Below are 144,179 nucleotides of genomic sequence, written 5' to 3' on the forward strand. Positions count from 1 at the left end.
CATCCATGTTACTGAAGGTATCCATAGTTGATTCCTTTTTATTATTGACTGTTATCCACCATACGGATACACAATTTGTTTATCCAGTTACCTGTTGACAGACATTAGAGGATTGTTTCCAGCTTATAGCTATTACTAATACAACTACTATGCATATTCATGTAAAAGTCTTCAGGTGAACAGATGCTTTTTTTTTTTTTTTTTTTTTTTTTTTTAAGGCAGAGTTTCGCTGTTTTTACCCAGGCTGGAACGCAATGGCGCTATCTTGGCTCACCGCAACCTCCACCTCCTGGGTTCAAGCGATTCTCCTGCCTCAGCCTCCCGAGTAGCTGGGACTACAGGAGTGCACCACCACGCCCGGCTAATTTTTGTATTTTTAGTAGAGACGGGATTTCACCTTGTTGACCAAGATGGTCTCGATCTCTTGACCTCATGATCCACCCGCCTCGGACCCCCAAAGTGCTGGGATTATAGGTGTGAGCCACCGCGCCCGGCGCAGATGCTTTCTTTTCTCTTGGAATGGAACAGCTGAATTATACGATAGGTTTATGTTTGACGTGTTTATACCATTTTACATGTGAGTTCTAAATCCTATACATCCTCACCGACGGTTGGCATAGCCAACTTTTTAAATGTTAGCCATTGAGATGGGTGTGTAGCAGTTATCTCGTTGTGGTTTAGACTTGTGTTTTTTTCTTGTGCTTACCTGCCATTTGTGTATCTTCTGTGGTGAACTGTCTGTCCAAATCGTTTACACACTTTTATGTTTTGATTTTGTATTATCGAAAATGCCATCAGTTTTAATGAGTGGAGCAAGACTGATAAATGAGAACTCCAACAAAACTTTACAATTCATGATACCCAAGAAGATTAAAAAAAATCCACAGATTATTTTCCAAAATTTGTGTGGAGCTAAAATATTATCCAAATGTTACAACAATCTTAAACTTATTTTAAAGCTTGAAAAGCATTTAATGATATTTTATCAGGATTGCTGCTAAGCCTGCACATGCTCAGACTATTAGTAAACCAAATAACCATATTTTGATGTACCTTCTCGGTACCTAAACTATCTTAACTACTCCTTCGTGCATTAGCTCAATTACCCAAGCGTCTATCCCCTAAGCCACATTTCACTTTGTACTAATTATACTCTAATCCCATAGATTCCATTTTACTAATTATTTCTTGTATCAAATTTGTGCCCACATTCAAAAGGTGGCGAAAGCCAAAACCTCTATGGCATTTTTTGTGTCAAGCAGCAACAGATAAAATGTGATCTACAAGCATGAAGATGAATTCTCCTTTCCGATGCGCAGAGAAGGCTAGATTTGGGGGGACCTACAGGCTTTGAGGAAAAGCACGCCCCGTTCTGTTGTATAGAGCCATTGGTTCATAGCTCAATTGTTACAGTTGATGTGGGTTTCCTTTTAGAAGTCTGGAAAATGACTCTGCTGACCACATCCACATTCTGAAATACTTTTTGAGAACTTGTAACCAAACTGCAGGAACTGACTCATTTTGCAGGGCCCAGCCACCACACAATTGTTCCAGAACAGACTCAAGTCACAGGGAAAAATATGAAGGTCTGAGAAGACAGGCAGCAAGTTGTCTATTTATACGGTAGGGCAAAAGGGGGAAATCCCGGAGCACATGGGGCAAAAGGGCTCAAGCCCTGGAAAATCAAGACCGCGACCAATCTTAGATGAAGGACCAAAAAGAACTCACCACTTCAGGGACATATGTCTTCCTCAAAACAAGAGGTCAGAGGCTGGTAGAAAAGGAAACTCAATGGCTATCTCTTAGACATTAATCTACACTTAGAAAGTAGATTCAGTAGAGAAATGGATGCAGAAGACTTGGGGAAGATGTCTTGAAACCTGAATTCCCGGTCCTCCCAGCTCCTCTAAGAAGGGATGCTCAGTAAGTCGGGAGCATGCCGCTTGTCTCACAAGAGATAAGCCACAAGGGACCTCGTGTCCGGGATGCTAGGAAGTACTGCGGCTGACATTTGAGCTTAGGATCAGAAATTCTCTGGCTTCCCTGTATCCTCTCCTGGTCCATTTTTACATCTTTCTCTCTCAATTCCCAATGTGGCTCACCCAAGGGGGTCAGTTCCCCCGTGATGTCCCAATTTTTTCTCCCTCTCTCAATGCAGACTTCTTACCTAAGCGGAGCATGAAAAGGAGCAAACTAAGCTCTCCTCCACACAACACTCTACGTTCCCAAATTACTCATTTCTCTACCCCACAAGTGAAACTGATTTAGTCAGTCAGTTTCAGCCAAAGGTGGTGAGGAAATCCGGTCTTGCTGAACTAAACTATAAATGACAAAACCAATAACTCTTTTCTGTCGGTGGGTCCCTTGCTAAAAGAATATGAGGGTTAACCCAACCCCAATGTGTGACTAACTAACAAAGTCAGGCTATGTGGTAAGAATTAGGTATAAAGTCTCCGGCAATATTTCAGATAAGATAAACCCGGATGACACCTATAAAAGGCTATCAAGTCCCTTTCTACACCCTGTATGTTGTCGGTATAATTATACATACCTTTTATGTCTATTCTCACCCATGCAATGTCTCTTAACATGTAAACTCCCAGATGACAGAACTTGCCCATTTCCTTTTTACAAAAGGTGGCGCATTTAGTATCAAGAGTAGGATAGTGAAGTAATGACAGGGGCTTCAATTGATTTATGGCAATCACTCTACCTTTAAGAAATTACACAAATGTTTTTAACCCAACTTTAAACGAGAAAAGATACATAAAACAATTTGACCCTTCCCACCTGGCCAACTGCCTTCATTTTTCCCTGCTCTCTTTGTACCTCCAATTGAAAAGTAAGTGCTGTGTAACAAGACTTTCTAACCTGTACCAAACAGTTAAGTTTTCATACAGAATTTCAAGAGGGAGCTTATCATCTGACTGAACATACAACCAAGAATTATTTTTAAATGAATCATTTTAAACATGGACTGAAAATCCCTTCAGTTCGAAATTCTAAACTGCTTGTTACTGACTGCAAAAATCAGCAAAGACATGCCCTAGGGAAGATGAGATTTTGGCAAATTTTAATCAAAGCAAAACATTCCACAGCTAGACGTTCAGGTACCCCACATCTCTCTGAGGAGTAGCTGTGATAGGAAGAATTGCCCACTTTGGGCTTTTTAGCTGTGGTTGTGCTTCAAATAGTTCAACTTTATCTGTCTTTACTAAGGTTTTCATAGCATAATAATTTCAGTTACGAAAGTTAACATTTTACTGCACACGATTTGTAAACACTCCAGTTATGAGGCACAAGGGGCTCGACTCTCCAGGATCTCTACAATAAATCACCAAGACTCTCAGAATACTGTCTTCACTCTCTGTAGTTATCACTTCCTACCTCCCAACAGCTTCTTACTGTGGCCAACAAAGTCCTACCTGATCTGCCACGACGTGTCTCTTGGACACACAAAGCCTGCTCCCATCTCTATTGCAGTTACTGTTTTATTTTCTCTGCCTGGAAACCTCTTCCTCCAGACACTCCTACAGCTGGCTCCTCACTGTCCTCATCATATCAAAGAGGCCTTCCCTTAACTCTGGTTCACGTCGCTCTACCCGACCCCCAGGTACACTGTCTGACACAGCTTTATTTTTCTCTGCAGTGTTTCCTAACACCCGCTCTGTACTTATGACTTCCATCACCGTCAGCCTACCCCCTCCATGTGGGTAGGGACCTCATTCACTGCTCTATTCTCAGATCCGGAACTCTGTTTGGCACATGGTAGATGTGCAATATCTTCTTGTAAAATGTACATTTCCCATGTGGTATCTTTGTCTGTTGTTCTGCTATAAGCGTTAGGAAATCTAGTTGGCACCTGAAACCATTTTTGTTAACACCTCACCAAAACTCCCAAATGCATCAAGGGCCAAGTGGACGAGAGCTGTAGGAAAATGATCATCCCCCCAGCAGTAAAAAAGAAAGCAGGAGAAGCAACAGTTTCTCTATAATCTCCCTGCTACCCATTCACAGAAAATAAGGGAAAGTCTTCTGGAGTATGCGTGTCAAACAGAATAAAAAGGTAGATATTCACTGTCACTATCAACCTCACTTGTCCTGAGCAGTCCTTATTTGCTTTACCATAGAAGAGCCTTGAAATACTGAAACATCCTTTTAGAGTGTGGGTAACTTTGGTTTTGTTTTTAAATCTCCTTTAACATTTTCTTCCACGGGGCCTATATACCTACTAATAACGTAGACTTCACATTTCATGCTGAAAGACAGAGCATTTTCATTGCCTTTGCTGGTATGGTCAAACTTGTTTCAGAAAATACACAGGTAGAGTTTGCGCCACTAAAGAGAACTTGAACAGTGCTGTCCTTCAGAAACTACAGGAAGTGATAGCAAGGTTTAAATGACAAGTAAAGATAATGCAGCATGGAGACGAGTAATATTTTTTGAAAGAATAGTAGTATAAACTCCAAAAGTCCTCGCCTACCTTCATTCCTCATTTTCCATATATTTACTTAGAGATATTTTGAAGAAGTTGTGAGTTTGATTGAGGGCACAGCAATACGTCTTACCTTTAAATTAATTTAAATTCTACTTTTAAATTATTTTTAAAGACATCTTTGTGATGGCCTTTGTCTCTTAATGTTTTTTTTTTTTTAGGGTAGTTAAGTGAAGCAGTAGGAGTAGAGAAAGAACAAAGCAATCTGTAAGTGGTTGTGATCATTAATTGTAAACACCACCGCACTGAATATTCTTTAAATAAGGAAATTATTTGAAAGCACAGGCACTCTTAGATCTTAGATCACATTTACTGATACGTTGCCTACTTACTATGGAACCTTCTTCCACCAACGTTAAAAAGAAAGAAAAACCATTCCTCTGCATTGTTTTTCCCTCACAAACATTTTCTCCTCTCACTTTAAAGGAGGAAACCTGGCTCCCAAAGGAAGATGCTTAAAGACCTTCATGAGTGCTGTGAGTGTCTGTCTGTGAAATATACATTGTCTCAAAAGGGGCAAACAATCAGATCAAAGATGTAGTCACCGAGGTGAAAGGAACACAGAGTGAGTTTAGAGCCACTCCTCTCCCGTCCCCTGATGGACTCTCACTCCCATCCTTTCTTTCACCTGTTTGCAGGTAGATATTGAGTGACTTATGTGATAATATGGACAAATGATGGAATGAACAAACAAATGGAAGAATGAAGGCAGGCCTGATTAAGAAATTCTCCTATGAACAGGCTCAGTCCAAAGCCAGGGAATTTTTAAAGAGATTTCCAAGCACTCTGAATCCACCGCCTAGTGTAACCTGCTCTCATCTTCTAAGTCAAAATTTTCAATCTACATCTGAAAGAGGAAATTCTCAATGTGAAACCTCCTTCCCATATTCTGAAAATTAAGTCCACACCCAAATACAAGGTTTCATGCACACAGATAGCTTCTTGTACTTCTTTACCTAGAAGTTTTACCACCACCTCCCCCCCAAAAAATATCCAGAACTAGATGGAGATAAAGAAGAAAAATATTAGCAAAATACAGATTCTTACTCATTTCATTTTGCTATGGATTAATTCTATACCAGCAAGAAAGAATTTCCAGAAAGCTTGATGTAAGTGCATCCCTAGGACCCAAATGCTAACATACTTCTCCCTCCCACCCCCACTTTCAAGTGAAAACATTAGAGAAAAAAATAGGGGAAGTTGCATGAGTAAACTTGTCGGTATATGAGATTAACTGAAAACAAGGAATTCCCCTCCTGGATTGCCGTGGCCTAATTAAAACTCATAAAACACAAATGACTAAGACTGTTCCAGTTGATTTGTGAAATCAAAAGCAGAAAAAGTTAATTTTGTATTTCAATATTGAGAGAGGTGGGCCTAGAAGACGTGACACTTTGCAGAATAGAAATGAGACGACCATTTCTGAGGCTTTCAGGATCAGTCAACTTGTATTCTGCTCTCCTAGCAGAAGTACATGTACTTAGCATCTGTACTGGCAATAGCCAGTTTCGATTTAGATTCTGGTTCCATGACAGCTAAGTGGCCCTAAGTAAGCTTCTTTACCTCTCTGTGCCTCTGTGTGTTCATCTATGAAATGGGCATGGTAACTGCCAGGCTGGTCTCGAACTCCTGACCTCGTGATCCGCCCGCCTCAGCCTCCCAAAGTGCTGGGATCACAGGCATGAGCCACCGCGCCTGGCCTGATCTACAGGCTTTAGGACTAAACTGAAAAAGTCTCTTCCTAAAAGTGTGTTAAGCACCATTACTCCAGGTTCCACAGCGTGTGCTTTCCATGTGTTATCTGGGGCTTAGGGAAATAGACGGAGTAGCTTACTCAGGTAGCAAGAGGCAAAGGGAGCTTAAGGCATAAATGTACTTATTTCCAAAGCCTGGGCCTCTTAGGGAGTAAACTACTTCAACGGATGCCGACAACTTACACCCTCCTGGGGTCATGGGTACCACTTTCATGGACAAACACCCTCTGGAAAACGTCTGAAGGTTTGAAGATCTTTTTCAGGTCATTGGAACTCTGAAAGTTCCCTGGAAAGTTTTGCTGCGTGTGTGCAGACTTACTGTTTCTCTCAACTTTAAGGACTCTAGTCTCACTTCAGATACATTACACAAATTCTAATCAAGAAAAAAAAAAAAAATCAATGGATTTTCACTTTTAAAAATCTTTCTTCTCTCTCCTTTTAGGAAATGCAGAAAAACTAAGCTTTCTTCCAATACCAACACCAACAACGGACTTTCAATACAATAAGCACATTAGAGGAATTAAACTCTTCCATGGCAGAAAGGGGAGAGAATTTCAAATAAAACCTTAGCCTACTCTTCAGAGTCAGTAACTCCATCCTCTACCTTAAAGAAAATAGTTAGATACTATGTTTTTAAAAAGCAAGTTATTACTTTATTAGATTAACCATTTAAAAGAAAGTAACTAGAACTATTTTGTTATAAAAATAGCTAAGAAAACAAAATGTCTCAATCATTGCACTGACTTATAAAAGCATACTCAATTCAACTATAAAAGCATACTCAATTCAACTTTTCTATGTATCTAATTCATCCCTTTAAGAATCAGTCTAGATCAGGCACAGTGGCTCACACCTGTAATCCTACCATTTTGGAAGGCCGAGGTGGGTGGATCACGAGGTCAGGAGTTCGAGACCAGCCTGGCCAACATAGTGAAACCCCATCTCTACTTTAAACAAACAAACAAAAATTAGCCAGACGTGGCAGTGTGCGCCTGTAATCCGAGCTACTAGGGAGGCTGAGGCAGGAGAATCGTGTGAACCCGAGAGGTGGAGGTTTCAGTGGGCCAAGATAGCACCATTGCACTCCAGCCCCGGTGACCGTGCAAGTCTCCGCCCCAAAAAAAGAAAAAAGAAAAGAAAAGAAATCAGTCCAAAGAAAAAAAGTCAACTAAAATGATGCATTTACATAACCACATTGTTTATAGTTATATGTGGGGTTTTTTTACTTTATGTTTTAGATTATCCTAAATATGTTGGAAAGAATAAACCAGAATAAATACGGGGTTGAAAAACAAGAGGTTAGAGTTGAGATTTTAAAAACTTGATTCAGGGGCCGGGCGCGGTGGCTCAAGCCTGTAATCCCAGCACTTTGGGAGGCCGAGGCGGGTGGATCACGAGGTCAAGAGATCGAGACCATCCCGGTCAACATGGTGAAACCCCGTCTTTACTAAAAATACAAAAAATCAGCTGGGCATGGTGGCGCGTGCCTGTAATCCCAGCTACTCAGGAGGCTGAGGCAGGAGAATTGCCTGAACCCAGGAGAGGCAGAGGTTGCGGTGAGCCGAGATCGCGCCATTGCACTCCAGCCTGGGTAGCAAGAGTGAAACTCCGTCTCAAACAAACAAACAAACAAACAAACAAACAAACGAAAACTTGATTCAGGAAATATCCAAGGTTAAATCACTTACAGTCTTTAATGTGTAGAATAATTGTTTAAAATTGATTTATTTTTCAAATGAAAACAACAGTAAGTAGGTCAGTTTAAGAGGTCTTACCCCAAAAACATGTCATATACAGTTGTTACCCAGTTGTCTGTCTAAATTCAAGGTAGTTCATAAAATGTAAGTGTTTACTTTCCATGTTCTCCTTAGTAATTTAATCTTCCGGATTTGTTACCCAATGATTATATTCAAATTTGGCTCAGTTCGCCCTCCTGAATGAAGACACATCTATTCTCCAAATTCAGACTGTATAATCAGTACAGCTTAAGAAAAACAAATATGATAATTAATAGTAAAAAAAAAAAAACTGGGCAAAAAAGTCATTTACTTACAGCAGTCTGAGATTGATAGGAGGGAATGAGTTGCAAGATGAACATCAAAGAGAAATTAAATCTAGGACCTTTAAATTTATTCAAAGGAAACAATACTGCTAGTGTCTAACTAAAATGCCAAATGACTACATAAGTAAAACATACGATATATGTCAGACGAGAGAAGTGCTAAGAGGAAAAATAAAGCAGGAATACGGATAGGAAGCCGGGGGATAGAATAGGGATGCTGCCATCAGTTTCGAAAGATTTTTTTTTTTAAATCCCTAGGAATATATAGGGATTTCAGGCATACCTTGTATACATTTGTTGGGAAGTACTGTTATAGGCATCCTTTTGTGAATTCAGAGTCATGCAGCTAAAGTTCCATGGGCTACCTGATTTCTCCCGAGGGGCTTTCGCTGTGTCCCAATGTAGTTCCCAAGCCAGGGATCTCACACCCTCAGGTGACCCATGTCCTCTTTATTGATTCCACACCTCCTGCTGGGTAAGGGGTTTAAGGAACGTCTAACAAAAAGGTTTTTCCCACTGTTCAAGAAAACTTCCTTAGGGTTAAGGAAAGGCTTATTGCCTATGTCTCAATTTCAAGATGAAAACGTCAGGCTGATTTACTGATGAAGATCACCTTGGGAAGCCTGTGAAGAGCGTTCAGACCCCTGGAATTCCTACACTCCCACCCAGGAGAACCTGTTATAAGCATTCCACCACAGCTCTGGTTAATGACCACAGTGCTGATATCATCAGCTTTTGATCCTAAGAGGCATAGGGTGACTAGGAATAAAGTAAGTCACCCAAATACCACCTCTGACTCCGTTAAGAAGTCCAGCGCCACGTCTCCAGTCCTCTCTTGTACCTGAATCAGAATCATTAAGAGCAGATTGCAGCTAGACCGCCTGCTTTCAGATTTTGGCTCCACTACTTCCTGCCTGTGTTACTTTGGGCAGATTGCTTCACCTCTCTGAGCATCAGTTCCCCCATGTAAAAATTGGCCATATACTGTTTCCGTGAGTTAAAGAAGTTAGTAAGTGTAAAGCATTTCCTACCAAAACGTGTCTACTAAGTACCTACTGCGTGCCAGACACTGTTCTTAGATGCCAGTGATTCATTTAGAATGGTACCTGGCACGTAATATGAGCTCAATGTACGTCAGTAATTATGGGTCCACAAACGCTTGCCTGACACTCAGATTGATTATTATTATTATTTCATAAAGGTAATAGGTAAACCTGTAGGGGAGTCTGGAACTATACTTCACGATCGAACACATTAATACTTCTACAGTAAAACATACAAAGATTCATTCTGAGTGAGCTAAACAGTGAATATCATTAGCTTCACATCGGTTCAGAATTCGCTGCCAAATTTGTTACATGAAAATCTTTTGATTTTCAGAGCTTTTTGGATTCTGGAAGAGATGGTGGGCGTGTATTTATTAAGCAAGGGACTAACCCCACTGAAATCTTTTCCTTTCTAACTTCGAGAGGTTCTAGTGACCAAATAAATAGTTAAAACCATTTAGGAGTAGGAAATCGGAAGAGCTTCGGACATGGAAAATCAACAACTGCACAATTAAGCCATGTCGAATATTCAACAGGCCCTCTCCTCACATGCAGTGCTTCCTAAATTCTCCATCCACAAACAATTTCCACAAACAAGTCTCAAACAATCTTAACAAGTCTCAAACAATCTTTTTCTTAAGTACTTTACAAAAGCACTTTTTGAATATCCTGTAAAATGCCTAAATTTTATCACTATTTTCATAGTACAACCTTGGTTGTTCCCATAGAAAAAAGACAAAAGCTATTAAACGACAAATGAACAACTGCTTTAATAACTTGTGCCTTAAAGAACACAGTATCCTCTGTAGTCTGCCCGGGGGAGATGAATAAATGTTATGCCAAAGTGGTAAACCATCCTGCTACCAAAGGAATTTTCTCCACATTGCATTTTAAGGAAATTCACAGCTCTTGAAGAGCTATACAGTAACTGGTTCAAGATGTTCTCACTGCTGGTCAGTACTGGGGAAAGGATTTGCACAAACCCATAGAAGCCAATGTCTCCTGCCTCTTTACTGGGCCCATGTGTTGTTATTTATCTTCCCCAACTTTTCTGACCCCTTTCCGTGTATTTTTTCTTGAAGTATTGCTTTGTTCAAGACCTATGTTTACCACTCCCATGGTGATCCTGTACACAAAGACAAGTTAGGAAGACATGAAATGAACCAAGATACTTATGTTGCTTCATGGTTTTTCCCCTTCTCATTATCCTCCTACTCAATGAGACTATAGTGGGAGGTCTGAATGACATTTCCAAACCAAGAACTTAAAGCTACATTTCAACACCCAACTACTCAGTTGTCATAGGAACAACACTATGAGGCTTATCTGGGTTCTAACAAACAGCCACTTGTTTCGCTAGTGATTAAAACTTCCCCTTCAAATCAAATATATACACCCATACATACACAGACCTCAAAAGAAAAATTTAATTGGGTAAAACCGTGTACTACACCAAAAACTTAAGAAACAAGCCCAAAGGGAAAGCACTTACGTTCACAATTTCAGAGCAATTGTTTTGAGGTCTGTCACTTAACTAGATCCCTTCGTTTGTTGCTTTACATACCCACAAAGACAAAGGCATATGCATGTCATTAATATCTTTTAACAGGGTATACGAAAATGTGAAGACTCTCAGTGACCCCAGAGGAGAAATCAGAGCAAGCAACGTTATTCATTTTCGATGTACTTTTAAAGATTAATAAATTGAGAACAGAGAACAGCAAAGAGAATTGAAAACATGAAGTTCTCAGATAATTCTTATGGGATATACTTTCTAGCATTTACTGTTCCAACCTGCTTCTATCACATTTTGTCATTCAAAATTGGATGAGGAAAACCTAAAAATGAGAGGCTTTTTTTCCAACAGGCACGGCAGTATTTATCCAGACTATTAAACCACCATGTTCTCTCCAAGTATTTACTTACATGAAATACAGAGTTGAAAACAGAAGCTAGCAGTTGCATATAAATTACCTGTAAATACCTTAATGCTTTGTTGCCATTTTTCTGTCTTCAAGACTCTAAAAACCTATAAACGTGCATGCTTCAAGAAAACTAATGCCACATCTTAATTAAATCAAACTGACTTGTTATAGGCACAAGTTTGGATCACCCATTTCCCGACTTATTGGAAGACCTGCCCTTAAGAGCCGTGCTTACCTTGGCTTTCTAGTCTTTCTATTTCTTTAAGAATAAATACTTATGTAAAAGTCTTGAAAGCTGCTAGTCTGAGAAAAATGATCTTAAAATTTATCCAAGTATATAAGAAGGCGAGAAAAACAATTAATATATCTCACTAGGATTCATCTCCTTCCCCCATCCTCATAGCCCTCCACTGCTAAGAGAGAGAAATTGCAGCACTGCTATCCTGTTTTATTATACATTTTCCCTTTTGAGTTAAGGATTTTGAGATTTTGCAAGTAACAGAACAGGACCCAAAAGTCACAGAAGTACATTCAATTTCCAATTTAGCTTAAAAAGAAAGAATTATTATTTTCTAAATTACCCCATTCTGTTAATAACAGTTACAATTATATATTCAAATTAATAAATGAAGATCACTAAAATTGCCTTTATAATTGTTAGCATTTAAAGAACAATAATTTTTTTCCATCTGGTTCTATAAGTAGACATCACATGATTACTTCTATTAACCAATAAGAAACTGGTAAAATCAGGGAGTCACCCACCATTCTATTTTAATGTTCTTTTTCTTATTCTATTCAACCTTTTCGGTACATTCTTAAGAAACCAAATCAAGAAGCTAGACATTTGTGCCTAATATAATAATTGTTTTACCTTATACATCATGAACAAGAACCTGTTGTATATAACACAGGTATTCAAAGCTTTATTGTCTTTTTCTAGAACCCTTAAACATAGACGCAGCTCAGATGCAAGATTAGAAAACGGAATTCAACATTTCAGGGAAAGAGAGACAGGCAGGCACATGCATACCAAACCAGTAAGAACTACTAATCACGATCTCTTAAAAAGTCATTAACTATATAGATAGAAATAACCACCCTTTGCTGTACTAATGTAATCAAATAGAACAAACTTAAAATTTATGACACAAACGTAAAAAAAAAAAAAAAATCTACTGCCATTGTAATCTACCCTTCCCAATCAGGAGGAGGTATTTCCGATGCATTACTTGAACTTTCATTTTGTATAACTTTTATCTTGTAAAGTTCTAACTAAATACTTGACATCCTAATGTAGAGGAAAGGAAAGGCGGGCAAGTAGACTAATTTTGAAAGCATCTCTTCAAATTTCATACATGCTACATCAGACTAAATGGAAATCTACATCCATGGAAAGTTAATGTTGCAACTCTACTAAACAGCCCATTCTGATTTTGTTTCTCCTCCACTCAACAAGAAAAAATAAAACCACCAAATCTAGCTGTATTACGTATGTTTAGCTAAACTGATAGTATCCGCTCATTTTTGTTAATTACCTGGCTGCTTCTCAGTCTTTATGCGGTATTCTCTGCTGCTCTTTAGACCTTCTCACCGTTTATGTGTTCTCTGTTCAACACCGTTGTTAGGGGTCTGTGAACAACTTTTCAATTCCTAAATGCACATATGATATCTATTAGGGAGCAATGCTACTTTTCACTTACCAATACTGGATAAAGCAGTATTTCCTGGTGACAGAATGCTGGTGCTTCCGTTCACTAAAACTCCCTCTTCGCAGCTTGATAAATCTGATTATAAAACGTCTTTGTTCCAGATCACACGAGGCACTTTTCCTACAGAAGTTTTCTAAGAGTTATCTGCATTTCATTCCTGTGACAAAACAAATCAGAACAAGGGGGGTGGGGGGGGGGTAACAGAGAATAAGTCCACACAAGTTCCTGGCAAAGATTTTAAGCTGCATTTTTCTGAGTTTAATCAGTAACCTATATTAAAGTGACAGTTACCAGTCAGGAAGCCCAGAGTTGGATCAAGTCGGTCACAACCACTTTGAGTGTCTTCCACGGGTCTGTGGACCCCAAGAAAGCAGTCACTTAGTCAATCTATCACATGTGGCTGAATCACTGGTCAGACACTCCCACCCACCATCCAGCCTCCGTTGAGCAGCAGCCCAGGCAAGAGAGTGGCCAGAAGCTGGACCCAACAAGACCTCTTATAGGGACCCGCCAATTAGCTGCTGACCAATCGCAGCTAGCACCTAGTACCTAAGTCACATGACAGGGCAGTCCCTATGACTGCAGGATTTCTGAATTACTGGGGTTACACAAAGGACACTCATTCAGGAAAAGAGAAAAAAAAAAAAAAGCCATAAGCAGAAACAGAAAACGCCCAGGCTGCGACAGCTACGGCTTTAAAACAGGGAACACCCCAGCCTCACACAGACAGAGAAAGAGCCACAACCAAGCCAGGATGAAAATCAGAAGAATGTCTGGCACTTATTAAAGAATAATCCCAAAGCAGAGGCTGAGTTTACAAACCCGCTTCAGTTATAAATCTACTCCTCCTTTCCCCTTCCTCTGTAGTCTCCCAACAATTTCACATTCTAAACTTTTTTATTTTCAAAAGCTCCAGTAAGCCTCTGCAAAACCGCTGTAGGAAAATGTGTGAGACACATGCGCCTCTCTTCCCATCCCCTCAAAATACCCCTAAAGGAGATGCAAATTTGACACGAACAGATTCCTAAGTGAAATACATTTCTTTTCAAACAGTTAAATAAATTAAGTGAAATTAAACGTTATCAGAACGGATTGGTATGGTAACTACCAAATCATCTCTCTCTCTCTCAATCATTTTAAACTGTCGACATCAAGAATCCTCTTGTTAAGTAAACAAGCCCACTTAGTGAACTAGATACCATTTTATTTTTATTTGAATACCCCCAATTTGTCTCTTAAACACCTTTTATGTCCTAGGGAGAAATTCAGCTGTCAACAGCCCTGCCATTTCTCTGACCTCCAAAAACGGTACTTACAAATATTCCTTGTTTGGATCTGTCGGATTCTTCTCCCCCTCCCCCGACATTTGGAGTCAAAATAGGGGCTCAGCCTCATCCTTCAAACCTAAAGGCCCTATTTTGATCAGGCTGCAACAGCTCCTTCTCCGAGGCGAGCCCAGAACACTGTGCCGCTTGCCATTCCCAATTTATGGAAGGAAGCGTATGTCAAACAAACCAGGTGATGACTCAGACCGCCTCCCCCAGCCACGATCTCCCCAGAATGGGAGGGTAGTGTAAGTGGAGCCCATTTGGATGTGACTCAGTTTTATTAAGACTGGTGGCTGTAGCTGAGCTGACAAGCTCACATTTTTTTTTTTTAATAACTTGTACATTTAGAGATCAGAATGCACATTCTAACTGGTTTCAAGAATTGAATCATGTAAACAGGAGAGATGCAAGGTTATTTTTAAGGTATGGCGACGCTCTGGCTCTATTCCCTAATAGTTTAAATTTCAGAACTGGGCACCGAAATTTTTACAATGGAGGCAACCAAACGTTTGAATTCACCTAAGAGTAGCTAACAGGGTTTCTACGTTTAGGTTTACTTGAGGCCTTTACCATGAGGAACTTGGACTCTTTCCATCTTGAGGATTCAAGTTTAAGTCTCTAAGTCTGGGGCCCGCGTGGCGGGTGCTTCAGGAAGTGGTTGGGAGCAAGACAGCCATGTTGCAGCTTTCACTTTTGCATTGACTGCAATTCACACTCCAAAGCTGAGCTACTCACACAGCACACACGTAATACAATCGCATCACCAAAAAACCTGGACAGTCCTTTAGTCTCGAACTGTCTGAAAGCTACGAAATAAAAACCTGAAAATAACCAGTGAAAACTCCGACACGCCCTAAAAATCTTCCTCTTCAGTAAAAACCTTACTACCACAATGGGAGTGGCATTACATGGAGTAAATTGTTCCCAGGTATTACGTAGACAGGAAGAAAGCAGTAATAAGAAGTGCAATTCCCCACATGAAAAATGAAGGCTTGGGCTGAGCAATCTGACTACAGTTATCTCTTTTCGGCATACTTCCTCTAACCTTGAGCAAATGGAGCAGAGTCAGCAGCTGCTCTGACTAAAGCTTGGCATCTACTGTTGATCAAGCCTTGATGGATCACTAGTGTTATTGTAACATAGGAAATACATCCAACATTGGAAACAAAGAAAAATGTTCAAATACCAAATTCTCAGATTGGTAGGTGAGAACATAGAAAAGGTGTACACACTGAAATCATGTGTAACAGTTAATTCAGGAGGTGATTATTCGCTTTATAAAAAGACTTCCTGCAAGGTTTCACTGGAATAAACACTATATTCAATTTACGTACAGAAGTGATTTTCAGAAATTAAAATCAAACAAAACTATTCAGAGTGCATTTCCAAACCACAATTTTGAATTCTATTTTAACTATGTGTATGTATTTCTCACTTGGTTATTGAAACTTATTCATACTTCAACAGCAATGTGTTAAGCTGTATTGGCTTAAAGACAGTTACCTTGCTAAGATACGGAACATAGAGTCTATTAATTATATGGTTTTCAATGAAATAAACACAGGCTATGAAAATAGAATGTCAATAAAATTGAACACATAAAACTCTGGCATCCAGAAGGACCTGTAACATCCTTTTAGAGTCTAGCTTCTGGAGTCAGACTTACTGGAGTCTGACCTCTGCTTCTGCTGTTCCTAGCTGTGGCACTTGGATTAAAAAATTACTCAATCTTAAGTGCTGACAACAGTGCCTGACAGAGAAATCTGGAGTCATACGCATCTCAGCAATTCCCTAAGTAACACTTCTGAATGAAAAAAATATGATTCCATAACTTTTTTAAAAAAAGAATCACTCGTAACTATTTTACTAATGTTGACAAACATGTAGCGAATCCAGAATTTCCTCCCAAAGTTTCAGCATTTGAAACACTCATCCAGTTTTACATCTGAGATCTGTTGGGGGGTCTTTCCTCGCCAAACTCCCTGGAGCCTCCTAAGGCCAGTGCAGAACCGAGCTGGGACAAGCCAGAGAGGGCATTTAAGAACTCCAGTTCCACTCTGCTCAGATGGGTCAGGATAGCGTCAACAGCCAGGAAAAGAAGGTGAGGGGATCAGAGCTGGGGGCAACACTACAGCTCTGTAGGGGACAGAGCACTGCCCTTGACATTAACAAGGGCCCCTACTCAGAGGCATGAAGAGGTGGGTACAGACCCAGAAAAAAGCATGCCGGAGAGTCACTGTGTATTCGCTCCACAGGGCCATGACATAAAACCCTACCACAATTACCCTAAGAGAAACCCAGAGAGTTGGGTGGGGACCCTCAGCATGCATTCTCTTCTATGCTGTCTTTCATTAAGAAATTTCATTTCTTAAAAGAGCAAACAGCACGCATTTCCATCTGAGAACTATATGAAGCTGTTTCAAGCATCCCACAAACCCCTCAGTAACAAAAGCTAATCGTTTCCAGTCAGCACATAACATACTTGAAGAATAATAAAAAGGACAGCAAGCAGACAGCGTTAAGGTGCAGGCAAGCTTTATAAATACGGAATTCCTCATATACGGTACGCGGCACCAGCTGGGGGTGCGGAATGGGGGTGAGGAGTAGTTGTTCTGCGTTTTGTTGGAGGGCGAGGAACTGCTCCAGCTTGTCTTTACCCAGGCAATGTTTTGGAGACAGATGGTAACATAATGGGGGGAAAGCCAGTCAAATGAAGAGAGGGTGGTCGGGATTACAAATGAGTGACGGGGGAAGGATCCGTTCTGTTCCCCTCCATGTCGCAGGCTGGTTTGACGGTGCACACAGACCTGATTCAACAGTTCAGTTCAAGGCTGGCTTGGAGCTCCCAGCACGGAGCTTCCTGTCCACCGCCGCTCCTGTCCCAAGTAAGTTATAAAATACCAAATGACCCAACTGTGTCAGACTCCCAAAAAACAAAGTTACAAGTCGGGAGAGTCAAACAGCTTGGGTTCTAATATTGTCTGAGGCTATTACCTGTGGGGACTTAAGCGTTCCTTCATTTCTCTAAGGCTTTCACTTCATCTGAAGAATGGGAATAGGAGAAAAAATACAAGCAAGGAACAGAGATTGCTGCCTCAATGATGTCTGCTGCCACCATCAGCTCTGCAAAGGTGAGCTGTCACCTCCGGTACTAATCTTACAATTCCTCAGGAGAGAAACAACAAAGAATCTTGTGGCTGAGTGCAGTGGCTCACGCCTATAATCCCAACACTTTGGGAAACCGAGGCGAGAGGATGGCTTGGAGTTTGAGAACAGCCTGGGCAACATATTGAGATCTCATCTCTACAAAAAAATAAAAATTAAAACTAGCCAGGCATAGTGGTGTGTGCCTGTAGCCTCGGTTGCTCTGGAGGCTGAGATGGGAAGATCACTTGGGCCTAGGAGTTCAAAGCTCCAGTGAGCCGTGGTCATGCCACTGCACGCCAGCCTGGACAACAGAACAAGACACTGTCGCAAAAAAAGAAAAACGAAAACAAACAAACAAAAACCTCAAGCTGCCAAGCCACACGTTCATTTGAAGGCAAACCTATGTTTTGCAACGAACAAAAATCTTTGGATTGCTTCTATATTCACTTTTTGATTCTAGCAAAGTATACTACTTTGAAAACAAGATTCTTTCTTTCTGTATACATTATATGTAAGAGCCACAATTATCAGAGAATTTTTTATCGAAACCTACCTCCACGGCTATGTGTACGCCTCTACAGACATGCGTACAAGCTATATCTAGTCTTATATAAGAGAATCTGAACATTTCTTTATGAGGGCTGGCCTGTGTTTCAAGCTTCTCACGTTATATAAGGAGTCACTTTGCCTGTCTTCCTGCAATGATTTCAGATCTAAGCAGTATACTTCGCTCAGAAAAGTTTTTATTAGTTGTCTTCTTTCCCCACCCATTTTAAAGAACAAACTGACTCAGTTTTTTGATGGCAACACCACGGGGTGGGAGTGATACGGGAGTGGGCAGGGTGGGAGAAAGGGAGGATGAGGAGGAGGAGGAGGTGGTGGGAGCCAAGAGCTGAATCACAGCCATGTGAGTAATCCTAGGCTTTTTTTTTTTTTTTTCTTCCTAAGGGTATGAATCAAATTAAGCTTATTTTGCTGTGGGTGAAGGAAGAGGAATATAATAGCGTGAATCAGAGCAATTAGCAAATATGCACTCACTAAAAATTAATTACAATCACTACTTTTTTCACATGTCTGCCTGAAGATGCCAGAGAGCTTTTGTTACTAATCAATACACTCCTTGACAACAATTCTTCAGAGTTTGAACTCAATTATCACCCTCTTCCCTTTAAAAATTTCCTTTTACACATGAATTTCAGAAACAGGAATCCTTTCGGAGCTTCTGTGAGATAATCTTTGGCCCTTGGAGGTAAGTGTGAAAACAGCATGGATGATGCTGGGTAGAGACCAGGTTATACACTATCTGGCCATGAGCACTGGAAGCAAAATACTGAATTTATAAAAACAATTGCTCAGAAAATGAGTTCGACCTCTCAAGAGCATTCCAATGGGCATGCTGCATGCAACAACATACCCTCAGGGAAAAGTGGGCATTCCTTTCATAATAGTTGGCAGTGAGAATAAAGTTGTCATACAGAACTTTTGAATGGCCTTAGGGTGAAATAAGCAGATCTTTATCAATGTAAGAATTTGCTAAGAGTAATATTAAGAAAAAGATGGATCGAAAACATTTAAAATCTGTTTTTCTGAATTTACATAGTTCTTACTAGGGGTAAAATGGCTAAGGAGGAAGGTTTGAACAAATGAAATACTATTTTAACTGAGCCTATGCATTAGGAAGTCAAGAGGGCATATTTGGAATCTACTGAGATTCTGTTACATTTTTTACTACATATATGAGCTAAAATATATTGTCTGCTCGTTACCTACCCACGATTTTTTCTCTTATTCAATATAGGTATGGGTATTCTTTAGGTAAGCAAATGTTCTTTATGAATTAGTATCCTTATGGAACATTGTACACCAAGGAGCTCAGAGAATAGTCTTTATCATATTGTTTGGTTTTCCAAAGTTCATATCTACGTATACAACACAGTTTTTTGTGCTAGTATCTTTACTGAGGTCTCCAAATAAATTATTTCAAGACCACTCTGAATCAGCCAAGGCTTATACTTCTCTATTTCTATGTGTTCCTCATTTGGAAATTATAATCTGTGATGATGAGCTCTTTAGGGATGTTAATTTGTATGCCCAAGTTTGCATATTTCAAAGTCTGCCTATGGAACATTAACATTTTGGAGACCTTAGTCAAGATACAGTTACATAATCTACAAAGATATCAATATTGGGTTCATATAAAATGGGCCAGATCTGTTTTCAGACCAGGTGACTTGGCTACTTCTACCTTCCAACCTTCAGGTTCTCTACCACCCCACGTAAGCCAAGTTCATGGTATTGCAGTGTTTCACTTTCTAGCTTTCAAGTCAGCATTCTCTCAACTTAGAATCTCTAAGTTCCTATGTAACAGAGATAATACTCCCAAGCCCAATTTTGTCACATCCTGACCTGCATCTACTTCAAGGGGCTGCAAGTTTCCTAAAATTTCCAGTTCATATTTTAGCTCGCTCGCTCTCTCTCGCTCTCTCTCTCTCTCTCTCTCTCTCTGATATTTCAAATAACAATTGCAGGGGAAAATTCTCAGAGTTCCAGCCCTCTGAAGAAAAGAGTCCTTGGGCACTCTGTGCGGGTTTTATCTGCTCCCAAAATGCCAGATGTTTGAGGCTGAAGGTCAGGGGCAAGGGGCAGGGGTTGCCATTCTGATATTTTATGTGGGGAGAATCAGAATTTTCAAAGGCATCATTGATGCTGAGTATAAATGAATTTAAGACTGTTTGTTCCCAGCATACTCACTAATTATGCTGACATGAGCTGGTTCTCATCTAGTGATAAGAGAAAAGGATAAAAAAAAAAAAAACAGCAGCAAAGACAACTTGAAGGCCAGGCATATGAGCAAGGCCAATGATGGAAATGAGACAGAAGTGGAGGACAACGGTGGAGGTGGAGGTCTTGGTTGAGAGGTGATGAAGTTACAGAGTCAGGAGAAGCAGAAAGCAACAGGTTGAGTATTGGACCCAAGAGAGAGGGGTAGCAGGGCCCCTCAAAATGCAGACCATACCCTAGAAGCCCGGTTTCAAGGCACAGAAGACAGTACAGGTGTCCAACAGTGCAAGTGAAAGAACAAGTAATAGAAACAGGAAAAAGAAACAGGCTAAGGAAGGTACTACCCTTGTTTGAAGAATATAACTTTAATAATCAGCTTCCGTTTCCAATCTTGTACCAAATACCTTCTGTCGTTATTTTTTGTATAATGTACCTTCTCTCAGCTCACCCCCTCAGTTACCACCATTAGCCTCTCTTTCGGATGTGGCGAAGCTATCAAAACATTGCAGCCTGTGGAGCCGTATCGAGTAGGAGGGAGGTCAGGAGTGGGTGGCTAAAACCACTGCAAGATTTGAGAATGTAGGTGTATTTAACTGGAAGGAGGAAAGGAAAGCACAGAGGTACTTGTACTTGTCTGTCTTCTGATTTGTGGTAAGAAAACTCCATCATGCGGAAACTGGACTGAGGTCTGAAGCAGAGAAGGACCGTAAGAACTGCGGCAGTGACCTGCCTGGGTCTTTAAGGGGGAAATCACCCTATCCAATGGGTAAGGTTGACCTCACATCCTTTCCAAGTGCGATCCCAGATCTGTAAGTTGATCTATTTCAAGAGGTTTTTTGAAGCACCTAAAATCACTCTAAAATCATTTCTTCAAAAGAAAGCTGTGCTGAAGCAAAACCAAATCAATTAAGAGTTTCTCTGTTGGAGAGTTTCAGGCTACTAACTCTTGAAGACATTTTAACCCGGATGATTGTTTCCTCCAGGTTATGAAAATCAATGGATTAGTCCCTCTATAGCAACTCTGCCTCTGGGCTCACCACCTGTGACCAGAAACACTCTCTCCTCAAGTGAGGTGGCCTAGAGCAGGACAAAATTACCTGCTCTCTCTACTCCTACTCCAACAGGTCATGGGAAAAGAACAAAATGATCTATTAAAAACCGCAGCAGCTGTGCTGTAGTTATAGGAGATGTCACTACGGAGACAAACTAGCTGATGGACACTCAAGACCTCTCTGTACTATTTTTGGAACTTCTTAGGAACCCATAATTATTTCAAAAAAAATTTGAAAAACAAAACCCGCAGCTGTCTGAAAAAATTATCTTCAAACCAATCATGAGAAACAAAAGTCAAAACTCACGACTGCATAATTAGTCCCAATTATGCTCGTTCTGCTCGTCATGCTTCGAGAAAGAAAGCCCTTCAGTAGGGAAACCGAGAAATGATAGCCAGGCCTCTCCCTTCTTGGTTTAACTAATACACAAGAGTAACATTTGTTGTCTTAGAAACTAAGATGTAAACTAACAACCATAAATCACAAAATTAAGATTTATAAGTTAATCATTCTAAGAACTAGAAGGGAGACACACCCTATTTTATCCAAGCTAGAACTCTGTTGTTTGTAAGACACTTTATTATTTTAGGTATCATTAGGAAAGAAACAAACTTTGCCAATTAACTATGACACAATGTCTTAAAGACTGCCTTGGGTGACAGTCAAACTAGTTCCTCACTGCTCTGTTCTGGGGGATTTGGCAATTTCTTCTGCCCTGAGTTGCATTGCTTGCTGTGTGATCAGCAGTTCTTCTGAATGTAACTCTGTAACAAAACATAACAGGACTTCAACTAACTTTCTAGCTGCTGCTGTGAAAGAAAAGGTAAGACTTTCATTGTTTCCCCAACTATGAAATTTGCTCCACTAATATTAAATTTACGTCTGCTTTTCTCATGCCTTTCTGTATGCCCAATAGCATTCTGTTTCATCACCAATAAAGTCTTTCAGTTACTGAGAGCATATTAAATGACAGGTAGTCACTCTTCCATTCTCTGTAGCCTATTTCTGTCCAGTTTGCCTAGGAAATTCACCCGATCCTGGAAAACACGTTTATTGAGTGCTTACCAACTTCCAGGCACCGCACCAGCTTGAGGTGATGCAGCAGTGAACGAGACAAATTCACTGCCCAGTCTAAAGGGGAAGGAAATACAGTCAAATAAATACATAATATGCTCCTGCTGATGAGTGCTCGAGCAGGGTAGAGAAGGCAGGCAAATCCTGGGATATGTGGGTGGGAGTAGGGTTGGGGGCAACTTATTTTGTTTAGAGTGATCAGGAAAAGAAAGCCCCTCTGATCAAGGAGGCATTTAAACAAAGATCTAAAGGAAGAGAAGTAGTAGGTTCCACAAATATCCAGGCAACAAATGAGAGGGCAAGGCAGAGAAGACTTGTAAAAGAGACAGTAAGGAAGCCAGTGTCATCCCAGCAAAATGATCAAGGGAGAAAGAAGAGGGATCTGAGACTGACTGTGGTATTGATGGGAAAGCAGATCACAAAGGATTTTCTAGCCCATTGTCTTTACAAGGGCTACGGTGAGAGAAATGGAAACCCATGTGAGGCTTTTTAATCAGGAGTGATCTAAGAATCTTTTCCAGAGTGATTCCAAAGGCAAGGGTAGAACAGGGCACCCAACTGATTACCTCCAGCTAAAACATGACAGTAGCCTGACCTAGGTGGTAGCAGTGGAGACTGTTAAGTGGTCAGATTCTGGATGTATTTTAAAAGAAGAGCAGACATGATTTGCTGATGTGAAGTAGAAGCTAAAGAGAAGGGTCAATAGCAGCATGAGGATTTTGCAATTTTAAAATGGCACTAGGCTGAGCACGGTGGCTCATGCCTGTAATCCCAGCACTTTGGGAGGCCAAGGCAGGCGGATCATAGGGTCAAGAGATCGAGACCATCCTGGCCAACATGGTGAAACCCCGTCTCTACTAAAAATGACAAAAATTAGCTGGGCATGGTGGCGCAAGCCTGTAGCCCCATCTACTCGGGAGGCTGAGGCAGGAGAATTGTTTGAACCTGGAGGCGGAGGTTGCAGTGAGCCAAGATCACACCACTGAACTCCAGCCTGGAGCCTGGTGACAGGGTGAAACTCTTAAAAAAAAAAAAAAAGGCACTGACATTTACCAAGATGGGGCAGTTTGGGTATGGCAGGGATGAGAAAGTACATAGAAAGAAATGAAAAGAGTTAAGCTTTGGATATGCTAAAAGGTTTGAGATGCCAATCAGATACCCAAGCTGAGAGGTAGAAAAAATGGTTGAAATTGAGCAGAGTTCCAAGATAAAATCATCAGTGTTTAAGTGACATTTAGTGTCAAGGAACTAGATAATTTGGGAGTCAGGACAGGTACAGAAGTTGTGGAAGCCTGAGGCACTTGAATACGAAGAGGCCGAGGCAATGCCAGGAGGATTATCAAAGAAGACTGGCATGGATCACCCTCTGGGTAGGCAATGGACCAAGTGTGGCATCATCAAGGAGCCAAGTGAAGAGAAAAATGATTTCAGGGGAAGAGGGCAGGATTGGTTCAGCCAGATCCTGCCAGTAGGCTGAAGAAGATGAAGACTGGGGACTCAACACTGAATTCGAAATGTGGAGGTCCTGGGCGATACTGACAGGGAGTCATTTGGGGGATGGGGAGGAGAACACCGAGTCAACTGGAGTGAGGACTGCAGAGCATAGAGGAGAGGTATGTGAGGCAGTCAACACAGAACTCTTCAGAGATACGGTATAGTAGCTGGAAGAAGATAGGGGTGGAAGAACAGATGACACCAAGACCACAGGGACAACTGCAGGAATGATGGGATTCAGTGCACTGTCAAGAGATGGGGCTTCGGTGGGGCACTACAGAAAAATAACCCATGAGCACCCATAAAAGTATATCAGTAGGTCCCCATGTACCAACATATGAAAGCTTTCTTCCAGTTGCCTAATTCTATGTCATACGTCTGTTTAAAATCATCTCTTTAGAGACAGGCTGGTTTGTTCTCCGCCATGACACTTTATTGCTGCCTTTGTCACACTGAGATATATAGCAAGCCCATGGGCCGATCCCAATCTCACAACAAAGAAACAGACTGACTTCGTTGTTGTTAATGTCACGCAGAGTGATCTGTGGCTATATATCGAAAATACCTGGCAAACATTAAACTGTGTGTAATAAATGGTGCTTGCTTTTTATTTACAAAGCTAAGAAACACAATGATTTGTAAGCAAGGTGCATCAATAGCAAGTAATACTACAAAGCCACTACAGCAAATTTAATATCTGTACTTTCTGTAACTTAGTCACATTGTTTGAAAACATCCAACTACATGGCTTACGCGGATTCATCAACTGGAATCACGAGACTTAACTTCAGATTGATTTTCTCTCTGGCAGTGAAACCAATCACTCTAGTCAGAGGAAGCCTCTGCCCCGCCTGCCCCAGGTGGTTCCTCTCTGGAACTGGCTAGCTGCACCCACCAGGTAGAATCTATCTGTAGCCACAGACCTGAGGCTGACCTGAGTTCTCAATAATTGACGACATCAGACCCCACCACTGAGTTTCTTAAACTCCAGGCAAAATAGGTGCCTGCAAAGGACATCAACATTTATTCTAAAAATGCTATGTGGGCCAGGCGCTGTGGCTCACGCCTACAATCCCAGCACTTTGGGAGGCTGAAGTGGGTAGATGACAAGGTCAGGAGTTTGAGACCACCCTGGCCAATATGGTGAAACCCCATCTCTACTAAAAATACAAAACTTAGTGGTGGTGGGCGCCTGTAGTCCCAGCTACTCAGGAGGCTGAGGCAGGAGAATGGCTTGAACCCAGGAGGTGGAGGTTGCAGTGAGCCAAGATCGCAACCATTGCACTCCAGCCTGGGCGACAGAGCAACACTTCATCCAAAAAAAAAAAAAAAAAAAAAAAGCTATGTGGCATGTATATTAGCTGTGAAAAGTAGCACCAAAATTCTCGGATCATTATCTGAAAACAAAAAAATCAACGGCTTCCCTAAATCAGTTTACCATAGAGGCAGGATAATAGAACACAGACGGGCCAGGTCTAATCCCAGCTGCACCATTTACAAGCTGTGTATCTTTCTGTCTATAAAATGAGTAACCAACAGTACCTTTTGCATAGAGTTATGGGGTGGGGGTTAAATTAATTGCTATATGCAGTAATTATAATGCGGCATTCATCTCCATCCATCTTGTAATTTAAAACTGACCACGAAAAATGTACCATAAGTAGCCTGAGGACAGTCCAGGGAATTTACAAAACCAGGGGATAAGCATGTTCCATATCCTTGGGGTTTAACTTACACGACAAAATCTAAGGACAAGAAATAATGTAATTGGTAAAAATAATTTTTAAATTGTTTAAGCATGAAAACATTAACTATAGTGAAGATCAGAATCCAAAAAATTCCCACTTGAAGATAAGGCAGAGACTGGAAATAAATTGTCTATTTGCCTCTGGCTCTTTCATGCTCACACCCTCTGAGGCTTAGTGCCCTCTTGTGAAACTGCAGAGGAACACTGGCATAAAACATCGTCTGCTGAGTCACAGAGGACAGTCACAACCAGCAGGGAAATCGTGCTGGGAGAGCTCTCCCATATCGAATTCCCAAAGTGAGATGGAACACACCTAGGAAAGTTTAGTGACTTGCCTAAGATTAAATAAATAGGAAACAGTGGGGTTATAGCCAGTAAATCAGGGTTACCAACTCCCAGCTCAGTCTTCTTTTTACCTTGCCCTGGGATGTGGGGTCTCCAGTGGGAGACACCATGCTTTATGTACAGTTTCTTAACAAGAGAGTCTGGGAATGAGAGGACTGTGGTCTCCACCCTAAACCTCATCAAAGGGCCTAGCCCTCTGTGCATTCCCCCCACGACAGTGGACTCGGAGCTCCCAGGGATGCTCCTCTGGCTAGGCCTGTCACTACCTGTTCCCCCGACCTGTCCTTTAATTTTAGCTCCGGACTTAAGACATAGGCGACACGAACCTAAAGGATGAGCAAGACAGAGAAGATGGCTCCCATTTTCGAAACTACACATTTTAAGAGGAGCAAATACTAGAAGGAGGTGGTCGCAGGGTATGAAACATTTTAATTTGTATCATCTATAAACTCTGGGCTCTGACAATCAGGGAAGAACATATTGAATTTGCTTCTCCAACAAATATTTATTTCCAACCTTATGATTTACAGTGCAGTGGCTGGGCTCTGGGAGAGTAGAAATAAACAGGACTAAGACCCTGGCTCTCCAGAATTCATGATGGAATCGCAGAAACTGGGTATTAAGTTAATGGAAAGATAATAAATATAAGACAACATGCCTTATATTATACACCTTAAGCTTTGCAGTGTTTTTGTCAAAGAAAATTTATGAGAAAGCCCAATATGTAAAACAGATAAAATCAATTGTTTTGGTGGAAGCTAGGAAGAAGGGCCCTTGTAGGCAGCTCTGCTCTCTGCTGCCCACCCCCAGCCTCAACCCCCGACACTGCCCAGCCTTCACAGCCTTCAAGAAGGGGAGGTAGGCTGTGCTTTCAAAGGTAAGCAGCACTCCCATAAGCAGGAAGGAAAGGGTCCCCAGGCAGGAAGGCCTGCCAAGACACAGGTGTGGACGTGGGAATAATGCCGCAGGTGGACGGGCGTGGTGGCTCATGCCTGTAATCCCAGCACTCTGGGAGGCCAACATGGCCAGATCACCTAAAGTCAGGAGTTCAAGACCAGCCTGGTCAACATGGTGAAACCTGGTCTGTACTAAAAACACACAAAGAATCAGCCAGGAGTGGTGGCACGCACCTGTACTCGGGAGGCTGAGGCAGGAAAATCGCTTGAACCCAGAACACAGAGGCCACAGTGAGCAGAGATCGCACAACTGCACTCCAGCCTGGATGAAAGAGGGAGACTCCATCTCAAACACACACACACACACACACACACACACACACACACACACACACACACCTGTCAAGAACAGAAGTTCATGGGCGGGATAGTCAGAAAAGGCTGGTGCCATGTCTTCCCCTTTCTGAAATTCTAATCCTGAGGAGTACAAAGCAACTAAGCAGCTAGAAAGCTGTGCAGCAGTGGCCTGAGAAGGGCCCAATGAAGGGCACAGCTCTGGGGCATCACCCACTCACAGGGAGAGCAGCAGGGAGCCACACTCCCCATCCCAACTCAGCTTCTGTCCCAGCACTCATCCAAGGCTCCCGAGCCCACAGGATGATCCCTGTTAAAAGCAGCATGTGAAGACAAACGAATCCCTTGGAACCAAGATTCCCCAAAGGACAAAAATAACACAATGAAAGACAGAAGCCACGGAAGGTTGTAGAACATGTGCCTCTATTGACCACAGCAGACATTTCTTAGCAACCCCTTCCCCCGCCACTTCCCTGTCTTTGCCAGGTGAGGATGCAGGTCCAGGGGGCCAAATCAACCAGTTTTTCAAGAGAAGAAGAAGAAAAAAAAAAACCAATACGGCAGTGTTTACAATTGTGTGGACCATAGAGAACGTGTCTACAGGTCAGAGTGCAGTTCCTATATTAGAAGAGGGGTCTGAGTTTATCTTGCCTACTGCACTGGCCCCAGCATCTTGTTCAAGGTTTAACAAACGTAGGTGCTCAATACCTATCTGTTAAATCAGCATATGAGAATCAAATAATAGATGAAGCAGCAAATTGTAAGCCAATGTCTTTCCTCCCTCCTCCATTGAAGAAATACTACAGCTTCAGAGAGTTAGACGGAGTGGCAGGTTATAAGTAATGGGAAATCGACAAATAAGTTACTCACCAAGTCACTATTAACAGTGTTAATTATACTAACAGGGTTAGTGTAATTGCCCTCCACATCACATTTCTTCAAGCTCTGCAGTTATGCTGGTATGTTTACCTCAATCTCCATCTAATTCTTTTTATCCTCTTTTCCCTTCTCACATTTTCTAAAGACCTCACTTGGGAATTACCAGGGAAAAACCATCAAAGTCACAAAGTCAATGGGGAGAGGGGGTACATACTTCCATATCAGGATGGCAAGGGGCGCTACATCTATCTCCACCTTCAGAAAGGTGATAAGACCTGAACTCTGAGCCTCTGCCCTTCAGAATCTTGGTCCTTATCAGAGAACTGAGAGAGATGCCTTCCTACTCCGGAGGTTGCTAGGACCATCTTCGGTGCTCTCACATCAAAGCGTATTCTTGAGGTTTTTGAGATATATCCCAAGTCTCTGCTCTCAGCAGCTCCAGCTGGAGTTTACAGAAAATGTGAAGTTGTAGAAGTCAATAGTTCAAGGTGAATCCTGTACATCAGAATGAAAACAAATCTCAAAAGGTAATGCAGAGATGGCACCAGGCACCCAACCACTGAAGACAGATACTTCATCAGATGTTCAGAGTAAAAATAGGATTTGTGCTTTGTCTATTTCTGCTGCCTTTAAAAAATGTATTTGTAATCCTAGCACTTTGGAAAGCCGAAGTGGGCCGATCAATTAAGGTCAGGAGTTTGAGACCAGCCTGGCCAATAAGGTAAAATCCGATTTTCCACTAAAAACACAAAAATTAGCCAGGCGTGGTGGTACGCCCCTGTAGTCCCAGCTACTTGGGAGGCTGAGGTGGGAGGATCGCTCGAGCCTGGAAGGTGGAAGCTGCAGTGAGCCAAAATCATACCACTGCACTTGTAATCAATTTCAAAAGTTATCCCCATTGTGCTAATCTTGTTTCATCTGGCCCCTCCACATTGTTTTTTCTCCCTCCTAAATGTCTCACTCAAGAGTCACCCTGTTAAGAGGCACACATATAAGATTGTAACTCAGGTCAGGTCAAAAAAAATTGTGTGCAAAAAGGTACATATATTACACAGTTTACAATATTGTACTGGACACTTAAAATGGGTAAGATGATCAGTTTTATAGCAAGTATTTTTTTAAAACCACAATGAGAAAAATTGTACAAAGTCCTTTGGAGAGATTAAAATTCTGGGGGAAAAAAAAGACCCTGAGTGAAAGGTACTTACCACTCTTTTCAGTACCTTCTCTGACCTCAAGAAGTTAAAAATGATCAATAGGAAAATACTCAAGCAACTGAAAATGTAAATATTTTCAGGCCAACAGTTGGGGTTTTTTGTTTGTTTGTTTTGGTTGGTTTGTTTTTTGAGACGGAGTCTCGTTCTGTTACCAGGCTGGAGTGCGGTGGCCTGATCTCAGCTCACTGGAACCTCCAACTCCCTGATTCAAGCTACTCTCCTGCCTCAGCCTCCCCAGTAGCTGGGATTACAGGCATCTGCCACTGCACCCAGCTAATTTTTGTATTTTTTTTTTAGTAGAGACAGGGTTTCACCATGTTGGCCAGGATGGTCTCAGTACCTGTAATCTCACCTCGTGATCCACCCACCTCCACCTCCCAAAGTGCTGGGATTACAGACGTGAGCCACCAAGCTAGGCCCAATTGGGGGTTTTAAACATTATCTTAAATGGTTAGGTTGTTTTATATTTTTATGTAGAATTTAAATTGTTAGTAGATGAAAGGCTAATTTTAATGAACCACAACAGCAAAAATCTGTACATCTACAACTCCACTTTTTTTTTTTTTTTGGAGACAGAGTCTTGCTCTGTCGCCAGGCTGCAGTGCAGTGGCGCAATCTCAGCTCACTGCAACCTCCACCTCCCGGGTACAAGCAATTCTCCTGCCTCAGCCTCCAGGATAGCTGGGACTACAGTTGCACAGCACGACGTCAAACTAATTTTTTATATTTTTAATAGAGACAGGGTTTCACCATGTTGGCCAGGATGGTCTCGATCTCTTGCCTCGTGATCCACCTGCCTTGGCCTCCCAAAGTGTTGGGATTACAGGCCTGAGCCACCGTGTCCAGCCTGCAACTCCACATTTGCAAGAAAGGTATGGGGGGAGATCTGTCTTTTTAAATACTGAACTTTAGTATTTATAACTGAAAAAGACATTATCAATTCATGATGTTTTATACCTTCACATACTTTCTTTTTTGGTAGAGATGATGGTGGCATCCTTTTAAAATATAATTTTAAGGCCGGGCGCGGTGGCTCAAGCCTGTAATCCCAGCACTTTGGGAGGCCGAGGCGGGTGGATCACGAGGTCAAGAGATCGAGACCATCCTGGTCAACATGGTGAAATCCCGTCTCTACTAAAAATACAAAAATTAGCTGGGCATGGTGGCGCGTGCCTGTAATCCCAGCTACTCGGGAGGCTGAGGCAAGAGAATTGCCTGAACCCAGGAGGCGGAGGTTGCGGTGAGCCGAGATCACGCCATTGCACTCCAGCCTGGATAACAAGAGTGAAACTCCGTCTAAAAATATATATATATAATTTTAAGAGGGCAGTGATTTTTCAGGTAACTAAAGCACCTGTCGCAATTAAAACTGAGAAGCTGACACGTAGGCTTGTCTTAGGACTATGATAAAATGTTTCATTTTATAAAAATCAGCAGCCAAGACTGTGCTATTTGCTGTTCCCTCTACCTGCCCCTCCAGTTCTGGCTAAATCCCTTCCGTTCTCTTCTTTCAAATGTCTTAAGGTCCCTAACACAGCCCACTCTTTGTTAATGCTCCCACATCATAGCTTCATCTGCTTCATTCACTTACCACAGTGACCTTCTACTGAGATTTCCTCCATCTAGAAGCTAAGCTCCATCCCAGGGCCAGGTCCTTGCCTCACCCTCTCTACTTCACCCCACTGTCTAATGCGATGTGGTGCTTTCTAGCCAGGTGCTTAAAAGGAGTTCTGGCATGCTGAATGAATCACTGTTGGTTTGTTTTACATTCTTCCCTACTGTGCCATTCTTCACAAACCTTCCCTTTCTCTAACTTTCCAGGTTTCTTCTCTCGTACCAGCTCTATCCTATCTCTTCATTTTAGTGCCCTGACATTTGGAGATAAGTCACCAGAAATGCCTAAAAAGGATGTGTAGCCCCAGATACCATGGTTCTGTTACTTTTGCAAGGTTGGGATGGCGGATGGGACTACAGCCAACTGCTAAGCCTTGCACAACTCACACTCGAGTCTTGAAGCACAATCTAAACATTTAAAAATAGACCTCTAAGTGTTTTATTATCAAGAACCCCATATAATGCCACTGGATGCCAACAAGGCAGTATTCTTACGGAGCGTAATATTCTGTCTTTGCCACCCCACTATCTTTATATGCCTAGTAAGAATGTAAATAATGTGAATATACTGTAGCACTCCTTACTGTGTTGATGCTATCTAAAGCTCATTAATAGCAATTTAATAGCAGCATCGCCGGGCGCGGTGGCTCAAGCCTGTAATCCCAGCACGTTGGGAGGCCGAGGCGGGTGGATCACGAGGTTGAGAGATCGAGACCATCCTGGTCAACATGGTGAAACCCCGTCTCTACTAAAAATACAAAAAATTAGCTGGGCATGGTGGCGCGTGTCTGTAATCCCAGCTACTCAGGAGGCTGAGGCAGAATTGCCTGAACCCGGGAGGCGGAGGTTGCCGTGAGCCGAGATCGCGCCATTGCACTCCAGCCTGGGTAACAAGAGCAAAACTCTGTCTCCAAAAAAAAAAAAAAAAAAAAAAGAAAGAAAGAAAAAAAATAGCAGCCTCTACAGAACTTGGACAAAGTATACTTCATGCAGAATGGCCCCCAGCTAATTATTACCTCCATGAAAGAAAGCTTAACTGAAAATAGAAGGGACCAAAATGACACTATGAGAAATTTCAGGTTCGAGAAAAAGAAGTATATCCTAAAAGTGAAAACCTAAAAAACAATGGTATCTCGACCTTGGACCCGGCACAATGGCTCCCCCAAAGACCGGTGGGGAGAAGTCGGGCCGTTCTGCCATCAACGAGGTGGTGACCCGAGAATACACCATCAACATTCACAACCGCATCCATGGAGTGGGCTTCAAAGAAGGGTGCCCCTCGGGCACTCAAAGAGATTCGGAAATCTGCCCTGACGGAGATGGAAACCCCAGATATGCGCATTGATACCAGACTCAACGAAGCTGTCTGGGCCAAAGGAATAAGCAATGTCCCACACCGAATCTGTGTGTAGTTGTCCAAAAAACACAGTGAGGATGAAGATTCACCAAATAAGCTCTATACTTTGGTTACCTAGGTACCTGTTACCACTTTCAAAAATCTAAGACAGCCAATGTGGATGAGAACTAATTGCTGATCGTCAAATACATCAAATAAAGTTATAAAATTGCAAAAAAAAAAAAAAAAAAAAAACCACGAATCTCTGAAACCACATGTAAAACCTTTTTCTTAGTAAGCAATAGTTTCTACTCTTTGAGATGTCTAGAGTATTTAGACACACCTATTTGCAGGAATGAGTGAATACATGTCAATGCAGTGGGGAGGTCTTTTTGGTTTTCTTTTCTTTTCAGTGTTAATTTTAAGTCATTTGTTGCACAATGTCAGCACTGCGGCCATATGGGGTCAGAACACTTGGTTGGTGGGGCGGTTTTGCGGGGACGGGGATCCTGTGCATCATGGGGTATTTAGGCTCCATTACTGGCCTCCACTCACTACATGCCAGTAGCATCTCCTCAGTCCCCAACCAAAACCCGAAACACTATGCAAACATTGTCAAATGCCCTCAAAGGGACTAAGCCACCTCCAGTTGAGAACCACTGCTTTAAGTCCCCAGACACGCCAATCTGTGCACCTTTTCCTTATCATCCTCCACCCAACAGAAGCCAAACTCACCAACCTATGAATTGTCTTTCATACCAATAAATTTACTTCGACAAACAGTTATGAAACTTAAAAGAAACCATAAGCAGAATGGGTAACCTGCTTCCAGGAGAGCACATAAGAGGTACTCAAATGTTGGTTCCCACTTTCTCTTTCTGTTAGGAATTCGTAACTTCTGAAGCAAATACCTGTCCCTTCTAGGCACCTGATTTCAAAGGTATGTACATATATTTTGAATACGACCATTATATTCAAAATAATATGACTAAAGATTACGATTCTAAGGCCGGGCGCGGTGGCTCACGCCTGTAATCCCAGCACTTTGGGAGGCCGAGGTGGGTGGATCACGAGGTCAAGAGATCGAGACCATCCTGGTCAACATGGTGAAACCCCGTCTCTACTAAAAATACAAAAAATCAGCTGGGCATGGTGGCGCATGCCTGTAATCCCAGCTACTCGGGAGGCTGAGGCGGGAGAATTGCCTGAACCCAGGAGGCAGAGGTTGCGGTGAGCCAACATCGTGCCATTGCACTCCAGCCTGGTAACAAGAGTGAAACTCTGTCTCAAAAAAAAAAAAAAAAAAAGATTACGATTCTATTTTTTCTCCAAAAGAGGAATGCAATTTTTAATTTTTAGGAAGAGCACCTGAACTAAATAAATAAGTAGCACATTAAAGGAAATACTTTTACACTTTGATGAATTCTTGCCAGGCATGGTCTTAAAAAAACACAGCACCTTCAACAACGATGTCTAATAATAACACCTCATATACCACACAGTACTTATGGCCTCCCACCCAAGTTTCTATGGTAATTCTTGAACTCAAATGGTTTGATTTCCAACTACCTAGTAATCTGAAGAAAATCCCTGTCTTCATTCCTTCAAGTATTTTTTTTTTACATAATTTGTTGTGGGGAGTGACATTAGGACCCTACAGCTTATAATAATAAATTTTCTTTCAATTTAATTAAGAAATTTGGCTCAGAACCTTCTCTCAAGTTTTAATGGACTAAGGATAAGAATTCTAGACTGATATTTTCTAAGACTGTTTCCCACTGTTATAATCAGGAAATACTAGATATTGTTCAAGTAGAGGCAGAGTGTAAGCATGCCACATAGTTGAAAAATCATCAGCAAAATATTAATCACAGCTGAAACCTGACATACACTCTCTCATGTTCCTTAGGTACAATACATTCCAGTGATTAAAAATACATTCCATTTCCTCTAAGTGCAAATTCAATCTGTCAAACTGGATGACAGCACTGTAAAGCTGCTGAAATTCTGAAACCTAACCTGCTCAACATCCTCAACAGCCCTTCTCCAAAGAAAAGTGAAGAAAAATTTATTTTTTTGAGCTGCACGAGAATGATTTCAAAATAATCCTCTAATAAACTGCTTAATGTGAACGGCATTTCAAATTCCCAGTCTCATTTTAAATCTCCACCTTTGTTGTAAATGGTACCCAAATAAAATTTTCCTTGTGCTCCTAAGAATACTACAGGGTTTTAAGATCTACTGCAGGATTCCGCTAGCAGACACTGGCATACACCCTTGAAAACTGTGGGTTGTATCTTTAAAAGGTGTCAAAGGAAAAGCAGATGAAATGCTGTAATCTCCACCCGCTGTCACTTAAGACTTACTGCCCACACACTCCACAGGCCCAGCCAGCATCCTGCATCCACCCTTTTTTTTTTTTTTCCTTCAAGCCCAATGTATTAGACCATGGAAACTCAGGATATGTGGCCACAACAGCCCCTGCTCTGGATCCAGCTGGCCCACCACGTGGCGTGGCCGTGACCTTAGTCACACTTCCCCCTGACATCCTGTGAGTGGGCTCAAGCTGGAGCCAGACCTTCCCACCGTGCTGCCAGCCCTGCTCCTGGAAATGACAAAACCCCGCTCCCTAAAACATTCCATTCTCCACTTACACCAACAGAGCTTCCTGCTCCCCACCCCTCCTGAACAACAGGTCTTTGAATATCATTCACCACCCTGGTAACACCTTTAACCATTTAGCCATTAGCTATTAAGGGACATAGGCACAACTTCCCTTCGGATTTTCATAGAAGCCTGTTCTCCTGATTTTCACACTTTTAAAACGATTATCACAAGAATCACTTCTACAGGAATTATAAGCATATGCAACATTCAAAATCAAAAACATGGCACTGCAAATCTGCACAACAAAGGTCTTCTTTGGAGAAGTATCTCAATTTAGTGGAGAGGGTGTCTGCTGGATTCAGATTTCCGTAAGCAGCATCTTCACGGTCCTCTTCTAAGCTGGACTAAAAGGATTTCAGAAATTGTTGACTTCTTATGTATTAACTCTTATCTTTGAAAAGGAACTATCATTTTAATAAAAAGGTGAATGAGAAAAAAATACTCCCAACTTAGTTTTAGCTGTAGAGTCAAGAAGCAAGTTTTTGTTTCATCTGATGGTAAAGGTAATGCTTTTAATTGGCAGCATTAACCCCACCTTATTCCTAAAAGGTGTCTGTGGATCCTAAGGGTGCTTTTCCAAGCAAAGAGGTAAAGCTGGGTAGAGCGGCGCTAAGGGGGCTGTTAAGACACCCATTGTTTAGACTCATACAATTCTCCATATTCAAAATCAAACAGAGGTTCCAGTTCCTCATACGCTGGATAGAGTCAGCACACGCCACCCTGTGTTTCCCAGGGTCCACAACTCTGAACCTCAGAGACAGCGCTTGGAGCAGCTATACGAGGACTCTGAAAAGTAAGCAGCAGCAGGCACATTAAGAAGGAAGACCAGAACATGAAAGACCACATAACTGACAGTTCCGTTCCTTCTTCCATTTTCATCAGTGTGCCCAAGCCTGGTCTCAACACACTGTCGGCAGACCCTGGGTGCTGACAGAATAGAGTGGGAAATCCCGTTTTTTTCCTTTTCTCTGTTCTCTCAGGCCACAGTCCCCAAGCAACCCTGCAGAGGCTACAGCAGCCAGCAGCAAGGGGAGCCTGCAAAGTCAGGAACTCTGAGGTAGGAAAACCTTCCTCCGGATTCAGCAGAGACATGGTTCCAAGGAAGTGGGGCCAAATCCCACTGTTTTCCGTGTTTCTGTCCTCCAGGGGCTTGGCCCTGGGGACATGGGCACAGTTATGAAAGTACATGGCAAAGTAGAGTAACTAAAGTCCAAGATTCCTAGTTAAATGACCCAGAAGAGAAGCCTAATAGAACTGGAAAGAACTAGAGAGAGCACAAAGGGAGAGAAAAAGACACAAAGAAGAACTGTTGGAAACTGTAGAGCTCGAGAAAGCGACCCCGTAACGCTGCTTATCAATGTGCAGGCTCACTCCTCCGATCGACACTTGTGGACCTCATCCTAACAGCCTATCAATGACTTTTGAGAACTGAAGCACCTCGCTCCTAGATTGGCCACTGTGGGACACACACACGATACATTCAAATGGCTCAGCAAATGCTCACAGGACCACAGCTCACAGATGGTGGGCTGAAACTTGTTCTTCCGAATCCACCCATCATCAACTACCTACTAAAACAGAAACACTGATCTTCTTCATAGGATTTAGACAAGATCCAGGGTTTCATTAACATAATATTCAAAATTACTCAGCATGGAAAAATGCAATCAACAGGCGCCAAGGCTAACATGACAGACATTTGGACTATGTGACAAAAACTTTAAATCAGTTATTACAAAAAAATGCTCCAGCAACCAATTCTAAGCCATCTTGAAACCTATGGAAGAGGCAGTCTGGGCAAAGAAATAAAAGATATATGAAGAACGGTTGTAAACTGTAGAACTGAACAATAAAATAGCCAAAATAAAACACTCACCGGGGTGGGCTCAATGGCATCATGGATATGAGTCAGCAAACTTGAAGATGAATATATAGAAATAAGCCAATCTGAACAAGAAAGAGAAAAAAAGATTTAAAATAAAAAACAAACAGGGCCTCAGGGCACAGTAAGAGAAGGTCTGCCATTTGTGTCATAGAAGTCCCAGAAAAAGAGAAAGAAAGCCATGCTGTACCGGAAAAATATTTCACAAAATAATGGCTGCAAACTTCATAAATTTCACAAGACACATATATGTACAAATTCAAAAGGCGGAGTGAACCTCATCTACGATTAACCCCCAAAACCGTGCTATAAACCAGAGATGAAACCAACATTCCTGAAAGCAGGGAGAGAAAAATGCCCTAGTACCTGTTGGGCACAAAAAGTCAAATGGTTATAGATTTGTCACTAGAAACCATAGAGGAAGAAAGAAGTGGCACACTATTTTTAAAGCACTCAAGGAAAAGAAACATAATATGGCATTCTATACCCAGCAAACGTATCCTTCAATAAAGGTGAAATACAGATAATGTAATAAAAGACAGGAGGACAAAGGAGCCTACATGGTGCTAAGGTTTCTACAGTCCACTTAAAGTGATAACATGCCCATTCGAAGTGATTCTCAGTTGACTGTGAATGATTCTATAGTTGATTATGCAACTTGTAATCCCTAAGGCAGGCACTAAAAAAATAAAACACTATGAAATATTCAAATAGCTCAAAAAAACACAGAATAGGAAAAACAGAGGAACAAAAAGAGGGAATAAACAGAAGGCATAAATCCAAACATATCAAGTGTTACATTAAACTGAAATGGTCTAAATACAAGTATTAAAGGCAGAGACTGTGAGAATGAATAAATAAATATGAAGCAACTACATGCTGTGTGACCAAAACTCACCTGAAATATAATTATAGGCAGGTAGGTTAAGAGCAGAAGGATGAGAAAAGTGTAACATGCAAGCTGCTGAAAACAAAGCTAGAGTGTCCACATTTAGACAATGCACATTCGAAGAAAGTCAAATGCCAGGGAGGAAGAAGGGCATCACATAATAATAAAAGTATCACTTTGCCAAGAGGACATGACAATACTACCCAACAAATGACCTTCAAAATACACAAAGCAAAAACTGACAGAATACAAAAGAGAAGTAAATCTACAGGTAATTGCAGATTTAAACACTCTTCTCTCAGTAATATATTTCAAAAAAAAACAGAAAACAGCACCAATCAATTAAATTTAAGGTTTATAAAAAATACTCTAATCCAGGGGTCCCCAACCCCCAGACCACGGACCAGTACCTGAACGGGTCACACAGCAATTTTCTGTAGGCAGCTTAGCAGGCGAGTCAGCATACAACCTGAGCTCTGCCTTTTATCAAAGCAGCAGAATCATTAGATTCTCATAGGAGTCCAAACCCTATTGTGAATTGAGAACAAGAGGAATCTAGGTTTTGCACTCCTTATGAGAATCTACTGCTTGATGATCTGAGGTAGAACAATATCATCTGGAAGCCATCCCCCCCCCACCCACTCATCCCTCCCACCCCCACGCCAATCTATGGAAAAATTGTCTTCCATGAAACAGTCCCTGGTGCCAAAATGGTACACTCACCAGGACAGACCATACTCTGAAGAATAAACCTTTAATAAATTGAGAAGAATTGAAATAATACACAGTATGTCATCTGGTCGTGATAAAATTAAACTAGCAATCAACAACAGAAAGAAAAGGAAGATTTCCAAATACATGGAAATTATACAACACACTTCTAAATAATCTCTCAGTCAAAGGGAAAGTCTCAAGTGAAAAAAAATTGAACAAAATGGAAAAATAATATATCAAAATGTGTGTGATACAGCTAAAATAGTGCTTATAGAAAAATTTGCAACATCAAATGTTTATATTAGAAACCAAGGAAGGTCTCTAATCAGTAATCTAAGCCTCCACCTAAATAAGTTAGAAAACGAAGAGCAAAATACAGTCAAAGCAAGAAGGAAATGAAAAGCAGAAAGCAATGAAATTGAAAAAAGAAAAAAAAATGAAACCAAAAGCTGATTCTTTGAAAATATCAATACAATTGTTAAAGCTCCAGCAAGAGTGATAAAAAATAAAAAGGAAACACAACTTATGAATGAAAGAGGGAATATCACTACAGATCCTAGACATTAAAAGAAGGGAATGTTTATAAATGTAATGGCTAATGTTACTAGTATTTTTTTCATGAATTTATTTTGTCTATGCTTATAAGGGATACTGGTCTGGAGTTTCATCACCATTGTTTTGTTTTTTTACTGTCATTGGTATCAGGGTAATGTTGGACTTATAAAGTTGGAATGTTTTCCCTCTTATTCTAGAAGAGACTGTCATTTCTTCCCTAAATGTTAGAATTTACGACTGAAACCATTTGGGTCTGAAGATCCCTTTTTCAGGTTTTAAACCATGAATTTCGTTTTATTAATGGTTATAGTAGGACTATTCGGGTTATCAGTTTCATCTTAGGTGAGTTCTTGTTGAAATCTCAAGTTTCACTCGGTTAATGGATCCTTCTGAATTACAGAAGAGATCAACTGATCTGGGAACTTCCATATTGTCACGAGGCGTTCCCAATCTTCTTGGCAGCAATCAGATAATGGGTAAGGGGAGCTTAAGGTTGGGGGAAGTTGAGGGGAGGATGCTGATGGGTTAAATTTCAGCTTTCCAGCTTCAGAGCCTGGGCTGTCACACACCACAGTGGTTAGTGCAGCCATCCAAATACCTATTGGCTGCCCAGGGCGAAGAATTTGAAATGTTTCGTTCCATGAAATGAGCTAGAAACTGTGAGGCTGGAGATGGGGTTAGGGGTGGAGGGTGGAGAAGGGATCAGGTCTAAGAGTAAAGCTGGCCAGGGAAGCCCATGGCGTCGCCCACCACTCTCTCCAACTAAAGCAACTGCCCTCTGAACCACCTGCTGGGATGCTACCTTCTGGGATTCCACCACTGTACAAGAAGCAAATACCCAGGCACAGGGTAAGTGCTGACAAAGTCTGTGCTGGCAATTGACAAGGAGGGTTTTTTAAATTATTCCTTTGAAGAAAATTTAGCTACCACAGAAAAAGTTTGAAAAAACACTGCCTTCAGATACCCCAAAGTAGGTGACTTGAGTTTCTGGCCTGGGCTCCTCAGGACAACAACAAGCCAGCCATTCCCAATCCAAGGCAGGGCACTTGAGTGGAGTCAGCCTGAGTTTGGAAACAAAGTCGTGGCACCCAACTGAACGGCTGCAGTACTTCCCCCATTTAGTCAGACTCATAAAGCTCAAAGTAACCTCATAAACCTCTCCGCCCATGACCTTATTTCATAGATGAGGAGACTTCTAATGAAAAATTTCTATCAGAATTTGACAAGCTATTCTTTTAGGAGATGTTTCCTCTACAACTGGCATTCTCATGATGGGGAATAATCTATACTTTCAAGGGACAAACACAGATGGAATCTGAAACTTGAGGTGAAACTGGCTACCATTTAAGTTTTGCATATGGCAAATTGCCACATGGGAAGGTTAACAAAAAAAAAAAAAAAGACTCAAGTCTGGAGCCCAGGAACCAAGCATTCCATTATAATGGGACATCAGGCTCTGCTAACCATAATGACCAACAGATGAACAAAAACTTGGTATGCAAGTCCATATGAAGCATAGAGCTTTCTGGAAGCAAAAAACAAAGTCAAGTCAACTACAAGAGGGCTAAGAAAACTACTAGAAGAGATGTTGCTGGGAGATTCTAAACTGCATTGCAAACTGGGGTAAACTGACCAATTGATTTGGGATAGAAAGGCAGAAGAAACTGTCAGGCATTGGCATCACAGTGGGTACGATTCAGGCCATGCCAGTATCAAACAGGTGTGCAATCACCTGCCTGGGACTCTGCTTCTCATTTCATAACCTCTGAAGGCGCTTATTTTGGATAAAGTATAGAATTTAGGATTTTAAAAATGTCTTTCATATATTCAGTTTAAAAATCACATTTATTCCATCCAACTCTGATGAGCCAGAAATAATTTATCATCATCACAACAGGCTGTAAGGGTCGAAAGAAGCAGCTACCACAAAGGCCTAATGCAATCTTTCTCCCTGAAAATTATTCATAAAAGAATGCTTTAGGTTGGTGTTCCCTCCAGACCCTCAGAAGCTGGCTAAGTAACCTCAGAAGGACCCTGTTAGTTCGGTAATTCTGTGAGTCAATGGAAAAATAACAGCAATTAATCTTGGGCTCTACGTTTCAATGCCTTGCTATTAAAGAAAGAACATGATGAAATATGCACAGATAAAGTTCCTTTCTAGTTTTATCTCAGAACCTGATAAAAATAACTTACTTTTGCATATGCTCACTGCTGTATCTCCAGTACCTAGACTGGATCTGGTATAAAGTGGAACCTCAAAAAGTATTTTTCCAATGTCACTATTACCCAAAAATTCTGCAAAATGAAAAGTGTGTCTTGAAAAAAAATTTTGTTATTTATATTGATATACGAGTAAGAAAGGAAATCTTAAACTCAACATCCATTTTGATATATGTTCTTTTCTTGGTATGGGCTTGGTGAAATCAGACAAGTGAAGGTAATGCACATCCTCTCTATCGTTTACAATGTGATTTTGGGCAAGTAACTTGAATGTTCTCTTAAGTATCTATGGCCTCATTTCTAAAATAAGGCCAATCATCTCTTCCTCACACAGTTGCAATACAGATGAAATGTATAATAACTGTTTCAGAGTCTAGCACACAACAGACAGATATCCAACAAATAAATACCCATGAGAGAATATGGGAACATCTCTTATATTCTCCGTGGACCTCAAACATGAGCCCTGAGTAAACGTTAGTATCATCCATGTTACTTTCTGGGTTTCTCCCCAACGAGATGAGTCCTTCACTCATTACAGCAAGAATTCTCTGCCCTGGCTGTGATCAGAGATCCCAGGGGAGCTTTCTAGCCGGGTAATTTGAGGACCTTGACTCTCCTCTCCAGGGGTGGGCAGGAAGAGAGGGCTCTCTGGTGTGGCTCCCGCCTGATCCTGAGCACTCAGGCCCTGACCCAGGCCCTCCAGGAGCCCAGGTACTTGAGGACAGAGAGGCACCAGAAAGGTCACAGGCAGCGTGATGCTTCAGAGGCGACAAGAAACAGGCACAGCATGGGGAGCACCAGTAAAGGATGGCCGGCCCAAATTAGGAGAGCATGAGCTGTGCCTGAGAGAAGCATCCTTAATTTAACCAGTACATGAAAAGCAGTTTGGAGATAGCTTCTTCAAGCTGTGATTTGACAGAAAGTTCAACTGAATATATACCTAAGCTTTCCAAAAAAAAAAAAAAAAAGATCTGAAATTGGCTGGTTAATTTGGCCCAAACCATACCATATGGATATATCGAAATGCTGCTGAAAGCCTCCATTTTAAAAGTGGCATATGTATTTTTTCAATGTAAGCTTTAACATTTTTTTTAAAAAAAAGCATTAGTAATAATATCAGAAGGTCAATACTTACAAGGCTGAGCAAAAGCATTTCTCTTTAAGGGGGAAGTCAATCAAGAAGTCTTTCTCATCTTGACCTCCTAGACAAGCCAGATGCTACTTCAGTTCTTTGTATAACTTCAGGGGTGTGATAACCCTTCAGGACTCAGTTTCTCCATCTGTTTTTTTTTTTTTTTTTAAAAAAGCAGGGGGGATAGATCTAGCTAACTCTCATTGCCAAATATACGATATCTTTGAGTATGCAGTTCCTGAGAAGGGTGAGAGGAAAGAGGGTTTCTAAAATAACACAAATTCACACAGCCTTTAAGAAAAAGTTCCTAGAGACCTTGTTCACCTCAAAACAGGACAGACCAAACAATATGCCCTTTTTCTTCTTAATCAAATCTCCATGACTTCATCTCCCAGATGCCACAAACCTCTCTCATATGAGCCAAGGCTTAAGATAGAATAAATCTACTTATAGGCTGGGAACTCTCTTGCTAAGTATGGGGTTGTGATAATCATGTAAGATGAGCATGATATCGAGCAGAAAGGTTCACACTGCGGATGTGGAGAAGGCCACATTGGGCCTGGTGCTATATGCTATTTAACACCTCTGCTCAGCCCATAGTGAAACGTGTATGATATAGACAAGGGAAATCAGAGGCTTTAAAAAGTGCTTTCATTTAATACTGATGATGAGAGAATCACATATTTTTATGATATATGCAAAGTATCAGCAAAGATCCTATTTTATAACATTCTCAAATAATAATGAAGGAAAGGTCACAAAAACCAAATGCGGCCAAGACCAGTCTATTCTTAAAGCATGAGATATTTAGAGTACATGGGAAAAATGAATTTTTCATTAACTCCAATTCACAGAAAACCTTAGTATTCATTAAATACCATAAAAACTCTTCTCATAGGCTTTAAACTTGATAATGCTACATGCTCTAGAAACCCTCTAGAGTAGCTATGGAATATTAACATTTATTAAGCATTAAGAACTGCAGAGTATATATATAGGGAAACTGCTCACTTACAAATGCAGGAATCAAAAGGACAGAACAACAACCAATCCTGGGAACAGTTCAACAGTTTAACTCACTGCAACAGCCTGATTCTATAAGCACTTAAGTGTTCCTGGTTTGTAGTGATGAAAGTTCATCTTTAAAAACTGAGTAACTACTACTATAGTCGAAGGTTAACAACGCAGATTTGTTGAACATCAATGAAAGGAAATTAACCAGCAATAAGAGAATTTGTACTACCATAATGTCTGCAAAGTGAAATGTCTTCTCTCAATATTTATAGGGGAAACATGGCTCCCTCCTTTTCTCACACCATTTTTTAGGCATATAACACTGTGCATATAATGCCCAACTTATACCATTTTGAAAGGTTGTCCTAAAAAGCACAAAGCCATTTTTAATTACAGACAACTGCAAGAAGAACCAATACAACTCTTTTCCCACTTGCTGTAAGGGAAGAAATATACAGACAGCCAGAATGTTACTGAAAATGCTTAATGATAAGCTCAAGTTGCCAAAGATGGGAGGTTTGTGAAAAATAGAATCCTGCTAAACATTAATGTAAAAATCATCTATTGGAAATCCAATCTCCAATACACATGTCAATAGAAAGTTGTAGAAGTATACAGCTGAACAGACAAATTATTTCTCCCATCTCCTTCGGAATGTTTTCACATTGCTCTTACAGTTCAGTTCATGAGATGTAATATGATCTAGTACTCACTGTTTAAATGGATTCATTTGGAAAGTCTCCTTTCATTCACAGGTCTGAAAAATGCTTGCTTCCTGCGTTCCGAAGGAGGCCATTTTATAATCAGTAGTTTTTATGAGACTGACTTTGGGTGCTTCTCATGTGATTAGACACTGGCAAGCTCAGCCCTGGTGTGGGGAACAACTGAGTAGAAGCGAAATGCTCTTGCTCGAACACTCACAAGCCTAAAATAACCAGTTCTTGGCCTTGAGTTATTACCTTCCCAAGGCATCCATTAAGTTTCAAGTATTTTACCTGAAAGGAGTAATAGCTACCAGCCACAAACACATGTCTAAATGCTACAAGCAAGTTTGTTTCTGTCAGTAAAGAGAGGACAGGGTAGGAGGACACCAAAAGCCGCCCCCCCACCCCAGTAGCCACCGGCCAGGCCCCATGACTGGTTGGGTTGCCTGAGTCGTAAGGAAAGGAGAGAAAGAGGAGAAGAGGGACATACAGTGAAGAGAGGGCTGCCAGGGAGAGAACGCGGAAAGGAGGGAGAGAGAGACACAGGGAGGGTCTGGGGAAAGAGGGAGAGAGACAGAGAGAGGAGGGTTGCTAGTAGTAGGTGAGAAATCTAAAAAAAAGACCCTAAATTTCTCTGCCTTCAAGGCAGGTAAGAAACCTAAAAAGACACAAAATTTCTCTGCTTCCCTACGCAGCCTTAAAGGCAGGTGATTCTATGTTTGCTTTCACTTCCAGATAACTTTACCTATGCATATAGGTGAAGCCTAAAATTAAAATGAATTGAGAAAAAAAATGGAGAGGGCCCAATTACACAATCAATGGAAAAGCAACACATTTTTACCTCCCAGTCAAGAAGAGCATTCTGGGCAAGGAGACTTGCCAGCTTCCAAAGGCACCCAGGCTCGGGAGCTTGGCTACTTGATGGGCTGACTGCAGCTCAAAGGCCTGTCGTTGGAGACAGAGCACATCCATCCTTCCCTCACGCCATCATCAACCTGATGGTGAGCTTTCCGAGTAAGGTGTCTTTGTTGGTTGGTTGAGGCCCTTTCCTCCTCCTTAGTTTGGGAGGCAGTTTTATTTCGTATCACATCACCACATTTATTAGAGTTGATTTGGGGAAAGTGGGTGTGTAGCAGGGATAAAGGAAAATGTTACACCCTCTGTGGAAATTCCAGGCCTTGCCCCTGCTTTCAGGTACACCAGAGTTCACTGTGGTCATTATATTCAGAAGACTCAGTGCAAAAGGCAGTATTTTGGGGAATGAAGCCATAAAGCAATAAAATAAGCCTCAAACTGGTTCCCCAATTTATGATTCTCATCTCCCATACACAGCATGTTACATGGAGTGCAACAGAACCAGGAAGTTCTTTCAGGATCAAAAAATTACTTCTAAATTTTTAAAAAATAACTTGTAAAGGCTGGGCGCTATGGCTCACGCCTGTAATCACAGCATTTAGGGAGGCCAAGGCAGACGGATCACCTGATGTCAGGAGTTTGAGACTAGCCTGGCCAACATGGTAAAACTGTCTCTACTAAAATTACAAAAATTATCCGGGCGTGGTGGTGGGTGCCTGTAATCCCAGCTAGTCAGGAGGCTGAGGCAGGAGAATCGCTTTAACCAGGGAGGCAGAGACTGCAGTGAGCCGATATCACGCCATTGCACTCCAGCCTGGGCGACACGAGACTTCATCTCAAAAAAAAAAAAAAATTTTGTAATAGAAATATTTTTTTCAAAATTTAAGGCAGCAAAAAGTTTAGCACTCAACTTAGATAGCCCAAACTATTACTTAAAAACTAGATAAATATATATGATGCTTAAACGTGGGCAAACATTTTGAAAATGCTGAAGAATAAAATATTTGATTCATTAGACAGTGTAATTTGTCTTTTGTTTTAAAACTCAGTTACCGTCATAATAAAAAAAGTTGGCAAAATAAGGTTCACTTTTCAATTGCTTTGCAATTTCTTGTCCTTTTTTCTACCTGCCAGTGTGTGAGAGACTGCTACACAAGTTAAGGCAAAAAATATAAAGCTCCCTATGGCTCAATTTCCTTTTAAGCAACATGAGGAAACTGTCAAAAGATTTGTTTTTGCCCCTCATTAACTTCTGAGAATAAGTAAAACTTATAAAGTACTTTGCAAATATAAAAAGCTGTTTTAAAAGATGGGGTAGGGGTGGACACACAGAATAAATATTTCTAGGGCAAAATTCTTATTTCATGACTACCTTTTAATTTTCGAAGTCTCCTATATTTTCAAAGTGTATTTTATAACAGCCACAATCCCTAGAGAAGCATTTTTAGTAAACACTCTTTGAACTGAGGAAGAAGTGTCTCAGATTTGGAGCCTAAGGAGACGTGATGACTAAAAACACTGTGGGATCCTGGATGGGATCCTGGAACAGAAAAAGGCCCTAAGTGGAAAAACTGGTGAAATCCAAATACAGTCTGCAGTTCAGTTAGTAGTTCTGTATCAATGTTAATTTCCTGGCCTTGGTAAGTATATCACGGTTAACAGAGGAAGCTGGGCAAAGGGTATATGGGAACTCTCTGTACTATTTTCACCATTCTGCAAATTCTCAATTAGCTCAAAACCAAAGGTTTAAAAAAATCATTCTTTGAATAAGAAAATCAATTGTTACATGTTTTATTAAGAATCTAAATCTTGGCCAGGCACAGAACACTTTGGGAAGCAGAGGCAGGAAGATTGCTTGGAGCCCACCCAGGAGTTAAAGACCAGCCTGGGCAACATGGCAAGACCCCATTTCTGTAACCGAGAAAAAAAAAAGAACCTAAATCTGTAAGTTATTGTGTACTGAATGTTATAGTGAAATGATTCCACTAGGTGGCACTCTGCTTTCTTCCAGTGACGAGAGACACCTCTTCACACTTGTACCATCCATCACCTGGTAGAATTACTTCTTGAGCTTATTTTAATACCTCCAACAGGCATACGTCTTTGCACAATTTATTCCATGATTTGAATCTCATTATATAAAATATTGTTTGCTTTATTTTCTTAAAATGTCTCCTTTCAGGATTCAAGCCTTACTATCATTCCAGAATTTTTTTTTTTTTTTTTTTTTTTTTTTTTGAGACGGAGTTTCGCTCTTGTTACCCAGGCTGGAGTGCAATGGCGCGATCTCGGCTCACCGCAACCTCCGCCTCCTGGGCTCAGGCAATTCTCCTGCCTCAGCCTCCTGAGTAGCTGGGATTACAGGCATGCGCCACCATGCCCAGCTAATTTTTTGTATTTTTAGTAGAGACAGGGTTTCACCATGTTGACCAGGATGGTCTCGATCTCTTGACCTCGTGATCCACCCGCCTCGGCCTCCCAAAGTGCTGGGATTACAGGTTTGAGCCACCGCGCCCGGCCTATCATTCCAGAATTTTAAGACAAGGTTTGTGAATCCAGCAAGTCAACACATTTACTAAGCCATTACTTTGTGTCACTATTATCTCTGCGGTCTGAGGAAACCCATTCTCTTTAGCATTGACCGACATAAAAACTGTCCATCCTCCTACACATTTGAAAACTGGGTAAGATTCAAAGAGTAACTGGGCGAAGAAACAAATGCTTTCCACCCTGTTTGCAATGATAAATGCTGGACACCCAAGTGATTTTTACTACTTAAATACAGGGTTAGCTGTTCAATAATAACTTCTAGATTCCTTTTGTGTGCCAAGGCTGAAAACCAAGGTTCCTTTTGAAATTAAAACCAAATAGCTAGGAGTTCACCAGTTCCAACAAGGTTTGGCTTCTGCACTCCAACCATATTTATTAATATCTGTAGCATTTCCTGGTCCATTCAATAATGTCCTGAATAAAACAGTCCTGGTCATCCATACTCCTCAGCTCATCACTGCTCTCTGCTGAAAAGCTCCAATAAACCCAAGACCCTTAAGTTCCATCCAATACTTCAGTTTCATTTTTAGGAAAGGTATTTAAAAAGTTGCTAACATGAATTTAAAAAATTAAACAGTTAAACTCATTCGGGGGCTTCCATGTCAAAATTAAAACAGCTGTGCTGTTTATTAACCTTTTCCTAAAGTGCTAAACCTAGACGAGATTGGAAAACCTTCAATCTCGGAATTTTACGTAAGAAGCAATTACAGTACTTCAGAATAAACTGGAAATAGTGATTATGCATAAGAGAGACGATACCTGTAACACCTGACACTGGCCAAAACCAAAAGACATACAAACAGGAGACACCGTCAATTTGGATTGAGGTGTCTTGCCAGGCTTGAGGTAATTCTTACACCAAACATCTGTATAAATCCTTCTGAATTCATTTATATATACCAATAAAAACGCTGAAAAGTAGAATAACCAAATTAGATTTTTAAAACTATTCCCTTTAAAATAAACAATCTTCTCTAATTGTGAAAGCAAAACTCTAAGATAAATTTTTTCCTAAATAAAACACCAAGCCCTACAAGATGGTTTCTCCAGACCCCTTATCTGGCCCAGGGTCAAGGGAAGTTAGGAAAATGGAGTTTCAAGGAAAATAACATTTAAAAAATATTTTCAAGAAGAATGAAAACAAAACATTTTTTGATTAACACGCAGATAATAGAAAATTGCACAACAGACTATCCTGTCCTTGCACATTTTGATTAGTTTTATGTTTTCTCTATTCATAAATAATGTCACGATCCTTCATTTTAAAAAGATAGCATCTATGTTTATGAAAAGGATGGTTGGTCAGTTCTTGTACTTTATATCATGATAAGAAAAAACAAAAATCCAAGGAAGAAAAATTCAAACAAACCTTTTATGGTTTCGGTTCACAGACATCACTGCCAACCTTGTTTTGATCAACTGGTTGCTCTTGCTTAATGGACATCTATGGTATTTCTTCAGTGCAAAACAAGAAGCAAGCTCCTCCCAGGAAAACTCCCCCCAGGAAGCCAGAACTCCCCCCAGGAAGCCCGTGGAAAAGAAGCCATACTTGTAACAATTCTCAAAAAGACAGAACTTCCTAAGCAGCTTAAACAGTTACTTTCGAATCTCCCTAAGGGAATCCTTATTGCGACTACTTCAGCTGCCTTTTGTATTAAAGCAATCTTTAAATAGCTCTCCTTCTACTTATATTCCTTCTAAATTCACTATTGTTACTCATTATGAGTTCACCAATATTAGTCAGCACAAGTCAGTTAGTCACCATATTTTTTAAACCACCAAGCCCCCCCCCCACCTTCAACTTCTGGTTTTCCTTTCCCTTCGGTATTTTGCAACATTGGAGAGGATGAGTAACTATACCCATGAAATGCTGCTGGGCTTCTTCTGTTTGTTTGTGGTGTAAAAAGTGATCATATCTCCACTTTAAAACAAAACAAAACAAAACAAAACAAAAACGATGCAACTCTTCACAACTCTTTCGGCCACTTTTCTTGTGAAAAGGTAACACCTAGGATTTAGGGAGTTACCTTGAGATTAAAAATTTATTCCGCATATTTTGTTTGTCCATCATTTCTCTTTTCACTTTAGTAACAGGTTACACAGTCTTTCATTTCTTTATCCAAACAATAAATAGACAAATGGGTACCATTCTTTCTTTCTTATCTTTTTTTTTTTTTCCTGAGACGGGGTTTGGCTCTTGTTACCCAGGCTGGAGTGCAATGGCGCGATCTCAGCTCACTGCAACCTACGCCTCCTGGGTTCAATAAATTCTCCTGCCTCAGCCTCCTGCGTAGCTGGGATTACAGGCACGCGCAACCATGCCCAGCTGATTTTTTTATTTTTAGTAGAGACGGGGTTTCACCATGTTGACCAGGATGGTCTCGATCTCTTGACCTCGTGAACCATCCCCATTCTTTCTTTCGAAAGACCCTAGTCTATGATCTCTGTCAATTACGAATAAGAAATGAAAACTGATCCTGGAAACTTAGCGCCTGTGTTGGTCTTCAAAATTGTCTCTCAATTCGGGTCCTACACAAATCAGCCCCAACGTATCTTCTCTATCTGCCAAGACGTTCACAAATCTGCCATAGCTATAACATACTTGCTGGATTGAAAGAAAAAGCCTCCTTGCTCTGAGCAATTCACAGGGACCTTGAAAGTTCCCCCGCCCCTCTGTCCATCCACCCCCAACCACCTGAAACCAGAGGCTTCCCAAGAAACAGAATTGGAAATGGAAACAGAAAACTTGCCTAACCACTGTGACTAGCAGCCATCCCTGCTCTCTGGACTCACAGTGTACCTACACCCTCATCCTTCCTAACCACCATGTCCCCACATCTTCCCTTCCCAACTGAACAGTTGGTTCCTTCCAGAGATTCTGCCAAGGTTTCTGTTTTACCCACAACATCTGGCATTTGCATGCACATACTAAATGTCTGCAAAGAGAAACCTCCCTAATTTTTTACAGGTAGGACATCCGAGACCTACAGCAAATTCTTGTCCTACCCTTGTGTGGGTTACCTTTTCCGTCATTCAAGCAATCTGGAATAGCAGTGGTGTGTAATTCAAGCAACATGAGGGAGAATTCCCCAGGGAAGCAGTAATCACCATTTGCATCTCCTAATGAGCACCACAAATGTGCCCCTCACAATACTAAGGTAATCTGCCACGTCATAGGGATCTTTCCTTCCACATGGACAAATGCCACCATGAATTGCCATGGAATTGTCTATTTGGCCTTTACAGAGTGGCTGTATTGAACTTAGAGGGGTTTTGCTTGCTATGGAACATTGTGTGTAGACTCTCTCCTTAAATTTCTTCCCCCTTCCCCTTCTCCCCTCCACATGGAATCTTGCTCGATCGCCCAGGCTGGAGTGCACTGGTGCGATCTTGGCTCACTGCAACCTCTGCCTCCCAGGTTCAAGCGATTCTCCTGCCTCAGCCTCCTCAGTAGCTGGGATCACAGGCGCCCGCCACCATGCTGAGCTAATTTTTTATTTTCAGTAGAGACGGTCTTTCACCATGTTGGCCAGGCTGGTCTTGAACTCCTGACCTCATGATCTGCTCGCCTCGGACTCCCAAACCGCTGGGATTACAGGCATGAATGACCACGCTCGGCCTCTCCTGGAATTTCTTATGAAAAGGAAAGATGGAAGAAAGTGGTTGCCAATATGCAAAAGTTTTTAAACCTAGCCATTCACATTTGAATATGGAAAAAATCTTCACCTATTAATTGCTATACTTTCTCTCTCCTGTGTGTCTGTGAGGAGGAAGGAGGTGAGAACCAAGAGAAGAGCCAGGAATGGTAAGGGAACAAGCTTCATATTAAAGTAAACGTGACCTTTCCAATACCCTCGTAATATGCGATCATTCCCAATTACCTTACCGACTGCACTTCTCCTATAATTTATAGAAATTACGTGACACCTAGCAGCTTGGTTTTGTAAAGAGAAAAAACTTTAGTATTTAAAATTTGAAAAAATGATAAAAATACAGCACTCCAAGGACAGAGTAGTGCATTTAAGATTTGTGAGTTCCACTTTATGGAAATTTTACTTGGAAAAAATTATGAAATAAATGCTGAACTTACAATGCAGAAGCATAAGGACATTGTTTTTTTAATGCATTAGAAAATCAGATGGGTAAGGCATGGGAAGATGAACAGCTAGATAGTTTGACATTTGATAAAGCAACTACATTAAAATACTAGCACTTTGGCCTATAATCCCAGCTCTTTGGGAGGCGGAGGCAGGCAGATCACTTGGTCGGGAGTTCAACACCAGCCCAGTCAACAAGGTGACCGTCTGTACCAAAAATACAAAAATTAGCTGGGCATGGTGGCATAAGCCTGTAATCCCAGCTACTTGGGAGGCTGAGGCAGGAGAATCGCTTGAACCCAGGACCCAGAGGTTGCAATGAGCCAAGATCGCACCACTACACTCCAGCCTGGAGACAGAGGGAGACTCCATCAAAATCTGGAAACCATCATTCTCAGCAAACTGACACAAGAACAGAAAATCAAACACCGCATGTTCTCACTAATAGGCGGGTATTGAACAATGAGAACACATGGACACAGAGAGGGAAGCATCAGACGCCAGGGTCTGTTAGGGGGGACTAGAGGAGGGACAGTGGGGGGTAGGGAGGTAGGGGAGGGATAACGTGGGGAGAAATTCCAGATATAGGTGACGGGGGGATGGAGGCAGCAAACCACATCGCCATGTGTGTACCTATGCAACAATCCTGCATGATCTGCACATGCGCCCCAGAACCTAAAGTACAGTAAACAATTTTTAAAAATTTTAAAATAAACAATTTTATATATCTCCATACCATAAGTATTTTGAATGCAGAAAATTAATTATGTGCCATTATGTGTTATAAAGCATTAATTTTTTAAAACTATTTTTTAGGTGGTAGGTATACATGTGTTCACTGTAAAATCTTTCAACTTTCATAGACTTGAAGATGTTCATAAAAATAAGAGGAAAAACTTATTTTTTGAAGCCATATATACACAAAATTAGGGCTTGTTAAAAGTCTCTTTAAAATATTTCTTCTTGTCTCCAAATTGGCATAGACAAAGCAAGGAGTCCCTGGCTTCCACCTGCCTTCTAAAGAGATCTCTCCCTTTGGGGAAAAAATCTGTGAAGACCCTCACCTGACTCACACCTGAGAAGCAGCTGGCTGCCCTGAGAGTTGGCAGGGCTTAGGCATGCAACTCCTCCCCAGCGTTCTGTAGTGGGAAGGACGGGACCAGCCGTCACTGCCATAAAATGGTGCGCCTGGTCCTCCCTTCTCCATCCCATTCTCAACTCAAGTGTGTCTGAGGGTCTGGAGCCGCAAGGAAGCCACATTCTACAGCCTGCAAGTATTTCCCCAGGCGCTTCAGACTTGTTTGTCAGCTTCTTGTAAGGCTTTTCGGCGGGGGGCGGGGGATAAAAAATACTTTTTCTGAAGCTTTTCTCCTTCCCATCCAGTCAGCTGCACACTGTCTTGCTTTCCAGAGGACATCAAAGAAGCAGAGACAGGCAAGGCATTCCCTGACTCCTCTTAACTCCAGGCAAGATAGAGGCATTTATTTTTCTGAGACAGAGTTTCACTCTTGTTGCCCAGGCTGGAGTGCAATGGCGCGATCTTGGCTCACTACAACTTCAGCCTCCCGGGTTCAAGAGATTCTCCTGCCTCAGCTTCCTGAGTAGCTGGGATTACAGGCTTGCGCCACCATGCCCAGCTAATTTTTTTGTATTTTTAGAAGAGATGGTGTTTCTCCGTGTTGATCAGGCTGGTCTCGAACTCCCAACCCCAGGTGATCTGCCCGCCTCGGCCTCCCACAGTGCTGGGATTACAGAAGTGAGCCACCGTGCCTGGCGAGAAGCATTTGTAGTGCTGCAGTGGAGACCACACACTCTACACCACATCCCAGCTCACAGAGGGGCCCCAGCCAACTACAGGAAAAGTTAAAGAGAAGCTCCCAGCCTCGGTTGCTTCTCATCCCTATCCAGGAATCCTAAGGGACAGGGAAGAGAAAAAGGCTCATTCTCACAGCTTGTACCTGCCAAAGACAGGCGATCTCTAACACTGCAGCATCTGTGAGGACAAGGACCCCAGCCACTATCAAAATCTGGCCTCTCCAGCTGTCTCATCATTTTGCTCTCAGGAAAAAACAAAGTTGTGAAAAAAATGAAAGTAACACTACACATTTCAGATTCTCCCTTTCAGATTCTCCCTATCAGATTCCACCACGTGTTCTTTCAAGTCAAATCTTCGTCTTCTGGTTCTCTGGCAGCACTTCTTAGACTACAGCCAGACCACAGAGCATATTGCTGGTGTGGTTTTGCTCTAGCCAGAGCTGCTGCTTCAACTCTGAGTGGGGCTGGAATCCATATAGAAGCTGATCTGTGAGAAACACCCACAAAGTCCAATGGGAAAACCCATTAACTAACCTTAATGATCTCATAGGTCATCCATTCTTTCAGGGCTCCAACAACTCCTTTCTCGACCCACCCCCTTTTTTCCCCTTATCTCTTCCCTCTAGAGATTCTATGGAAGCACAGACAACTTTAGGAGAAAATGCCACGTTTATCACAGTGAGCACTTGAGCCCATGCCTCAGTCCGTACCCCTAAGGGACAGTCTGAGAGACTGTTAAAACTGAGAGGCAGCCAGATGGGGTGTGTGAGGAGGGGGGCTTTGGAGGAGTGTGAACCTAAATTGCGACTACTAGAATTTCAGTGGAGGAAATTCCATGTTTCCCAAGTATGAAAGTCCGATATTAAATATCACAAACAAAAATTCCAAGTCTTAGCGTACATGTCTCAGATTTAATTTCTCTATGTTCCCTGTGGTTTGGTTGTTTTCCCTCCCAAGAAAAAGCTTTCATGAGACCACTCTTTACAAAAAGACGAACTACCTTCACAGATGAATGGATAAACAAAATACGGTATATATACATAATGGAATACTATTCAGCCTTAAAAATAAGGAAAGCCCGTCATCTGCTGTAACATGGATAAAACTGTTGGACATAATGTTACATGAAATAACCCAGACACAGAATGACAATTGCAGGATTCCATTTATATGGGGTATCTAAAGTATTCAAACTCGTAGAAACAGAAAGTAGAATAATGGTTGCCAGGGGCTACGGGGCAGAGCAAAATGGGGAGTTGTTCAATATACTTTCAGTTTTGCAAGATGAAAAAGTTCTAGAGATCTGTTGCACAACAGTGTGAATATATTAACACTACTATACTGTACACTTAAAAATGGTTAGCGTGGGCAATTTTATGATACGTGTTTTTTGCCACAATCTTAAAAGTACCACCTTCAACGCCACATTTTGGATACTCTAACTCTCCAAGTCAACATTTTGATATTTCAAAATAAGGCAAATATTTGGGTGACTTATCTCTTGCTAAAAATGAAAACCCTGAAATTCAATTGCTTCGAAGACTCAAAAAGGATAATTAAGAAGCACTTGAAACCATTGCTTGAGCCAAACTTTGTCATTTTAAGCACGCATGACATTTTCATAGCAGGAAGGATCCTGACATTCTTCTCAAATGGTATGCATGGTATGCTGAATTGGCTTCTAAATCAAATGAGGCTGCTGATATGTAGCCTTTTAGCAAAAGAAGGATATATCACAAGACAGCCTCAGAGACTGAACACTGCGGCTATTCTAACAAAGCAGCGAAATGAATCATTCATGCGTAGAGGGAGTATACAAGCGTTACTAGCTACTGCCACTTTTTGAATGGTTCCCGCACTGGTTCCCTCTCTACCAAACCTCTTTACTCTCTCATTCCTCTAAACACTAATCCATCATCCATTCCCCTGAAATGTAGACGTTTCACGAAGGAGACATTTGTAACTTATTCACACGGCCCTCCGTTCAGAAAAGCTAAACTCAAAGCAAACTGCACATTTCTAAAGCTCCTGATTTCAACTTTCCATGGTAAGAATTATAACGTAAGGAAAAGAATGGGAATGCTGAAAACTATTTCTCCTATAACAGAAGTCTCATGAACATTTCTGTATCTTGACTATGGAGATGAAAAAACAAGTACTATATAACTGAATTTCCCAATAGCTCATGACTCCGTGGCTTTTGGGATCGATGATTCAGAAGAACATCCTCCATTTGCATTTCACCAGAAGCAGTATGGAGGTATGTGAAAACATGAACAAGATAGGAAATATATTTGCATAGTTTCTGTATGATTTGCATACTCCTCCACAAACTGTACTCTATTGAAAACACACACACACACACACACACACACACACACACGAGTAAAGGTTAGTTTCTGGACGCCATAAGGGCATGCCATGATTTTTCTTACTTCTGCCCCCATCACAATTAATTTGTACCTGATGCCACTGTCACTGACACAAGTACCGCCTCAGAGGTGCAAGAGAGAAAAGCCAGGGAGAAGCAATCCTCTGAGGCTTTGTCCAGGGCGAGCCTCCAGTGCACACACTGGCCTAAGAAAGGCTGCAGTAGGTACATACCAGGCACATTCTGGCAGGGGTCTGAGAAATAAAGGAGAGAACAGACTGAACTGCAACGTCATGGTTCAACCTATCATCAGCAAAGTCTCCCAAATCCACATGCCGTGGAGCAGAAGAGATGCCTTAACTATGAAGTGGGCAGGGCCAAAGGCCCCCTCCTTGCTCATACTTCTCCAAATCTAGCCATAAGAGCTGCTACTAAATGATTCTTTACATGGTACTTGCTTGGGGAATTTGTCTTTTTTTTTTTTTTTTGAGACGGAGTTTCGCTCTTGTTACCCAGGCTGGAGTGCAATGGTGCGATCTGGGCTCACTGCAACCTCCGCCTCCTGGGTTCAGGCAACGAGTAGCTGGGATTATAGGCACGCACCACCATGCCCAGCTAATTTTTTGTATTTTTAGTAGAGACGGGGTTTCACCATGTTGACCAGGATGGTCTCATCTCTTGACCTCGTGATCCACCTGCCTCGGCCTCCCAAAGTGCTGGGATTACAGGCGTGAGTCACGGCGCCCAGCCTTGTTTGGGGAATTTGAAGCTCTCGTCCTCTCAGGCGTGTGTTCCTGTTTTAATAGAAAGTATTTGCTGGGTGCGTGCTCATGCCTGTATTCCCAGTACTTTGGGAGGATCACCTGAGGTCGGGAGTTTAAGACCAGCCTGACCAACATGGAGAAACCCCGTCTCTACCAAAAATAACAAAATTAGCCGGGTTTGGTGGTGCATGCCTGTAATCCCACCTATTCGGGACGCTGAGGCAGGAGAATCGCTTGAACCCAGGAGGCAGAGGTTGTAGTGAGCCGAGATCGCCACCATTTGCACTCCAGTCTGGTCAAGAAGAACGAAATTTCGTCTCAAAAAAATAAATAATAATAGTAAAGTATCAGGCCAAGCATGATGGCTCACGCCTGTAAATCGCAACACTTTGGGAGGTCAAGGGAGGAAGATCGCTTGAAGCCAGGAGTTTAAGACCAGCTGGGCAACATCCTGTGACTCCGGGGTCTCGACAGAAAAACCTTTTTAAAAAAATTAGCCAGGCGTGGTGGCACGCGCCTGGGGTCCTAGCTACTCCGAAGGCCAAGAAGAGAGGGTCGCTTGAGCCCGGAAGATCGAGGCTACAGTGAGAGATATGATCGTACCACCACTGCACTCCAGCCTGGGCAACAAGGCAAAACCCTGGTCTCAAAAGAAAAAAAAGGCATCAAAGATCTTCCATCAAGAAAAGACAGAAGCCCTGGGTGGGGACTCCTAGAGGCCAGAGTCAACTGTTCCCAACGGCCAAAGCCTGTTCCCACCCCATGGGTAGCACCAGGCTGCTGACAACAGCCCTGATACACATGTGTCAGGACTGACATGAATGAACTGCTTCTTTCTGGTATACCCCCCAACCCAACCCCGTAAACTTCTTCCCCCTCCCCTCTCAAATCAGGCTGGGTGGGCCACGTGGTGAGGGGAACAGAGTACCTGGGATCCCCAGCCCAGGGGTTCAAAGCAGACAGCAGAGCCTCCTCACTCAAACTGTAATCTACTGAAAACACACACACACACACACACACACACACACACACACACACACACACAATCTATTGAAGACTATTTCCCCTATAACAGAAATCTGATGAACTTTCTGATGAACATTTCTGTGTTTTGGCTATGGAGATGAAAAAACAAGTACTATATAAATGAATTTCCCAATAGCTCATGACTCCTTGGCTTTCGGGATCTATGATCCCAAAACACAGCCCTCTCCCGTCCCTGTCTAAATAAAGGACCACAAGAATCATACTTAACAACTCTTAGGCCGACCTGGCTCCTCTAGCTTTCTAGTGACCTGACGTTATTACAAGACACTGCTGTAAACCAGTTCCAAAATTGGAATCAGCATCTGTATCTTGAAGCTGCAAAGAGAGAAGGGAAGCTTTGATTTGAGTGTCTTTTGGGACCTTATTTAGATCTAAGTGATCAGGAAGAATTAGGGACAATCCCAACTATTAATAGCCAACATTCCCTTCGGGAGGAAAAATCAAATGGGGAGGGGAGGCAGGGAAGGTGAAGGTAATAACAATTCCCCATTATTGTATAAATGACAGAAGTAACTTCAGGCTTCACTTTCCTCACTACAATTTAGAGAATTCCCAGATTATCTCGGGGTTAATTTACAATTATATAATGGTGGATGACTGTGAGCTTTATGGGTCCAACCCACAGACCTAATGCAGAATTGTCGTAACCCACCTCACATATCATCTCTTCCCTCCTCATCAGCCCAAGAGACAGCCACGCCCCACAATCAGACAAAGGAAAAAGGAACAAAGAAAAATGAAGGACAAAGAATATCATGGTCAAGCTTAAACCACGTTATGTCTAGCAGAGATTACGAGAAGGACCAGGCCAGGCGCAGTGGTTCACGCCTGTAATCCCAGCACTTTGGGAGGTTGAGGTGGGCGGATCACCAGAGGTCGGGAGTTCAAGAGCAGCCTGACCAACATGGAGACACCCCGTCTCTACTAAAAATACAAAATTAGGTGGGCATGGTGGCGCATGCCTGTAATCCCAGCTACTTGGGAAGCTGAGGCAGGAGAGTCGCTTGAACCCAGGAGGCGGAGGCTGCGGGGAGCCAAGATCGTGCCATTGCACTCCAGCCTGGGCAACAAGAGCGAAACTCTGTCTCAAAAAAAAAAAAAAAAAAAGACAGGACCAAGGGGGAAAAAAAAAGAAACCGAAGAGGCCACCATGCCAGTGGTTTCGCTCTTGTTACCCAGGCTGGAGTGCAATGGCTCGATCTCGGCTCACCGCAACCTCCGCCTCCTGGGTTCAGGCAATTCTCCTGTCTCAGCGTCCTGAGTAGCTGGGATTACAGGCACACACAACCATGCCCAGATGATTTTTTGTGGCCAATCTCACTTACCACCTGCCCTTTCTCATATTCTGGTACATGTAAAAAGTGCTTGGAAAACTCTATTGCCCAGGCTGGAGTGCAGTGGCGCGATCTCGGCTCACCGCCATCTCCATCTCCTGGGTTCAAGTGATTGTCCTGCCTCAGCCGCTGACGTAGCTGGGATTACAGGCCCCGTGCCACCACGCTCGGCTAATTTTTGTATTTTTAGTAGAGACAGGGTTTCACCATGTTGTGCAGGTTGTTCTCGAACTCCTGACCGCCTCGGCCTCCCAAAGTGCTGCGATTACAGGCATCAGCCACCGTGCTGGGCCTGCTTGGAAAACTTTAAACCAGCCACTACATGATGCAAGTCTTACTGCATCTCAGTCCCTAATACTAACTACCCTAAGAATATGATTGAGATTGATCAAACTCCGAAAAGAATATGCTCAATAATCACTCCCTTGGATGTATCTTCAACTCCCTTTCTCCTGCCTCACTTTCTCCTCCTTGCCTGGCAAGACCCAATCCCTGCTTAAATCCAGTTCTTTGTCAACACCATGTCTGCACCCACTCACTCCCTAGTGATAGGAGGAAAACATACCTCCACACCAACTACTTACTTTATATTCACGGCCACCAAACTCAAATGGGCCCTGAGTGCTTTCTGATGGTCATGATACATTTTACTGGCTCAATTACTCTCAGATTCTCCCCAATGACATGGCTCTCCTCATAACTGATGCCTCCTTGTCGCTATCGTCACACTCGGCTTAATGGCTTATCTTCCTGTTTCACTGAAATACCAGGCACAATCAGAACAGACCATCCACAAATGCTCCCCACCACCACCCACCCATCACATCTGTCCTCCTAGCTACATCTGTGCCTTTATCACTCAAGACAGGCCAGCTTATGCTCTAACAACCACCGCTGGAACCCTCAGGAGCTTAACGACAACAGACGCTAAGTGTTCATCACGGTCAGCTGAGGGTCTGCGTTACACTCCCCTTACTCGGGATGCAGGTTGGTAAGCAGCCAGATTCTAGAACGTCACCAGTCACCATTGCATAAAGGAAAATAACTTTTGAAGATGTTAACATTGATAATTAAATGCTATAGCACAGAAATGCCACGTGTTATTTAACACAATTCACTAGCCACAACCAGTTACATGATCCCATTAAGCCATCTGAAGCCAGGAAGAAAGAGTCTACCATATGCCCAGAAGTCAGAAAGCTAGAGTGCTGAACAGCTTTGACATTAGTGCTAATGACTTCCGAAGTGCCCACATACTCTTACCTTTTCTCCTATGAATATACTGTACTCCTAGCTAAGGCCGACCCACTCTTGTAATAGGATCCTTCTTGCCTCCTGAAACTGACTCCTCTGTCTCCTGTCTCATAAATATTTTTCTTTCTACTGAATCATTCTTAGCATATAATCATTACAATTACTTACTGTGAAAATATAAGTAGCCAGGTGCAGTGGTTCACACCTGTAATCTCAGCACTTTGGAAGCCTGAGGCAGGCAAATCACTTAAGTCCAGGAATTTGAAACCTGCCTGGCCAACGTAAGAAGACCCCATTTCTGCTAAAAATAAAATTAAATTAAAAAAAGTAAAAATATAAGGCCAGGAGTGGTGGCTCACACCCATAATCCCAGCACTCTGGGAAGCTAAGTGGGTGGATCGCCTGAGGTCAGGAGTTTGAGACCAGCTTGACCAACATGGTGAAACCCCCGTCTCTACTAAAAATACAAAAATTAGCTGGGTGTGGTGGTAGGCACCTATAATCCCAGCTACTCAGGAGGTTAAGGCAGGAGAATTGCTTGAACCCGGGAGGCAGAGGTTGCAGTGAGCTGAAAGCATGCCATTGCACTCCAGCCTGGGCAACGAGAGCAAAACTCCATCTCAAAATATAATACTAATAAAAACTAAAATAAAAATTAGCTGGGCATGTTGCTACATGTTTGTCGTCCCAGCTACTTTCAGGGCTGAGGTGGGAGAATCGCTTCGGCCCAGGAGTCCAAGACTGCAGTGAGCCATGTTTATGCCACTGCACTCTGGCCTGAGTGACAGAGCAAGGCCCTGTCTTAAAAACAACAACAAAAAACCTAAAAGCTTCGCCTCATGTCCTCTTTCAGTTACATTCCTATTTCCCTGTTCCTGTCAACGGTGATTTTCCTTTAAGAGAGTTGCTATATTTACTCTAATTCTCTGCCCCACATTCTCCTGAGCTCACTCCAGTAACGAGTGTCCCCTTCTGTATTAGTCCATTCTTGCATTCCTATGAAAAATACCTGAGACTGGGTAATTTGTAAAGAAAAGAGATTTCATTGACTCACGGTTCTGCAGACTGTTCAGGAAGCATGATGCTAGCATCTGCTCAGCTTCTGGGGAGGCCTCAGGAAATTTACAATCATGGCAGAAGGTGAAGGGGAAGCAGGCACAACTTATGTGGCCAGAGCAGAAACAAGAGTGGGAGGAGGTGCTATATACTTTAAAAAAAAAAATTTGTTTTACTTTAAGTTGCACGATACATCTGCAGAACGTGCAGGTTTATTACATAGGCATATTCGAATCATGGTGGTTTGCTGCACCCATCAACTCATCATCTAGATTTTATGCCCCACATGCATTAGCTTTTTGTCCTGATGCCCTCCCTCCCCTCCCCACCCCACCCCCAACAGGCCCTAGTCTGTGTTGGTCCCCTCTCTGTGTCCTTGAGTTCTCATTGTTCACCTCCCACTTATGAGTGAGAACATGTGGCATTTGGTTTTCTGTTCCTGTGTTACTTTGCTGAGAACGATGGCTTCCAGCTTCATCCATGTACCTGCAAAGGACATGATCTCATTCCTTTTCATGGCTGCATAGTATTCCATGGTGTGTATGTACATTTTCTTTATCCATTCTATTACTGATGGGCATTTAGGTTGGTTCCATGTCTTTGCTATTGTGAACAGTGCTGCAATAAACATTTGTGTGCATGTCTCGTTAAGAGTAGAATGATTTATATTCCTTTGGGTATATACCCAATTACGGAAAGCTGGCTAGCCAGATGCAGAAAACTGAAACGGGACCCCTTCCTTACACCTTATACAAAAATTAACTCAAGATGGATTAAAGACTTAAATGTAAAACCCAAAACCATAAAAACCCTAGAAGGAAACCTAGGCAGTACCATTCAGGACATAGGCATGGGCAAAGATTTCATGACGAAAATGCTAAAAGCAATTGCAACAAAAGCTACAACTGACAAATAGGATCTCGCTAAACTGGAAGAGCTTCTGCACAGCAAAAGGAACTATCACCAGAGTGAACAGGCACCTACAGAATGGGAGAAAATGTTTGCAATCTACCCATCTGACAAAGGTGTAGTATCTGAAATCTACAAGGAACTTAAATTTACAAGAAAAAAAAACATCAAAAAGTAGGCAAAGGATATGAACAGACACTTCTCAAAAGAAGACATTTATGCAGCTAACAAATACGTGAAAAAAAGCTCAGCATCACTGATCATATAGAGAAATGCAAATCAAAACCATAATGAGATACCAACTCAGAAAAACAACAACAAAAGAAAAAAAGAGATACCATCTCATGCCAGTCAGAATGGTAATGATTAAAAAGTTAAGAAACAGATGCTGGTGAGGCTGTGGAGAAATAGGAATGCTTTTACAGCCGGGCGCGGTGGCTCAAGCCTGTAATCCCAGCACTTTGGGAGGCCAAGGCAGGTGGATCATGAGGTCAAGAGATCGAGACCATCCTGGTCAACATGGTGAAACCCCGTCTCCACTAAAAATACTAAAAATTAGCTGGGCATGGTGGTGTGTGCCTGTAATCCCAGCTACTCAGGATGCTGAGACAGGAGAATTGCCTGAACCCAGGAGGTGGAGGTTGCGGTGAGCCGAGATCGTGCCATTGCACTCCAGCCTGGGTAACAAGAGCGAAACTCCGTCTCAAAATAAAAAAAAGAATTGTTTTACGCTGTTGGTGAGAATGTAAATTAGTTCAACCATTGTGGAAGACAGTGGGGCGATTCCTCAAGCATCTAGAACCAGAAATACCATTTGACCCAGCAATCCCATTACTGGGCATATACCCAAAGGAATATAAATCATTCTACTATAAATTCTACTTTTAAACCACCAGACCTCATGAGAACTATCACAAAAACAGTACCAAAGGGATGGTGCTAGACCATTCATGAAGGATCCACTCCCAAGATCCAATCACTTCCCACCAGGCTCCACCTCCAACATTGGGGATTAAAATTTAACATTAGATCTGGGCGGGTACACAGATCCAAAACATATCACCTTCCCAACATCCCTTCACCAAAACAGGTTAAGGTCTCCCAAGACCTCTACCTTCCTACAGCCAAAGGCAAAGTTTCAGACCTCATGGTACCCAAACTATCAGCTACATTCAACACACACTTCAATTCTTAAAACCTTTTTATACTTGACTTCCCAAGGCATTTGGTTCTCCTCCTACCTTCCTGAGCACAGCTGCTCAGTCTCTTTTATTTGTTCACTCTATGCTCCTTTACTGTCAGCAGTAGGGTATCCCAGGGGTCTGTCAGTGCTCACACCACTCCTCTTCTTGGCTATACTCCTAACATCATTTGAGCTCATGACTTTGAATGCTGTATCTATGCACTGATGACTCCCAAATGTCTACCTTGGGCCTGGATGGCCAAACTGAGAAATATTCAGCTACCCAATGAAGTATGCAGTATCACCACTTTGATGTTTCAGATTTGTCAAATTTTGTTAAAGAATGAATGACTCAACTTGAAAAATTATCTAGTCCAATCACTTATTAACAAATTTCACAAAGATTAGAAAGGGGACTCCTCACCAGATAAGGCTTTCAACCACCTCCCTGCCTTCATTAAAACGCGTAATACCGGCCGGGCGCGGTGGCTCAAACCTGTAATCCCAGCACTTTGGGAGGCCGAGGCGGGTGGATCACGAGGTCAAGAGATCGAGACCATCCTGGTCAACAAGGGGAAACCCTGTCTCTACTGAAAATACAAAAAATTAGCTGGGCATGGTGGCACGTGCCTGTAATCCCAGCTATTCAGGAGGCTGAGGCAGGAGAATTGCTTGAACCCAGGAGGCGGAGGTTGCGGTGAGCCGAGATCGCGCCATTGCACTCCAGCCTGGGTAACAAGAGCGAAACTCCATTTCAAAAAAAAAAAAAAGCATAATACTGTAGGGCATCCTAAAGGTGAAAATTAAGAGGGAAGTATAACAAACAGTAAATTAAGACAGTAACAAACTTAAGTATGTTTCTAATAAAGTTAAAATGGAAAAGAATTGGAGTAGGTAAGAAGAAATCCATAAAGCCCTAATAGACTAATAAGAGATGACAACTTTACCTACTCCCTGTGGAGTTTTTCAGGTCATTCTAGCAAAGACTCAACTTCATTCTCAGACATTCCACCCATAGCCTAAATACCAGAATGGGATGTTAACAGAGGAGGTGGCTTGGGTCTCTTGAGCTGCAGCATCTCTGGAGCTGCAGCATTTCTAAGAGTGATTCTTCAGGAGTAGGGCTACCGATTGATCCTCTCACTACCTCACCTCACTTTCTTTCATGTTTTCTAATTCCCATCAGCACAACAAGGTTAAATTTCACAGCAAGACACACATCACCTCCTTCATATTCAAATACACAGTTCACTAAGAATTTGAAAGCTGATGGAGAAGAAAGCAAAGTTCGGTTAATATGCCTAAGCAGCCAGACACAGGGGCTCACCCCTGTAATCTAAACACTGTGGGTGGCTGAAGCAGGTGGATTGCTTGAGGCCAGAGTTTGAGACTAGCCTGGCCAACAAGGCAAAGACCCATCTCTATCAAAAATACAAAAAAAATTAGCCAGGCACGGTGGTGCACATCTGTAATCCCAGCTACTTGGGAGGCTGAGGCACAGGAATCTCTTGAACCTGGGAGGTGAAGGTTGCAGTGAGCCAAAAATCACACCACTGCACTCCGGCTTGGGCAACAGAGCAAGATTCTGCCTCAAAAAAATAAAACTAATTAAAATATGCCTAAGCAAAAATCACCTTGTGTTGTCTTTAAACAGGACTCAGATCAACTTCTTATGGTGCAAGGCACGACTTCCAAGTGAATTACAATACAGTGGCATAGACAGATGTATTAATAGGCATTTACGCATTTAATCATACCAAATTTAACTATCCCAACAAATTAACTCTCAAGTTTAAATTCAACATATTTAACTATTGTTGCCCTGTGTTTCCTTGTATGAAAAACGAGGCAACTGGACCAGACTCTTTTTAATAAGTCCTCCCACATAATTCTTACCTAGGAGGAACATGAACTGCTTTGGAAAAGCTATGGCTGGCCAGATGCAGTGGCTCACACCTTAAACTGAAGCTGGTAGATGGCTTGAGCTCAGGAGTTGAGAGACCAGCCTGGACAACAAAGTGAAACCCTGGTCTCCACAAAAAGTACAAAAATTTGGTGGGCGTGGTGGCACACTCCTGTAGTCCCCAGCTACGTGGGAGGCTGTGAAGTGGGACAATCACTTGAATCCTGGAGTTCAAGGCGGAAGTGAGCTATTATTCTGCCACTGCACTCCAGCCTGGCGACAGAGAAAGAATAAAAAGCTACGGCCTAGGCAGTCTCTAGGATGCTCTAATGGTCTATGAATGTAAAGTAGTTTAGAAGACCAGGCAAGACGTAGAAAGTGTACCTTGTCCAGAACAGTATTAAACTAGGGGTATGACAAACTAAACTAATATAAATTTTATTTACTTATTTATTTTAGAGACAGGGCATTTCTCATTAAACTAATGGTATGACAAATTAAATTAATATACATGTTATTTATTTATTTATTATAGAGACAGAGCATTGATTGCTCCGTCACCCAGGCTGGAGTACAGTGGTGCAATCACAGCTCACTGCAACTTCAACCTCCTGGGTTTTAAGTGACCCTCCCACCTCAGCCCCCGTAGCTGGGCCTACAGATGTGTGCTACTGCGCCTGGCTAATTTGTGTGTGTGTGTGTGTGTGTGTGTGTGTGTGTGTGTGTGTGTGTTTAGAGACGGAGCCTCACTTTATTGCCCAGGCTGGTCTGGAACTCTTGGGCTCAGACTCCCAAAACGCTGGGATTACAGGTGTGAGCCACCATACCTGGCCAAATTTCACAATATTTTAAACACAAATCAAACTTGTGGGATGGAGAAAAAGCTACCTAGAATAGGAAGTATGTATTCTAGAAAATGAGAATATCTAAAAATTAAAAAGCTCAGCTCCTATCTCAAGATATTAAGAAAAGCAAAATAAACCTCAAGAAAGTAAAAAGAGGGAAATAAGAGCAGAAAAGAAAAAGAAAACAAGGATAACATAAACAAGATCAACAAAGGCATAAGTAGGCCATTTGAGAGGATTAATATGCTAAATCTTTGATGCATACTGATGAATAAAACAGAAATACATAACTGCACATTGTAAAGATGATTAAAAAGCATATTTCAATCAACTTTATATCACAAACTTTTAAAGTTTGGACAAATTGGGGAAATTCTCAAGAATGTACAACTTAACTGTCACAAAAGATGTAAAACCTGAAAAGTCCCATAAAAAACTGAATCAGGGCCGGGCGCAGTGGCTCAAGCCTATAATCCCAGCACTTTGGGAGGCCGAGGCGGGTGGATCACGAGGTTGAAAGATCGAGACCATCCTGGTCAACATGGTGAAACCCCGTCTCTACTAAAAATACCAAAAATTAGCTGGGCATGGTGGCACGTGCCTGTAATCCCAGCTACTCAGGAGGCTGAGGCAGGAGAATTGCCTGAACCCAGGAGGCGGAGGTTGTGGTGAGCCGAGATCACGCCATTGCACTCCAGCCTGGGTAACAAGAGCAAAACTCCGTCTCAAAAAAAAAAAAAAAACCTGAATCAGTAGGCCAGGCGCAGTGGCTCACACCTGTAATCCCAACACTTTGGGAAGCTGAGGCAGGCAGATCACTTGAGGTCAGGAGTTCGAGACCAGCCTGGCCAACATGGTTAAACCCCATCTCTACTAAAAACAAAAAAATCAGCCAGTCATGGTGGTGGGTGTCTATAATCCCAGTTACTCAGGAGGCTGAGTCAGGAGAATCACTTGAACCCGCAAGGCGGAAGTTGCAGTGAGCAGAGATCTCACCACTGCACTTACAGTCTGGGAAACAGAGTGAGATTCTGTCTCAAAAAAAAAAAAAAAAATAGAAAGAAACTGAATCAGTAATTTACAACCTTCCTACAGGAAAAAAATAAACTGTATGTCCAGATGGCTTCACCACCAAGTTCTACGGAAACAATAACACTCCACACAAAGACTTGAGAATAAATTATACAAACACTGCCATAGAACAGGAGCAAAGGACATCTTTCCTAGCTTAGAGTTTAAAATGTGTTCAATACAAAAACACAACTAGAACTGAACAAGAACTAAAAACTATAGGCAAATCTTATTCATGATCACTTATGCAAAAATCCGCAAGAAATTAGTAGCACATCAAATCCACATTTTAAATGGATAATACACCCTGATCAAACTGGATTTATTTTATTTATTTTGACAAGGAGTCTCCGTGTCACCCAGGCTGGAGCACAGTGGCATGATCCCAGCTCACTGCAACCTCCATCTCCCGGATTCAAATGATTCTCCTGCCTCAGCCTCCAGAGTAGCTGGGATTACCGGCCTGTGCCACCATGCCTGGCTAATTGTTGTATTTTAGTAGATACGGGGTTTCACCATGTTGGTGAGGCTGGTCTCAAACTCCTGGCCTCAAGTGATCCACCCACCTTGACCTCCCACAGTGATGGGATTATAGACATGAGCCACCGTGCCAGCCTGAAACTGGATTTAAACCAGGATTCCACACTTTAAATTTTTGACACTGAAAGTCAGTCAATGTAACTTACCATATTAACAGATTGAAGGAGGATGTTCATATTCTCATCTCAATAGATGTGGAAGAAGTGACATAAGCAAACAGAAGGGAAGTTCCTACTCTGAAAAGAGATACCTATCAAAAACCTGTAATAAATTCCATACATCAAAAGCATTCCCTTTCAGAAAGGGGAATCACACAGGATGTCTACCATCATCGCATCTACTCAACATTGTACTAGAGGCCCTGGCCATTGCAGTAAGGCAAGAAAAAGATACATGATTAACAAGGAAGAAAAAAAATGTTATTATTTACAGATGAGAAGATTGAGTTCATAGAAAAATCCAAGGAATTACTATTACCACAATTTTTTTTTTTTTTTTTGAGAGGCACTCTGTTGCCAGGCTGGAGTACAGTGGCGCCATCTCGGCTCACTGTAACTTCCACCACCCGGGTTCAAATAATTCTCCTGTCTCAGCCTCCCCAGCAGCTGGGCCTACAGGCGTGCGCCACCACACCCAGCTAATTTTTGCATTTTTAGTAGAGACAGGGTTTCACCATGTTGGCCAGGATGGTCCCCATCTCTTGGCCTCGTGATCTGCTTGCCTTGGCCTCCCAGAGTGCTGGGATTACTATTACTACAATTTTAAAGGGTTTAGCAAGATTGCTGAATATATTAATGTACAAAAAATAAAATTTTTATTTATCAGCAATAGTTAGAAATAAAATGCTGAGGCCGGGCGCGGTGGCTCAAGCCTGTAATCCCAGCACTTTGGGAGGCCGAGACGGGTGGATCACGAGGTCAAGAGATCGAGACCATCCTGGTCAACATGGTGAAACCCCGTCTCTACTAAAAATACAAAAAATTAGCTGGGCATGGTGGCGTGTGCCTGTAATCCCAGCTACTCAGGAGGCTGAGGCAGGAGAATTGCCTGAACCCAGGAGGCGGAGGTTGCGGTGAGCCGAGATCGCGCCATTGCACTCCAGCCTGGGCAACAAGAGCGAAACTCCATCTCAAAAAAAAAAAAAAAAAAAAAAAAAAAAAAGAAATAAAATGCTGAAAGACATGCCATTTTGTTAACGTCAACATAGAACAAGTACCTGGAATAAATGTAATAAATGTAATAAAATATGTGAAATATATTACTGGATATACTGAGCAAATAAAGCCAGCCAGACACAATCTATTTATAGAAAGCCCAACGAGCAAAACTATACAATTTAGAAATAAATATTTAGGTAGCAAAATTTAAAAACAAAACAAGTAAGTGATTTTTCAAAAAGTCAGGATACCTTTGGGTGAAATGGATAATGATTGAGAGGAGGAGGAGAGAGCTTCTGGGATCCTGGCATGTTGTATCTGTTGACTTCAGTTGTGGTTAGATGGGGCTCATTTGCATCATTTAAGACGTAAGGATAACTAATTTCTGTTTATTTTGGAATTCTCATGTTAAGAAATGACATGAGGCTGGGAGCTGTGGCTCATGCCTGTAAATCCCAGCACTTTGGGAGGCCGAGGCAGGCAGATCACTTGAGGTCAGGAGTTTAAGAACAGCCTAGCCAACATGGTGAAACCCCATTATCTACTAAAAATACAAAAATTAGATGGGAGTGGTGGCAGGCACCAATAATCCCAGCTACTGGGAAGGCTGAGGCAGGAGAATCACTTGAACCTGGGAGATGGAGGCTGCAGTAAGTGGGGATCGCCCCGCTGCACCCCAGCTCGGGCAACGGACCAAGACTCTGTCTCAAAAAGAAAAACAAGAGAAAGAAATGACATTGACATGACATGGCTTTCTCTCAGCACTCTGCAATTTCTCAATATTCTATCCAAACTAAACAGTATGTTGGCAAGTTATTCAAAATGGGCCCACAGCAGTGGCTCACGCCTGTAATCCTAGCACTTTGGGAGGCCGAAGCGAGTGCATCATGAGGTCAGGAGTTCAAGACCAGCCTGGCCAATATGGAGAAACCCAGTCTCTACTAAAAATACAAAACTAGCTGGGTATGGTGGCACATGCCTGTAACCCCAGCTACTCAGGAGGCTGAGGCAGGAGAATCGCTTAAACCCAGGCAGTGGAGGTTGCGTTGAGCCGAGTGCACATCACTGCCTCTAGCCTGAGCAAAAAGAGGGAATCTCTGTCTCAAAGAAAAAAAAAAAGGAAGTAACATTTTAAATCATAAAGGAAAGCAGTCTTAATAAAAATTAGCAAATAGAATTATGATTTTTGTTGTTCTTGTATTGTTTTATGCAAGATACATTTCTACCCAAATTCTAGGGTTTCTTACTTTATTTTCAAAATGTTTCCTATAAAAAAATAAGTTACTACTATAGCGACGTTTTCCCTCCCTGATTTTATTTCCCACTCGTTTATTCTAGTTTTTTTGCACATAGCAAGCACACAAATCTCTGTTATAAGCTGCTTATAGCACTAGAATCCTTGGCAACATTCAGGAATGAATATTATCTTAAAACTATGAGAACAATTAGCTGAATACCATGGTTTCAAACATCTCTAAAGTGCTATTTCTGCTGAATCTATCCCAGATCTGTCAATTCTTATGAGTAATATATCTCTCTTTATCCTCATCCAGGCAGACTAGTGTAGGCTCTAGCAGAATAAGCTGGCTCCTAAGTTTGCTCATTATTACTGTGCTTTAGAGCTAAAAACATTAATTCCCAGCATGTACAGTGGAACAATTAATTATTTAGCATGTATGTATTTTATCTCCCCAAAAAAGCAGCAAATAAATGGGATAATCTTGATTCAGATTTTGAGAATGTTTTAGTCTTCAGGTAAGAATTTAGCTGTTAGCATCATAGCTATTTTAATCAATGGAATACTGGTGGGCTGCTGTGCTCTATCAACGTATTTTACCCCAAAATAAGCAGAAATTAAGACAACAAATGTGACTCTTTGCATAAGGGTCTCCTGTTTGTTGACAAATTTGTGAGTGATGGATTAACATCTACCCTAAAAAACCTCATCACATTTAAGCATGGACTGAGATACAGAAAGGGCCAGTAAAGGTACAATCACAGCCTCTTCTCTTAAACTCCTTCAATAATGAAGTTTACCAGAATCAAGATTAATTATACACATCTATGTGTGCACACACAAAATACATGGATACATACAAAGATGTATGTGTACATATTATTTTAAAGCATATATAAAACCATATACAGCAAAGTAGGAAAAATCCTGCATTAGCTAAAATATAATTAAGCCTCCCCCCTCAAAAGCCCTAATGAGTCATTTCTTTATTCTTTTTTAAATGTTTCCTCTTAAGCCCATATATAAGGAAGGCATAGGGAAGGTTGAGAATTCAGTAAAATTAGGATTTTTTTTTCCAAGTTGTATCCACCAGCAGGTTGTTCTGATCTAATGATTCATGACCTTTTAGGTATCAGATGGAATAGCTTACTCTTGGCAGGGTTTGTCATGACTCACTCCATAACAGATTCACGGTCCTCAACAACTCAAGTATGCAGTTTGCTCATGAAGAGCTTACAGCCCACCACAAGGCGGCACCCCAGGGAAGGAAGAGCCTAAAGCTGGAAGGTTCCAAGGGAAAATACACACTGGGCTGTATGAGGGAAGTAACACGCATCTCTATAAGATACATAAAAACACATAATTCACTGATGAAAAATACTGCATTTGTTTAGTAATGTCAGAATCTGATGACAGTTTTATCCTCAGTACTCTGAAAAGGATTGGTCGAAGGGGCAAAATTCATCTAACCTGTGATTAAGACCCTAGGGCAATCTGGCAGATTAATGTAATCTGGAAGATAACAATCTATTAAATTCAGATTGACTCTTTTTTTCTCTTAAAAAAAAAAAAATGAAGATTCTTCAGATACCTTTCTCAATTTCACACAAATACAAAAAGTTATCCTTTATTACTGATACCGGGGTGTTAAACTTATTCCCTAAGTGCCAGATAGTAAATGTTTTCAGGTTTGCAAGGCCATATAGTGATCTCTGTTGCTCTGACATTGACATCATGAAAGTAGCCATAGACAATTAGGTAAACAAATGGACATGGCTGTATTTCAGTAAAATTTTATTTATAAACACAGGCACAGATTTGGCCCCGCAGGCCATAGTTTGCCCTAAACCCAGGTAAACATCTTAACGTCGAGTAGACTGGGCATCTGAGAATTTAGAGAGAATTTTCCAGTACCACTTCATTCAGTGCCTACACCACGCTTCCAGTGAGTTAGGTCCTCTGACACACAAGCTATACATAAGGAAACTCAAGAACACGATTACCATAAAGTAATAGGGACATGTAGCAAAAAGAGTATTTATTAATAGTTCAAGAATTACCATTTTGTTTCAAAGATTCTATCTTAGTCTGCTTTCTATTGCTTATAACAGAATATCTAAAACTGGGTAACTTATAAGGAAAAGGAATTTATTTCTTACAGTTACGGAGGCTGAGAAGTCCAACATCAAGCGTCTGCATCTGGTGAGGGTCTTCTCTCCGGTGGAGACTCTCTGCAGAGTCCCAAGGCAGAATAAGGCATCACATGATGATGGGCATTTTAGCTCAGGTCACTCTTCCTCTTCATACAAAGCCACAATTCCCACTCCCCTGATAACTCATTAATCCATTAAGCCACGGATCCACTAACCCAAGAACCCATTAATTCCTGAACTGACTAACCCATTCATGAAGGCAGAAGCCCTGTGGCTCAGTTGCCTCTTAAAGGCCCCACCTCTCAATACTGTCACATTCTTGGAGGGGACATTCGACTCATAGCAGACTCTAAATGTTGCGTATTATATTACTGTTGGAGTTTGATCTCCTAAGATCGAAGACAGACTTCTTAAATTCAAATAAACCAAATAAAGTATCATGGACCAACAGTTACCGTTATTATTCTCAACTATTCCTGCATTCCTCCCTATAATAGGAGGAAGCATCCCTGCTCATTGTCATGGGGGAGAAGTGTATGTCCCCACTTCACTGACTTTGGGGTTGGCCCTTTGACACACTTTGACCAATGAAATGTGAGCAGATATGACATTGACTACCTCCAAGCGGAAGCTTTAACTGAGTTTCACGCTTGGATCCGGCCCTCTTGTTTCACTGTCTCCACCAATGGCATATCCCAGATAGAAACTGTTCTTTCAGCATTACTTTGAACAGGAGAAACTTAGAAATAACGTATTGTCGATTACAGATAATAATGATAGACTTTAAAATGGAAAAATACATAATATAAGAATTAGAGCCAGGCGCGGTGGCTCAAGCCTGTAATCCCAGCACTTTGGGAGGCCGAGGCGGGTGGATCACGAGGTCAAGAGATCAAGACCATCCTGCTCAACATGGTGAAACCCCGTCTCTACCAAAAATACAAAAAATTAGCTGGGCATGGTGGTGCGTGCCTGTAATCCCAGCTACTCAGGAGGCTGAGGCAGGAGAATTGCCTGAACCCAGGAGGCGGAGGTTGCGGTGAGCCGAGATCGGGCCATTGCACTCCAACCTGGGTAACAAGAGCGAAACTCCGTCTCAAAAAAAAAAAAAATTAGAATGTGGTTATGATTACAGCTGTGGTAAACTGCAGCACACATATGCACTGGGGGAAAAAAGATTGAAAGAAAATATATACCAAAATATAATCAAGATTTTATTAGAATTATGATTTATTTTTGTCTTCTTCCTGAGTGTTACAGTGTCATATTGCTTTCAGTAGTATACAAATTCTTCTGTGACTTTCAGAATTCAAGGCAAGATATTTTAAAATATGGCTTTACATAGTATAAACCATGAGGATGTCTTGCAAAAGTGAGAATACCACACCTCAGAGCTTTGCTCTTTTTTTTTTTTTTTTTTTTTGAGATAGTTTTACTCTTGTCACCCAGGCTGGAGTGATCGCTGCTCACTGCAACCTCCGCCTCCCGGGTTCAACCAATTCTCCGGCCTCAGCCTCCCAAGTAGCTGGAATTACAGGTGCCCACCACCACGCCAAGCTAATTTTGTATTTTTTTGTAGAGATGGGGTTTCGCCATGTGGGCCAGGTTGGTCTCCAGAACTCCTGACCTCAAGTGATCCACTCGCCTCGGCCTCCTAAAGTGCTAGGATTATAGGCGTGAGCCACCGTGCCCAGTCTAGAACTTTGCTCTTTTATGTACAATAAAACCTCAGGGTCATCAGGAGCAACATGACCTGGTGTAATTTAACCACTCCACGCCTGTTTCCTCACCCACGAAAAGATTTAATAATATCTAGGCCAGGTGCGGTGGCTCAATCCTGAAATCCCAGCACTATGGGAGGCCGTGGCAGGCGGACCACTTAAAGGCCAGAAGTTTGAGACCATCCTGGCCAACATGGGGAAACCCCGTGTCTACCAAAAATACAGAAATTAGCCAGGCGTGGTGGCATGCACCTGTAGTCCCAGCTACTCGGGAGTCTGAGGCACAAGATTCGCTTGAACCCAGGAGGCAGAGGTTGCAGTGAGCCTGGATCACACCACTGCACTCCAGCTTGGAGGACAAGAGCGAAACTCTGCCCCCCCCCAAAAATACATCAATGAAGCATTAACCAAAGATAATATTCAAGGCAATTTAAGACCCCTCAGCAGTCCATGGACTCAGATAATAAGGCAATCCTACAGCAGACACCACTTTTGAGGACCCTCGTGATTACACTGACCCCACCCAGATAATGCAGGGTTAAGTTCCCTATTTTAAAGTCAGCTGAGCAGCAGCCTTAATTCCATTTGCAAATCTTACCTCCCCTTTGACATGTACCATGATCACAGGTTCCAGGGATTAGGATACATAGACCTCTTTAGAGGGTATCTTAGTACATTTTGTCTTAGTCCGTTTTGTGTTGCTATAAAGAAAAACAAACCTGAGACCAGGCAATTTTATAAAGAAGAGGTCCTCTTAGCTCAAAGCTCTGCAGGTTAGAAAGTTCAAGGGCATGGCCCTGGCTTCCAGCAATGGCTTTCATGCTACATCACAACATGGCAGAGAGGGTCAAAAGGGAAAGAGACACTTGTGAAGAGAAAAAATCTGAGGGGCGTCCTGGCTTTCTAACAACCCACTCATTCAGGAACTAAACCATTCTTTGTGGGAACTAATTCAGTCCAGGGAGAGCAACAACTCACTACTGTGAAAAGAGCACGCACCAACCCATTCATGAAAGATCCACCCGATGAGCCAAACATCTCCCGTTAATTAGGCCCCATCTCTAACACTGGGGAACAAACTTCCACTTAAGTTTTGGTGGGGATAAACCACCTCTAAACCAAAGCAGAGAGCTATTATTCTACCTGTTCACACTGTGCTACTTCATATAAAATAACTTAATATTTAATAAACCGGCTGATCCCATAGACTCCCGTAATACACCGTGAAGTCGTTTCTGACCTCATACTTTTCTCTTCTCCGTGGCTAATCAACATTCCATCTCCTACAGTAGAAGAGTACTTATCCATAGAAGTGTACTTAAATGAATGAATGTTCTCTCTCATTTATTCAGCACTGACGGAGGGTCAAGTCCCATAGAAATAAATCAGACACAGTCTCTGTCCACAAGGCACTCAGACAAATGGAGAGGATGAAGTGAAATCCCAGCACAGAAATCAGGGCTACTAGAAGGACCTTTAAAGTTCTGCAGCGCTGTAACTGAGGTTGCTGGTGAAGACTTCCCTGAAGAGTGCATTTGGGCTGAATGTTTATGGAAGAAAAGAGTAGCAAGGGGCTGAAGCTTAAGATTCAACTTGGTGTCAAGGGTGTGAGAAAGCAGCCCACCATGCCAGCGAGCACAGATGGCGGCTGAGTAGGGAGTTGACTACAGGTCTATGATGAATTCTACCGGAGAACCGTGTCACATAAAAAAACAGAAGGGGAGAAGGAATTCAGCCTAGTTCCTGAAAAGAAAGGATCATACAGGCTAAAAGAGGAAGAGAAAGTACCAAGAAAGCGGTAGCAAGTTAAAAATAGACAGGTGTCATTGAGAAACCGCCACTGGAGTCCACCATTAGGTCACTGGTGAACAAACCCAGACCAGTGTCTCTAAGGGAGGCCAGAAAACAAATTGCACCAAACTGGGCAGTTAAGGAGACAAGACAAGGCAGAGAACGAAAATAAGAAGAGGAACAAGAGGGTGGAGGACAGGGGATGACAAGAGAGAAGGGAGTCAGGATGGGGGGAAGGAGCTTTCTTGAGCTACTACCAAGCACCAGTTCCTGGACTTGTACATTACTATATAAGGAATTAACTGAAGTTGAAAAAGCTGTCACTCTTCTTACCAGTTTCCTTTTCAATAATCAAGTATTGAAAAGAAGCAGTATGTAGGATGAAGTAAACAGTTCTGACACATGTGTAGACCAAGAAGAACCAACATAAAGGAAGAGCAAGTCAAAATACGTCATAGACAGAATGACTGCTAGATTAAGTCCCAGAGGAGGCAAAAGGGGTAGGAATCAAGAGCACAGGTAGGGGATCCGTTTTGGGTGAAAGATAGAGAACCCTCTTCTCTAAAGTGGGTAGGGTACTACACCATCCAAGTGAAAGGTGAGGGCTGTGAAACAGGAGGGAAGTGAAAGGTATCAGTGGGGCTAGGGAGAAGGAAAACAGAGAATCCCAAAGTTCAAAAACCAAAGAAATCTCCTTCATTATTTTGGTCCTTGATTGAAATTCTAGTCTTATTTATACAAATCAGAGTTTCACTAAAACTCTTAGTTACGGTTTTACCTTGAAGCAGCTCTGTTAACTTAGGTAAGCCAGTTAAACTTCATAAGCTACATCTTAAAAGAGGATAATGTGAGGCCGGGCATCGTGGCTCACTCGTGTAATCACAGCACTTTGGGAGGCAAAGGTGGGTGGATCACTCGGGGTCAGGAGTTCAAGACTAGCCTGACCAACATGGTGAAACCCCGTCTCTATTAAAAATACAAAATTAGCTGGACGTGGTGGCGCGTGCCTGTAATCCCAGCTACTCAGGAGGCTGAGGCAGGAGAATCGCTTGAACCCAGGAGGTGGAGGTTGTAGTGAGCTGAGACTGCACCACTGCACTCCAGCCTGAGCAACAAGAGCGAAAACTCAGTCTCAAAAAAAAGAGTAATTTGGGCCGGGCGCGGTGGCTCAAGCCTGTAATCCCAGCACTTTGGGAGGCCGAGGCGGGTGGATCACGAGGTCAAGAGATCGAGACCATCCTGGTCAACAAGGTGAAACCCCATCTCTACTAAAAATACAAAAAATTAGCTGGGCATGGTGGTGCGTGCCTGTAATCCCAGCTACTCAGGAGGCTGAGGCAGGAGAATTGCCTGAACCCAGGAGGCGGAGGTTGCGGTGAGCCGAGATCGCGCCATTGCACTCCAGCCTGGGTAACAAGATGGAAACTCCGTCTCCAAAAAAAAAAAAAGAGTAATTTGGTGATTCTAGTGTCACTTCCAGCTCTACATTTCAAAGGCTTCAAGGACAAAGCCCAAACCCTAAGTCTAGTGTCAGCTTACCTACCAAAAACAAACAAAAAAGTGAGATGGGAACAAAACTCAAAGTGAACATAATTTAAATACCTTTAGGTCATTTTCACATCTTGCTTTTCAGTGACAGCCACAACACACAGATGGTTACTGCCCACAATGGCTGCATCATTAAGCCTAATGATAATCGATGTCTCTTATAGCTCTTTACTATGTAAAAGAGCCTTCACACATGAAATGATATATTGGCTCCCCAAAACATCCACATGAAATAGATAAAGCTACTGTACTATTCCATCCACTTTCCAGTTGAGGAAACTGAGGCTCATAGAAGTTGATGATTCGCCCAAGGCACCAAAGAACCATTGCCTACGACTTGAATTCAGGTACCCCAGATTCAAATATCACTATTTCTTTTTTATTTGTTTGCCTGCTGTTTAGTGCTCTTTCCATACAGCTCCTTGCTTTCCCAATTAGGTGGGAATTAGAAAATTTTCAAGAGTTAAAACAAATTTGCATACTTTCATTCCTTTAATTGATCCTGGCAATACAGTTTATTGAAACCTTCATTTCCAAGTGATAAATGACTGATTGGAATCCAAAGGGCAGAGACAGCATTAGGATTCAAGCATTTCAATGTTCTCATTCTCAGGATGAGTGAACAGAGACCTCACTGGCAAATGGCTTGTGGAAGCAGCAGAGCCAACACTAGAACTCAGGGCCTCCATCAACCCTGGGGCTCCCGGCACTGGCCAAGTCTTACACGGCTTCAAACAAAAGTTAACAGATTTGCTCCTTAACAAGGAAATGGTTCAAATTTAAATAATTTGAGGAGCTCATTCTCTTGATTTTACATGTGCAAACCATATGGACACTGCCTATTAGTGGTACTAGAATTCTCTGGAGCAAATTCTCTTCTCAAATGGGAGGGTTTGTAATGACGGTCATGCCTCATTTTACTACCAGAGAAGTAAACGGATCCAATAAGGAATCCATCTGAAGGAGCTTTAAACCAACCGAAACTGCCTGTTACCATCTTCTTCCTACAAAGTGTTTTCTAGACAAACTAAAATTTGAAAAACTCAAAAAACGCAATGAGGCCGGGCGCGGTGGCTCACGCCTGTAATCCCAGCACTTTGGGAGGCGGAGGCGGGTGGATCACGAGGTCAAGAGATCGAGATCATCCTGGTCAACATGGTGAAACCCCGTCTCTACTAAAAATACAAAAAATTAGCTGGGCATGGTGGCACGTGCCTGTAATCCCAGCTACTCAGGAGGCTGAGGCAGGAGAATTGCCTGAACCCAGGAGGCAGAGGTTGAGGTGAGCCGAGATCGCGCCATTGCACTCCAGCCTGGGTAACAAGATCGAAACTCCGTCTCAAAAAAAAAAAAACCAAAAACAAAAAAAAACGCAATGAAAATATTTTGAAGAGGACCATATTGTCCAAGTATTCCCATTTTCCTCCTTTGAAAATATTGTAATCAGTCAGCAGGTGCTTACTACCAAAATTACTTTTTATCACGGAGCTGAAAAATGTTTAATGTTTAAACAGAAGACTCCATGAGAATAGACGAAGACATGCAAATGCTGCACATCATGAAATTACAGATCCCATCTTACACGTTTTATGGAGAAAAAACTCTGAGGCTTCCATTAGACTATAAGGGACTCAAAGACAACAATACCAGAGGAAGGGAGTGCTTCTGAGGTGAGCTGATGATCTGATTTCCTTCCCTCCGGGGAATTGGGAACTCTGGGCTCATCCTAATGAGACTTGCAAAGAGAAGGGATTTCTGCTGAGAAAAAGAGAACCAGCAAAGCTTTATGGTAAATACACAAAAGCTGATGTGACAGATGGGACTACTCCCATTTACTCGGTTTTGGGGAACGAGGGTGAGATATTAGGCTAAAGGTTTCTTTCTAGAAGGCAGAGTGAAATCTACAGTTTCACAGTGCTTTGGAGACAGCGTTTTAATAGAGTAGGAGTGTTCCCTCAAATACATGACCAGGTTTACCCTCAAACAGTTACAAGAATTTAAAATTGGGGGGACAGGAGGTTAAACTCAAGACCTCCAAGGGGCAAGACTAAATCCCACAGTTTTGCAGGACTAAGAAAACAAAGGTCAGCCTGGCACAGTAGCTGATGCCTGTAATCCCAGTACCTTGGGAGGCTGAGGCGGGTAAATCACAAGGTCAGGAGTTCAAGACCAGCCTGGCCAAGATGGTGAAACCTCGTCTCTATAAAAGTAAAAAATAAAAATAATTAGCCGGGCATGGTGACATGCGCCTGTCATCCCAGCTACTTGGGAGGCTGAGGCAGAGAATTGCTTAAACCTGGGAGGTGAAGGTGGCAGTGAGCTGAGATTGCGCCACTGCACTCCAGCCTGGGTGACAGAAAGACTCTGTCTCAAAAAAAAAAAAAAAAGAAAGAAAGAAAAAAAAACAAAGGTCTTCCAGGCTTTTGATTAAAGTCCAGGAGAGCCATGCCTGAGAAGCACAGACACCATAACTAGATTGAGTGTTTCTAAAACTGCAACCTTGCCTTAATTTAGCTGAATACTCAATGGAGTCAAAGTGTTCAATCCTTTACTGCATTTACCTAACAAAGTAAACGGGAAATTTTCTCTGGAGGAAGATATAATCTAGAGTTAGGTTCTTTTGGACATTATGCCCAATGTAAAATTAAAAAATTTTTAGACCTGAGAACTGCAAGAAAATGTGTCTAAAATTCAAGGGAAAAGTAAGACTGTAGATGCAGATTCACAGATGATCCAGATATTGGATTTAGATAAGACCTTTAAAATAACTACAATTGCCAGGGCGTGGTAGACCATGCCTTTTAATCCCAGCACTTGGGGAGGACGAGGCGGACAGACCATCTGAGGTCAGGAGTTCAAGACCAGCCTGTCCAACATGGTGAAATCCCATCTCTACTAAAAATACAAAAATCAGCCAGCCATGGCGGCGGGTGCCTGTAATCCCAGCTACTTGGGAGGCTGAGGCAGGAAAACTGCTTGAACCCAGGAGGCAGAGGTTGCAATGAGGCGAGATCATGCCATTGCACTCCAGCCTGGGCATTTAATAGTGAAACTCTGTCTCAGAGAAAATAAACAAACAAATAAGATAAGTATCACTAGTTGACTTAACAAGTAAGAGTAAGGATAAAAGGAGAAATTCACCAGGAATTTCGACAGAGAACTAGAAACCAGGTTTAAAAGAGAATCAAATGGACATCCTATAAAAATAAACCCCACATTTTATGCAATCAAATTTTAAAATGTCAATTATGGTTTTATGATGCAGTTTACTGAAACTGGTTGGGTGAGGTCCCACCATAGTATTAAAACTTGAGTCCAGGCACCGTGGCTCACACCTGTAATCCAAGCACTTTGGGAGGCCGAAATGGGCACACCACCTGAGGTCAAGAGTTTGAGACCAGCCTGGCCAACATGGTGAAACCCTGTCTCTACTAAAAAATACAAAAATTCGTCAGACGTGGTGGTGTATGCCCGTAGTCCCCAGCTACTCTGGAGGCTGAGGCAGGAGAATCACTTTTACCCGGGGAGGCAGAGGTTCCAGTGAGCTGAGATCATGTACTGCACTCCAGCCTGGGCGACAGAGTGAGACTCTCTCACGAGAGAAAAAAAAAAAGACTTGAGTGTCAGAATGTGATGAGACTTCAGAGATCAATAGTCCAACTCTCATGTTAAAGATGACACTACCTAGCAGGGTGCGGTGGCTCACGCCTGTAATCCCAGCACTTTGGGAGGCTGAGGAGGGTGGATCACAAGGTCAGGGGTTCGAGACCAGCCTGACAACATGGTGAAACCCTGTCTCTACTTAAAAATACAAAAATTAGCCGAGCATGGTGGCACACACCTGTAATCCCAGTGACTTGTGAGGCTGAGACAGGGGAATCGCTTGAAGCAGGGACACGGAGATTGCAGTGAGCTGAGAGTGCGCCATTGTACTCCAGCCTCGGTGACAGAGCGAGACACCCCTCTCAAAAAAAAAAAAAAAAAAAAAAAAGATGACAATACCTGAAGCCCAGAGCAATAAAAAGGATGTGCCCAGAAATGATACTACCCAGAAGCCAACGGGACAGAAGAGCAGCCTCCTCACTTCTAGTTCAGCCATCTGATTCCAACATCAGCCCAGTCCAACATCACATCCAATTCAGGGTCAGAACTCTTGGTGAAATATTGTGATTTTATGAATATATAAATATGTATTTTTTCACTCACTGTGACAGAAAATCACCAATGGTGATTAAAAAAAATATTACAGCACACTAGGTACTCATTCACTCAGATCATATAGGTAGGAAAAATCTGTTACAAACACTGGAAGAACTGCCCTCCCCACCCTGCTACACACACCCACACCCACACACAAACTATGACTATACCTGATGTTCACCGGCACAGGCAGAGCAGGAACACATGTCGAAGAAGCAAGAAAGGTTGTGGCATTTTAAATGGGTACATTCTAAAATTGCCATTTAAAAGCCAGCAAGAAGCTGGGCGCGGTGGCTCACGCCTGTAATCCCAGCACTTTGGGAAGCCGAGGCGGGTGGATCACGAGGTCGAGAGATCGAGACCATCCTGATCAACATGGTGAAACCCCATCTCTACTAAAAATGCAAAAAATTAGCTGGGCATGGTGGCGCGTGCCTGTAATCCCAGCTACTCAGGAGGCTGAGGCAGGAGAATCGCCTGAACCCAGGAGGCGGAGGTTTCGGTGAGCCGAGATCGTGCCACTGCACTCCAGCCTGGGTAACAAGAGCGAAACTCCGTCTTAAAAAAAAAAAAAAAAAATACAAAAACTAGCCAGGTGTAACAGCAGGGAGGAGAATCACTTGAACCCAGGTGGTGAAGGTTGCAGCAAGCCCAGATAGCACCACCACACTCCAGCCTAGGAGACAGAGCGAGACTCCATCTCAAAAATATAAAAATATAGGCCGGGCATGGTGGCTCATGCCTGTAATCCCAGCATTTTGGGAGGCCGAGGCAGGAGGATCACCTGAAGTCAGGAGTTCGAGACCAGCCTGGCCAACAGGATGAAATCCTGCCTCTACTTAAAAAAAAAAAAAAAATGCAAAAAATTATCGGGCGGAGGGGGGCGGTGGCATGTGCCTGCTAGTCCCAGCTACCAGGGAGGCTGAGGCAGAATCATTTCAACCCGGGAGCCAGAGGTTGCAGTGAGCTGAGATCACATCATTGCACTCCAGCCTAGGTGACAAGGTGAGGTGCCATCTCAAAACATAAAATAAAATAAAATAAATTTAAAAATAAAAATAAAAGCCAACAGTAGGTCCATTAACATCAGTGGGACCGAAGGCTCCTAAACTACCACCTTGAATTTATTAGTTGTTTCTCTGCCACAGCCTTTCTTCAATGTAAACATACTTGTTAGCTAATAATCCCTTCCCTCACTGAACTCAATCACTGTCCTACATGGCTTTTTTAACATATCAGCTCTACATTTACTTATGCTTTTCATATGGCTTTTGCTAGTTATTTTAAGCTTTCACAGGAGGATGTATGGGTTTGTTCGCTTTTTCTCACTGTCTTTCTCTCTCCCACCGCCCCATCCCCTGACAGAGACATAGTATAGTACATATAGACCATATTATTTATACATCGGTAAATGTAATTTAGAATTCACATTATGCATCATGTTGGCAGTATAATATATAAAATGTTTTATGGTTGCTTATGACATTAAGCTAACTCTTTTAGAAAAACAAAAATTACCATCTTATTTTAGTCTGTTAAAGAACCTTGATTTGATACATTTTTAATAGATAAAAACACTGATTTCCTAACTGAAATTGTTGTGACCTTCTGAAAATATTTAACTATGACTATCTGAGTTTATGTTGTCGTTAAGTAAACAACAAACACATTAAGAAAATGATCTACACGCGAGATTAAAACTTAATAATTTGTTGAATAAAATGAAAAGCATGACCATGCCATAAGAAAAAATTATAATTTTTACCATAAATTAAAATCCCAGAGGGGCAGGAAAAAAATTCTATTTTCACCCGCAAATGGCACAGCTGTTATTTCAGCAGAGGATTACTCAGGTTGTGGATTTCTCATGCCTCCAACTGTGTCAGCAGCCAATCTAGGACTGTCAAGAGGCAATGAGAGGTCACTGAGCGGTCATGAGGGGTCTTAAGACCCTTTAAGTGCCTCCTATTCTTTTATGCGTTTTGGTCACTTCGTAGTACAGCTCTGTCTCTAGGATTAGTGGAAATGGGTATGAATGGGTAACATTCACATCTGCTTCTTTTTTAACTGCTTCTAACAACTCTACTAAAACATTCAGATGTAAACTGAAGCCAAGTTCTGGAAAAGCTAGAACTTATTCAAGGTGTTTATACTACCTCTGGAAAACTAGGATCTCTTCATACATGTTTTAGCATATTTCAGTTGACTTCCTGCATTGGATACTGTAACTATACTTCTTCCTAATATAGTCTAGGTCTCAAAAAGGATCCTTTAATGGGTGGTGTATCAGATACAATTTAAATTCATGTTTCCACTCGGAAGAGTTTGTAACAGCTGGGAAAGCATCAAACATTACAATTAGGTAAAGGACTATTGTTTCTCTGTAGGAGAATGTCTTAAATTTTCCAACATGTCCAGGAAGAACATAGATGAACAGTTCCAATCAATCAGATCTCTTTTTGTTTCCTGACTCTCTCCTCTCCCAGAAAACGCCTTTGAAATCAGATAGAGACAAATCAATGGCAAATACTTGAGGGTGCTTCGAAATGAGAAAGCCCCCACTGCCTAAGGCTATACAGAGCAGCTTCCAGGATGAAGAGGGGTGGTGTTCTCTTTCCTAGTACAGAAGAGCTCCTTTCCCATCCCATAGCACCACCAACGGTACTTCCATTAGGCCAGCCCAAATTATCAATGCCAAAAGGAAAATCAGGCTGTCTTAGTTAAACTTCAGATTTTAAAAAGCAGAAAGAGGGGCTGAGGATTTGAAAGGAGGGCCAAAGAAAGATGCTAGGAACCACAGAGCCATCTTGGGCTCATGTAGGTGCAATTAAACCCACGAGTGAGGTTCAGAACTGCACCCCCTGCTGATGATCTAAGTGGAATAAAGCTCGTTACAGATTAAAGACCACATTGTCGAGCAGAGAGCTGAGGCCATCCTAGTAGAGACAGCCTCCAACCCACATAGCAGATCGGAGACACAAGTGAGGGTGGCCAAGGTCAGAAGACCTGCCCGGATTGAAATAACTATCCAGCTGAGTCCTGCCCAAATTGCCAACCCACAGAATCAAGAACTAAATAAATGATGGTTGTTTGAAACCACTGAATAAAGGCCGGGCACGGTGGCTCATGCCTGTAGTCCTAGCACTTTGGGAGGCCGAGGTGGGTGGATCACCTGAGATCAGGAGTTCAAGACCAGCCTGGCCATCATGGTGAAACCCCATCTTTTAAAAAAAAAAAAAAAAAAAAACCACTGAGTAAACCGATATTATCATGAGTTGTTGTTAAGCAACAAAATCTGAGTACAGATGGGCTCTTCATGAGTTCATTCATTCCATGAACATTTATTAAATATCTTTTGTTTTCAAGTAGTGCCCCAATAGTTTCTGGGGGTACAATGATTAATATACATTACTGCCTGCAATTAATGAATCACTTCCTCCAACCACTCTAAATGAGATGAATAACAAGATCTACTTAAAGGAAAGGAAGGCTCAAAGAGGCCACTTTTCAGCTGGCTTTTAAAGGAAAACTAGCAACTTGCCAGGTAGACAGGCATGAACATCAGAAATAGAACAAACAGCATGTGCAAAAGCATAGATGCAGGAAAGAACTCAAGGAATGTTCTAGGAATGGAAAATAGTTTAGGACAGATGGAGTGTGGGGAGGAAATGGCAGATGATAGAGCAGAGAAAACAGATTGAAGGCAAATAATGAAGGGTCTCACGTTGTAAATCATGCTTAGGGATTTGAATGCCTCTTGTAGGCAGTGGAGAGCTACAAATCGTTTTTAAGTAAGAAATGGCATGATTAAATCTGCATTTTAGGAAAAGAAGAGCTGATGACAAGTGGAAGATGGATTAGAGGCAAGGGTAGAATCAGGGACATCAGATGGGAGGCTATTACTACAATCCTAAAGGGGGATTAAAGAACCAGAACCATCAGGTAGTAAATGTGGGGAAGAGGAGATGTCTATGATAGATGTTTCAGAGAAAGGAGAAAGACTCAGCAGCTTTGATGACCAACTAAATATGAGCTGTGAGGGTGATAAAAGTCATGCAGGAGAATCGCGGACACTGCCAAGACTTCTACTTCAGAATCCTAGAGGAATGGTAAATATATTAATGAGGGTGGGAAAGCAGAAAAGCAGACTGGAGAAGAATAACGTTTCATATGAAAGGCACCTGTGGGACATCCAGAGGGAGATGTCCAGCAGGCAATTAACAAACACAGATCTGCAGCCTGACTTGAGGGATGGCAGTGAGAATGGGCAACAGCGATGTGAGGGTTGAGGGGTCTGAAGAGTCTGAGGAACATGGGGCAGTGTGAGGGGGACAGTTCAAGACATGCAAGTGACAGAAAACGCAGACCTTTCGAGAAAAAGCTAATTAAATAGCAGGATCTTGAGGGGCTAAGGGAAGCTGCAGCACTAAACAGCAGCAACTGTCCTTGGAGATGGAAGAGGGGAGGGGGAGAATCATCTGGCAAGCATAGATTACAAATTGAGAAAGTATAGATATCCATCTATTTTGCCACATTCTTTCCTACAGATGAATCATCACTGAGCTCTTCCCTATGGTTCCTCTCAATCTAAAGGGGTCCTGAGTGGAGGCCACTTGAGTCATAGCATCTTTGTCCATATAAGCACACTTTCTTAAAGAAAGTCCCTTTTCTGCCACCTGCTGCAGCAAAGGTGTATATCACCAACTTCCACACTCAGGCCACATGTTTAAAATATGCATAGTTCATTTACTACATCTTCCAAACAGACTGTCTCCATGTTTTCAGTTACTAAAAAGCAGGTTTTTAAAAAAATAAACCCAAAGTAGGAGAAAATTTCATAACAGAACATAAAAACAATAGCCATTTTAAAAGGCAAAAATTGATCACTAGGCCGAGCGCAGTGGCTCAAGCCTGTAATCCCAGCACTTTGGGAGGCCAAGGCGGGTGGATCACAAGGTCAAGAGCTCGAGACCATCCTGGTCAACATGGTGAAACCCCATCTCTACTAAAAATACAAAAAATTAGCTAGGCATGGTGGCGCGTGCCTGTAATCCCAGCTACTCGGGAGGCTGAGGCAGGAGAATTGCCTGAACCCAGGAGGCGGAGGTTGCGGTGAGCCGAGATCGTGCCATTGCACTCCAGCCTGGGTAACAAGAGCGAAACTCCGTCTCAAAAAAAAAAAAAAAAAAAAAAAAAAAATTGATCACTAGACTTGCACGTGATCAAAAGATTCCATTAAGGCAGTGAAAAGGCAAACCACAGACTGGGAGAAAATTCTGTAACATATATATCTGACAAATGACTCATAGGCAGGATATAAAAGAACTTTTACAAGAAAAAACAACCAACCAAAAAAACCCAACTCAAAAATGGGTAAAAAATTTGAAAAGTCACTTCACAAAAGGATATATCCCAATACCCGTAAGTATATGAAATAGTATTCAACATCATTACTTACCAGGAAATATAAATTAAAAGCACAAGGACCACCTCACATCCATCAGGATGGCTACTATCAAAAGACAGAAAATAAAGTGTTGGCGAGGATGTGGAGAAACTGAAACCCTTGCACGCTGCCGGTAGGAATGTAAAATGGCTTGCGCCTTTACTCCCAGCTACTCAGAAGGCTGAAGCAGGAGGATCACTCGAGGCTAGGCATTTGAGATCAGCCTGGGCAATACAGCAAGGAAAAAAAAATAATAAGCTAGGCATAGTGTCACATGCCTATAGTCCCAGCTACTTGGGAGGCTAAGGAAGGAGGATCACTTGAGGCCAGGAGTTTGATGTTACAGTGAGCTATGATAACACCACTACACTCCAGCCTGGGCAACAGAGTGAAATCCTATCGTTATTTTTTTTAATTATTATTATTTTTTTTTGAGACCGAGTCTCACTCTGTCACCCAGGCTGGAGTGCAGCCTCTGCCTCTCACGTTCAAGTGATTCTCCTGCCTCAGCCTCCCAAGAAACTGGGATTACAGGCACTCACCACGACGCCCGGATTATTTTTGTATCTTTAGTAGAGACGGGGTTTCACCACGTTGGCCAGGCTAGTCTCTAACTCTTGACCTCAAGTGATCTGCCTGCCTTGGCCTCCCAATGTGCTGGAATTACAGGCGTGAGCTATGTGCCTGGCCAATCCTGTCTTTAAAAATGTTTTAAATAAGGCCAGGCGCATTGACTCACGCCTGTAATCCCAGCACTTTGGGAGGCAGAGACGGGTGGATTACCTGAGGTCCGGAGTTCCAGACCAGCCTGGCCAACATGGTGAAACCCCATCTCTACTAAAAATACAAAAATTAGGCAGGACACAGACCCAGCACTTTGGGAGGACAAGGTGGGCGGATCACCTGAGGTCAGGAGTTCAAGACCAGCCTGATCAACATGGAGAAACCCTGTCTTTACTAAAAGTACAAAAATTAGCTGGGCATGGTGGCACATGCCTGTAATCCCAGCTACTTGGGAAGCTGAGGCAGGAGAATCGCTTGAACCCAGCAGGCGGAGGTTGTGGTGAGCCAAGATCGCGCTGTTGCACTCCAGCCTAGGCAATAAGAGTGAAACTCTGTCTCCAAAAAAATGAAAAAAATAAATTTAAAAAATTGAGATTCTTCCCTTGGATCCCCTCCCATAGCAGCGTGGGAGCTCAAAAAATAACAAATAATAATAAAATAAAAAATAAAAAAATTAGCCAGGCATGGTGGTGGGTGCATATAATCCCAGCTACTGAGGAGGCTGAGGCAGGAGGATCACTTGAACCCAGGAGGCGGAGGTTGCAGTGAGCAGAGATTGTGCCATTGTACTCCAGCCTGGACAAAGAGCAAAACTCCTCCATCTCAAAAAGAAAAAAAGGAAAAAAAAAAACCTTTTAAATAAAAATTAAAGGAGAATTACCATATGACCCAGCAATTCCACTTCTGAGTATATGCCCAAAATAACTGAAAAGACTTGAAGAGGCTATCTGTACATTTATGTTTCACAGCAGCATTAGTCACAATAGCCAAAAGGTGAAAACCCAAGTGTCCACTGACAGATGAATGGATTAACAAAATGTGGCAGATACATACAATAGATTATTTATCCTTGAAACTGAAGTTAAATGCATGCTACAACATGGCTAAACCTTGAGGACATTATGTAAGTGAAATAAGCCAGTTACAAAAGGCAAACGCTGTCGTCTGATCTAGCTTATTTGAGGTATATAGCCAAACCTATAGATGCAGAAGGTAGAATAGTGGTTGCCAGTGGCTAAAGGGGGAATTGGGTAATTACTGTCTAATGCGTACAGTTTCAGTTTTGCAAAATGAAGAGTTCTGGAGATGAGTGGTGGTGATGGTTAGACAACTTGCACGTAATGTTACTAACTGTAGGGCCGGGCGCGGTGGCTCAAGCCTGTAATCCCAGCACTTTGGGAGGCTGAGGCGGGTGGATCACGAGGTCAAGAGATCAAGACCATCCTGGTCAATATGGTGAAACCCCGTCTCTATTAAAAATACAAAAAAATGGCCAGGCGCGATGGCTCAAGCCTGTAATCCCAGCACTTTGGGAGGCCGAGGCTGGTGGATCACGAAGTCAAGAGATGGAGACCATGCTGGTCAACATGGTGCAACCCCGTCTCTACTAAAAATACAAAAAATTAGCTGGGCATGGTGGTACGTGCCTGTAGTCCCAGCTACTCAGGAGGCTAAGGCAGGAGAATTGCCTGAACCCAGGAGGCAGAGGTTGCGGTGAGCCGAGATCACGCCACTGCACTCCAGCCTGGGTAACAAGAGCGAAACTCCATCTCAAAAATAAGTAAATAAATAAATAATTCTTAAAACCTTACTAACTGTACACTCAAAAATGGTTGGCCGGGCCAAGTGGCTCACGCCTGTAATCCCAACACTTTGGGAGGCTGAGGCAGATGAATCACCTGAGGTCAGGACTTCAAGACCAGCCTGCCCAACACCTGGAGACCCCCGTCTCTACAAACAATAGAAAAAATTAGCAGGGCGTGGTAGTACACGCCTGTAATCCCAGCTACTCAGGAGGCTGAGGCAGGAGAATTGCTTGAACCCGGAGGCAGAGGCTGCAGTGAGCCAAGATCACACCACTGCACTCCAGCCTGTGCAACAGAGTGACTCTCTCTCAAAAAAAAAAAAAAAAAAAAAAAAAAGGTTAAGATGGTAAATTCTAAATATGCAATTTTCCCACAATTAGAATAAAATATGTTTTTTAAAAACCACAGAAAGATACCACTGTACACCCACCAAAATAGCTAAAATTTAAGAGACAGATAAAACCAAGTGTTAATTAAAGTGTAGAGTCACTAACTGGAAAACTCATACATTTCTGGGGAAATTTAAGTGGGTACAACCACTTTGGGAAACTGTTTGGCAAGATCTACTAAAGCTAAATATATACCTACCCTATGACCGTACAATTCCACTCCTTAAATGTATGTTCAGAGAAATGATTGCGCATGTGCACCAAAAGGCATAAGCAAGAATGTTCATGGCTGCTTTATTTGTATTAGCACCACTGAAAACAATCCAAAGAGCCAACAGGGAAATGGAGAAACAAACTGTGCTATATGCATAGCACGGAATGACTCTCAGCAAGAGATTAGAACTACTAATATGCACAAACTTGTGGATGAATCTCAGACTTCATGCCACATCTATGAGATTCTAGTGCCTGTCTATGTGTGATGAAAGACACACACAAGAGTTTCTGCTATATGATACTATTTATATGGAGCTTATAAGACAAAACTAGCAGATGGAGTTTTTAAAATCACAACATGGTTACCTTTATGTTGGAGATAAGATGAATTCTGAACAGAAGTGGCAAGAGGAAATCTTCTGGAGTGCTGGAAATCTACGTCTTGATTCAGGCGATGGTCACATAGTATATACGCACGCAAAATTTCACTGAGAAGTACACTTTATTTATTTTTCTTTTTAGAGACAGAGTCTCATTCTGACATCCAGGCTGGAGTGCAGTGGTACGATCTCGGCTCACTGCAACCTCCACTTCCTGGGTTCAAGTGATTCTCACTGAGTAGTACACTTTAGACCAGTACCTTTCACACTGGATTATGTATGTTACATGTCAAAAGTCAAATATCTCTAAAGCACCTAACGAGTATGCTGTAATTCAAAAAAGGAATAAAATATCAATCTTGCTGTTTTCCTTTTTGACTGAGATGAGACTCTGTTCCTGTTAGGTATGTGGAGGGGTAGTTACATCCCAATTTCCCGAGTCAGATAATGAATTCAAGTCTCATGCAGTGCCAACATGTGTTCCAAAATGTTCCAGAGCTTTCCTGAAGCCTCTCCTTATCCACACATTCTTTAAAGAACCCTTCAATATTTAGTGTAATCTATACTATGAGTCTGAGCTCCCAATTTGCTTTCTACTGGTAAGTGTGCAATTTTTTTTTTTTAACTTTTTTTTTTTTTCTTTTGAGACGGGATCTTACTGTCACATCCAGGCTGGAGTGCAGTGGTGTGATCATGGTTCACTGCAGCCTCAACCTCCCAGGCTCAAGGGATGCTCCTACCTCACCCTCCCGAGTGGGTGGGACTAGAGGTACACATAGCAACAAGTACACATCACCATGCCTGGCTAGTTTTTGTAATTTTTTTTGTAGATACAGGGTGTTGCCATGTTGTCTAGGTTGGTCTTGAACTCCCAGGCTCAAGCGATCCTCCCATCTCAGCTTCCCAAAGTGCTGGGATTCCAGGCTTCAGCCATTGCACCCAGTTTTAATTTATTTTTTAAGCTTCAAGAACAGCATCCAAGTTTATTTAACACCCTCATTGGCAGGGGCAAAACAAATCCCTCCTCAGCTGTCAAGGCAAAATGTCACATTCCAACACTGTGATAATTGTGCACCACCCCAGCCCTTTCATTCCTAACAAAGAGAAAGTTTCATTCTCTTGGGCAGCCATTTTGATGCCTGACCCTTAACACAGCCAACACAGTAACTTCAGCATCTCTGTGAAAGTACCAAGGGCAGCTGGGCGCGGTGACTCACGCCTATAATCCCAACACGTTGGGAGACCGAGGTGGGTGGATCACCTGAGGTCAGGAGTTTGAGACCTGCCTGGCCAACATGGCAAAAACCCGTCTCTACTAAAAATACAAAAATTAATCAGGTGTGATGGCATTTAACCAGGCTGGTTAAATGTAAAAAAAAATTTAAGTTGATACAGCTGCTCGGGAGGCTGAGGCAGGGGAGTAACTTAAACCCAGGAGGCGGAGGTTGCACTGAGCCAATATTGTGCCACTGCACTCCAGCCTGGGTGACAGAGCAAGACTCCATCTCAAAAAAAAAAAAAAAGAAAGAAAAAAGAAAAGAAAAAAAAGAAAACACCAATAGCTATGGCCCACATTCCCAGGAAAAGAAAGTAAAAGCCAGGCCAGGCGCGGTGGCTCAAGCCTGTAATCCCAGCACTTTGGGAGGCCGAGGCGGGTGGATCACGAGGTCGAGAGTTCGAGACCATCCTGGTCGACATGGTGAAACCCCGTCTCTACTAAAAATACAAAAAATTAGCTGGGCATGGTGGCGCGTGCCTGTAATCCCAGCTACTCAGGAGGCTGAGGCAGGAGAATTGCCTGAACCCAGGAGGTGGAGGTTGCGGTGAGCCGAGATCGCGCCATTGCACTCCAGCCTGGGTAGCAAGAGCGAAACTCCGTCTCAAAAAAAAAAAAAAAAAAAAAAGAAAGTAAAAGCCAACAAAGGTAAACGTTTTCTTCCCTTTGTTGTCTTCTGCCCTTCATCATCTTTTTCAACAGCTGAGTTGCTCAGCTGTTGAAAAAGATGGTAAAATGTAAAATGTTTACATTTTAATGAGAATCAAAGGCAAATTCTTTTGAACTGTGTCACAACGAATAACATTACAAACTTGTCTCTCATTGGCACATAACTCGTCCTTATTTTAGTCAAGCAGGCAAATTAGTGGGCCTGTAAAAACAGCAAGGTAGGAGGAGAGAAATCATCCAAGGGTTAATAACAGAAGGGCTTGGTTTAGAAGAAGCCTCCTAATGCATCTGTATTCTGATCAGTGTTATGTCATTTGTGTTACGTCAATTCAACAGTGAGATGCAGTTTTATTAAAAGCTGATACTGGGATGGGTGCAGTGGCTCACGCCCGTAGTCCTAACAGTGAGGGAGACCGAGGTCGGTGGATCACCTGAGCCCAGGAGTTCAAGACCAGGATGGACAATATGGCAGAACCCTGTTTCTACAAAAAAAAAAAAAAAAAAATACAAAAACGACCCCGGAGTGCTAGTGCACACCTGTAGTTCCAGCTATTCAGGAGGCTGAGGTGGGAAGATCACTTGAGCCCAGGAGGTTGTAGTGAGCTGAGATCATGCCATTGCCCTCCATCTGGGTGACAAAGCCAAACCCCGTCTCAAAAAATTTTTTTTTTTTTTTTTTTTTTGAGACGGAGTTTCGCTCTTGTTACCCAGGCTGGAGTGCAATGGCATGATCTCAGCTCACCGCAACCTCCGCCTCCTGGGTTCAGGCAATTCTCCTGCCTCAGCCTCCTGAGTAGCTGGGATTACAGGCACGTGCCACCATGCCCAGCTAATTTTTTGTATTTTTAGTAGAGATGGGGTTTCCCCTTGTTGACCAGGATGGTCTCCATCTCTCGACCTCGTGATCCACCTGCCTCGGCCTCCCAAAGTGCTGGGATTACAAGCTTGAGCCACCGCTCCCGGCCTCAAAAAATTTTTTTTAAGCTGATATTGTTATTGATTCATCGAGGTGACTCTGTTAACATTATCCCAAATGAAATTATTCAGAACAATTGGCAGTTTTACATAGTTTCAGGAAAAGTGTTTTGAAAAGCAAGTATCAAACTGGTTAAATGCAAAGCCACAGGGTCACAACGGAAAAACAACTCTTTTAGGACAGTAAAAAATCGTGTAATATAATGACCCGCAGTATTTTTATTTAAATACATTGTTAGAAGTCGATTGGACCCGGTCTCTCCTCAGAGGTTACGTCAAAATACATTTCACTTCATAGAAGTTTATGTAAGTGTCAAAATATTGAACATAAGACCAAATGGGTTAGTACTGCTGGAATGCAGTAATTACAAAGCTGGATAGATGGATTAATTGTCCTACATACCTGTGGCTTTTCAGATTCCTGTGCTTGCTTACTCATGTACATTGGACTCTTTCAGAAACCACTTCTGGAAGCTCCCGGTTTGGCTTCCACACTGCCACCTGTAGACATAAAAGAGAAATAAATCACGTATTATTCGTCAACAATGCATCTTTTCTAGGCGTCTAACAGGGACATTTGGGGAAAGAGTGGCAAAATATTTGCTCCAAAAGACAAAAATGTTCTTTCTCCTCTGGGTGTAAAATTTTTAAGGCGTCCTTCTCCCCAGCGGTATGATAATTTGACTAGAAATTGAAACATGTAAGTCTCGGATCATCAGCTGTTATGCACCACTCTGATCGGATCATTGAAGAGATGGAGTCGAAGAACTCAACTTACAGCCATTTCAAGACCTGTCGTTTAAAATTAGAAGAGAACTTCACCACTTTGTTCATCTGGTAATTCAGAATTCTGTAAACTGACACAAAGAAAGATCAGGGGAAATTCAGGCGAGGGTTACTTTACCACAGGTTGTAAGATGTCTGTTTAAAATAACATTAATTCTAACCTGAAGTACAGTTTAGTTCAATCCAAACGGCAGTTTGATGGAGTATTTTTATCAGAATGCCCTACCCTTGATTTGAATATGAATGGTTTCGTAAGGGTCTTTCTGAAACCCGACGGATTTTAATACAGGTAGGTCCTTTTTTCAAAAAAAAAAAAAAAAAGTCAGAAAAGGAACAAACGGGAATAAAAATTCACGAGCAACTATCAGCAAGTCCAAGCAGCCATGAGACGTGCGCGCGTGTGTGTGTGAGAGAGAGAGACAGAGAAAGAGAGACCGACCGACAGACACACACTTGAGATTCCGGAGTTAATTGCGAAGAACAAACCGCGTCGCGAAGCTTTTTTACCTCCTCCAAGTCCCACAGTCTATCTAGGACAAGTAATCCCCGCTCCAGCACCTTTAGCCAAAGACACAAGCACCACCACTTCCACCTACCTAGGCGAGACAGCGCCAAAAGCCACCGAGCGAGCACGCCAGCCAGGCCCGCTACCCCGCAAACCCGGGAGCTTCTTTATCCCCAGCAGAGATCCTCCCCACTTACCCGTAATTTACTTTAACGCCTCGAAAGCCTGATTTGGTTCACGGAATTGCAGCAAATACAAGCAAATGAAGTCTCCTTGAGACACTCTCCTCCTCCCTAGGAGGGACAGTCACACGCAACACTCTCCCTTCCCTCTCAACCCCGAACACGCGCTGGACTATCCCAAGAGGGTCTTTGGGAACCCGCCAGAGACCATACTGCTCCCACGTGCCTCCATTAAATCCTCATCCAAACGTGCACAAGGCGCCAAGGGCATGTGCAGAATCAGCCTTCAGAGTAAGTTCAGCAAATCCATTCCCTACCCCCGAGAGCGCGAGGGAGCACCCTGACGCAAGCCCCGGCCCCGACAGACAATACTCAAGCTCAACTCCAGCCTTTCGCGCACACGCCCCGAACCGTCCAGCCACCACTGTCTCCTCCCAAGGTCCCTACGGTCTTCGGGCCGGGAGCAGGGGACGTCCTGACGGTTGCTGGGTGTGGACTGCGAAGAGAAGGGCAACCTGCACACACCACCGTTACTGCGGGCCGGGTGGGAGAGCTCAGTTCTCCAAAGCCCCGCTGGTACTCGGCTCCTCAGAAGGGATGGGGTGGGGACAGTGGGACCGAAACAGTGAACCCTAAGGGAGTCAGCTTTTCAGCACCTCTCCCACACCTAGGCGCAGAAGCGCGCACACCACGGGGCCATGCACCTTCCTTCTGCCCCTGGACCTGCCCAGCCCTTGCCCCCAAGCGCAGTGGCCTATAAAAGCGGGTAGCCGGCCCGCGGTGGCCAGGGCAGCGGGCAGAGCGCCGCGCTCGGGGGTGCCCACCTGCGCGCAGGGTCGTCGCTGCTGCTGGTGCGCCCGCCGCTGTGCTCCAGCTGCAGGAGGAGAAGGAGGCGCGGCGGCGAAGCCCCTGGACTCCACGCGCTTACTCGCGCCCGGGAGCGGCGGTCCTCATTTCACTTCGTCCAGGCTGGCGAGCCACCCACCTAGCCCGCAGGTTCTGCCAGTCCCGCCGCCCGCCAGAGCCTAAGCTATCCTCTCCGCCCCTTTCCCGCCGCCCCGCGCTGCGCCGCGCCGCGCTGCGCTCCGCCCCCTGCCCGCCCATCCCTGCTGGGGCCCAGCCTGGGGCTGCGGGCGCCGCGCCTCGTGCCGCAGATTTCGGGTTCTTGGGTCTATGGCAATAGAAAGGTGGGGGAGGGCCAGGGGTGCGGAACTGGGGTCCGCCCCCAACCCCGCTCTCCCAACCCGTTCACCACTCCGGGGGCCCGCGGCGGCCGCCCATGGCTAAGGGAGTGGGCGCCGCGCACTCTGCCCCCGCTCTTCCGGCGTCTCCCCGCAGGGCACCTTCCATGGCCCCGAGGGTTCCTCGTGTCTTAGAGGGAAGGGGGTTGGTGAAGCCGGGTGGAGTGAGCTTGAGAGTGGAGGCGAAGAAATTACCATGTGAATTGCCAGGGGATGCAAGTTGCTGCCTGCGCCCTGTTTCTGTTACATTTAACTACCTGGTTGTGCTGTTTTCCTTGCTACAACCGCAGTAATACTCAGAAGCATGGATATAAGATTTCCAAGTTAATTGGTTGTAGGGTGGTTGGGTTTTTTTTTTTTTTTTTAATGTAATGATAGCAGAAGACAACAGATTCATTCTTTTTAAAAAGTTACTTTACATATATGTATAATATATAAAGCCACATTTCTAATTTTAAAAATAGCAAAATATAAGTAACAGAACAGCTGTGTTTTACAGAAACAGATCCAGTGTGTATGTGTTATTTAAACCCACTGTAATTATATTAATTGGTTCGTTTTAAAGTGTATTTTAGGTATTTCTTAAAACGAACTCAGAATTTAGGGATTAGAAACCCCTGAGTTTTAATTTGGCTTTTTGTCATAGTTCTAAAATGTCAATTTCATGGAAATTACTAAACGGGGTTGTTTAGAAAAACGGATTCTTTTTCTTCCAGGTTGGCAGCATTTTTTGATCTGGCAAAGGACAGATTTTTTTAAGTTAAGAAATAATAAAATTCTCATTCATTTTCTGATGATGGAATATCTGGTTTGGTAGCTTTTTCTTTCGCGTTTCTCTCTTTGAGGCAAACTTCTTTTCTGTTTCTTCTTACACGTTCTTCTTCCAAAATTTCTCCTAAATATAGGCAGTTGAAGTCGTGATTTTTGAGCCTTTGTTTTCTTAAATGAGATGGAAAATTAATTATAATCCATTATCATGTAATGATAGCAGGCTCATGATACTACATTTCACACTGATTAACCCTATTTTTCATCTCTGCTTTTAGTCATTTCACCTAACACTTGAGAACCAAGAGTTTTTTAAGTTTCATCCTTATAAGAATGAAATGCACCACTTTAATTAACATCTTGAACCAAAATTAAATTCATTAAATTCACTAATGGAAAGTACATTAGTACAGTATGTGTTGCTGGGTAAATGAGGACAGTGTGGGTGATAAACAGTGCCGAAGAAAAGACTCTGAAGCAAAGAAAACAGTCCTTAGAAAAACTGATGATCCCCTTTTCGGTGGGAAGATGACAAATGCCAGCAATTATGCAAAGAATGACTCCTGCCTCTCTTCTCTTTGCTTTGGTTTCGTGGGTAGGCCTGCATTTATCTCTCTTGATCATCATAATAAAAGTAAAGTAATTCAGCATTCCAGTGACACTGCTTAGTAAATTAGCAATTTGAAAATGCTTTTATTACCTAATTAGTCCAAGCTAATGCTTCGATAAATCCAGTTTTACTCTTACATTTTTTTGTACCTCCAGAAAAACACTTGCATGAAAGAAAAACAGCTAAGGCAAGCTCTAAAACTATGGCTAGCCAGATTCTTTGGGTGTATGTGTGTAGCAAGAGAGTTGATATTAAGTGACCTTTGAGTCTTAAATTATATATCACATATTGGTTCTGAGTTGCGCGTTGGCTTCTTGTTTAGTGAGTTCTTGTGTTTGCTTTGCCATTTATTCCCCAGAAGCATACTTCATTTCTTCCTTTCCGCCTTATTGAATCTACCTTTGCCTAAACTATGTTCACTTAACTCTCACCAAAAAAATCAGACCCTAATCCATAGCCCACTTGACAATCATCTTTGTCTTTTAAGTTTAGTCTCTTTTGAGGTCTTTGGTAAGCATCCAGCATGATTAAACATCCAAAATTGGAAAGAGTACTTCATTAGGCTTGGTTCTAACTGGGAGATAACAACCAGATTTCTCAAAACAAAAGGGTGTACCATTTGAATGAAAAGAAGAAAGAAACAAAAACAGCAAATCCATTTGGTTCAGGTCAAAACTAAGCCAACAAAAATCACAACTGAAATCCTGTCTAAGCCTCAATTGTGCCACGAGAGATGTAAAAAAGACAATTAAAATAATTTATCTATTTTTTTCACCACTACAAATCCTTTGCTCCACTGACCAAACACCATTATGCTTCATATTTCCCTCTTAGTTCCCATGCTGTTGAGTATTTTTCACTGATCTTTCAATAAGAAAGTGCACTGGACACTCCCATTATCCCCAAGGAATTCTGTGTCAACGTCCATTTGGTTTCAAAAGTTCTCTTGAATTGTCTGTGGCATTGATGAGGACAGATCTGAACATCCCATGTAGACCTGTGGAAAGGGAGCTCCATGACTAGTCTATATTCAAGACAGTGGGATTAAAACAAAATCCCAGATTAAACTGTTTGGTTCTAACAGTTTAATCCAATTGGCACCTTCCATTCTGATCCTCACTCCAGCAAAAGGTTTTATAATGTGTGTTTTCCCCTCTGGAGAAATTTTCTCTTGAAAATTACTTTAGTAATTTTTTGTTCATTTACCCTTTGAGTTGTGAGCCTGAACATAATGTACACTCTTCTCTCCTTTCTTTCCTGTAATAACTGAGAATTGATTTAAAGGGGAAGAGAACACAGTGAGAAAACTCTTTTGCAAGTTTCTTCTTCTGGCTCTAAGAAAACCATGAACTAGCTTTCTTTACTTTGTCTGATTGGATTGAGCAGCATCATTGATTCAAATTTGCAAATGTCAGTTACGTTAATTGATCTCCTTGTTTTAGGAAATACGTCACTAGTTATCTCACAAGACAGTGAAGATAGAAACAATACTACTCATATAATGCTCAGATTGAAATGTTGATGATCTAAGTTACTTAAAAATATATTTGTGTATATGTGGGGGTGTGTATGTATAATTCAAAGCTAAATATAAACCCGATTACTTGTAATAGATTCTTCAGTTACAAAATCTTTGGTAAGCTTGCTCATGTTTTTGGAGTACGTAATAAACTGAAGAATACCTCACTACCTTACTCACAGGAAAGTACATTTTTCTCATCCAGATCTCCTCATAGATTCTCAACATCAACTATTTGACGCTATCATCTCATGATTAAAAAAAAGAAGAAGAAGAAGAAAAGGCCAGAAAGAAGGGGCAGGGGAGGAGGGAAGGAGAAAGAAAAAGATAAAAAGGAACGGAGTAAAGACTGTGGCCAGGTGCGGTAGCTCAAGCCTGTCTGTACTCCCAGCACTCTGGGAGGCCACTTGAGCTCAGGAGTTTGAGACCAGCCTGGGCAACATGATGAAACTCCATCTCTCCAAAAAAAAAAAAAAAAAAAAAAAAAAAAAAGGCAGGCGAGGCTAAGGCAGGAGAATCGTGTAAACCTGGGAGGCGGAGTTTTCAGTGAGTGGGCATTGAGCCACTGCACTCCAGACTGGGTGGCAGAGTGAGATTCTGTCACACACACACACACACACACACACATTCATACAAGAGTAAAGACAATGTGATGGGGTGAATATGTTTATGACTAGTTAGCACAACTGATAAGCACATCAGGTTAGTAAGATAATGGTTTTCTCTCCCTGTGGACCATTTTGCTTTGTTTTGCTTCATGGCTATCAATCAAAGCCCTATTCCTAGACATGAACAAATGTATTCTTAGTCACCAGATGTGGTGGCTGGAATTGTGTGGGGAACATTCCCGTGTGAGACCCCCAAAAGGCGTGAGTCTCACTATACGGTGAGTTTGATCCCAAACACAGTTTCCTACTGGAGGCAGTCGAGCTAGCCAGAAAAAAGGAACTTAAAGATGGATGATCAGTTTCTAATATCAACCACAATATCGTTTGGGCCTAAAACTATGCAGTGCTGCTAGACCGAGTGACCCCCTACCAGCAACCGGTTCCTGCTTTTAACTTTTTTATGACTCTCTCTTTAAGAATAAGTTTTAACCTTTTCTTTACTTGCCTGACTGCCTTGGACCCTAGATAATGGTTTAACTGTCGGGATATTTGCAAAGCAAATGCCACCATAAGGGATGGCTTTGATTTCTGACTCAGAGACTCCTGAATGGGGAAGTTGAGTTAAGTTGAGTCAAGAGCAGACAAAGAAGAATCCGGTTAAAAGATATTCTGATGAGCAAAACCAGAAAACCTTTTCACATCTCAGTTCTAAAACAAGATCAAACCAGAGATACCTGCAGCCAGGAGGAATAATGTCTGGATGTAAACAAGCTTTATGATCACAGGAAATTCTGTTACTTTTTACAATCACTGATCGTGTATCTGACTTCTCTATTGTATAGGCCATGTAAGGTATACATTTGCATTTCCTCTTGCAACCATTGTGTATCTGATTTCTCTATTGTATAGGCCATGTAAGGTATACATTTGCATTTCCTCTTGTTATGAAGTAAACCAGAGCCAAGAAAGTGTATTCCTGGCCTTTGAAAAATAAAATTTGCTGTTTAGGCACGGCCTATCAGCCCTCCAGATCCCCGCTCAAGCGCACTCTCTCTTCCAGGTATTGGGACCCTCTTGCAGGTCGAGAGACCCCCGGCAGATGTGCCTACCCATCCCGGATGGTCCCCGACAGAATTGTGTCCCCCAAAAAGATATATCGAAGTTCTATCCCTGTGACCTGTGAATGTGACCTTATTTGGAAAGAGGGTCCCTGCAGACATAATTAAGATGTAAATTAAGATTAGGTCATGCTGAAATAGAGTGGGCCCTTAATCCAACATAACTGGTATCCTTACAAGAAAAAGACACACACACACACACACACACACACACACACACACACACACACAGAGAGAGAGAGAGAGAGAGAGAGAGAGAGAGAAATGGTCATGTAAAAATGAAGGCAGAGATTGGAATTATGCTACTATAAGCCAAAGAACAGCTGAGAATATCAGCAGCTGGAAGAGATAAGAAAGGGTCCTCCCTTAGAGGAATTGGAGCGGGCATGGACCTGCCAACACTTCGAGTTTGGACTTCTGGCCTCCAGAAGTGGAAAACAATAAATCTTGGTTGTCTTCAACCACCCAGTTTATGGGAATTTGCAGCCCTAAAAACCAATACACCAGGAAGTCATCACCAACTTTTAGTGATGCCAGCCTATCATTTTATGCACCCAGCCCAGAGTACATGTTCAACTGTAAAGTGTTTAAAAATGATAGGCAAGGCCAGGCACAGTGGCTCACACCTGTAATCCCAGCACTTTGGGAGGCAGAGGCAGGTGGATGACCTAGGTAAGGAGTTCGAGACCAGCCTGGCCAACATGATGAAACCCCATCTCTACTAAAAATGCAAAATGAGCAGGGCATGGTGGCATGCATCTGTAATCCCAGTTACTTGGGAGGCTGAGCCAGGAGATCACTTGAATCTGGGAGGAGGAGGTTGCAGTGAGCCAAGATCATGCCACTGCACTCAAGCCTGGGCAACAGGGCGAGACTCAGTCTCAAAATAAATAAATAAATAAATAAAGTAAAATAAAATAAAATGATAGGTAGACACATTTTTTTATATGAAGGACAACAGCAGGGTAGAATCATCCAGGAGTTAGAAAGAATCTCGAGAATTTACCTAATCCAATAAATTGCTCCTCCAAAATATGATTCTGCTACAGTTTAGAATCATAGAGTAACAGAATGTTTTTTTTTTTTTTTTTTTTTGGAGATGGAGTCTTGCTCTGTTGCCCAGGCTGGAATGCAGTGGCACCATCTTGGTTCACTGCAACCTTCTCCTCCCAGGTTCAAGTGATTCTCCTATGTCAGCCTCACAAGTAGCTGGGATTACAAGTGCCCACCACCACACCCAGCTAATTTTTGTATTTTTAGTAGAGACACGGTTTCACCATGTTGGTCAGGCTGGTCTCAAACTCCTGACCTCAAGTAATCTACCCACCTCAGCCTCCTGAAGTGCTGGGATTACAGGTGTGACCCACCATGTTCGGCCAAGTAACAGAATCTTAACATATTAAAAATCTTGGAGATTTTTCTCTTTTTCTGAGATTATGTGATACCAGGTGGTTTGACTTTAAAAAATGCAGGATTGGGTCCTCTGCACATATTGTGCCCCTCAATACTCAATCATGCTCCATTGATTCAATTTCACCTCTAGTTCTTGGCTTTTAATAGCTTCCTCCCTTTAAGTCTTGAAAGCTTTTGGTCTTCAATAGTCCCAAATTAAAATATAAATGAGTCTGGAAGATTTCCCAGCCTGAACTCAAACCAGTTCTCAACTTGACTGCTTATCAGTACATGGTTGCATTCCCCTATTGTCTAGTACAGTGGTCCCCAACCTTTTTGGCACCAGGGACGAATTTTGTGGAAGACAATTTTTCCACGGACTGGGGTGGGGGGTGGGGGGATGATTTCGCAATGAAACTGTTCCACCTCAGATCATCAGGCATTAGTTAGAGTCTCATAAGGGGGGGCACAACCTAGATCGCTCCCATCCACAGTTCACAATAGGGTTCAGGCGCCTATGAGAATCTAACGCCACTGCAGATCTGACAGGAGGCGGAACTCAGGCAGTAATGCTTGCTTGCTGGAAGCTCACCTCCTGCTGTGCAGCCTCCAAGGACTGGTACCAGTTTGCAGCCCAGGGGTTGGGGAACCCTCCCCCGGGTCTAGAAGAATGCTGAGTTCATACAGTATCCTCCATAAATATCTGCCAAGTTAACAGGGAAGCAGAGTTTAGCATGAACTCAGAGAAGCAGAGGTTAGCACTGAACGAGATGCAGGACTGGATATGGCAGTGTCTCAGTCCATTCACCCTGCTATAACAAAATACCTGAAACTGGGTAATGTGTAAAAACAGGAATATATTTATTTATTTATTTAGAGATGGAGTCTTGCTCTGTCTCCTGGCTAGAGTGCCGTGGCATAATCTTGGCTCACTGCAACCTCCGCCTCCCGGATTCAAGCGATTCCCTTGCCTCAGCTTCCTGAGTAGCAGGGAGTACAGGCGTCCGCCGCCACACCCGGCCAATTTTCTGTATTTTAGTGGAGATGGAGTTTCACCATGTTGGCCAGGATGATCTCAATCTCATGACCTTGTGATCCACCCACCTCAGCCCCGCAAAGTGCTGGAATTACAGGCATGAGCCACCGTGCCTGGCCGACAGAAATTTATTTCTAACAGTTTTGGAGGCTGGGAAGTCCAAGATCAAGGTGCTAGCAGATTTGGTGCCTGGTGAGGGCCTTTCCTTATACAGGGCATTCTTGCTGTGTCCTCACATGGCAGAAGGCAGAAGGGCAAAAGGACCTCACTAGTCCCCTCTAGCCCTTTTATTATACTTGCCAATCCATCCATGAGAGCAGACCCCTCATGGCCTGATCACCTCTTAATACTGTTGCAATGGAGATTAAGTTTCAACGTGAATTTTGAAAGGCACAAACATTCAAACCATAACAGATGGGGCGAGGAGAAACCAAGAAGAGGAAGAAAAGGAGAGCCCAAGACACATTTACTCTTAGAGCTTTATGTAGACGTCTACATAAAGTTCTACCTGATTCTGATTGCAACATGGACCGTAATATAGGAGTAAAAAGTCATTTGGGGGCCGGGCGTGGTGGCTCAGCCTGTAATCCCAGCACTTTGGGAGGCCGAGGTGGGTGGATCACGAGGTCAAGAGATCGACACCATCTTGGTCAGCAGGGTGAAACCCCGTCTCTACTAAAAATACAAAAATTAGCCGGGCATGGTGGTGCACGCCTGTAGTCCCAGCTACTCGGGAGGCTGAGGCAGGAGAATTGCTTGAACCCAGGAGGCAGAGGTTGCGGTGAGCCGAGATTGTGCCATTGCACTCCAGCCTGGGTAACGAGAGTGAAACTCCGTCTCAAAAAAAAAAAAAAAAAAAAAAGTACTGATGTCCAGACCCATGGCTTGGTACATAATTTGTGGACCTAGGGAAAAACGAAAATATGGAGCTGCTTGTTCAAAAATTACTGAGAATTTAAAGATGGCAGAGCTTTAAACCCAACCCAGGGCTCTTCTAAGTACTGCCTGGTATAACTGCACAGATTGCCCACCCGGAGAAGCCCATCCTGCCCAGACTCCGCCCCCAGAAAGTCAGATTTCATTTTTCTTGAGTAAAGTTCAGACACTGAAATTATTCTAAAGCTCCCTAAATATTTCTTATGTGTAGTTAGGATTAAGAACCTTGATTCTAGCTCACTGAATCATTAAATAACAAAAGATTCTTACAATTACTATTGACACCTGCATACAAACTTATCTCTAATTCAGTAACTCAAAATCCTCACTCTGAAACACTTCAGCTTACCCAGGGTAAAATCATCATGACAACACTCTTTAGAAAAATTTTCAACCCATACATAAGTTATAAGCTGGAGTCATGAATCATCTTTTGATTCCTTTTTTCAAAAACAAAAAAAAAAAGTCCGAAAAATGGCATATTTTCTCATATAGAAAATTGATATAATTTGAAGTGTTATTACTCATCATCATTCACATTAAACTTGAAATAAAGCTAAACAAGAATATTGTTAAATGGAAATTTATTATCACATCAATAGAATTCACAATGACACTTCAAAAATATTCAAACAAATGTCAAACATCCTCCCCTGTGCTCTGCACTAAAGAATTAAAGGCAAATATGCACTATTCTGAGAATTTCATCTTAGAGAAAGAATCTCCGGGAAAGGTCCCTGGATAGTCCCACACCCCAAGCCAGTCCCACTACTGCAAGTCTCTCTAGAGAATCTTTGCACCGTCTCCCATCCCTTGGAATCCTGAGGTCTTCCTCAGAAGCACATCTTTAAAAGTGTACTCCCAACCGGGGGCAGTGGCTCATGCCTGTAATCCCAGCACTTTGGGAGGTCAAGGTGACCGGATCACAAGGTCAGAAGTTCGAGACCAGCCTGGCCAACATGGTGAAACCCCATCTCAACTAAAAATACAAAAATTAGCCAGGTGTGGTGGCAGGCTACCTATAATCCCAGCTACTTGGGAGGCTGAGGCAGGAGAATCGCTTGAACCCAGGAGGCAGAGGTTGCAGTGAGCCGAGATCATACCACTGCACTCCAGCCTGGGCCACAAAAGCAGGACTCTGTCTCAAAAAATAAATAAATAAAAATAAAAGTGCACTCTTGATGCTTTTACACTGATGATGGCGTTAGTTCAACCATTGTGGAAGACAGTGTGGTGATTTCTGAAAGACCTAGAGACAGGAATACCATTTGACCCAGCACTCCCATTACTGAGTATAAACCCAAGGGAATATAAATTATTCTATTATAAAGATATATGCATGCATATGTTCATTGCAGCACTATTCACAATAGCAAGACATGGCGTCACCCCAAATGCCCATTAACGATAGACTGGATAAAGAAAATGTGGTACATATACACCATGGAATACTATGCAGCCATACAAAGGAATGAGATCTGTCCTTTGCAGGGACATGGATGAGGCTGGAAGCTGTTATCCTCAGCAAAGTAATGCAGGAAGAGCAAACCAAACACTGCGTGTTTTCAACTTATAAGTGGGAGCTGAACAATGAGAACACATGGACACATCAGGGGAACATCACACACTGGGGCCTGTTGGGGGGTGGGACCACAGGGGCAGGGAGGGCATCAGAAAGAATAGCTAATGGATGCTGGGCTTAATACCTAGGTGATGCGTTAATCTATGCAGTAAACCACCATAACACATGTTTACCTATGTAACAAACATGCACATCCTGCACATGTACCCTGGAACTTAAAAGTTGGAGGAAAAAAAAGTGTGCTCCTGCTGCCCTGGGTTATAAAGCCTGTCACTGTACTTAAGAGAAAATCCAAAGGTGAAGCCCTTCCATCCTCTTCTACAGGCCCTGCAGCCCTTGTTGAGACTCTATTTCTTCCCAGTCAAGGACTTGTGCTCTCAACGCAGCTGTGGAAACTACCAAGTACCACATCAGGGAAAATTTGTGACCTTTCTTTTTTTTTTTTTGAGTCTCGCTCCCTCGCCAGACTCCATCTCGGTTCACTGCAACCTCCGCCTCCCGGGTTCAAGTAATTCTCCTGCCTCAACCTCCCGAGTAGCTGGGACTACAGGCGCGCACCACCAAGTCTAGCTAATTTTTGTATTTTTAGTAGAGACGGGGTTTCACCATGTTGGCCAGGATGGTCTTGATCTCTTGACCTCATGATCCGCCTGCCTCGGCCTCCCAAAGTGCTGGGATTACAGGTGTCAGCCACCACGCCCGGTCTAATTTGTGACCTTTCTACACTCACAACTAGCTCTACTTGTCTTGTATCTTTCATGAGAAAATCTGATAGTTCTTCATTGAATGACTTCAGATACAGAAAGGGTGGTGACCCATCTTTCCAGATTACCCAGGACCGGCTAACTTTCAGCCCTGAAAATCCAGCATCCTAGGATACTGCTTGTCACCTTAGAGGCAAGGTGTCATTCACAATCACTTCCAAAGCCTCCAGAACCTAAAAATATGCATAGGAAGAAAATTTTGCTTGTTTTCCCCTGGAATTTGGTTTAAGTGTGTGTTAACCAAATGCAGATGTGCTTCTGAAAGGGCTCTGTAGCAGCTGCTGCTCTGGCCAGCCCCCTCAACTACTCTCCTTTATAGGTTCTGTGCACCCATCCCCCAACTTCTGCATGCTTGCCTCCTAACTGCTCACACCTGCAGCTTTCTTCGGAGAACTACCCTTGGGCTACTGGACCCACTTCACTGGACCTGCTGAGAGCTGGCAGGTTTATGTCTCTCCCCATGTCTCCCTCCACCACCCCCACTCCGATCCTGGGCAGCCCATAAGCAATAACAAACAGGTAAAGAAGTGTGAAAGCTCCTTCTCCCCTGCCACAAGGGAAACACACTCTGAGATGTAATTTATACTTCCAAACTAAGTGTGGGATCAGCCTAAGGCTGGGGCATCACCTGAACTCACATCCTCTGCTTCTTTCCCTTCTTCGTCTTGCTTGCCCCACTCCCTTACTGGTTTCTCCTGAAGGTGCTTTTTTCATAATTAGCTTCTCTCTCATCTCAGCCTCTGCTCTGGGGAAGCTGACTCAAGACAGCCTTGGATTCTTTATATAGAAAAATATAACAAACACTAATAAGCAAGATGGGTCTTTGCTTAGATGTCTGCCAGAGGAAAGGAGAGCTCTGTCTTTACAAAGTCAAGAGATGATAATGAATCATCAGACTAGCAGTGGTTCCTTCTTCATGCTGTGAATAGAGAATATTCCTGCCGGGCGCAGTGGCTCACGTCTATAATCCCAGCACTTTGGAAGGCCAAGGCAGTCAGATCGCCTGAGGTTGGGAGTTCGAGACCAGCCTGACCAACATGGAGAAACCCCGTCTCTACTAAAAATACAAAATTAGCCTGGCATGTGGCACGTACCTGTAATCTCAGCTACTCAGAAGATTGAGGCAGGAGAATCACTTGAACCTGGGAGGCGGAGGTTGTGTTAAGCTGAGATTTTACCATTGCATTCCAGCCTGGGGAACAAAAGCGAAGCTCTGTTTAAAAAAAAAAAAAAATTACCCAAGTGAACTTGGGTAATTCTTTCACTTTCTCATTGCATTTACCTTCAATACAGCAATTCCTTTATGGTGTCACAGTATTTCGTGTGCCCAGTCTTGACATCTTGGCAGACTATCAGCCACTAAAAGATAGTAACAAAGGCCGGACGCGGTGGCTCAAGCCTGTAATCCCAGCACTTTGGGAGGCCGAGGCGGGTGGATCACGAGGTCAAGAGATCGAGACTATCCTGGTCAACATGGTGAAACCCCGTCTCTACTAAAAATACAAAAAATTAGCTGGGCATGGTGGCACGTGCCTGTAATCCCAGCTACTCAGGAGGCTGAGGCAGGAGAATTGCTTGAACCCAGGAGGCGGAGGTTGCGGTGAGCCGAGATCGCGCCATTGCACTCCAGCCTGGGTAACAAGAGCGAAACTCCATCTAAAAAAAAAAAAAAAAGGTAGTAACAAAGCATTTTCTTCCTGAATCACAAGTCTTACACAAAATGGTGGCTTATAGCACAGAATGCATGCTTTCATAATAGATAGAAACACCATTCAAAATGTTTAGAGCTTTTGCCCATTCTAGTAAATATCTATTGATATTTCATTGATGTCCAGGCATGGTGGCTCACATCTGTAATCCCAGCACCATGGAAGGCCAAGGTGGATGGATCACTTGAGGTCCAGAGTTCGAGACCAGCCTGACCAACATGGAGAAATCCCATCTCTACTAAAAATACAAAATTAGCCAGGCGTGGTGGCACATGCCTGTAATCCCAGCTACTCCAGAGGCTGAGGCAGGAGAATCGCTTGAACTCGAAAGGTGGAGGTTGAGGTGAGCCGAGATCGGATTGCACACCAGCCTGGGAGACAAAAGCGAAACTCTGTCTCAAAAAAAAAAAAAAAAAAATTTCCTTGACTGTCAATTGGGGTTCTGGCAACAGGAAATAGAAAGCACACCTAAATGGAATTCTGAAAACAATTCAATAAAGAGAATATTTGCAAGCATGAAAGCAGGAAATGAGAGCCAGCAGTGGGTGGTGAGGCACCTTGGAACCTTAAGTAGGAAGCTGCCGTTATCCTTAGGCTTGAGGGAGAAAGTAAGGGGGAAATCGCCGGAACCCAGTGACATCTACAGCTGTTGGAAAGACCCACTAAGACAGGAGCCAGGACTCCAACAGAACTCAGTCACTGCCAGTCTGTAACTTGGCAGAGTGGAATTCAGGACAAATAAATATTCTCATCTCTCTCCTCCTACTTTCAGATCTCTCCCTGAGTTTGGCCAAACCCAACTAAAAGCCAGGCAGCAAGGGAAACTGGATGATACAATCTAAAGGAGTTCGAATCAGAGTAGAGAAGGCTAGAGAATGATCTGGAAGAGCAAGTAGGGAGTAATCTGAATACTAAACAACACTCTAAATCCCACCCCATGTGATACGGTTTGGATGTCTGTCCCTTCCAAATCTCACGTTGACATGTGATTCCCAATGTTGGAGGTGGGGACTGTTGGGAGGTGATTGGATCATGGGGGCGAATCCCTCATGAATGATTTAGCACCATCCCTTTTGTGGTAAGTGAGTTCTCTCTCAATCAGTTCATGTGAGATCTGGTCCTGTAAAAGAACATGGGATCTCCCCCTTTTCTCTCTCTTGTTTCCGCCCTTGCCATGTGCCATGCTGGCTCCCCATCACCTTCAACCGTGATTGTAGGCTTCCTGAGGCCTTCACCAGAAGCAGATGCCAGCACCATGCTTATACAGCCTGCGGAACCACGAGCGAATTAGACCTCATTTCTTTGTAAGTTACCCAGCCTCAGGTATTCTTTCACACCAATGCAAGAATGGACTCACATATCATGTATGGCACTTGACCACATGTAAGAGAAAAACCATGATGATAGCTCCTGTTTTAAGACTTTACTTCTGAATACTTTGTATTTACTACCATTTTCTATTCATTTCTGTTTCTTCCTATCTCTCTTTCTTGGGTTCCTGGCTCTATACTTATCCCTGCTTCTACCTCTAACATTCATGACACCCTTCAGATTTTTCTTAGGTTTCTGAATGTTAGCTTTCTAATAGGTTCTTGGCTGTCTGGGTTTTGTTTGTTTGCTTGTTTTTTAAGAGACGAGGTTTCTCCGTGTTGGTCAGGCTGGTCTCGAACTCCTGACCTCAGGTGATCCGCTTGCCTTGGCCTCCCAAAGTGCTGAGATTATAGGCGTGAGCCACCGCACCTGACCAGCTCTCTGTTAACGACTCTTATTTTTTATTCTTTCCAGGCAGAAACTTCTTACTCTTGCTTTATAGACTTGTGGAATCCCACCAGTCATAGCCAGTTGCCTGACCAATTGAAAATCCGGTGTTCAATGAAAAGTACCTTCTATAGCCACTAAAAGACCAATATATGATGGTGACTTTGACATGGGGTATGTGCATAAATTATAGAATTCTTAGCTTTGAGAGGGTCATTTATCAGAAAGAACTCAGCCTAAAAGTCATTTGTGTGTGCTCTGCTAGACACAGATTTGATCTACAAAACCCTTCTGTGTGGACAGAAAATGAACATACTTTTTCTAAAGGGCAAATTAATGTGGAAGCGCACTCTTTTCGTTTTCATTTTTTGTGTATATCTCCATTAGCAAGTGGAAATAGCTACAGAACTATGAGTGCTATAGACATTGTGATGTGAATTCTTTTGTTTTTTTTTTTTTTTTTTTTTTTTTTGAGATGGAGTCTCCCTCTGTCGCCTAGGCTGGACTGCAATGGTGCAATCTCATCTCACCACAACTTCCGCCCCCGGGTTCGAGAGATTCTCATGCCTCAGCCTCCAGAGTAGCTGGGATAATAGGTGCCTACCACCGCGCCTGGCTGATTTTTGTATTTTTAGTAGATACAGGGTTTCACCATCTTGGCCAGGCTGGTCTTGAACTTCTGACCTCATGATCCACCCGCCTTGGCCTCTCAAAGGGCTGGGATTACAGGCGTGAGCCACTGTACCTGGCCTGTGATGTGAATTCTTAACTCAGAGTTCTGGCAGCTAGAAAACAAAAATTATCTGCGATTCACCTATCAGTTCTAATATGAAGAAAATGGGCCAGGCAGGGTGGTTCATGCCTGTCATCCCCGGCACTTTGGGAGGCCGAGGCTGGTGAATCACATGAAGCCAGGGGTTCAAGACCAGCCTGGCCAACATGGTGAAACACTGTCTCTACTAAAAATACAAATATTAGCCGGGCGTGGCAGCACACATGTGTAATACCAGCTACTCAGGAGGCTGAGGCATGAGAATCTCTTGATCCCAGGAGACAGAGGTTGCAGTGAGCTGAGATGGCACCACTGTACTCCAGCCTGGGTGACAGATTGAGACTCTGTCTCAAAGAAAAAGAAACAAAGAAAAGAATGAGTAATACAACTTGGCTCAGTGTGAGTTGAGACAGGAATTGGCCACCATGGTCACTGGTTGGAAAGAAAATGGAGACAAAATCAGAATAGAGGTATTTACTTTAGCCAGATCTGAACAAAGGTTTCAGTGAGGAGAAATTGAAGGTAAACATCAGAACTATAGTAGTCCTTGAATAAGTTATTTTATTCAACATTGTTTCATTCAACATGATTTCATTATAACTTTGATGAGAAAAAATACGAATTCCTGGCCAGGGCCACAGGGCCACTGTCATGTGGAGTCTGCATGTTCTCCTCAGGTGTGCGGGAGTTTTCTTCAAGTACCCTGGTTTACTCCCACATCTAAAAGCTGTGCATGTTAGGTGAATGGGTGGGTCTACATGATCCCAGCCTGAGTGAGTATGGGTGTGTGTGACAGTATGGCATCCTGTCCGGGGTGGGTTCCTGCCAGGCAACCTGAGGTGCTGGGATAGGCTGTGGCCACCAACCACTCTGAACTGGAATCAGGAGGTTGGAAGATAATTTAATGAGTGAATGCAAATGATTGTAAAATAGAAATTTGTAAAGTCTACAATAATCATACACATGCACAACAATAAATGACGCAGGATGAAGGCACTCAGAGAGCCCCTCACTATTTGTGATTGATCTTGAGCTGCATAGTGGTAGGAGATGCTCCTTACTATATTCACTCTGCAAACACTTATTCCTTGATTTAGTCCACCACCACCATGACTGCCATTGCTACTCATTTGCCAGAAATTGGGTCAATGATTATATATATATACATGTATATATATGTATAATTGTATGTATATATATACGTATACAATATAGATATACATACATTTTTTGGGGGATCTCAAAATATATAATACATATATATACGTATACATATATATATAAATGTATGTGTGTGTGTATATATATATATATATATATACACGTGTACAATATATATACACATACATTTTTTGGGGGATCTCACTGAGTTGCCAGGCTGGAGTGCAGTGGTGCGATCTCGGCTCACTGCAACCTCTGACTCCCTGGTTCAAGTGATTTTCCTGGCTCAGCCTCCTGAGTACCTGGGATTACAGTCACGTACCACCATACCCAGCCAGTTTTTGTATTTTTGGTAGAGACAGGGTTTCACCATGTTGGTCAGCCTGGTCTGGATCTCCTGACCTATCTGCCCGCCTTGGCCTCCCAACGTGCTGGGATTACAGGCATGAGCCACTGCACCCGGCTGGGTAAAGAATTATCTACTGGCAGGGCACGGTGGCTCAAGCCTGTAATCCCAGCACTTTGGGAGGCTGAGGCAGGATGGATCATGAGGTCGAGAGATCGAGACCATCCTGGTCAACATGGTGAAACCCCGTCTCTATTAAAAATACAAAAAATTAGCTGGGCGTTGTGGCACGTGCCTGTAATCCCAGCTACTCAGGAGGCTGAGACAGGAGAATTGCCTGAACCCAGGAGGCGGAGGTTGCAGTGAGCCGAGATCGCGCCATTGCACTCCAGCCTGGGTAACAAGAGCGAAACTCCGTCTCAAAAAAAAAAAATTATCTTACTTATTTTTATTATCTTTCTTAGATGTATGTAGAGCACGTTAATTTCAATGTGTAATAGCAGAAGTGTTTGGGGGTCTTTATTTAGAAGTTTGGTGAAGGTTTTGTCACTATAGGATCTTAACTCCTATTTAGATCAATTAACCTGCAGGCAAATTGGTTCCTTACAACTCTTTCTGTTTAAAGTTGCCGTTTCCAAGAGCTTATTGACAATATTAAGTGAGGAGTACTATATGTAATTAGATGAAATATTTATATCTCATCTTCTTTTATAAACACATTACTGGGAAAAATCCTTTTCTATGCAGGGAGTTTTATTATTTGTGATGCGAAAGTGCAAAAAGTCTTACTTCAGAAGGAAGAAGTTAGTGCAGATTACGCCAGTTGTCTATAAATCTTCTATTAATTTGCCAGCATTAACAAACACTATCTAATAATTTTACTAACCAATTGATTGTGATCAGAAAGCAAACACTCCCTTAATAAAGCATGTTATGGCCGGGCGCGGTGGCTCAAGCCTGTAATCCCAGCACTTTGGGAGACCGAGGCGGGTGGATCACGAGGTCGAGAGATCGAGACCATCCTGGTCAACATGGTGAAACCCCGTCTCTACTAAAAATACAAAAAATTAGCTGGGCATGGTGGCACGTACCTGTAATTCCAGCTACTCAGGAGGCTGAGGCAGGAGAATTGCCTGAACCCAGGAGGCGGAGGTTGCAGTGAGCTGAGATCACGCCATTGCACTCCAGCCTGGGTAAGAAGAGCGAAACGCTGTCTCAAAAATAAATAAATAAATAAATAAATAAATAAATAAATAAAGCATGTTATACATTATCATTTGCAGCATAAAGGTACCACATGATCAAGAGAGAATGCATATTCAATATTTTCACCAGTAATACAGGTATTCAATTCATTCAGCACACATTATTTGAAAATTTACTCTTTGTTGGGCGCTAGGCTGAGGACTGGAAGAGATAATTGTCATAGAATTTTGCTGTGAGGAATTAGGAATTTCAATTAGGAATCTTTCAGAAGCCTGGCAATTAGAATTTGTATCAAGTCACTCCAAAGACAAAGTTAAGCCAGTAGTCATGGAATGGATGATAACATTCAACTTTCAATAGCAGTTTCAGAAGCTAAAAGAAACAGATACTGCATCTGGTTTAACAGTTTCTTTTGGCCGGGCGCGGTGGCTCAAGCCTGTAATCCCAGCACTTTGGGAGGCCGAGACGGGTGGATCACGAGGTTAAGAGATCGAGACCATCCTGGCCAACATGGTGAAACCCTGTAGTAAAAATACAAAAAATTAGCTGGGCATGGTGGCGTGTACCTGTAGTCCCAGCTACTCAGGAGGCTGAGGCAGGAGAATAGCCTGAACCCGGTAGGTGAAGGTTTTTTTTTTTTTTTTTTTTTGAGACGGAGTTTTGCTCTTGTTACCCAGGCTGGAGTGCAATGGCGCGATCTCAGCTCACCTCAACCTCCGCCTCCTGGGTTCAAGCAATTCTCCTGCCTCAGCCTCCCGAGTCGCTGGGACTATAGGCACTCACCACCATGCCCAGCTAATTTTTGTATTTTTAGTAGAGACAGGGTTTGACCGTGTTGGTCAGGCTGGTCTTGAACTCCTGACCTTGTGATCCACCCAACTCCACCTCACAAAGTGCTGGGATTACAGGCGTGAGCCACCACGCCCGGCGTTGTGTTGTTTTGAGCTACTAAATTTGAAAGTAATACAATGAATGAGTGGTGACTGCAGACACAGTAGGTTCAAAGGAAGAGCTGAAGTACAAGAATCAATCATGCAGTGTGACAGTTTGAAACATGGCCCCAAGTTCTTTCACGGACCTCCCTTTGAGAGGTAGGATCTGTGTCCCCTACCTTTGAATCTGCATCCTCTTAGGACTGCTTTGACCAATACGATGTATAAATGCTGACTGGCATTTAAGGCCAGGTCATAGAAGACCACACAGTTTCCAATGAGAAACATGACTGTCCTTATGTTCTTTTTCACTCTGTGGAACTATAATTTGATAAATGATTACATCTTCTAAAGAAAAATCAGCAAGAATAAACACATTTCATCAAAGAGAAAGAAATTTAGCTACACTGCATTTACGATTCCAATTTAAATAAATTATGGGTAATTTTCTTTTTCTTTTTTTTTGAGACAGAGTCTCGCTCTGTTGCCCAGGCTGGAGCGCAGTGGCACCATCTTGGCTCACTGCAACCTTCGCCTCCTGGGTTCAAATGATTCTCCTGCTTCAGTCTTCTGAGTAGCTGAGACTACAGGCACGTGACAGCAAGCCTGGCTAGTTTTTGTGTTTTTAGCAGAGACGGAGTTTCACTATGTTGGTCAGGCTGATCTCGAACTCCTGACCTTGTGATCCGCCTTCCTCAGCCTCCCAAAGTGCCGGGATTACAGGCATGAACCACCACGCCCCGCCTAGATGCACCTCTAATACCTGTTCACTTGTAAAATTCTTCTGTGTATCTTTCAAAGGAAATTTTTGAACACACTGCTATAATCAGGTCAAATCTATAGCTGTTGCATGCTTTTTATATTGGGAGCTCCGGAGGGTGAAAAAGTCCTCTCTCTCCTATTACAGATGTACAGATTTTGTCCGAAGTTCCTTTTGTCCCTGTAAGTGAGGGGAGGAATGAGAGGCTTCTGACTTCAGGACTAAAAGGAAGCCAAAAATGTAACTCATGAATCCACTCTGCGCATGTGTCCCCACATTCTGTTGTGATTAGGTTTACCAAATCTTTCTGGATTTTCTGAAAGTATGATCTAAAATGGTCCTAAACTGGACTTAGATGTGTGTTGGATCTATGCAAAAGTTAGGAGACTCTCACTTTCTGTTTAGGGATGCAATTTTCACTTCACATATCTCTATAAGATTTACATTTTCTGGACTTCGGTAAAGTACACTGCTTATGATACCATGTTTGGCCAGCTTTTCAGGAGATCTTTGCTACTATCAACCAGGAAATTTTCTGATTTGTAATTTCCTATAGTTCCCCTAGTTTGAGCTCAACTCTCTAACATATGATTTCACTTTCGTATTTATTTGAACAGAAAAATCAATTTTAAAATCATTGTTTAAAATCATTGATTTATTCTTTAGCTTCACTTGAACAAAGTAGACATGGGAATTAGTAGAATTGGGGTTTTTGTGGGGTTTTTGTTTGTTTGTTTGATACAGGGTCTCACTCTGCTGCCCAGACTGGTGTGATCATGGCTCACTGCAGCCTCAACCTCCTGGGTTCAAGTGATCCTCCCACCTCAACCTCCTGAGTAGCTGAGACTACAGGTATGAACCACCACACCTGGCTATTTTATTTATTTATTTGTTTGTTTATTTATTTATTTTTTGAGTCAGGGTCTTGCCATTTAGCCCAGGCTGGAGTGCAGTGGCATGATCTCAGCTCACTGCAACCTTCACCTCCCCGGCTCAGGTGATCCTCCTACCTCAGCCTCCCAAGTAGCTGGGACTATAGACATGCACCACCACTAGGCCTGGCTAATTTTTATCTTTTTAGTAGACACAGAGTCTTGACATGTTGCCCAGGCTGGTCTCAAACTCCTGGGCTCAAGCGATCTGCCCACCTTAGCCTCCCAAAGTTCTGGGATTATAGGCATGAGCCACTGTGCACGGCCTAATTTTTTTCTTAATGTTTTTTAGAGACACGATCTCACTGTGTTGCCCAGGCTGGTCTTGAACTCCTGGGCTCAAGTGATCCTCCTGCCTGGGCCTCCCAAAGTGATGGGCTTACAAGCACGAGCCAGTGCATCCAGCGAGAAGTAATTGTTTATGGTGCCCCATGTTTTTGCTACTTGAGAAATTAATAAACTGTTTCCCGAAATGCTAAAGCACACAGTTTAAACATAATTATTTTAAGTAACAAAGTGTAGTTTTTAAATGTTTGGTAAAATAAAATATGTTATTGTATAATAAATTTTATTCTACTTTGTTGCAAGATAGGTGCAAATTGGTTGGTTAATTGAGGGCATTTGGTAAACAGCAAAAGTACAGTTGGAAGTATGGAATTGACAAAAATCACTGGGGTGGTGTAGGTACTTTATTAATGATATTGTTGAAATTCACGCCCTACTAAATTGGGAGGTACCATAAGCATCCATAGATTTAAATTTGTTTCTAGGTGTATAATGACATCTGAGGCTATTCTAGTGATAATGTTTTTCATTTTCCGGTTGTCTTTTGTTAGCACAGGCATACCTCAGAAATACTGCAGGTTCAGTTCCAGACCACTACAATAAAGCGAATATCACAATAAAGCAAGTCACATGGATGTTTTGGTTTCTCAGTGCATATAAAAGTTATGTTTACACTATACTGTAATCTATTAAGTGAGTGATAGCATTACATATCAAAAACCCATGTGTACCTTAATTATAATACTTTATTGCTAAAAATGCTAACAAAACAAGCACATGTTGGAAAAATGATGCTTGATACAAGGTTGCTACAAACCTTCAATAAAAAAAAAAAAATGCAATGTCTGCAAAGCAAAATAAAGCAAAGTACCATAAAATGATGTATGCCTGGATAGAGAAGTCCAATTTAATTTTGTATATTGATCTTGCACCATACAACCTTGATGAACTCACTGATTTTACCAGGATGTTTTTTTTTTTTTAGAGTGTTTAGTATTTCTACGTACAGTCACTTTGTCTGTAAAGTTTTATTTTTTCTTTCCACTTTTTACATTTTACATTTTCTTTTTCTTGCTGTATTTCACTGGCTAGGAGTTATTAAAACAGTGTTGAATCAAAATGATGAAAGCAGATATCTTTTCCTTGTTCTTGATCTTAGGGGGAAAATGTTTAGTATTTTGCCATTAAGTATGTTCTTTCCTGTAGATTTCTCACAAATGATCTTTCTTGAGTGGCAGAAGATTCCTTCTATTCTTAGTTTGCTGAGAAGACTTACCATCTGACACATGATTAAACCATTACCCAAACTAATAACAATCAAATTTGTTTATGTGAGTTTTTTTGGGAAAATTTGAGTATGTGAGGTTGCTCTATGTTCACCTTTTACCTTTGAGTTTCAGGCAAATCCAATTTCTTTCTTTTCTTTCTTTCTTTCTTTTTTTTTTTGTTGAGACGGAGTCTTGCCCTGTCGCCCAGGCTGCAGTGCAATGGCATGATCTCGGCTTACTGCAACCTCTGCCTCCCAGGTTCAAGTGATTCTCCTGTCTCAGCCTCCCGAGTGGCTGGGATTACAGCGTCATGCTACCACGCCCGGCTAATTTTTTTGTATCTTTAGTAAAGTTGGGGTTTCACCATGTTGGCCAGGCTGGCCTCGAACTCCTGACCTCGTGATTCGTCCACCTCGGCCTCCCAAAGTGCTAGGATTATAGGCGTGAGCCACGGCGCCCGGCTGCTGTGAGTGTTCTTCTTCCTGACTTCCGAAGCTTGCCCTGGTACCTCTCAGCCCTTTCAAAATAGAGCCATCTCCTAAGCAGAAAGTAATCCCCAGTTCTAAATGTGCCTCCATGCAAGAATGCACCACACACTCTGTTAAAATCCCAGAAAAATATCATCCAAGGCCAAAAGCCGTTCCAGCTCTTATGAGCCATTATTTTTTATTTTTATTTTATTTATTTATTTATTTATTTGAGACGGAGTTTGGCTCTTGTTACCCAGGCTGGAGTGCAATGGCGCGATCTCGGCTCACCGCAACCTCCGCCTCCTGGGTTCAGGCAATTCTCCTGCCTCAGCCTCCTGAGTAGCTGGGATTACAGGCACAAGCCACCATGCCCAGCTAATTTTTTATATTTTTAGTAGAGACGGGGTTTCACCATGTTGACCAGGATAGTCTCGATCTCTTGACCTCGTGATCCACCCGCCTTGGCCTCCCAAAGTGCTGGGATTACAGGCGTGAGCCACCGCGCCCGGCCTATTCTCCCTGTTTAAAGTCCTATCCTCAATCTAGTGAAGGAAAGGGAAATGGGGAAAGCAAAAAGAGAGGCATCTCTTAGCCCTTCTACTCCCAAGGGCACTGCACAGGGCTACAAATAGGTGCAGTGGTCTGCTGAATGCAGGTGGTGTGCTGAAAAGAGCCTGGACTGGCAGTAAGGAGACCGGGGCTCCGTTCCGTATTCTGTTCCTCTCTAGACATTTGACCTTGAAGAAAACTCCGTGATGACTCCCTGGCCTCAGTACATTCATCTGTAACTTGCGTGGATTGAACCAACATGAACTCCAAGGGCCTTCTAATATTCGGAATCACTATGACTCTAAATTAGAACAACTAAACATGCAGAAAGACTGAGCACCACAAAACGACGAATCTACTACGGAGCAAATGCAAATACTCTTCTCAACAGTTTACTAGATAGTCATATTCACCGCAAGGTTATCTACATATCGATTACTCTGCCCCGGGAAGTGTCTCCATGTTTATTTCCTCAGCTGGATCACAGCTTCCTAGCCAGTAAGAAATGTATAGAATAAGGCTTATAATTTTTCACACAGGAATCAAGAAATATTCTTCAGCTTTGTCGGGGAAGAATTGGGTAGAAAATCTCAAGTTATGGCACTGCCCAGGAAGGGCTGAATAAGCAGAGTACGGGAAGCTGGCCGCGAAAGTTTTTCTCGCTTAGATGGGAGAAAAAGAAAAGGCGCCGGGCGCGGTGGCTCACGCCTGTAATCCCAGCACTTTGAGAGCCCGAGGCGGGCGGATCACGAGGTCAGGAGATTGAGACCATCCTGGCCAACATGATGAAACCCCGTCTCTAAGAAAATAAAAATAAAAGTTTAAATTAAAAAAAAAAAATCATCTCAGCCGGGCGCGGTGGCTCAAGCCTGTAATCCCAGCACTTTGGGAGGCCGAGGCAGGTGGATCACGAGGTCAACAGATTGAGACCATCCTGGTCAACATGGTGAAACCCCGTCTCTACTAAAAATACAAAACATTAGCTGGGCATGGTGGCCCGTGCCTGTAATCCCAGCTACTGAGGAGGCTGAGGTAGGAGAATTGATTGAACCCAAAAGGCGGAGGTTGCGGTGAGCCGAGATTGCGCCATTGCACTCCAGCCTGGGCAGTAAGAGCAAAACTCCGTCTCAAAAAAAAAAAAAAAAAAAAAAAAGCATCTCACCTGCATTAATGGGAGTGTTTAATTTGGGGGAATTCCCTGGAGCTCCAAGATATTTGATAAGTGCAGAATAAAATTAGTTGGACACCAAGAGTATTACAGTTAACAGGTCCAAGTCAGCAGGTTCAAATTCCATCACTACCGTATTGAAGCCAACATGGTCTTGTCTTTCTGAGACAGTGTAGATTGTACGTAATTTAATAAAGGTCATTAGTGACATATTTTGTGTAATTCAATAAGGGTCATTAGTGAGAATATAATTGTGGTGGTTTTAAAGCAAATTCTTTGACACGCCCATGGACAAATAGGGGTCTATGTCCCCTCTCTTTAAATCTTAGCAGGCTCTTAGCTGATTTAACCAATAGAGTACAGCAGAAGTAGTGCTATGTGACTTTCAAGGCTAGATCAGAAAAGGTGATGCAGCTTATACCTCGTTTGCTTAGAACATTATGTCTTGGAGCTCCGAGCTACCACATGAGATGTCAGACTATTTTGAGATACCATGCTGTGAGGAAGCCCAAGTCAAATAAAGGGGTCATGTATAGGTGCGTCAATCATCAGTCCCGGCTCATCTCAATCTCCCAGACTAGATACCCGACATGCTAGTGAAGAAGCTTGTAAACGGGCTGGGCGCGGTGGCTTATGCCTGTAATCCCAGCACTTTGGGAGGCCGAGGCGGGTGGATAACAACGTCAAGAGATCGAGACCATCCTGGTCAACATGGTGAAACCCCGTCTCTACTAAAAATACAAAAAAATTAGCTGGGCATGGTGCCGCGTGCCTGTAATCCCAGCTACTCAGGAGGCTGAGGCAGGAGAATTGCCTGAACCCAGGAGGCGGAGGTTGCAGTGAGCCGAGATCGCGCCATTGCACTCCAGCCTGGGTAACAAGAGTGAAACTCCGTCTCAAAAAAAAAAAAAAAAAAAAAAAAGTTAGCTGGGCGTGGTGGTGCGCGCCTGTAGTCCCAGCTACTCGGGAGGCTGAGGCAGGGGAATTGCTTGAACCCGGGAGGCAGAGGTTGCAATGAGCCAAGATGTCGCCACTGCACTCCATCCAGGCGTCTGGTGGCAGAGTAAGACTCTGTCTCAAAAAAAAAAAAAAAAAAAAAAAAAAAAAAAAAAAAAAAAGGCCAGGCACAGTGGCTCACGCCTGTAATCCAAGCACTTTGGAGGCCAAGGCGGGCGGATCACCTGAGGTCGGGTGTTCAAGACCAGCCTGACCAACATGGTGAAACCCTGTATTTAATTAAAAAAAAAAAAAAAAAAAAAAAAGCCTGTAAACGATTCCAGGCCCTAGCTAATTAAGCCACTCCCAGCCTTCTGAATCTTCACAGCTGAGTTCTCAGACACTGTGGAAGAGAGATGAGCCACACCTGCTGTCCCCTGCCTTAATTACTGACCTACAGAATCCTTATGCATAAAGATATGATTGTTGCTTCCAGCTACTAAGTTTGAGTGACTCATTAAACAGTAATAGATAATCAAAATAACAACCAACAAATGTGATTTAACCATTGCATTTTAAAACTAAATCTTTGCTTAGAGAGCATCTGCCAGTCTTTTATTTAGGGAAGTAGGATCACTGATATCTATTATCCACAATGTTCCCCATCCTCCCAAATGAAAACTGGAGGGTTTTATGAATATGTTGATATATGAGTCAGCTGATATTTACTGAGCACACACTAAATATATAATCCAGAGTAAGTTTAAAAGCAATAACATGGAATATAAGACACATTTCGTCTTTCCGGAATTTGCATCTGAATTGGATGAATGGACCAAAATACAGGACAAATGCACATTTGTTTACAGAAGGCCCCACTACCCTAGCTCTAGGCAGTATGGAACCATATTTACATAAACAAGCTGTAAACTCCATCCACCTGGGATTTCAATCCTCAGGTTCAAATTCAGATTCAGACTCCCTCCCTCCCAGTTGTATGACCTCAAGCAAGCTACTTAGCCCGTCTGTACCTCAATTTACTCATCTGTAAAATGAGGGTATCAGTAGTACCTTCTCCCAGGGCGTTTATGAGGATTCAGTGAGATAACGTATACAAAGTATTAGATCGGTAAGGGCTCAATAAATGCTAGGTGTCAATATTACAAGAGAATTTGAGAGGGTATTCAGGCGTTTAAGACATACCCCACACAGGCAAATAACAGACTAAAGCAAAGTTGTGCTACAAAAAGTCATTTCAGAAGGGCCAAGTGTACCCCAGGGTAAAAGGCTTCACGCTGGAGACTAACATTCTGCTTGGCTGCTCCTCTTCTCTCCAGTCACTGACTACCTCTGGCTCCCCTGTCTTGCCTGGCTGAGGAGGTAATGAAAGCGCTTGAATTCTGGGGTCAGACAGATGATGAGTCCCAATCCTGGTACTTACTACTATGACCTTGGGCAAATTCACTAGCATTCCAGTTTTCCCCTTCGGTAAACTGGAGAAAACAAAGCCTACATTTATGGAGTGTTGTGAGGACTAATATCTAATATAATAGGTGTAAGGGTTATTGCCGAGTTTAGAATGAGGAAACTGAGACCAGCATAAGAAAATTAAATGCTAATTTATTCAACTCCCGGGTGAGGTTACAAGGTCCCCGGAAAAACAACCAGGGAAGTCACCCCCGATTTCCCCAGGCTGGGGGTTTTTATGGCGAGTGAATGTCTTGATTGGTTATGGACGGTACAAGGACAGGAAGTGGATGGGGCAAGCTGCTATTGGTAGGTAGGCGGGATTTCCGGTGAGCCGCGGCCCAGTAGGAGTGGGATGTGGACAGGTCAAAATGCTATTGGGCAGGTTTTGGCGGGGCTTCTTTTAAATTTTGGCCAGGTTTTCCAACGGCGGGCTAGGTGTCCAGTGCAGAGTTTAGTGTTTAGTGCAGATTCTGGTGCAGTGCAGAAGTGGGCGTTGGGGCAGCTGGTGGCGGAGCTAGATGCTGAGTGCAGGGCTTGATGTCAAGCGCGGCATGGTGACGTAGTTTTCAGGCGCGGAGAGGGATGGGCATGTCCGAGCTCCCAGTGTGGCAACCAGCCTTACAATAGGTACTTGATAAGAATTCCTTTCATGATAGGGCAGTGGGAGGGGGTCTTAGGGAAGATGCCTCAACTACACTTTTATAAATGTTTATGTATGCGTAATTCTCATTAGCCTGTCCTCGGAACAGCCTTAGAAAGCAGTTTCCTTGGGCTGGGAGTGGTGGCTCACGCCTGTAATCCCAGCACTTTGGAAGGCTTACGTGGGTGGATCACCTGAGGTCAGGAGTTCGAGACCAGTCTGACCAACATGGAGAACCCCTGTCTCTATTAAAAATACAAAACTGGCCGGGCGCGGTGGCTCAAGCCTGTAATCCCAGCACTTTGGGAGGCCGAGGCGGGTGGATCACAAGGTCGAGAGATCGAGACCAACCTGGTCAACATGGTGAAACCCCGTCTCTACTAAAAATACAAAAAATTAGGCCGGGCGCGGTGGCTCAAGCCTGTAATCCCAGCACTTTGGGAGGCCGAGGCGGGTGGATCACAAGGTCAAGAGATCGAGACCATCTTGGTCAACATGGTGAAACTCCGTCTCTACTAAAAATACAAAAAAAATAGCTGGGCATGGTGGCGCGTGCCTGTAGTCCCAGCTACTCAGGAGGCTGAGGCAGGAGAATTGCCTGAACCCAGGAGGCGGAGGTTGCGGTGAGCCGAGATCGCGCCATAGCACTCCAGCCTGGGTAACAAGAGCGAAACTCCGTCTCAAAAAAAAAAAAAAAAAAAAAAAAAAAATACAAAAAATTAGCTGGGCATGGTGGCGCGTGCCTATAATCCCAGCTACTCAGGAGGCTGAGGCAGGAGAATTGCCTGAACCCAGGAGGCGGAGGTTGCGGTGAGCCGAGATCGCGCCATTGCACTCCAGCCTGGGTAACAAGAGCGAAACTCCGTCTCAAAAAAAAATAATAATAAAATAAAATAAAAATAAAATAAAAATACAAAACTTAGCCAGGCGCGGTGGTGGGTGCCTGTAATCCCAGCTACTCGGGAGGCTAAGGCAGGAGAATCGCTTGAAATCAGGCGACAGAGTTTGCGGTGAGCTGACATGGCGCCGTTGCACTCCAGCCTGGGCCACAAGAGTGAAACTCTCTAAAAAAAAAAAAAAAAAAGAAAAAAGAAAGCAATTGCTTTACCATAGGCGGAACTGATCATGTCCTAAACATACAGTGTTGTTGGATGTTACTGTGCCAGGGCCCATAAATATGTGTTTACCTTCTCGGAGCAAACAGATTCTAGACATTCAGGCTTTAAGGTATAAAAGCTTCTCATAGGATGCTGGGTGCAGTGTTTCAGGTCTGTAATCCCAGCACTTTGGGAGGCTGAGGTGGGTGGATCACCTGGGAGTTCGAGACTCGCCTGACCAACGTGGAGAAACCCCATCTCTACAGAAAATACAAAAAATCAGCTGGGTGTGGTGGCACATGCCTATAATCTCAGCTACTTTGGAGGCTGAGGTAGGAGAATCACTTGAACCTGGGAGGTGGAGGTTGCGATGAACCGTGGGCAACAAGAGTGAAACTCTTGTCTCAAAAAAAAAAAAAAAAAAAAAAAAAAAGCTTCTCCTAGGTCAGAAATGCTTTCTGTTTTTTAAACTTTACTGCATTTAAAAGTTACCGAGAAGCAACAATGTATGAAACTCACAGACATGATGTTAAGTGAAATAAAAAACAGCACAAAAGAATACACACTGAATGAATCCATTTATACGACATTCAGGAAAAGGCAAAACTATCTGTGAGACTGAGGGCAGAATTGTGATCACCTTTGTTAGGGTACCACCTGGGAGAGGAAATGAGGACGGCTTTGGGGATACTGGGAATGTTCTGAACCTTGATCTGGTATGTATCTAAAAATTATATCAAGCTGTATGCTTAAGATTCACGGGCTTTACCGCATGTGTGCTAGACCTCATTAAAAATGTCCCAGGAAGGTGCTGCCATTACTACTTTCCTTTAATTTGCCAATGGTGGGAATGAGGAAGAGGAGAGTAATGTAGAGAGGCTCTTACATATGTCTGGTTGTAGACCAAAGCCTTCATTTTGGTAATTACTTTTAATTTAGCAGAAAAGGCTTGATGCAGCAACAACAGTGTGATTCAGCTCCCTGCTTTCCCACAGCACTCTCTGAAATGAAGGCACGGCGGGGGGATATATGTAATTCCTTTCTTCATGTATAAAGGGCTTATAAACAGTAATACCAACCCCAGTGCCGGGCATTTCCTGGGGAATTAATAGCCAGCTGGGGTTAACAGTCCTTGGTTCGACTTTAGGCCATCAACTCTTCTTGCTGCTCATTAATTCCCAGAAAGTACCCTGTGCCTTGATGGTTATTGCTTAAATACATTAAAATCAAGTTAAGGGGCTGACTTAATGTTTAGGTGTGATAATGTAAAACACAAGGAGGTACTCCCAGCAGACACATTCACTGTCGTGTGTTTTTATTTAACTAATTTTCTTCTATATGTTTGAGTAGTGCAATGGAATGATGCATATGGACATTTTTGCAGATGTTGTTGGGGTGTATATGTGTGTGTGTGTTTAATGCTCATAACTAATTAAACAAGACCCACACAGAAACCTTGCTAAAAAACTACAATAGCTTCATCATTTCAGTGAAAATTATTTGGATTCAAGAGAAAATATTTACATACAGGAGAAAATATGAGGAAATAGTTTCAGAAAATGCGGGTCAAGTAAGTCATCTGTTCTTTATTAACTTAGCACAAAGCCATTTTGGGGTAGACCCAAGAGAGGCCTGAAATGTGGGGAGGCGCCCTTTAAAACATTTCCTCTTTGGAGGATGGAAAAGAACCCTTCCTAAGGCTTTCTGCTTATTGCTGCCCAATAGAGGAGAATCATCTTAAGGCAATTCCAATCAGTTCTTAAAATAGGAAAGCACACACATTGCTAATTTTAAAACACCTTCTTTGTTTAATTCAGTCAAATGGGCATTCATTGTAAACATCTTTTGTGCAAGGATAAGGAGGGGACCATAGTCAACTGTGAAGCCCTTGCCCTTCATAGCTTGTGGTCAAATGTGAGAGATGGACAGACTGACCCAGACCAGGTTACCAGGCAGAATGTTTTTCTCTCTATAATCAAGACAAATGTCACATGCTTCCAGAAAACAAATGGTAAGTTCATTGTGAATACAGAAGGATTCACGGATCACCCAAATTATGAGAACTCAAAGAATTTGGACTGATTTTTTTTTTTTTTTTTTTTTTTGAGATGGAGTCTCACTTTGTCACCCAGGCTGGAGTGCAGTGGCACAATCTCGGCTCACTGCAACCTAAGCCTCCTGGGTTCAAGCAATTCTTTTGCTTCAGCCTCCTGAGTAGCTGGGATTACAGGCTTGCGCCACCATGCCTGGCTAATTTTTTTTTTTTTTTTTTGTATTTTTAATAGATACTGGGTTTCACCATCTTGGCCAGGCTCGTCTCGAACTCCTGACCTCGTGATCCACTCACCTTGGCCTCCTAAAGTGCTGGAATTACAGGTGTGAACCACCGCACCCAGCCTGGACTGATTCTTAATTTCTTTTTTTTTTTCTTGAGACAGATCTTGCTCTGTCACCTGGGCTGGAGTGCAGTGGCACAACCACGGCTCACTGCAACATCCTCCTCTCGAGCTCAAGCAATTCTCCCACCACAGCTCCCCACCACACCCGAGTAGCTGGGCCTACAGGCAGACATCACCACGCCTAACTAATTTTTGTATTTTTTGTAGTGATGTGGTTTCGCCATGTTGCCCAGGCTGGTCTCAAACTCCTGGGCTGAAGTGATCCACCTGCCTTGGCCTCCCAAAGTGCTGGGACTACAGGCATTAGCCATCGTGCCTCTTAATTTCTTCTATGAATCAGTTTCCAAACAAAGGCTGGAGTGCAGTGGTGTGATCTTGGCTCACTGCAACCTCTACTTGCTGGGTTCAAGTGATTCTCCTGCCTCAGCCTCCTGAGTAACTGGGATTACAGGCATTCGTCACCATACCCGGCTAATTTTTTATATTTTTAGTAGAGATGGGGGTTTCACCATGTTGGCCAGGCTGGTCTCAGGTGATCTGCTGCCTTAGCCTCCCAAAGTGCTGGGAGCCATTGTGCCCAGCTTCCCACAAGTACTTTGTAACTTGTGGTTTTATGATTTGGTAATTTTGTTTAGCTTCTTGCAGTCTAGGACTACTTCTAATACACTCTTATCTTCCTATGGCCCAGATAATGCTTGGCATACCCTATGCTCAAAACGTATTTGATAAGTAGAGGAGTGGATGAATTGGTGAAGGTAAGTTCATATTTGAATAGCTAGCAGCCTCCTTTCAAACTGTTTCCATGATCAAAACACTCATCCAAAATAGATATTAACCTGGAAATGGTCTGAATTCTCTAAGACTGACAACCACTGGGGATGCGTGCATTTGCCAAGTCCCTGGTTTGGATGCCACACCTGGTAGAGGTAAAACCTGGTTACTACATACATAAGATGTGCTATTACCAAAAATTATCTGTGGCAATCAGGAGGGATACAGCTGGGATTCGCACTAAACTGAAATTTAAATGTCTACATAGACAATTAAAAAACGAATAAAATTCTATCATTGACCTTTTTTTTTTTTTTTTTTGAGATGGAGTCTTGCTCTTGTTGCCCAGGTTGGAGTGCAATGGCGCAATCTCAGCTCACCACAACATCTGCCTCCCGGGTTCAAGGGATTCTTCTGCCTCAGCCTCCTGAGTAGCTGGGATTACAGGCATGAGCCAACCATGCCCAGCTAATTTTGTATTTTTGATAGATAAGGAATTTCTTCATGTTGGTCATGCTGATCTTGAGCTCCCCACCTCAGGTGATCCGCCCGTCTCGGCCTCCCAAAGTGCTGGGATTACAGGCATGAGTCACAGCGTCTGGCCCCATTGACTGTCTTTCTCTCCATCTGTCTCTCTGTGAACTATGGATAATAATTACATATACCTTTTCTACCTCCTAGAGTTGGAGAATATATAATGCATGTGAAATTTATATATTGTATGGTATTACATAAACATAAATTCTTATTAGCATCTCTACTTTCTATTGGTAAATATTTCTGTGGTGAATATTTCACTTAAAGTGTATCTTCCCCTTCACAGCACATTCCAAGAAGCCTGTATTCCTTTCCATCAGACTAAGCTGTCCCCCTCAGGTTAAATATAATTATTTTCACAGTAGTTTTAAAAAAAACACAGCAGGAAGATAAACGCTAAGCAAAACAGAATTTTTGAAAAATTTAAAGCAAATTCTATTTTGGATAAGTTATAGCTTTCATTTTCTTAGATAATTAGGAATTAATTACCAACCCACACCATGTTCAGGTTATCATGATAACTTGGAGAGTTCCTTCCTTTCCTGGAGGGAAGAAGTGCCATTTAACTGGTACACTTGACTTCCCCCATATCCCAGGTGGTTTTTTTTCAGATAGCCAAGTTATTTTCATCATATTCCTTTTTATCTTAAGTTCACATAATCCCTAGAACCTGAATCTAGGGCAAAAGAGGAGAGATCAGACTATTGATTCATTGATGTGGGCTCCGTTGGTTTTGATTTTAGAAGGTCAATGCCCTATGGGCCAAATTTGTTCAAAGGACAAACATACAGTAATGATGTAGTGCTTCCTGCCTTTAAAAATCCAACTACCACTGTTTAAATATAGTTAAGTATTAGTGGGAAAATATATGCTTTAAAAAGTAAGTCTCTGTGGTTTAGAGTCATTCTATAATTATGTTTTAAATAAATGACCTTTTAAAATATATAATAATAATATTGTTGATACTTCAGATAAATGGTTCCTGTTTCATTTTTAATATGTCATTAACTTACCATTACTAAACATTCAACCATTAAAAAATCTTCAGATGGAAATGAGATTATATTAGTAATTTACAATAGAGCAATACATTTCCATGACGCTTATTTAATAGCACATTTATATCATGCAGATTCCTTTAGATGTAAAATTGTCATCTGGTTTCACTGGGTGGTTGGTAGGAAATAAGAAAAAATCCAAATAGGAGAATTGAGGAAAGATGACAGATATGCAAAGCAGAGCTTCTTCCTGTCAATAGCACAGTACCTTGGGGAAGAGGCTTTAAAATATATTTTGGAAAGAAGGGCTAAAGGAAGCTTGTGCATGTGTGTATTGTGTTTAAAATAAAAATAACTCCTAACAAATTAAAATTATTCTTCAATGTCCAAAATGTTCATTTATTTAAAAAATTCCTCAGGGCCATTAACATGTACCGAGCAGCTAAATTCACTGGAATGCCACTCCTTGCAAGTATATAATGCCTCAGAGTTTTGTTGTTGCTATAGTTTGAGTACTAGAGCATCCAAACCTCATGTTGAAATTTGATCCCCAATGTTGGAGGCGGGGCCTAGCGGAAGACGGTTGGGTTAGAGAGATGGATCCCTCATGATTGGCTTGGTGCCATTCTTGGAGTAATGAATGAGTTTTCCCTCTGTTAGTTTTTCGCAAGAATTCCCCAACAGCTGATTGCTAAAAAGAGCCCAGGACCTTCCCCCTCTCTTGCCTCTGCTCTCTTACCATGTGATTTCTACATGCCAGCTCGCATTTGCCTCCCTTTTGTCTTCCGCCATGAGTGGAAGCTGTCTGAGGCTCTCTCCAGAAGCAGATGCTGGCACCATGCTTCTTGTATGGGCTGCAGAACTGTGAGCCAAATTAGTTGCTTTTCTTTATAAATTACCCAGCCTCAGGTATTCCTTTATAGCAAAACAAAATGGACTGAGATAACAGTATACAGAAAATGTCACCTATAGCTGCCACCCATGATAGTTGAAGACCTAGCTGTAGATGTCATAATGCAGATAATGCTGTGTCTCTGTTTTCAACATTGACTTACAACCAACCTTAGTATGTGAAAAGCTGAAATTGTCCTGGGCCTCATGTGCTTTCCAACGCTCCCTACCTGGTTATGATCCAGTCTGATCTTTTATGTTGATTTTAACTTTCATGCTGCCTACCCATTTGCCAAATGTCACTTAAGTCATTTTTGTCTCCTTATGGTGGTTCCTTAAAACCACTTTATTACTTGATTTACAAAAAGAAGTGGACTACAAGAATACTTATCCCAGAAGGTCTTAGCCTGGAAAGCTTCAAGCATCACCAACTCTCAGAATTTTTATGTTTGATTTGCGTATCTGTATGCCCTATTCCAGGGAGAGGGTTCCTAGTTTTTGTTAGAGTGTAAGAGATTAGAAAAGTGAGAGGTTTTCAGATCCACTGCAAGATGGAACCAATAATAGGGCCAGAGGCAGAGCAAGAAAAGAGGGCAAACTGAAGAGGTAAAAGGAGAGGGGGTGTGAAAGTTGTCAGAATAAAAGTGGAGATACTTGTGTCTTAAAAAAAAAAAAAACAACAAAAAAAAACAAAACCAGCTGGGTAAGGTAGCTCACACCTGTAATCCCAGTACTTTCGGAGGCCAAGGTGGGCACATCACTTGAAGTCAGGAGTTTGAGACCAGCCTGGCCAACATGGTGAAACCCCCATCTCTACTAAAAATATACAAATTAGCCAGGCCTGGTGGTGCATGCCTGTAATCCCAGTTACTCGGGAAGCTGAGGCAGGAGAATTGCTTGAGAGGTGGAGGTTGCAGTGAGCCGAGATTGTGCCACTGCACTCTAACCTGGGCGACAGAGCGAGAGTCCATCTCAAAAAAATTTTTTTAAATAAAAAATTTAAAAAACCCTGAAACCCTGACAGATAGAGAGGAAGTCCATGAAGAGAGGATTCTCATGTATAAACGCCTGATAACGAAAACTACCATGAAAGACTCTGCAAAAACCACAACCTTGCACAAAAAATATATCTGCTAGTGTATCTTCTCAGCAACTGTCTCTCCAACCCTGGACTGGCGCCACCCTTGGTGCTCATAGCCAAGGATAATTATCTCAAAATAATCCTGTAATCCTCCTCATTTGTCCTTTAAAACTCTGGTCTTCTTTTATCTCCCAGAATACCCACATAGCTTACTATGTCATGCATGTTCTTAGGGCAATGCCCTATTCGAATAAGTAGCATTTTTTTTTTTTTTTTTTTTAGACAGCTTCTCTCCATTTGTTATTTAGGTTGACAAGGGACAAGAGAAAAACAGGAGAAAGAAAAGGTAGAAGAAAGAAGCAAGAAGAACAGAAGGAACGGAGAAGACAAGAAGTTGGGAGCAAAGAAAAATAAAGGTGAGTCAGAGAACGAAAGGAAAAGAGGGGGATAAATTAAAAAAAAAAAAAAAGAACAAGAGTCCTCCTTCAGCCTTCCCTGAAGCACAGGGCACCTCCCTCAGCCAGCTGTCCCTTAGCAGGTCCAGCTTCTGTCTAGCTATAGTGACTTCATTCTTTCCTATTTTTCTGAGTCACTCTGTGACTATTGGCTAAAACACAGATTTTTTTTTTTTTTTTTTGAGACGGAGTTTTGCTCTTGTTACCCAAGCTGGAGTGCAATGGCGCGATCTCGGCTCACCGCAACCTCTGCCTCCTGGGTTCAGGCAATTCTCCTGCCTCAGCCTCCTGAGTAGCTGGGATTGCAGGCATGCGCCACCATGCCCAGCTAATTTTTTGTATTTTTAGTAGAGACGGGGTTTCACCATGTTGACCAGGATGGTCTCGATCTTTTGACCTTGTGATCCACCCGCCTCGACCTCCCAAAGTGCTGGGATTACAGGCTTGAGCCACCGCGCCCGGCCTAAAACACAGATTTTTACTTGGGCGAAGATCCCATACAATGAATTAAATGATGGCTTCAAATGGGCATCAGAAGAATGAGGATTGCTCAGCCTCACAATGAATATTCTTCTATTTGGGTGTATTCAAATAGGCTAACCGAAATGAATAGTCTTGAGCAGCAACTTGGGCTCTAATGAAAGACACTTCCACTGACAATGCGAAAAGGAACCTGTTGTCTTAGAGTGAAAAACACATACGGAAATGCAGGTTCTTGACAGAGTTCAAAGGGTTCAGGATTTCAGGGAAAAATAAACTTTTATTTGAAAAATAAAGTTGGAAAGAAAAAATAGAAATCCTGAATTTACATTAAAATAATGCTAAAAATAAAACCATCGGATTCTAGGAATAGACTTTTGGCGTGGAATTTGAATGATCAAGAGATGAGCTGATTTAAAACCATGTAAACAGAAATCTCCCATAGTGCTTGAAGTGGTGTAGCGGAGACTACTCCATGAAGATACCCTTTTTTTTTTTTTTTTTTGAGACGGAGTTTCACTCTTGTTACCCAGGCTGGACCTTTTTAGATGTTAACTTTGACACTCACAAACACCTATACTGAAGCTCCGACCTTCTTTCAGAAAAGCACAGAGGAACATAGTAGAACTGCTTAACGTTTGCCAATGAGACTAAATTACCATTAAACTGTTCCAATGGCTTCTATTCATAGAGTGAACATATGACTTATCATCCAAACTGGGAGACTTTAGAGACTGAAAAGAGGTGTCATTAACAAATTAAACCAGGGCAATAGGCAGAAATTGACACTGTCCCTGGCAAATTGGGATGTATGATCAAATCTGTCTCTACAGAACTTCTTAGCTGCTTGGAAGTGAAATAAAACAAGATAGGCGGGCCGAGTGTGGTGGCTCACGCCTGTGATCCAAGCACTTTGGAGGCCAAGGCGGGTGGATCACCTGAGGTCGGGAGTTCAAGACCAGCCTGACCAACATGGTAAAACCCTGTCTTTAAGAAAAAAAAAAAATTATAAAAAAACAAAAAACAAGACAAGCAAGCAAACAAACAAAAGCAAAATAATAGGAAAGATTATTAAAATGGTAATGGGCCAGGTGCCATGGCTCATGCCTATAATCCCAGAACTTTGGGAGACCAAGGTGGGAGGATCGCTTGAGTCCAGGAGTTTGAGATAAGGCAGAGCAACATAAGGAGAATCTGTCTCTTAAAAAAATGTTTAAATTAGCTGGGCACGATGGTGCATGCCTGTAGTCCTAGCTACTCAGGAGGCTGAAGTGGGAGGATCACTTGAGCCTGGGAGGTCAGGGCTGCAGTGAGCGACAATGGCACCACTGCACTCCAGGTGTCTGGGTGACAGAGCAAGACCCTGTCTCAAAACAAACAAACAAACAAACAAACAAACAAACAAACAAATCTGTAATGAAATCTGGTTCCAAATGGAACCTGAAGGAATTCAGGAATTTTAATTACCAAAACTCATCACTTTTGTGGCTATCATTTAGCCACAAAAGTGTTGTGTAAAAGAGATGTAAAAGAAGGCATAAGGCGCCGCGCGCGGTGGCTCAAACTTGTAATCCCAGCACTTTGGGAGGCCGAGGTGGGTGGATCACAAGGTCGGGAGATCGAGACCAACCTGGTCAACATGGTGAAACCCCGTCTCTACTAAAAATACAAAAAATTAGCTGGGCAAGGTGGTGCGTGCCTGTAATCCCAGCTACTCAGGAGGCTGAGACAGGAGAATTGCCTGAACCCAGGAGGCGGAGGTTGCGGTGAGCCGAGATCGCGCCATTGCACTCCAGCCTGGGTAACAAGAGCGAAATTCCGTCTCAAAAAAAAAAAAAAAAAAAAAAGCATAAGGCATTTGGATACTTTCTGTTTAAATGAAAGATCCTGGCTAATATGCAATTTAAGCATTGATGAGAAGGCGCCTCCTGATGACTGACAGTGGCCACTTTCCAGCAGCAGCTGCAGGTGAAGGAAGAAGAGTTGGCAGCTGCTGGAAGGAAAGAGAAGCAATTCGTATCAGGAATTCAGTCCCAATGTAAAAGAAAACTTTCTATTACAAATATATAATATTTTGTAATATACAGGAGTTGGCTGTATTTTATTGGATGACTGTCTCTTTTCTTTTTCTAAGTTTGGTTTTTTTCACTCCTCTGATGAGTCAAAAAAGCCATAGGATCTGTCCTGATTTCACAGGGCTTTCTGGAGGCCAGAAGAAACAGGGGCAGAAATGAAAGCTTTTCATCAGTCTTCTGGGCCATTGCAACACGATGTTAAAAAAAATACACACATACATACCAAACAACCTCTCATTTGTTCTGATTTATTCCTGAGCCAATAGAACACTGGGATAGACATTTTGGTGGGTGGGGGTGAGGAGCCATCCCAGGACGTCTCCCAGAAATTGGGGCAATACTCACTGCTTACTTCTAAAGATGATCTTACTGTAATGGTTAACCTAATGTGTCAGCTTGGCTGGGCCATGGAGTGCCCCGACATTTGGTCAAACATTATTCTGGGTGTGTCTGTGCTTTGGGATGAACGTAGTTTGAAATGAGATTAAAATTGGTAGACTGCGGCCGGGTGCAGTGGCTCAAGCCTGTAATCCCAGCACTTTGGGAGGCCGAGGCGGGTGGATCACGAGGTCAAGAGATCGAGACCATCCTGGTCAACATGGTGAAACCCCGTCTCTACTAAAAATACAAAAAATTAGCTGGGCATGGTGGCGCGTGCCTGTAATCCCAGCTACTCAGGAGGCTGAGGCAGGAGAATTGCCTGAACCCAGGAGGCGGAGGTTGCGGTGAGCCGAGATCGCGCCATTGCACTCCAGCCTGGGTAACAAGAGCGAAACTCCGTCTCAAAAAAAAAAAAAAAAAAAAAAAATTGGTAGACTGAATAAAGCACATTGTCCTCCCTCGTGTGGGTGGCCCTCATCCAATAAACTGAAGACTTAAATAGAAGAAAAAGACTAAGAGGGAACTTCACCTGACTGATTGCTTGAGCTGGTACATCGGTCTTTTTCTGCTCCCTGACTAGAACAACACCATCAGCTCTTCTGGGTCTCTGGCTTGCCCACTATATTTTATGAGACTTTGCAGCCTCCGTAATTGCATAATCCAATTCTATATAGTAAATATCTATCTATCTATATCTATCTATCTACCTATCTATCTATCATCTATCTAATCTCTCCATCCATCCCTCACTCTATATTTGTATCTATTTCTGTCTCTTATTGGTTCTGTTTCTTTGTAGAACCCTGACAAATAGACCTACCTTAGGGCTATCTGAGTCCAACAATGCCTTAATTTAGGGCAAAGAATAGGTCTGTGACCCACTTACATTAAAAAAAAAAAAAAAGGTCTCACACTGTATATCCCATGGAGGATGATCAGAAAGGACATTGGCCTGTCCTGGCACCAACCACAGCTGTAAACAAAGCAGGCTGGGCCAAAATCAATGGGTCCTCTGACTTTCAAATCACTGCTCTGCATCGTGGAAGGCCCCTGGTACTCACGTATCCCCCAGAGTTCCATCACCTATCTGGCACTCTTCATATTTGGAGTCTAACTGTTGGGAACAAATCCAGGACTGAGGACAAAGTTTGAATTCTGGGGCCACCTGCTTAGGAGAGGCCACAGGAATAATCAAAGGATCAAAGACTTCAACCAAGCACTTCACAGAAAAAGCAGCAAACCATGAGATGAAGAAAAAGTATGGTTGAAAGCTAACCCAGTCAACAGATCAGGGATCCAAATGGAAAGTGAGAAAAGGAGAAAAAACATTCTCAAGTAATGCATGCCTGCCTCTGTCATCTTTGGGCCTGATTATTCATGTTTCTATTGGGCCCAAGCAGGTCCTCAAAATACCTGTGCCTTGCTGGATACCTCAGGGCATTCGGCATTAATTCTCAATTATTTATGGGCATTCTATTTTCATGATTTTATCTGATTCTTGCATTTAGATGCATCACAATTGCATTTTATAGCAGTTGGACAAATCTTCCCTATTTCCAGACAATTATTGTCCATGATTTTTAGGCATTTATTTTAAAGATAAAAGCATTTTTTCCTTCCTCACTCCTGTTCATTGCTGAGGTTAAAAAGGCAACTGTAAACTCTGTCTGATAAATTTTCCATTCATTCTCCTCCTTTCCTTCAATATGCCAGTCAAGCTGTCAGCTTGCTTTCTCTGCAGATTCGTAACACTTCACCTTCAGTCTCATTAACTGATTTTCCTTTTGTTTCATATGAAGAAAACTCATCTCAACACTTAAAACCCTGGGAGTTACAATTTAGAACTTCTTCAGCTAACTTTTGGATTTTTAGCTCCCACTGATTGTTCTTTATTTTCTACCTTTCAGATAAAACAATTTTTCTTTTTCTCTTAACCACCTTTTTCTGACCTCATCTTTAAGTATGGAGTAAGATATATGCTCATATTGTAGCTTTTATGTGGATCAACTTTTACAAATTTCAAAACATCCACTCATTTGGACTCTTCGGATTTTGTGAAAATTAGGATAAAACCTGGGTTACAGTTTGCTTTAGTCGTGTCCCTCCCCATGACGGTAATAATTGCCCTAAAATATTTTATGCGCCACTGAGAATGTAATCTGTATTTTAGAGTACTATTGAACCCAGGTTGCCGTAAAGTAGAATTGTCAGCCAGATATGGCGGCTCATGCCTGTAATTCCAACATTTTAGGAGGCCAAAGTGGGAGGATCACTTGCACCCAGGAGTTTGAGACCAGCCTGGGCAACATAGCACGACCTCATCTCTACAAAAAATTTTTTTCAATTATCTGGGCATGATAGTGTGAGCCTGAGGTCCTAGCTATGTGGGAGGCTGAGGCAGGAGGATCCCTTGAGCTCAGGAGTTTGAGGTTGCAGTAGGCTATGATCACACCACTGCACTCCAGCCTGGATGACAGAGAGAGACCCTGTCTCAAAAATAAATAAATACAAATAAAATTGAATTGTCCTTAAAAGTAAGCAGAGTGAGTACAATCAGAGAGGATTCACAAATGCAGATGGCCTTTGCTGGTGCTACTTGATGAGCACACTTGAAGTTAATGTGAACTTCTTGATAGCTGAAAAATTATATTTCTTTTTTTTTGTTTGAGACAGAGCCTTGCTCTGTAGCCGAGGCTGGAGTGCAGTGGTGCAATCTCGCTTGGCTCACTGCAACCTCCACCTACCAGGTTCAAGCGATTCTCCTGCCGCAGCCTCCTGAGTAGCTGGGACTACAGGTGCCCACCACGACACCCATCTAATTTTATATTTTTAGTAGAGAGGGAGTTTTGCTATGTTGGCCAGGCTGGTCTCAAACTCTTGGCCTCAAGTGACCCACTGGCTTTAGCTTCCCAAAGTGCTGGGGCTACAGGGCTGAGCCAGTGCACCTGGCTGACAAATTATGTTTCAAAAGCCTAAAACTTTATATTGTGGTTAAGGATGCAGTTTTAGAGTCAGACTGTCTTGTTTGGAATCTTAGCTCCACCACTAACTTACTATAAGATCTTGGGCCAGTTTCTTACTTCTTAGAGCCTCCATTTCTTATCTGTAAGGCATGGGAAAATACAGTGAATACCTCTTACACTTCCCAAATACAACTTTACGTCAAATACTTAGCACATTCCTAGGAAAATGGCACTCTCATAGACAGCTGACCAAGTTTGTGTTCTCCCAGAAGCGGGTCCTGGGAGTTTCAGTGCAAGTAATTTGTTTATCTGGGAGACGATCTCAGGAAATGCTAACAAAGGAGTGTGGAAATGAGACAGGGGAGGGAAGGCAGACAGTAAAGCGTGCCATGTCAAGTAGGTTATCACTGTGGGGAACTGAGGCTCAGTCCCACTAGGGATCTTTGGGAAACTGTAGAGCATGCATATGAGAGCTGTGCCCACAGCCCATGCCAAGGTTAAGGAAGCTGGGTGTTTATAGAGCAAATCCTAATGACTATGCCAGGAGTACTGCCTGGGACAAAGGAGACATTGACTCTGCCTTTGTGGACCTCACATTTTAATGGGAGTAGAGTAGAGCATCTTAACAAAATTATCTGGGTCCTACCAGTGAGGTAGTGGTCAATGGGGGGGGTAGCCATGCTCTCAGAAGAGCCAAGATTGTATCCAGATTACCAACGTTGTATGCTAAATCCACTTCATTTTATTCAAAGTTATGTTAAGACCTTCATTTTATTCAAAGATCAGCTCAAATATTACCCCCTCAAGAAAGCTATCTTCCCCAAATACCACTTCTGCTTTGTATGTTGTTATGCCACCCCGTGAATCTCCTTTGTGGCACTTATTTTGATATTTTGATAAAATGACATGATCGGTTGTGGCTACCCTCCTAAGAAATCTGTGACCTTCACCACCTTATCCGAGGACTTTGCATAGTGCGGGCCAGAGTTGGTGCTCCGTAATAATTTGTTGAATAAAAGAGCAAGTATTGCTGTGAGAGGTTTTATAAAGTATTGCATAGGCCAGTAAATAGTAGCAGCCCCTCTTGGATGATTTTTCCATTGATTCTTTCAGCAGTGTTTCTCTCAACTAACTCTCTCTGTACTTGGAATAGTCCCAGCCCCCTCTGTTGCTGGGCAGAGCAAAGTGCCTTTCTCAGCAACATCCTGAGTGACCAGCTGCTCAGGAAGTGCCCTTGATTGGTGAATATAATGCTGTGAAGCTCTCGCAATCAACGATTCAAATTTGAGGCAATGGCTGAGGCCTAACTGTCTTCTCAGAGGTCTTCTGCAAGTCACTGCGTCAAATACTTGCTCCAAGTGAGCCCCGCTACTTCCATTACAATTTTTTTTTCCCCAGATAGGATCTCACTCTGTTGCCCAGGTTTGCCCAGGCTGGAGTGCAGTGGGGAAATCATGGCTCACTGGAACCTTAACCTCCCTGGGCTCAGTGATCCTCCCATCTCAGTCTCCTGAGTAGCTGGGACTACAAGCGTGCCCCATCATGCCTGGCTGATTTTTGCACGTTTTTGTAGAGACAGGGTTTCACTATGCTGCCCAGGCTGGTCTCGAACTCCTGAGCTTAAGGAATCTGCTCGCCTCGGCCTCCCAAAGTGCTAGGATTTCAGGCATGAGCCACCATGCCTGGCCTACTTCCCCCAGTCTTTTCAGGAGCAGGCTTTGAGTGTGGTGCTTTTCTCTCCCTAGGAGTGTTCAGTCCCAGGTATCTAAGGGCCGTGTTCAGAACCCCAAATCATCTTCCCTCTGCTGTGGGGTGCAAGGGCACTTGTGTAAGCATTCTAGGGACATCTTGGGTCATCCCATGATCGTCAAGTTATTTGTACAAATTAAACTCTGACACTAACCCTGGGAAAACACGTTTACTGAGTGTTGTGAGATGCTGTGGAATCACATGGTTTTGCTACAGTTGGTCCTTGCTTTGCACAGTTTTGATGTACAGTAGTCCCAACTTATCTGAGGGTGATACCTTCCAGGACTCCCAGTGGATGCCTGAAACTGCAGGTAGTACCAAACTCTACATCTACTAATTTCTTTCCATCTCATAACTGAGATGCTGTCTAGTGACTAACAGATGGTAGGTCAAAGTCAGCGTGGACCTGCTGAACAAAAGGGATGATTCACCTCCGGGTGGGATGGAGTAGGATTTAATTGCTCTAGTCAGAAAGATTCACAATTTAAAACTTGTTTATTTCTGTAAGTTTCCATTTAATATTTTCAGACTGCAGTTGATTGCAGTTAATTGAAACCATGGAAAGTGAAACCATGGATAAGGGGAAACTACTGTACTGGAAGTTAAATTTGCATCAAACATAAATGGAGTTATAGAAGAAAAAGCTGACTGTGGGAATGCTGACCCTGCCTTCGTTCTCGAGATGCTTATGCAACCAGAGGAACTTAGTGAAGAGGAACTTATGAAACTTACAAATGAGGAAAATGGTGGTGCTGAAAAGATGTCTCTAAGGGAGTGATGCCAGCAAAAACTTCACATTAAAGGAACTCCAGGAGATATTGCAAAGGACAAAATGTTGGAAGCTGATCCAAACTTAGAAAGGAGTATGACAATTTGCGAAGGTATAGAAAAGGTGCTTGCTCCATGTTGTAAGTTGTACTATAAAAAGAAGGAGGCAAACACTGCTCAAACTACTTTTGAGACTTTTTTTTTTTGAGACGGACTCTTGCTCTGCCGCCCAGTCTGGAGTGCAGTGGCGCAATCTCAGCTCACTGCAACCTCTGCCTCCCGGGTTCAAGCGATTCTCCTGTCTCAGTCTCCTGAGTAGCTGGGATGACAGGTGCTCACCACTACGCCTGGCTAAATTTATATATATATATATAATGTATATTTAGAGATGAGGTTTCACCATGTTGGCTGGGATGGTCTCCATTTCCTAATCTTGTGATCCACCCACCTTGGCCTCCCAAAGTGTTGGGATTACAGGCCAGAACCACCACGCCCAGTCAATTTTTTATATTTTCAGTTGAGATGGAGTTTTGCCATGTTGACCAGGCTGGTCTCGAACTCCTGGCCCCAAGTCATCTGCCCACCTCAGCTGCCCAAAGTGCTGGGATTACAGCGTGAGCCACTGCCCCTTGCCTACTTTTGATAGCCTTTTACAAAGAAATAAAACCCTCTAATTCTCAGTTTGTCTAATGTTTTAAATTACAATGCACTAAATAAACACTAATTTTACTATTTCTGATGTCCTATACATTTCTAAATGACAGGAAGATAAATTTTGATGTTTTTAGTAATTTGCAAAGGTCATGGAACAATTATAATGATTCCTACTGGTTATTAAGATTGCTTGGACAATCTGTAAAACAAGGGCTGCCTGTAATTTGTTACAATGAAATACATACAGATGTTTTGACAAGCCCAGTGGTATTATGACAGTATTAACAAACTAAAAATTGTATAAAGTCAAATGTTCATATTCTGACAGCAGGACAGAATATTTAAATTTGAGGCTTTCCTGGAAAAATAAAGTTACTCAAAAATAATAGCATAATATCAGGTATCTAGAGCAAGAGATTTCAGCGCTAATTGCATTGTCTCAATTTTTTTTTTTTTTTTTTTTTTGAGACGGAGTTTCACTCTTGTTGCCCAGGCTGGAGTGCAATGGCGCGATCTCGGCTCACCGCAACCTCCGCCTCCTGGGTTCAAGCAATTCTCCTGCCTCAGCCTCCTGAGTAGCTGGGATTACAGGCACACACCACGATGCCCAGCTAATTTTTTGTATTTTTAGTAGAGACGGGGTTTCGCCATGTTGACCAGGATGGTCTCGATCTCTTGACCTTGTGATCCACCTGCCTCAGCCTCCCAAAGTGCTGGGATTACAGGCTTGAGCCACCGCGCCCGGCCGCATTGTCTCAATTTTTAATGCCACCAAATCTGGCTACCTCCCCTCTTTTCTATTCTGTGTGTGTGTGTGTGTGTGTGTGTGTGTGTGTGTGTGTCTGTGTCTGTCTGTGTCTGTGTGTTTGAAACAGGATCTCGCTGGGTCACCCAGGCTGGAGTACAGTGGTGCAAACACAGCCCACTGCAGCCTCGATCTCCTTAGCTCAAGTGATCATCTTGCCTCACCCTCCCAAGTAGCTGGGCCCACAGGCACACCACCACACCTGGCTAATTTTTGTATTTTTTGTAGAAATGGGGTCTTGCCGCGTATCCCAGGCTGATCTCAAACTCCTGGGGATCCTCACAGGTGTGAGCCACCATGTCTAATCGGTATGTTCTAAATATTAGCAAGAAAGTGTAAATTCCATACTCTGATCTATTGCTGAATAAGAGAAAGTTTTAGATACATCTCATTATCTTCATATACTTCAAACCTTTCAACTGTGTGATTAAACATATTCATAGGTACGTTACAAAGATTGATAATAAAATATTTTTAAATAATTCTGGACAGCATGTGATGCTGATCAACTGCATGTATTAAATCCCTTTCTTGCAGATTTTACAGTCAGGCACATCCTCCCTATTACAATAGTTTCCTCCACCTTCTAATAATACTTTGTTTTTTCTCCTTTTTTTTGAGATGGAGTCTCACTCTGGAGTCTCACTCCATCTCCAGGCTGGAGTGCAATGGTGTGATCTCACCTCACTGCCACCTCCAACTCCTGGGTTCAAGCGATTCTCCTGCCTCAGCCTCCCGAGTAACTGGGATTACACGCACATGCCACCACGCCCGGCTAATTTTTGTATTTTTAGTAGAGACAGAGTTTCACTGTGTTTGCCATGATGGCGTCGATCTCCTGACCTCGTGATCCACCTGCCTCAGCCTCCCAAAGTGCTGGGATTACAGGCATGAGCCATCGCATCTGGCTACATGATCTTTATATATACATACACGTTGGAAGCTGAAATGTCAAGCTCTAACCTAAATTGGACAATGCCTGCCAAACGTAGGAACCTCTCATTAATACGAGATGAGTTTGGCCTACAAAGTTATTAGAATTTATCTTCCTCTCCAATCCAACATTTTCAGCATCACCCACAGGGCAATCTGTGATCTCACAGCCATAGCTTGGGCTCCTCTCTTTCATCTCGATCTGGAACCCAAGGAAGCAGGGCCAAAGGACTCCCCCTGTGACCTCCCCAAAAAGATGTGAGCTTGCCTCAGGAAACTCTCTTGGTTCCTGTTTTGTGTATAGGCATTGCTCAATACATGTTTGTGGATCTGGCCAAAGTATATTATTTGATGGTTGCTGGGGACAGAGTCGTAGGGCCCTGAGCAAAGTGGGGACAAAAAAGCCCAGAGCAGTGGCCCTTAGCTGCTGGGCATGATGAGATTACATAAGTTGGATTGTTAAATGAGTTTACAGCTTGCTAAAAGTAACCACAACCACTTTATTTCTTCGGGACTGTTGTAGACTAACAGTCATTAGAAAGCCAATCAACCTACCCAGATGGCTGGTTGTGAACAGAGTGATATGGAGGGCACAGCAGGAGCTGGGAAACAAACAAGGAGATGGCTCCAGAAATAGACATGTTGGTGTGCCCTGTGGGGCATTTCACAAAGTATCAACCCTTTCTCCCCCTCTCAACTATTTTTATGTTTATTTTTGCAAATTTATAAATAGAGAAAAGTGTACCAGATGAGATGCACCCCAACAGTACCTCTAAATCTAACAACTATTCCATTTATACTCTCTAAATATAATTGTTGCTTCCATTTTGGTTTAGATGCTTCCAGCCTTTTTAACTTGTAATATTTCTTTATTTTGAAAACTGTGGTAAAATACAGATAATGTAACATTTACCTTCTTAATTATTAAAAAATTGCCCCAGATACATCAGACAAATATTAAATCTCTTGATTATTCAATCTGCTGAACTATGCAACTATCATAGTACCCATTGGCCGGGCACCTGTAATCCCAGCACTTTGAGAGGCCAAGGCGGGCGGACCATGAGGTCAGGAGTTCGAGACCAGCCTGGCCAATATGGCAAAACCCTGTCTCTACTTAAAATACAAAAATTAGCTGGGCATGGTGGCAGGTGCCTGTAATCCCAACTACTTGGGAGGCTGAGGCAGGAGAATTGCTTGAACCCAGGAGGCGGAGGTTGCAGTGAGCCAAGATCTTGCCATTGCACTCCAATCTGGGCGACAGAGCGAGACTCCGTAACAGCAAAAAAACAAAACAAAACAAAACAAAACCATGAAGAACATAGTACCCTTATAACCATTTTGAAGCATACAGTTCAGTAGTGTTTAGTGTGTTCACATTGTGCAATGAATCCCCAAAACTCTTTTCATTTCCCCAAACTGAAACTTGTTACACATTAAACAATAATTTCTCATTCCCTCCTATCTCCAACCCTCAGCAACCACCTTTCCAAACTATTTTTTTCTCAACTGTAAAATAGGGGCACTATTCCAAAAGGATTATTCTGAGATTTTAATGAGTTAAATGTCATGAACTGAATGTTTATGCCCCCCTCCCAAATTCAGATGTTGGAATCCAAACCTTCAATGCGATGGTATGAAGAGATGAGCCTTTGGGAGGGGATTAGGTCCTGAGGATGAAGCTCTCAGGAAAAAGATTAGTGCCCTTATAAAGGAGTCCCCAAAGAGCTCTCTAGTTCTCTTTCTGCCATGTGAAGCTACCAGGAGTAATCCGTGGTCTGCAACTAGCAAGAGGGCCCTCCCCAGAACCCACGCCTGATCAATTTCTCCCCTCCAGCACTGTGAGAAGTAAATTTCTGTTGTTTACAAGCTACCCAGTCTATGGTACTTTGTTATACGCCCCAAACTGACTAAGACAATAATGTATGTAAATTGCTTGCTATAGTGCTTCATACACAATTAAGTGCTCAGCAAATGTTAGCTATTATTATTAATGATTCTGTCTTAATGATTTTTTTGAACGCAACATGAATTAACATGGGTGAAATTGGGTATATAAACACAAAGCCTATAATTAGAGAAAGATGAGTAATAACGAAGTGACCAACAAGAGACCATATGTGAAAGAGGAAAAAGGAGGATGAATATACTTACCAAGGTCTTATGGTGGAGACAGGGAGTTAGGATGCATGTCCTGATCTACCTTGGTTTGATTAGTGGTTGTATATGAGCCTTAATTTCCACTTGCTTATTTCTTGTGGGCAGAGGCTTAAGAGACCTGGGCAATTTTCCATTTGTCTGATGCAGAGGTGGCACATAACAGTAGGTTTTTGTTTAGCTTAATGTAATGTAAAGCATGTTATTTAAAAAGTGAATTAGGCCGGGCACAGTGACTCACGCCTGTAATCTCAGCACAGCACTTCAGGAGGCCAAGGCGGGCGAATCATGAGGTCAGGAGTTCGAGACCAGCCTGACCAACATGGTGAAACCCCATGTCTACAAAAAATACAAATAAGTAAATAAATAAAAATTAAAAGTGAATTAGTCTTCAACCTTTATTAATTGGGATTTTCA

General features: G+C 42.6%; 1 long non-coding RNA gene and 1 other non-coding gene across 2 annotated transcripts; both read right to left on the bottom strand.

The window, feature by feature from the left end:
- Nucleotides 1-3,817: 3,817 nt before the first annotated feature.
- On the bottom strand, nucleotides 3,818-95,667 carry LOC120366631 (uncharacterized). The gene is made up of 4 exons (XR_012515718.1): nucleotides 95,457-95,667; nucleotides 93,563-93,660; nucleotides 13,286-36,872; nucleotides 3,818-13,151 (listed from the first exon to the last, which is right to left on the bottom strand). It is a non-coding gene; the product is annotated as an uncharacterized LOC120366631 (long non-coding RNA).
- A 46,877-nt stretch (nucleotides 95,668-142,544) lies between these two features.
- On the bottom strand, nucleotides 142,545-142,612 carry LOC120366700 (small nucleolar RNA SNORD77). The gene has a single exon (XR_005581278.1). It is a non-coding gene; the product is annotated as a small nucleolar RNA SNORD77 (small nucleolar RNA).
- Nucleotides 142,613-144,179: the final 1,567 nt, after the last annotated feature.

The sequence above is a fragment of the Saimiri boliviensis genome, chromosome X (assembly GCF_048565385.1).
Source record: "Saimiri boliviensis isolate mSaiBol1 chromosome X, mSaiBol1.pri, whole genome shotgun sequence".
Taxonomy (NCBI): Eukaryota; Metazoa; Chordata; class Mammalia; order Primates; family Cebidae; genus Saimiri; species Saimiri boliviensis.